Source organism: Nicotiana tabacum, chromosome 22 (genome assembly GCF_000715075.1).
Source record: "Nicotiana tabacum cultivar K326 chromosome 22, ASM71507v2, whole genome shotgun sequence".
Taxonomy (NCBI): Eukaryota; Viridiplantae; Streptophyta; class Magnoliopsida; order Solanales; family Solanaceae; genus Nicotiana; species Nicotiana tabacum.
In genome coordinates, this window is record NC_134101.1 from 9446386 (window position 1) to 9587938 (window position 141553).

General features: G+C 37.1%; 8 protein-coding genes across 25 annotated transcripts; 3 read left to right on the plus strand and 5 right to left on the minus strand.

Moving 5' to 3' along the window:
* The first annotated feature begins 22407 nt into the window (after positions 1–22407).
* On the plus strand, positions 22408–24600 carry LOC107771075 (large ribosomal subunit protein bL17c-like). The gene is made up of 2 exons (XM_016590399.2): positions 22408–22711; positions 24067–24600. The coding sequence occupies exons 1-2, from the start codon at positions 22504–22506 to the stop codon at positions 24474–24476; spliced, it is 618 nt and encodes a 205-aa protein (XP_016445885.1). The 5' UTR covers positions 22408–22503; the 3' UTR covers positions 24477–24600.
* Positions 24601–25006: 406 nt separating this feature from the next.
* Positions 25007–31472, minus strand: LOC107771076 (reticulon-like protein B5). 2 transcript variants are annotated; one of them, XM_016590401.2, is made up of 6 exons: positions 31126–31472; positions 30523–30681; positions 29734–29914; positions 28136–28277; positions 27968–28037; positions 25007–25536 (listed from the first exon to the last, which is right to left on the minus strand). In XM_016590401.2, exons 2-6 carry the CDS (start codon positions 30671–30673, stop codon positions 25367–25369), a joined length of 714 nt encoding a protein of 237 aa, XP_016445887.1. In that variant the 5' UTR covers positions 30674–30681; positions 31126–31472; the 3' UTR covers positions 25007–25366. The 2 variants fall into 2 exon arrangements, with proteins under 2 accessions (XP_016445887.1, XP_016445886.1); XM_016590400.2 differs by having other exon boundaries at positions 30523–30694; positions 31126–31471.
* Positions 31473–32329: 857 nt separating this feature from the next.
* On the minus strand, positions 32330–36995 carry LOC107771074 (cytochrome P450 714C2). Its single transcript, XM_016590398.2, has 5 exons — positions 36476–36995; positions 35557–35783; positions 34808–35055; positions 33607–33967; positions 32330–33011 (listed from the first exon to the last, which is right to left on the minus strand). The coding sequence occupies exons 1-5, from the start codon at positions 36738–36740 to the stop codon at positions 32586–32588; spliced, it is 1527 nt and encodes a 508-aa protein (XP_016445884.1). The 5' UTR covers positions 36741–36995; the 3' UTR covers positions 32330–32585.
* Positions 36996–51805: 14810 nt separating this feature from the next.
* LOC107771469 (replication protein A 70 kDa DNA-binding subunit D-like) lies at positions 51806–54966 on the minus strand. Of its 3 annotated transcripts, none has more exons than XM_016590874.2 (9): positions 54632–54966; positions 53461–53660; positions 53097–53373; positions 52889–52979; positions 52690–52817; positions 52535–52554; positions 52310–52439; positions 52014–52171; positions 51806–51903 (listed from the first exon to the last, which is right to left on the minus strand). In XM_016590874.2, exons 1-7 carry the CDS (start codon positions 54648–54650, stop codon positions 52410–52412), a joined length of 765 nt encoding a protein of 254 aa, XP_016446360.1. In that variant the 5' UTR covers positions 54651–54966; the 3' UTR covers positions 51806–51903; positions 52014–52171; positions 52310–52409. The 3 variants fall into 3 exon arrangements, with proteins under 3 accessions (XP_016446360.1, XP_016446333.2, XP_016446347.2); XM_016590847.2 differs by having other exon boundaries at positions 52535–52613; positions 54632–54965; XM_016590861.2 differs by having other exon boundaries at positions 51806–51929; positions 52535–52613; positions 54632–54962.
* Positions 54967–57354: 2388 nt separating this feature from the next.
* LOC142161767 (uncharacterized) lies at positions 57355–67866 on the minus strand. Of its 14 annotated transcripts, none has more exons than XR_012705621.1 (6): positions 67635–67866; positions 66835–67058; positions 66511–66597; positions 61864–66427; positions 61650–61756; positions 57355–57802 (listed from the first exon to the last, which is right to left on the minus strand). XR_012705621.1 is itself a non-coding variant. In XM_075245198.1 (6 exons), the coding sequence occupies exons 2-5, from the start codon at positions 67027–67029 to the stop codon at positions 61718–61720; spliced, it is 381 nt and encodes a 126-aa protein (XP_075101299.1). In that variant the 5' UTR covers positions 67030–67058; positions 67635–67841; the 3' UTR covers positions 57355–57799; positions 61650–61717. The 14 variants fall into 14 exon arrangements, 12 of the variants coding, with proteins under 12 accessions (XP_075101299.1, XP_075101300.1, XP_075101294.1 ...); XR_012705620.1 differs by having other exon boundaries at positions 57355–57799; positions 67635–67865; XM_075245198.1 differs by having other exon boundaries at positions 57355–57799; positions 66368–66427; positions 67635–67841.
* Positions 67867–71709: 3843 nt separating this feature from the next.
* LOC107766092 (KH domain-containing protein At3g08620) lies at positions 71710–76590 on the plus strand. 2 transcript variants are annotated; one of them, XM_016584817.2, is made up of 7 exons: positions 71710–71987; positions 72101–72189; positions 73216–73379; positions 74741–74860; positions 75210–75326; positions 75423–75566; positions 76083–76590. In XM_016584817.2, exons 1-7 carry the CDS (start codon positions 71902–71904, stop codon positions 76227–76229), a joined length of 867 nt encoding a protein of 288 aa, XP_016440303.1. In that variant the 5' UTR covers positions 71710–71901; the 3' UTR covers positions 76230–76590. The 2 variants fall into 2 exon arrangements, with proteins under 2 accessions (XP_016440303.1, XP_016440304.1); XM_016584818.2 differs by having other exon boundaries at positions 72115–72189.
* Positions 76591–81792: 5202 nt separating this feature from the next.
* Positions 81793–84304, minus strand: LOC107766087 (large ribosomal subunit protein uL16-like). The gene is made up of 4 exons (XM_016584797.2): positions 84180–84304; positions 82733–83234; positions 82171–82252; positions 81793–82046 (listed from the first exon to the last, which is right to left on the minus strand). The coding sequence occupies exons 1-4, from the start codon at positions 84187–84189 to the stop codon at positions 81981–81983; spliced, it is 660 nt and encodes a 219-aa protein (XP_016440283.1). The 5' UTR covers positions 84190–84304; the 3' UTR covers positions 81793–81980.
* A 50716-nt stretch (positions 84305–135020) lies between these two features.
* Positions 135021–139821, plus strand: LOC107791257 (26S proteasome regulatory subunit 6B homolog). The gene is made up of 6 exons (XM_016613283.2): positions 135021–135601; positions 137563–137793; positions 138719–138877; positions 138969–139121; positions 139322–139405; positions 139573–139821. The coding sequence occupies exons 1-6, from the start codon at positions 135122–135124 to the stop codon at positions 139705–139707; spliced, it is 1242 nt and encodes a 413-aa protein (XP_016468769.1). The 5' UTR covers positions 135021–135121; the 3' UTR covers positions 139708–139821.
* The last annotated feature ends 1732 nt before the right edge of the window (positions 139822–141553 follow it).

Genomic DNA, 141553 nt, shown 5'->3' on the forward strand with positions numbered 1-141553 from the left:
CACTTAAAATCGTGCTTAACAAGAAGTCCAGTAAAGACTAAATTCTTTCTCATTTCGGGAACATGAAGGACATTGTTCAAAGTCATGACCTTGCTAGAAGTCATTTTCAGAAATATCTTCCTATATCCTTCAACTTTTGCTGTTGAAGCATTTCTCATATAAACTCTCTCTCCGGGTCCAGCAGAAGCATAAGTAGCAAAAGCTTCTCTAACTGCACAAACATGGCGAGTGGCTCCTGAATCAAACCACCACAGTTTAGGATTCCCCACCAAGTTACATTCAGAAAGCATGACACACAAGTTATCAACATCATCATGCTTTACTACCATGTTTGCTTGACCCCTTTTCTTGTCTTTCTTCGGAGCACGACACTCCGTAGATTTGTGTCCGATTTTTCCACAGTTGTAGCAATTTTCACTGAACCGCTTCTTGCTTGGATTGTATTTCGGACCAGAAGCCTTCTTCCTCCTTTTGTTATCTTCAACAATATTTGCTCCCATTATTGTTGAATTTTCACGGCCTCTCCTTTCAGCAACTTTATTGTCCTCTTCAATTCTCAACCGAACAATGAGATCTTCAAGGGACATTTCCTTTCGTTTGTGTTTCAAATAATTTTTGAAGTCCTTCCACAACGGAGACAACTTCTCAATCATTGCTGCTACTTGGAATGCTTCATTGATGACAAGACCTTCAGCAAGTAGATCATGAATAATCACTTGCAATTCCTGAACTTGGGTAATAACAGACTTGCTATCTACCATTTTGTAGTCCAAAAATTTTGCGGCAACGGATTTCTTCATTCCGGCATCTTCAATTTTATATTTCTTTTCAATCGCATTCCACAATTCTTTTGACGTCTCCACGCTACTGTATACATTATACAGATTATCATTCAGTCTGCTAAGAATATAATTCTTGCATAAAAAATCAGAATGCTTCCACGCTTCAATCACGATAAAGCATTCATTCTCTGGAGTTTTATCTGGCAGATCAGGAACATCTTCCTTGATGAACTTCTGTAGACATAACGTAGTTAAGTAGAAGAACATCTTTTGTTGCCAGCGCTTGAAATCAATCCCGGAAACGTTTTTGGGTTTTTCTGCCGTTGTTCAGTTTGTCGATGCGTTGGCAGTCACCGTCGGAACAACTTGGTTTTTGCTTTTAGTCATCATTTTTTCTGTAAAAGAATGATACAAACAAACGTTTAATAAACGTTTTCCAACTGGAGTAAAAATCACGTAGATTTTAATCTCCAACAAAACGCCACGAAGGCTTTACTCTCCAAAACGGGAGTACACAAAACCGCTAAGGTTTTAGTTTGCAGAATAATAAGAATAACACAAATACAGAAATAAATGTTAAATTCCTTAAGATTGTTAGTCCCGCCAATATTTCTGTATTTATAAATAATAATTCTGTAAAATATAAGTTATCGTAATGAAACAGTAATTAATTCGAGCCCACTGAATTCACAGTGTTTCCTTAAGGAATTTAATCCCCTCCTAGTACCCAAGGTTATGGATTATTTCCTCCCAGGATAGAACGAATCACACACTGGTGTAGCAGTACTTCAAACCCCAGTGTTTCAGCGAACACAAAGTTCGGTAGCAAATCACACTTACAGTTGCTTTGTTTGAAGTTAAAACAATGCAGAACAAAGGAGTAGAAACTCAGAAAATCGTATGGAAATGCTGAGAGGAAGGAGTGCAATGTATAGCCAAAGTTGAGCGTTTTCGTTTTCAGTTTTTTTTGTGTTGTTTCTTTCTTCAACAGCTACTGCACATATTTATAGCAGTCAGCTTTGAAGATGAACGACCCTCCACCCTCCATTGTGGAGCATGCACTAGCTTGTTTGTGGAGCAAGCACTTGGCCATGGTGGGAAGAGCATTAGGCGGCTGCTATTGCAGGTGGTGGTCAATACACGGATTGAAACATATCCGTTATAAATACGGATAATCTTACGTTAATATTTACTATTAACAAATAAATTTGGTCCAAAAAAATAATCAATTAATCATTTGACCAAATTCGAAGCCGAAGCCGAAGCAGAGCGAGCGACGACGACGACGGCGCGAGGCTTGCTTTCTTCTTAACTCTTTAAGAGTTACAAGAAGAGCAATTATATATATACCCACCAAAACTCTTTTCCTCTTCCAATATGGGACAATGTCTCATTGTCAAGAGGGGAAAACTTAAAATTTTACTTAAAATTTTTATTTTCCCTCCATTTCCCATTCACCCTCATTTTAAGACTATTTCATCTTAAATAACAAAAACCTCAATAGTTTAAGCATTCAACATACTGCAACAATTTGAGTAAGTAAAATGTTAAAAACCCTAATAAATATGTCTTCTATTCAAATAATGAACAAAGTGATGTCTTGTTTTGTACAAGGAAGAGAATATAATATTCCTTCCTAGGTTTAAGTTAGGTCTCATGTTCCTCTTGATTTGCTATAATTTTTTTTTTTGTTATCATTTTTAAAATAAACTTGCGGACGGAAAGAGTACATAATTTTTTTTTTTTTTGTATGTATAATTGTACAAATAATTCAATAAACGGAATGGATTCAGTTAAACTCATAACACTCGCTATAAATTCCATTCGGAGAACAATCATCACTATTTGGACATAAAAACAGGTGCGGTCAAATTTGTCATCGATCGCCGCACGTTAGATGAAATACTAGTGTTCTTTATGATATTTCCTTTTTTTTTTTTTGTGGTAATTATGATATTTTCCTTGTTGATGGTTGCACGTAAATCTTTTCACTTACGGGCAGAGATATAAGAGTTTAGTTAGGGGTGACAAAATGGTTAAAAAAAATTAACTTGTTTTTTATCCGTATTAAATATGAGTCGGATTCGATAATTTATCCGTTTTTTTATTATCAATTTTCGATCCGAACCATATCCAACCTGTCCCGCCCGTTTGCCACTCCAACTTCCAAATAAATCAAAATAGTAGGTAATACAAAGAATTTTTAAACTCAAGAAGTGGTTATGTGAGTTTAGATGGAGAAATAGGAAAGTTTGGAGAAAATAGGGTAAAAATATTACTAGTAGAATGCTAAACTACAAGATTAACAATAAAATATTCAGTTTCACGTTTTGAAATATCTAGCTAACTTAAAATTTCAATAAACAACCTAGTGATTAGTAGTAGCCTATAATCTATAACTATATACTAGACAAGTTCAAATTTCAGTGGTGTGCAATTTCATGTTATTATTCTGTTGCTTACTTATGCAAAAAAATTGTAAATGCACATTGAAGAGAGTTTTGCCAGAGTGAAATATAGGGCCGTCAAAATGGGCTTAGCCCGTGAGGTCTGCCCAATCCAGCCCGCTACTGGGATAGGGTTGGTTGAGATTTTTTGAGCCCATTTAAACTGAGGCTTATAAGCGTTGTCCAAGTCAGCCTGCTGGCCCTTGAGCGTTGACCGAGGTTGGGCCTAAGCCGGCCCGTGGGTTAAAAATTAATTAAATTCAAATTTAAATATTTAATATTTAAAAAAGTAAAAACTAAAATAATTACTCTCTCCGTTTCAATTTATGTGAACCTACTTTATTTTTAGTGTGTGCCAAAAGGAATAACCTCTTTCCATATTTGAAAACTATTTACCTTTATGTAATGATTTATAGTCACACAAAATATATGTGCCTCATTTTACACCACAAGTTCAAAAGTATTCTTTATTTTTTTAAACTCCGTGCCCAGTCAAATGATTTCACATAAATTGAAACTGAGGGAGTATTAACTATAATCCTCACTCCCCAACCTTAGACTGCTAATTTACCCGGCTGCCTACATTTGGGCAATTAAGGACATGTATGATGGGGCTAAGACTCAGGTTAGGGCGGTAGGAGGCGACTTTGAGCAGTTTTCAGTTGTTATGGGATCACACCAAGGTTCTGCGCTCAACCCGTTCTTATTTGCCATGGTGATGGACGCGTTAACACACCATATTCAAGGGGAGGTGCCATGGTGTATGTTATTCGTTGATTACATAGTTTTGATTGATTAGTCGCGAACCAGTGTTAACGAGAGGTTAGAGGTCTGGAGACAGCCCCTTGAGTCTAGGGGTTTCAAGCTGAGCAGGACGAATACGGAATACCTGGAGTGTAAGTTCAACACTGAGCCGAGGGAAGTAGGCGTGGAAATGAGGCTAGAATCACAGATCATACCAAGTAGTGGAAATTTCAAGTAACTTGGGTCAGTTATCCAGAGGGGATGGGAGATTGACGAGGATGTCACACACCGTATTGGGGTGGAGTGGATGTAGTGGAGGTTAGCATCTGGAGTCTTGTGTGATAAGAGAGTGTCACTGATACTCAAAGGTAAGTTTTACAAAGCGGTGGTTAGACCGGCCATGATGTATGGGGTTGAGTGTTGGCCTGTTAAGAACTTACATATCCAGAAGATGAAAGTAGCAGAAATAAGGATGTTGAGGTGGATGTGCGGACTCACTAGGATGGATAAGATTAGGAATAAAGATATTCGTAAGAAGGTGGGCGTGGCTCCCATTGATGACAAGATGCGGGAAGCGAGACTCAGATGGTACGGACACGTACAAAGGAGAAGCCCAGATGCTCCGGTAAGGAGGTATAAGCGGCTGGTTTTGGAGGGAACGAGAAGAGGTAGAGGACAACCTAAGAAGTATTGGGGAGAGGTGATCGGGCAGGACATGGCAAGGCTTCAGATTTCCGAAGGCATGGCTCTTGATAGGAAGTTGTGGAGGTCGAGTATTAGGGTTGTAGGTTAGGAGGTAGTTGAGTCTCCCTTACTTCGTACCTTTGTGAGGCTAGTCTGGTAGGGTTTTTGTCAATTTTAGCTAGTATCAATGTTGTGTCTTACTACTCTTTTATTTGCCATAGTGCCGGGTCTATGTACTGTCTATCGCGTTTGCTTTGCATCTACTTTCTCTTTTCCATGATGTAATTTTTCCTATGATTTTTATTGGTAATACTAGTATTGTCTCTTTTCGTTTTCTTGAGCCGAGAGTCTTTCGGAAACAGCCTCTCTACTCCCTCGGGGTAGGGTAAGGTCCGCATACACACTACCCTCCCTAAATCCCATTAGTGGAATTTCACTGGGTCGCGTTATTGTTGTTGTTGTTATATCAACTAGAGTTTAGATTTTTGATATACATGTAGTATGAAAAGATTACTTTTTCTTTTGCTTAATTAACAACGAACTAGGAAAAGGTCAAGTTTTATTACCCAAAAAAATTGACAATACTAGCAAATTTCATGAATTTTAAAAACTTTATGAACTATAATGATAAATTCAACAAATGATGTTAAACCTAAATTAAAAAACCTCAACATATAAACTTATTGAAGCAATCCATCAACCCGAAAAAAGTGAAAGAAAAGTAATAAAAAATATTTATGTAACGTTAAAAAAGAAGAGCTAGAGATATAGAGAGTTTTCATTTCAATTACGACATTCCTTGTCAAATATCAAGATTTTTGTATGATCTAAACAAACAGAAGTCGTTCATATTGTTTAACCAAAAAATAGAATTTTCAGTCAAAGTCTATATTTAGAAAAAATCGGGTTACTGATAACCAAATGATACTTTACTTCCTCATCAATCCGTTTGAAAAGAGAGAAATAAAAATAACAATCTAAATTAGCAAAAAGAAATAAGGAATGAAAGTTGATCCCTCAAATTAAGTAGAAGGCTTTGGTAAAGCAAGAAATTATAAGTATATTTCAGTAATGCTTGGAACTTATTCTTACAAGCGAGATTCTCTATCCTTATATAGGAATGTCTAATCATAACATTTTTCTATATTTATGACGAATTCATTATGGGCATTAATGGTATTGATTGCTCGTTATTGTTGATAACCATAACTGGCGCATTCATAGTTATAAATGCCTTATAATAATTCTGATTCCCTTTCCTTATTTATTACTGGTTTATGAATCTTTCCTCCCTTTTGGCCTTGATTCATTCCGTTCACGCCTCTTCTTTGATAGTTGTTTAGGCTCGGTCATCTGTTCTTTACTATCTCGTGGGTGTTTGATCCACATCTTCCTTGTATTCTTAATTTCACTAATTGATTATGCCAGTCGTCACTTTACCATTGTTCCACGTATCATTCTTTGTCATCTCGGTAAGGTTTCACGTGTGATATCTTTTTTCACCAGTATAGATAGTCCCCCCACTTTTTGAATATTCTTCAATTGAATAGTCATGAAGTGGTAAGTATTTATGGCGATAATTCTTTGCTGCCGCTTTTCGAGTATCATTGTGTTTCGAGACGTATGTCACGTCTATTTAATGCATGTGCTACATGGCTTCTAACGATTAGTTCTGCAATTTTTTAGCACTTTTTAGGGTTTTACTGTGGCTGCGTCAGTCATGAAGTGACGATTTCATTATGACGCTTCATAATGACCTACCTTTAATGATGATCGTGTCTTCTCATAAATACTTCATTCTTCTTTGATTTCTTGAAATCTTTCTTCTATAGTATTCTCTATATTACTCTTTCTTCGTATTTTCGCATCCACTCTTTGTTAATTCTCCGTATAATCATGTCTTCTTCTGCATCAGACCCTCATAAGGTTGTGATTGTTGATGAACTCGCTCTTTATACTGACCCTACTAGAAGTAGGAGGGGTGGTAGACTTCGTAGTTTAGGCTTGTTGTCTAATCGCGGTTACTCTTTCCATGGCAATGTTGTTAAACCTTCCTCTTCTAAACCTAGGGCTCCTTTAACCTCTAGATCTTCTTATAAGAATAGAGACTTAAGTGAATCAGTGCGCAAACCAACAGTTGTATAGATTGTTCCTTAGGGATTTTCTTTTACAACTGATCGCGAATCCATGAGAAATCAAGTTTCGTGTATAGCCTCCCTTAATCATGCTGACCTTTATCCAACCTTAATTACTACTGGTCTTATTTCCCTGGTTCGAAGAGAATATAATTGGAAACCAGATTTCCCAGTCTTAGTTCCCGATTCCAATCAGAGAATTACTTCATACCAAGCTGGATATTCCTTTGTTTACACTTACCCCTTTACTTTAGGGTTCAAACCACCTATCGTCCCAGTAATTATTGAATTTTGCCGTTATTTCAACGTGTGCCTTGGAAAAATTGGCCCCATTGTTTGGAGGGTTGTTGCATGCCTTCGTTATTTATCAGATCTAGCTTTTATGCCTTTTACTTTCCGGCACTTGCTTCATCTTTACTCTCCTAAATTGTTTTGTGAAGGAGTTTTTTCTCTCGTGGCTAGAAGTAAGAGAGTACTGGTTAGCCCTGAGGATGACAGGGACCGTGGCCGGTATGCCCGTTTTGTTGTTGTTCCCACTAGTGCTCTAGTGGGTGAAAAAAAATATGCCTTTTCCAGAAAAAAGAATTTTGCACTTAAGTTTTCCATTTTTCTTTTTTTTTGCTCTCTATTTTTTTAAAAAGAAAAAAAAACTCATGTAATCACGTGTCTACTTTTTCAGCAACTATGAAAGTTTTTGAAGAGATTCCCAACTTCCGTGCTTGGGCAGATAAACTACTAACTGTTGCCTCTATGGAGAGAAGATCTTGGAAATACGTTTCACAAAGATTTGGCTGGAAAGTGAAGAGGCACGGTACTTCTTCTGCTTACTATCTTTCCTCTTCTCTTCCTTGTTGGTTCAAGAGTTTCTTATTTTGCCCTTTTTCTTTGTTAGGATTTTCTATTCGCAGCATTAGTCTTGCGTCTGTTCCATCCACAAGCCTTTCCGTGACTCTTGCTCAAGAAAGAATTTTGAGTTCTTCCTCTTCAAAAAGGAAGATCGATGGAGCTCGTGGCTCTGATAGTGAAGAAGACATTGAAGAGGGCTCTTTGGTGCGAAGGCCATGTGTCAGGAGACGCTTGGTTTCAAATGATGAAAATATTCCTTCTCACGACCCTTTACCAAGTTCAATTCCTTTCAGTATTAGGGATGAGCCAGTGAGCGCTCATTTAGTGATTTATGATGAAGAAGCTAATGATCCTCCCCAAGATTCTGTTGAAATATTGTTTGCTCGTGGCTTCGAAGGTGATGAAGCTTTTGGACCTATTTCTGAAGAATTTCCCCTTGCCTCCCTTCCAATCTCAGTCCCTGTTAATCCATGCGTGTCCTTACCTGATGCTACTTCTGATGCTACCATCGTAGCTGCTTCTACTTCATCTGCCATTCCCATGACCACTTCTCATGTAGAAGTTGAACCTTCTAGTAGTAAGAGGGAAATGAAGAGAGTTGTTGTTGAGGTTCCTGAAGGTGGGAACTTGTTGAGAAAATCTGATCAAGCCAGTGTGTGGTTGAAACCTCTGCTAGGTCCCGAGGAGAAGTCGAAGTTGGAAAGTCATAGCTCGCTGACCTTGATGAATGGCATTGTTCATTCTTCCTTGAAGGTACGAGTTTAATTATATTTCATTTCTCTTCTTTTGTTTACTCATAACTGGTACGGAGCTTATGAAAAGAGTTGTTCATGCGGACCAACAAATTATTGACTACCGCACCTAGGCTGATAATTGGAAAGTACAATTTGAAGGTCTTTAATCGGAAAAAGAAGTTTTAGCAGAGGAGAAGAATGATTTGGAACAACAAATGAGAATGATTGCCGCTGATTTAGCGATTGAAAAAGCTTCTTCTAGTCAAGTTGGTAAAGATAATGATATTCTTGAATCTTCCTTTGGTGAACAACTTTCTAAGGTAACTGAAGAAATAAAGAGTTTGAAGGAACTTCTTAATCAAAATGAGGTTTATTCCGGAGAGTTGGTTCAAACACTTACTCAAACTCAGGAAGATCTCCACGCCTCTACTGATAAGATTCAGTTCTTGGAAAGTTCATTTGCTCCTTTGAAGACAACTTATGATGCCTCTGAAGCAGAGAATGAAGAGCTGAGAGCCGAGATTGACCAGTGGGAGAAAGATTATGAGATTCTTGAGGATACGCTAACATTAGATGTGAGTTGGGCTTTCCTGAACACACGCCTCGAGACTCTAGTTGAGGTCAACCAGGAGGGTTTTGACCTTAATGCTGAAATCGCCAAGGCAAAAGAAGCAATTGAGGAAACTCAGCAACGTCAAAGCTTTTCCTCACGTGAAGTCGAAGACCTCGGAGGTGATGGAAATGGACTCGTTCCTGGTGGAGCTGATGTTCAAGCCTCCTTCTCTCAAATTAATCCCTCTTCTACCGTTGATGATGTTCCCCTGGATGATACCCCCATAGATGATGCTCCTTAGTTTTTCCTGCTTTTATTTTGTTGTTTTGTTCACAACGTTTTGGTAGAAAGTTTTTGGGAAGGTTGTTTTACCATTTTTTTGATCTTTGATATTTGAGACTTTTCTTTGCATTTAAAAATGCTTAAAAAGTTCGTGACTTTAATAAACACAATTTTTTATAAAAGATGGCCCTTTTATATTAACGACACTGATGAAGATGATGTCTCATCTTCATATTGGTGTAAATATATGAAAGACAAAGTAGACATGAAAAAGATATAATTTGAGGAAATTTTATTCTTTGAACTTTCAAATTTCATACATCATTTTCATTTATGCATATAACACTTGTACATCATTTATGCATACAACACTTTTATAACTGCTTTCTTTGTAACAAATTTTTGAAATACAAAATCGGGTCTATTATCCCGTGACTAATTTTTGGCCTTAATCTAAAACTCGTAACTCGTGTTCTTTTTGCAAGCTTATGCCTTTCCAAGTTTTCTTCAAGGTTTTTGATTCAGGCTTCTATATGCATAGTCCCCCCAGTGTTGGAGCTTTGATGTATAAAATCTTGAAAACTGAATTACTCCTTGCTTGTGGTCCATTTCCTGAAAAGGAAAATACAAATCCTACTCGGAGATATATATTTAGATGATGACTGCATAACCCCTTTTTCCATCAGAAAGGTTGTAACCTTGACCGAGAATTATTTAGTATTCCGCGTGTCTTTCGGGTCTAATATCATCATTTGGTACGGGCTAGATCTTTGCCTATCATCTAAAATTGTTAGTATAATTCAAAAGAACAAAATAAATTTGTAACTGAGTGATACCTGCCCATGGGTACTTTCTTCATCTAAAAGTAATACTTCTTCAGATGAACAACATTCTAATTTGATGGTAGTATCTTGTCATCCATGGTTTCCAACTCATATGCTCCTTTTCCAGCGATGCCTCGAACCCTATAGGGGCCTTCCCAATTTGGACTCAATTTTCCTATATTAGCCGATTTTGTTGATTGAAATACCTTTTTGAGGACGAAGTCCCCAATTTTGAAGTATCTCATATTAGCTTTCATGTTATAATATCGCTCGATCATTTATTTCTGAGCCGCCATCCTTATTAGCGTTGCTTCTCTCCTTTCCTCCAGTAAATACAAATCCATTCGCGTCTCTTCTTCATTTAACTCCTCAGTTGCATGTGTATACCTCGTACTTGGTTCACCTATCTCAACTGGGATTAAAGCTTCAGCTCCATAGACAAGTGAAAATGGAGTCTCTCATATACTTGTTTTTGTTGTCGTTTGATGATCCCATAAAACTCCTGGTAACACTTCGGGCCATTTGCCTTTTGACTCTTCTAATCTCTTCTTTAAGTTATTTATAATAACTTTGTTTGTTGACTCAGCATGCCCATTGGCTATAGGATGACAAGGTGCAGACATTATCCGTTAAAAAATTCTGTGATTTTCGTGCCTATGAACTGTGGGCCATTATCACACACGATTTCTTTTGGAACTCCGAACCGGCAGATAATGTTTTGCCAAATAAAGTCCGTGATTTCTTTTTCTCGTAACTATTTAAAAGCTCCTGCTTCTACCCATTTTGAAAAATAATATGTCAAAACTAATAGAAATCGTACCTTTTCTTTAGCTTGAGGTAAGGGACCCACAATATCCATGCCCCACTTCATAAAAGGCCATGAAAAAATAACTGAATGTAACATCTCCGTTGGGCGATGTATATTGTTGCTATATCATTGGCACTTATCACATTTGTCTACAAAACTTTCCGCATCTTCTTCCATTTTTGGCCAATAATATGCAACTCTAATTAGAGTTTTCACCAATGATCTTCCTCCAGCGTGATTACCACAATGCCCATCATGTACTTCTCTCATCACGTATTCCGTTTGCAAAGGTCCGAGACATCGTGCTAAAGGTCCTCCGAACATCTTTCGGTATATATTTCCACGACTCAAACAATACCGGGCAGCTTTTCGGTGAAGTAACTGATACTTTTTCTTGTCTTTAGGTAAAATTCCGTACTACAAAAAGTTAACAAATCCGTTTGTCCAATCCCAAGTCAAATTGTTAAAATTTACCTCATTTTTATCTTGGTCGAGAACCGAATGAAACAAATGTATTACTATAGCAGTTTCTGCATTTATTATTTTCGTGAGATTAGCTAACGCATCCATTTCTGCATTTTCCTCCATAGGTATTTGCACAACCTTTGATAACTAAAACTGTTTGATCAATTCCCGTGCCTTTTTCAAATATTGTTGCATTCGTGCCTTTCTTGCTATGTGTAACGACCCGGCCGGTCATTTTGAGAATTTAAGTCTCATTCGGCCGCATAAGGACCTGATCAACTTTGTATTATGTGGATTGACTGCGTGTGTGATTGAATTCAGTTACCGGATGATTCAGGGTGATTTGGGACACTTAATCCCTAAAATGAAAGCGTACGTCTTAGGATTTTGACCGTAGTCGGAACAATATGAAGTTGACTCAGGAATGGAGTTTTGTAGGTTCTGTTAGCTCCGTTGGGTGATTTTGGACTTAGGAGCGTGTCCGGACTCTGAATCCGAGGTCTGTAGATGATTTAGGTTTAGAATGTTATTTGGGACTTGCCTGCAAACTTTGACGTCAATCCGGGGTTGATTTGATAGGTTTCGGCACGGGTTTTAGAAGTTGGAAGGTTTGAAAATTTCTAAGTTTGATTCATGGTGCGATTCATAGTTTCAACGTTGTTTGATTTGATTTGAGACCTCGAGCGAGTCCGTATTAGGGTATGGAACTTGTTGGTATGCTTGGACGAGGTCCCGGAGTCCTCGGGTGTGTTTTGGATGCTTAACGGAATGAAATTAGACTTAGGAAAATCTGGTGCCTATGCTGGTTCTGGTGTTTAGCACCTACGGAAGGGAGGCCGCAGGTGCGGAGGGAGTGCACAGATGCGGAACTGGTGGGGCTGGTGATGGAGCGTAGGTGCGCAAGTTTAACCGCACCTGCGAGCCCGCAGGTGCGAAGCGTGGGTGCAAGTGCGAAGCCTGGATGCTTTAATGAAATGCGCAGATGCGCCGTTTGGACCGTAGGTGCGGTATCCGCAGGTGCGAGAAACGGCCGCAGGTGCGAGGATCGCTGGGCAAAAAAGGAGATTTCGAGGGTTTGAAATTTCATAACACAAAATTCGATTTAAAGCTCGGTGGGAGACAATTTCTCGAGGGGTTTTGAAGGAGAACTATTGGGTAACTAATTCTAACTCTATTTTGATCATAATACATTAATCTATAGTTGTTTTCTCCATTTAATTTCGGATTTTTGGGGTCGAAATTGGAAATAATTGGAAGAACTTCTTCAATAAAGATATCGAGTTTTGAAAGGGGATTTATGGTCGGATTTGAATAATTCTTATATGGTTGGACTCGTGAGTGAATGGGTGTTCGTATTTTATAATTTTTACCCGATTCCGAGATGTGGGCCCGGGTCAACTTTTTAGGATGGATTTCGGAATTTTTACTAAAATCTTGATTTCATTAATTTGATTAGCCTAATATAGTTGTATTTATGATATGTAATTGTTTTGGCTGGATTTGGGCAATTTAGAGTCGGATATTCATGGGAATGCGACCAAGCAAAACAATCTGTGTTAGCTTCTAAAAATTTAACTAATTTACCTCTCATTTCTAGGCTCAGTTTTCCTCCGATGTAAACTTTTCTATCTGACAGTGCTTGAATAGCATGATATCTTAGAGTTCTTTAGTTGTTGTTTTGATGTTTTCATTCTCTTTTGGCTCTTTAATAACATCGGGTCTTGAATCTACATTCGTCTGTCCTGAAATGCTTTCAGTTGAGGTTTGTATTATTATATCCTCAACTGAATTCTGTAGTTACTATTTCTCATCTGCCACATTATTCACTGCGCTTGAATCCGCCACTGGATTGATACTTTTAGAGGCCTGTTGATCTCCACGGATTTGTCGAATCCCACATTGTGAAGGAAATTTAATAACTTGATGCAATGTAGACCGTGCAAGGCCCATATCATGAATCCATGGCCTTCCAATAATCATATTATAGGCCATGTCAGCATTTATCACCTAGAATTTTGTATCCCCTATAACTCCCTCTGCAAATGTGGTAAGCATTATTTTCCCTTTTGTGATAATACTAGAATTATCAAATCCAGACAAAGATCGTGCCTTTGGTACCACCTTGTCGCTAGCTAGCATTTCATTCATCACCCTTAGCAGAATGATATTTATGGAGCTACCTGGATCAATTAAAATTTATTTTACGTTTGTATCGTGTACAAGTAAAGATATTACCAACGCAACGTTGTGAGGAATTAACAAGCCATCCGCATCTGCATCATCAAATTTTATATTGTCTTCATCCAAAATGTGGCGAACTCGCTTTCCATGAGTGACCGTGACTTTTGACGTCTTTTTTGCAGTTGTATATCTCACACAATTGACCTCACCTCCCCCACTTATCACATTGAGTGTTCTCTTTGGAGACGGAGGTTTCGGATGCTCTTTTCTATTCTTCATATATGATTGCCTACCTTTCTCACTGAACAAGTCAGTTAAATAACCCTGCTTCAACAAATGCTCAACTTCGCCTTGTAATAACCTGCAATCTGATGTTTTATGGCCATGATCGTTGTGAAATTTACACCAAAAATCTGGATTTCTTTTGCTCTGATTTGATCTCATTTCTTTAGGCCACCGCACCTTATCTCCCATACTTCTTAAAACAGCTACTAACTCGGAAGTACTAACATTAAAACTGTAATCTCCAATCCTCGCATCTATATTAGAATCAATGCCTCACGCATCCCGTCCTTTTCTGAACCTGGATGATGAACCCGCCTCTTTGTGCCTTGATCTGGAGTCAGATCGTATGTTTTCCTGTTTAGACCGTGAATCATGTCCTGCAGGTCCCATGTAAGGTTCATACCTATTTTTTCCGGATGTTTTTTCATATTTTGAACGTCTAGAACTTGATCTTTCATCAACCCTTGGTTGTGTAACCGTATCTTCTTCTATTAGCAGCTTAGTGTTGTACCTGTTGTACACATCATTCTATGTTGTAGCAGGAAACTCTCGCAAATGTTCCTTCAGTCTCCTCATAGCTTCTGAACTTTTCTCGTTTAAATTGCTCGCGAACGCCTTAGCTGCCCAATTATCAGGTACTCGTGGTAGCATCATCCTTTCTTATTGGAATCTATCCACAAATTCCCTCAGTAATTCTGTATCTCCTTATTTTACCTTATAGATGTCTTCCATCCTTTTTTCAACCTTCTGAGCTCCCGAATGTGCTTTTATGAAAGAATCTGCAAGCTCAACAAAAGAATCAATAGAGGTTTTAGGTAAAAGATAATACCATGATAATGCCCCTTTCATGAGCGTTTCTCCAAAAATTTAACCAAAACTGATTCGATTTCCTGCTTGGTTAAGTCATTGCCCTTCTCGTCAATGTAAGCGCAGTTACGTTATCTTGAGGGTCTTGTTTCTGCATCCAGAAAAGATTTGCTAACATAATAAATTGAAGATTGTTTACCTCTATCTTCTCGCACCAATACTGCGCTTACCGCCATTTCTGATAAGGCGAGATAAATGAGTAGCCTTTCTCCGTCTTTCGATTTGTCCAGTAAGGGCGGATTTGACAAATATGTTTTAGATCTTTGAGGGCTTGTTGGCATTCGTTAGCCCACTCAAATTGGTTTTGCTTTTTCAATACTGAAAAGAATTTAAAATATTTTTCTGAAGACTTTGAAATGAATCTTTCCGAGGCTGTTATCCTCCTTGTTAACCTCTGCACCTTTTTTTGTTTGTGAGTACATATGGTATCTCCTCAATGGCTTTGATCTGTCTATGATTCACTTCAATACCCCTGTTAGAAACAAGAAAACCTAAAAACTTACCTGAAGTCACGCCAAAAGTACACTTTTCTGGATTTAGCTTCATATTGTATTTGCGGAGAATTTCGAAAGTGCTTGATAGGTGTTGAAAATGATCCCCTTTCTTATGTTGACTTGGCTAACATATCGTCAATATAGACTTTCATAGTCTTTCCTAGGTGTTCTTGGAATATTTTAGTTACTAATCTTTGATACATGGCTCTAGCATTTTTTAGACCAAAGGGCATGACTTTGTAACAATAAGTCCCCATGTCTGTAATAAACAAAGTTTTTTCTTCATCTAGAGGATCCATCTTTATTTGATTATAACCTGAATATGCATCTAGAAAACTTAACAACTCATGACCTACGGTAGAATCAATCAATTGATCTATATAAGGTAAAGGAAACGAATATTTAGGGCAAGCTTTATTTAGATAAGTATAATTTACGCAAACCCGCCATTTTTCATTCTTTTTTGGAACTACCACAGTATTAGGTAACTAGTTTGGGTACTTTACCTCTCGTATAGATCCAATTTTTAAAAGCTTTTGTACCTCATCCTCAATCACTTGATTTTTGAAAGACCCTTGCTTTCTTTTCTTTTTCTTGATTGGTGGGTACAATGGATCCACATTCAATTTGTGGGTCATCACCTTTGGTGGTATACCTGTCATATCTGAATGTGACCAAGAAAAGCAATCTGTGTTAGATTCTAAAAATTTAACTAATTTACCTCTTATTTCTGGGCTCAGTTTTCCTCCGATGTAAACTTTTCTATCTAACAATGCTTGAATAGCATGATAGCTTCGAGTTCTTCAGTTGTTGTTTTGATGTTTTCATTCTCTTCTGGCTTTTGAATAACATCGAGTCTTGAATCTACATCCGCATGTCCTGAAATGCTTTCAGTTGAGGTTTGTATTATTATATCCTCAACTGAATTATGTAATTGCTATTTCGCATATGACACATTATTCGTTGTGCTTGAATCCATCACTGGATTGATACTTTTAGAGGCATGTTAATCTCCACGAATTTTTCGAATCAAACATTGTGAAGGAAATTTAATAACTTGATGCAATGTAGACCGTGCAAGGCCCATATCATGAATCCATGGCCTTCCAATAATCATATTATAGGCCATGTCAGCATTTATCACCTAAAATTTTGTATCCTCTATAACTCCCTCTGCAAATGTGGTAAGCATTATTTTCCCTTTTGTGATAACACTTAAATTATCAAATCCAGACAAAGATCGTGCCTTCGGTACCACCTTGTCGCTAGCTTGCATTTCATTCACCACCCTTAGCAGAATGATATTTACGGAACTACCTGGATCAATAAAATTTATTTTACGTTAGTCTCGTGTACAAGTAAAGATATTACCAGCACATTGTTCTGAGGAATTAACAAGCCATCCACATCTGCATCATCAAATGTTATACTGTCTTCATCCAAAATGTGGAGAACTCGCTTTCCATGAGTGACCGTGACTTTTGACGTCTTTTTTGCAGCTGTATATTCACACCATTGACCTCATCTCCCCCACTTATCACATTAATTGTTCTCTTTGGAGACAGAGGTTTCAGAGGCTCTTGTCTATTCTTCATATATGGTTGCCTACCTTTCTCACTGAACAAGTTAGTTAAATAACCATACTTCAACAAATGCTCAACTTTGCCTTGTAATAACCTACAATCTATTGTTTTATGGCTATGATCGTTGTAAAATTAACACCAGGAATCTGAATTTCTTTTGCTCGGGTTTGATCTCATTTCTGTAGGCCACTGCACCTTATCTCCCATACTTCTTAAAACAACTACCAACTCGGAAATACTAACATTAAAACTGTAATCTCCAATCCTCTCATTTGTAGTGGAATCAATGCCTCACGTATCACGTTCTTTTCTGAACCTGGATGATGAACCCGCCTCTTTGTGCCTTGATCTAGAGTCAGATCGTATGTTTTCCTGTTTAGACTATGAATCCCGTCCTACAGGTCCTATGTAAGGTTCATACATGTTTTTCCCAAACCTTTTTTCAGATTCTAAACGTCTCAAACTTGCTCTTTCATCAACCCTTGGCTGTGTAACCATATCTTCTTCTATCCATGGCTTAGTGTTGTACCTGTTGTACACATCATTCCATGTTGTAGCAGGAAACTCTCGCAAACTTTCCTTCAGTCTCTTCATAGATTCTGAACTTTTCTTGTTTAAATTGTTCGCGAATGCCTTAGCTGCCCAATTATCAGGTACTCATGGTAACATCATCCTTTCTCGTTGGAATCTATCCATAAATTCCCTGAGTAGTTCTATATCTCCTTATTTTACCTTAAAGATGTCTTCCATCCTTTTTTTCAACCTTCTGAGCTCCCGAATATGCTTTTATGAATGAATCTGCAAGCTCAACAAAAGAATCGATAGAGTTTTCAGGTAAAAGAGAATACCATATTAATGCCCATTTCGTGAGTGTTTCTCCAAATTTTTTAACAAAAACTGATTCGATTTCCTGGTTGGTTAAGTCATTTCCCTTTACGCCAATGTAAATGTAGTTACGTTATCTCGAGGGTCGTGTTTCAGCATCCAGCAAAGATTTGCTAACATAATAAATTGGAGATTATTTATATCTTCTCGCACTAATAATGCGCTTACCGCCATTTCTGATATGGCGAGATAAATGAGTAGCCTTTCTCCGTCATTCAGTTTGGCCAGTAAGGGCGGATTTGACAAATATGTTTTTAGATCTTTGAGGGCTTGTTGGCATTCATCAGCCCACTCAAATTGGTTTTGCTTTTTCAATACTGAAAAGAATTTAAAACTTTTTTCTGAAGACTTTGAAATAAATCTTTCCAAGGCTGTTATCCTCCCTGTTAACCTCTGCACGTTTTTTGCTTGTGAGTACATATGGTATCTCCTCAATGGCTTTGATCTGTGCAGGATTCACTTCAATACCCCTGTTAGAAATAAAAAAAACCTAAAAACTTACCTGAAGCCATGCCAAAAGCACACTTTTCTGGATTTAGCTTCATATTGTATTTGCGGATAATTTCGAAAGTGGTTGATAGGTGTTGAAAATGATCCCCTGCTTGTGTTGACTTGGCTAACTTATCGTCAATTTAGACTTACATAGTCTTTCCCAGGTGTTCTTGGAACATTTTAGCCACCAATCTTTGATAAATGGCTCTAACGTGTTTTAGACCAAAGGGCGTGACTTTGTAATAATAAGTCCCCTTGTCTGTAATAAATGAAGTTTTTTCTTCATCTAGAGGATCCATATTTATTTGATTATAACCTGAATATGCATCTAGAAAACTTAACAGCTTATGACCTGCGGTAGAATCAATCAATTGATCTATATGCGGTAAAGGAAACGAATCTTTAGGGAAAGCTTTATTTAGATCGGTATAATCTACGCAAACCCACCATTTCCATTTTTTTGGAACTACCACAGTATTAGCTAACTAGTTTGGGTACTTTACCTCTCGTAGAGATCCAATTTTTAAAAGCTTTTGTACTTCATCCTCAATCACTTGATTTTTGAAGGACCCTTGCTTCCTTTTCTTTTTCTTGATTTATGGGTATAATGGATCCTCATTCAGTTTGTGGGTCATCACTTCTGGTGGTATATATGTCATATCTGAATGCGACCAAGCAAAGCAATCTGTGTTAGCTTTTAAAAATTTAACTAATTTACCTCTCATTTTTGGGATCAGTTTTCCTCCGATGTAAACTTTTCTATCTGACAATGCTTGAATAGCACTATAGCTTCGAGTTCTTTAGTTGTTGTTTTGATGTTTTCATTCTCTTCTGGATCTTGAATAACATCGGGTCTTGAATCTACATCCGTCAGTCCTGAAATGCTTTCAATTGAGGTTTGTATTATTATATCCTCAACTGAATTCTGTAGTTACTATTTCTCATCTGCCACATTATTCGTTGCGCTTGAATCCGCCAATGGATTGATACTTTTAGAGGCCTGTTGATCTCCACAGATTTTTTGAATCAACTATTGTGAAGGAAATTTAATAACTTGATGCAATGTAGACCGTACAATGCCCATATCATGAATTCATGGCCTTCCAAGAATCATATTATAGGACATGTCAGCATTTATCACCTAGATTTTTGTATCCCCTATAACTCCCTCTGCAAATGTGGTAAGCACTATTTCCCATTTTGTGATAACATTTGAATTATCAAATCCAGACAAAGATCGTACCTTCGGAACCACCTTGTCTCTACCTTGCATTTCATTCACCACCCTTAGTAGAATGATATTTACGAAGCTACCTGGATCAATGAAAATTTGTTTTACGTTAGTATCATGTACAAGTAAAGATATTACCAGCGCACTTTGTGAGGAATTAACAAGCCATCCACATCTGCATCATCAAATGGTATACTGTCTTCATCCAAAATGTGGAGAACTCACTTTCTATGAGTGATCGTGACTTTTGACGTCTTTTTTGCAGCTGTATATGTCATATCATTGACCGCATCTCCCCCACTTATTACATTAACTGTTCTCTTTAGAGATGGAGGTTTAGGAGGCTCTTGTCTATTCTTCATATATGATCGCCTACCTTTCTCACTGAACAAGTCAGTTAAATAACCCTGCTTCAACAAATGCTCAACTTAGCCTTGTAATAACCTACATTCTGCTGTTTTATGGCCATGATCCTTGTGAAATTCACACCAGAAATGTGGATCTTTTGCTCGGGTTTGATCTCATTTCTTTAGGCCACTGCACCTTATCTCCCATACTTCTTAAAACAGCTACCAACTAGGAAGTACTAACATTAAAATTGTAATTTCCAATTTTCGCATCTGTATTGGAATCAATGCCTCACGCATCCCGTCCTTTTCTGAACCTGGATGATGAACCCGCCTCTTTGTGCCTTGATCTGGAGTCAGATCGTATGGTTTCTTATTTAGACCGTGAATCCCATCCTGCAGGTCCCATGTAAGATTCATACCTACTTTTCTCGGACATTTTTTAGATTCTAAACGTCTCGAACTTGCTCTTTCATCAACCCTTGGCTGTGTAACCGTCGTATCTTCTTCTATCCGCAACTTAGTGTTGTACCTGTTATACACATCATTCCATGTTGTAGCAGGAAACTCTCGCAAACTTTCCTTCAGTCTCTTCGTAGCTTCTGAATTTTTCTCGTTTAAATTGCTCGTGAACGCCTTAGCTGCCAAATTATTAGGTACTCGTGGTAGCATAATCCTTTCTCGTTGGAATCTATCCACAAATTCCCTGAGTAATTTTATGTCTCCTTGTTTTACCTTAAAGATGTCTTCCATCCTTTTTGCAACCTTCTGAGCTCCCGAATGTGCTTTTATGAATGAATTCGCAAGCTCAGCAAAAGAATCAATAGAGTTTTCAGGTAAAAGAGAATAGCATGTTAATGCCCCTTTTGTGAGTGTTTCTCCAAAATTTTAACAAAAACTGATTCGATTTCCTGCTTGGTTAAGTCATTGCCCTTCACGCCAATGTAAACGAAGTTTTGAACTTTTTAGGAATTGGCATAGAAGCCGCACTTGGCTTCCAAGGTTGCTGTGAATACTTATCAGCATCCACACCTTTTATTACGGGATGTACGCCAGGTATTTGCTCTATACGACTGTTCTGCTCTTTCAATTGTTTCTGCAAAGTTAGTACCAAACTTTGTAAATCTGAGTTATTAGGCGTACATGACCTTCCATCGCGAGATTCATTGGGAACTCCTCCACCACCATAGTTATCGAGCCCCGAGCGTGGATTTTCTAAAGTCGTCGTATTGGCTTGTGGAGGAGTTTGTGGCGCGTTCGGCAATGCCCTAACAAAGGCTTGAAGATCATTGCTCGTGTGCTCTGCAATAAATTGCTTTAAAACATCTTATTCTATGATTTGTTCATCCCTTTGTTGATCATTAGCGTGTGATGTGGATCTCTCAGGTGATCCTTTACGGGACTGTCGAGGGGATTCTGTTGGAGAGTGATGTGGTGATGTTCCCTCTTGTAGGTTAAGTTGGTTATTGTCTTTACTAGTTGACATAACTGGTTGTGAGAAAGAAGAATTTGGGAAGTAAAAATATTATCAGGTTCCCAGTAACGGAACCAATTTATTTAACCAAAAAATAGGATTTACAGTCAAAGCCTATATTTAGAAGAAATCAGGTTACTGATAACGAAATGATACTTTACTTCCCCATCAATCCGTTTGAAAAGAGAAATAAAAATAACAATATAAATTAGCAAAAAGAAATAAGGAATGACAGTTGATCCCTCAAATTAAGTAGAAGGCTTTGGTAAAATAAGAAATTGTAAGTATATTTTAGTAATGCTTGGAACTTGTCTTTACAAGCGAGATTCTCTATCATTATATAGGAATGTCTAATCATAACGTTTTTCCTATTTATAATAAATTCATTATGAGCATTAATGGTATTGATTGCTCGTTATTATTGATAACCATAACTGACGCGTTCGTAGCTATAAATGTCTTATAACGATTCTGATTCCCTTTCCTTATTTATTATTGGTTCATGAATCTTTTCTCCTTTTTGGCCTTGATTCATTCCGTCCGCGTCTCTTCTTTGATAGTTGTTTAGGCTCGGTAATCTGTTCTTTACTATCTCGTGGGTGTTTGATCCGTATCTTCCTTGCATTCTTAATTTCACTAATTGAGTATGCGAGTTGTCACTTCACCATTGTTCCACGTGTCATGCGCTCAGTAAGATTCCACGTGTGACATCGTTTTTCATCTGTACACATACGATTAGGACACTATGTCACAAAGAAATATTTAAATATTTGAAGAAATATTTTTTCTCAAAAAATTGAAGGGTCGGTCCGCCCTAGCTGCGACCCTCTTAGGGCTGGGTTGGGCTAGCCATTTAAGGCCCATTTAGATGGTGGGCCAACCCACCCTAGCTCACCAAATTTAAAATCCTACGAGGCTTGAATTGGGTCGGGCTAGGCTAGCCCGTTTTGACAGCTCCAGTGAAATAATAATAATCCAAGCAACCAAATCAGATTGCAACAATGGTGTGGAAAACCATCCATGTGACCTAATGATTTATAGCCTATTTGGCCAATCTTTTGAAAGGAAAAAATATATTTTTTCTCTCAAAAAGTATTTTTTTGAAAGCACTTTTGAGAAAAATATATTTTAAAATATTTTTTTACAGTAAAAAATAACAAATTGTCGGTGTAAATAACTTACATCCGCATCCGCATTCATTCAAAAAAAAGAAGAAAAAGAAAATTCAATCAAGTCAAAAATGAGAGAAGCAAAAGTTATAGGGGCAGAAGAAAAAATAGGCAGCAAAATTCACTTATCTATTCAGATAAACTCACCTCACAACTCACATAACCAGTTACCAAGAAAGCAAACCTCGGATATGGCTTCAGCTTCTACGACTTGGAGCATGTCTTGTCTGAAATCTTCACTCCCTTCAATTCAACCAATTTCGAACTCTTCACTTCGATTCTCTTGTGGGCCATCCCCTTCTCGTCTCAGGATTTGCAAGCCCAAGTCCAGTTCTAGACTTCTTCACTCCTTTGTTGGTCTTGCTCCCCTCCATCAACTCTTGTCCCTTTCTTCTCCAGGTGCGTTGTTTATCACAATTATTCAGATATATATCCAAGTTTTTAAGTCCCATTTTTACCCTTTACTATAATTTTTTTTGAGTTTTATTCTAGTGGCAATCAATAAATTGCGGCATTGTCTGTTTGTTTGCTCCCATGGCATGTGAATGCACAAAAGTTTGTATATTTTTCGTGTAAGAAACTCAATCTATCTTCTTTTATGGCATGTAAATGCCCAAAAGTTTGCATCTTTTCATTTTGTGTGGAGTTGGAAAGCACCCCCCTTTGTGCATTCGAGCTATGGAATGGTACTAATTTGCATAAAAGATGGTTTTAAATTTTAATTGTCATTTTGTTTTTCATAATAATTGCGTGATATTGATAAGAGAACTCCTGATTAGCCTCTTATCTTGTAGTTCAGCTGATAATGCATTTCTACTGCTCGAGTTCTTGTTCTTGCGAAATGTTAATCTAGATGATTCTGGGAAAGGGGGTGTTTAAGTATAAAACAATTCAAATGTGGAATTTATGTATAACATCTATGAACTAGGTAGTGTAACATTGGTAAAAATGTTTTATGGATTTTGAGTTAGGTAAGGATGATAAAACTATGAACCGGTCGGTACCTATGTTGGTGGGAGGTAGTAGGTATCGGTGGATTTGTTGAGATGTGTGCTAGCTGGCCACCATTGTTATAGAAATCTTGATGATAGAACATCGCTTAAGATGGAAGTGGACAAGACTACGGTTGTTTCCTTTTCAAAGTTCACACCTAGCTCTCTTATCTACTGCTATTACTATTTTCGTTTATCCACACTCCTTGTCTCCCAGTCAATTTTGACGTCTAGGTGCTTTTTAGTTGGTCTAGACCATGCCCAATTTTGTCAAGAAGTCTGTGAACACCTTTTCCCTGTGGAAATTGCAGCATGTTTGTGCCTTTCCTTGTAATGTTGATTTAATTAATTTTTTGTTTTAGGATCTTTGATCAAATTTGCATAGAGTGTGATGTATGTCTGTTGTATCAATTCCAATTGTGCTACTAATTGTCTGCAAATAGTGGATCTTGTGATAATTGGGAGTATTATAGAAGAGGGTGGTTTGAGCGAACTGATAACACAATATATTGAGACTAGGTGGACATCATGTTGAGATCCAGCAAAAGATGTCTGAGGTTAGAAAATGTCTCAGCACTCATTTGTAAAATTAAGATAATGTGAATGTATAGAGAAAATTCTGGTTACAGTTGAACTTGGAAAATTGCTTATTATGTTGATTCTGTTCTTACTTTAATAAAACAAAGTTGATTCTACTATTTCAATTCTTGGACTTAAAGTTGTATTGCTCAATCATTAGCAGACTTTAAATTTATATTGTAGATTCAACAAGTTTTGAGCATTCATTCACCGTGATTGATAATGGCGGCCGAGTTTTTGCCATGAGACACGGAAGGAAGGTACCCAAACTGAATAGACCTCCTGACCAGCGTCGGGCACTTTTGAGAGGTCTCACGACTCAACTCCTCAAGCACGGGCGTATAAAGACCACTAAAGCGAGGGCCAGGGCAGTTAGAAAATATGTTGACAAAATGATCACAATGGCAAAGGATGGCTCTCTTCATAAGAGAAGGCAAGCCCTTGGATTCATCTATGAGAAGCAGATAGTGCACGCGTTGTTTGCTGAAGTCCCAGAAAGATATGGGGAGAGGAACGGAGGATACACTAGGATAATAAGAACTCTACCAAGGCGAGGAGATAATGCACCAATGGCATACATCGAGCTTGTCTAGCAACCGAACATTCATTTTGAAGGTTCTTTCTTGTTTGTTCTGAATTTTTTTATGTGAATTAAGAGATTTTTGTTAGTTCCGCCAATTATTCAATCCCAATTTCCTGTATGCCATTCCATTTTAACTTGCAGTTCTACTCTGCTTATTTTGGTTGGTCACCTTTGATCTGTTTCATGCATTTAGTTGTTGACTACTGCATATTATATCAAATATTGTTGTTCTCATGGAAATTGCCAACAGTCGAATATGTTAGTGTAACAATTTTTTTACTCTATCAGTGTATAGAAGTGAAACTCAACCAACAAACGTGTAAAAGAAAGGAACAGAACGGGTGGATAAATTAGCCAATATTGCAAGATGAAACTCAGTGTTATAACATTTAGGACTGCTTACAACAACAACAACAACAACCCAGTAAAATCCCACAAGCGGTGTTTGGGGAGAGTATTGTGTACGCAAACCTTACCCCGGAGGAGTAGAGGGGTTGTTTCCGATAGACCATCGGCTCAAGAAGACGAAAGTAGATAATAGATCAGTAGTAACAACAACAGAGACCAGAAAGACAATACCAGCATCCTAAGAACCAGAAAATAGATGGAAAAAGCAATAACAATAACCAGTAACAATGGGGTACTATGAAAACGGAAAAATAGTATGAACACCACATGAACCACTAGCAGTCTAAGACAAAACACTATCGGACTCCCAATACGAAGTAGAGAAACGCTCAACTACCTCCTAAATTTAAACCCTAATGCTCGACCTCCACACCTTACTATCAAGAGCCATGTCCTCGGAAAGCTGAAGTCGCGCTATGTCTTGCCTCATCACCTCTCCCCAATACAAAAATAAGTTGAAGGCTGCAATATCTGCCTGAGAGAAGAGTTTCATCAGTCCTGTTTAATGTCTTTAAGGAAAGGAATTGGTAGTTTCTGAAGAACTTTCTCATCTAATTGACTGTATTGTCTTCTGAGCTCTTTTATTGCCATTTCTCCATAGGCATCTACTTGATCATCATACTTCTCATAGAAAAATGGTACAGTCAACAGCACGACAAATACTGTCCAAAAAATGAACAATTGGTTATCTTGGTAAATCACTATTGACAAATGATGTAAAAATTGCAGAGATGATTTCAACTGCCTAATGTGAGATGACAGTTGAATCTGTTATCTATCATTAGAAATACTAAAAATGCGAAAGATTACTGCTCTTCGAGAGGAACTTTTTAGGCTAATTATAGATTGGAACACAGAGGGATAAAAATGCTTTCAGCAACCGGATTTATAGCCTGTTTGGCCAAGCTTCTAAAATCAGCTTATTTTAAGAAGTGTTTTTTTTAAGGCCAAATATATAGACGGCCCCTTAAAGTTGGTTCCAAATTCTATGTTAACCCCTTAACTAAGTCTGTTTTCTATTAAACATTTAATCTTAACATAAACTGTGCCTATTAGACACAAATGCTGAGGTGGCAAAGTGAGTGTATCACACTTCTTTTTGAGAGCGTGGATACAAAATATTGAGTATCAATTGAAGATTAGGCTATAATTTTTCTTCCATCTCCTTTATCTGGCTTCTCTGGAGATATCACCCCACCACGCCACCTCCATAGCCACTGTCTTCATCACCACCTCATTCTCACCTCCACCGTTTTGGCCAATTCCTCCGCATATACTTTCACAGCATAAGCACTTCCATCTCCCACCGAACTATCACTGTGAAAATCACTTCGAACTCCACCACCTCTCCACCATTAGAAACAAAACTTCACATCATAATATCAAAACTCCACAGCTTCTTCAAACAATTCCAGACTAGATAAACCCAAATTCGCAATTTCAAGTTGGTTATTTATAAATTTCTCATTAAAGAAGAAATCAAAACACCAACATAATAATACCCCGATGAAATTGAAAAGGAAAAAATAAAAATAACAGAGGATAAAGAATTGAAATAGAGGATAAATTTCTTCAAGGGTTGGCGTCTTATTTTGGGACAAAAAAGGTTCTTGGGAAGTTCCACCGGAAAAGTAGTCAGTAAGACTCCATTAATGGAGTATGATCATGGCTTTAAAACAAATGACAGTGATGGGCTTTCGCCCGAGGAACCAGAGGGGTCAACGACACCGGTGTGGAACTTCACCTACTGTCGTTCTCTTAGACAAATAATAGAAAAAATGGTTAAAAGAGAGAGTTTACTGGTGAGAGAGAGTTGACAGAGAAAGGGGCAGAGTGATGATTGGGAGAGGTTCATTTATAGAAGAAGACGATGGGAGAGGCAAGGTGGAGAAGGAAAAAAGTTTTGGGGGTACATTGTTAATATATTATTTGGGTTAAATACAGAGGCGGATCCAGGATTTAATTCCTATGGGTTCAATTTTAAAATTTATAACATTGAACCCATTATATTTTTAAAGTTATGGGTTCAGATCTACTACTTTTGCAATTTTAATGAATTTTTACATACAATTTTTTACTCCGCGTCGAAAGTTATGGGTTCAGTTGAACCCGTACGTTATATACTACATCCGCCTCTGGTTAAATACATGTGTTGTTATTTGATTTGTTTTTTTGCCACGTCATCGCGTTTGATTTCACGCTGTTACTTTTGTCTACGAGTGGTTAGACGATGGCCTAATTGGCACAATTTATGTTGGGATTAAGTGTTTAATAGGAAACAATTTAAGTTGAGGTGTCAAAATAGAATTTGGAGCCAACTTTAAGGGGCTCTCTATGTATTTGGCCTTTTTTTAAAGTGCTTTTCTCAAAAATACTTTTAGTGAGAAGCAATTTGTGTTTAGCTAAATAATTTAAAAAGCACTTCTGAGCAGTAATTAGTGTTTGACCAAGTTTTTAAAAAGTGCTTCTAAGTGTATTTTTCTCAAAAGTGCATTTCAGAAAAAGTGTTATTGGGGAGAATTTATTTTTTTCTGCTTCTCCAAAACTGCTTCTGCTTCTACTCAAAATTACTTTTTTTTCTTCTAAAATCTTGGCCAAACACTTCAACTTTGAAAAAAATATTTTAAAAAACAATTATTTTCAGCATTCAAGAAGCTTGGCCAAATAGGCTATTAACCTATATACTTTTAACACTATATTTTAACATGTTATAGCAAGTTACATGCCTTATTTTCCAGTTTATTAATCTCACTTATTATAGGACGGCTACATGTACTTATTTTTTAGGTGACCTAATAGTTAGTGCAAGTAAAAACTCAACATGGAGATGCCCATATTGAAAGATAAGAAAAACAGGTAATACAATGACCAAACCACTGCATTTCCACCTATGTTGCACGGACTTTCCATAATGCTGCCGCATCAGTGTTGGATCCTCTAAAAATACACTATTTTTGGAGAATCCAATACGCACCCGGTGACATTTTTGGAGAGCCCGAGCAACATATATTTCCGCACACCAGAGAGGAAATTTCATAAGTTAGGCATCTGCAACCAACAAAAACATCAAATGAAAGTGTATAGAGAACTTACTGATGTATACAAGGGTCAGAAGATTGAACCACCTTCCAACAATGGAAATAATCCACAAGCCAAAAATTGCCTGCAGATGGACATATAATCATATGAACTTGTCACAATAGAATGAAACTTCAAGAGTAAGGTAAAATTAACAAAGCTCAGGGTGTGGGAAATTGGTACATAAAGAAACTTCTTCAAATCATTTCCAGATGCTACTTCCCGAAAAATACCAAATGCACAGGTAAATTGATCCCTCAGCAGGAGAGCCACTTGCGTCCACAGTTCCTCTGGCAATTCAATCTTTGGAAACTCTATTAAACTCCTGCCACGAAATTTAGTTTTGCTGTAATATTTAAGCATAAGACTCTTAAGTTATATACATCATCAATGTAAATAATTATATTTATACTATCAGGTCACTCAAAGAATATGTACAAGTAAACCTCATTAAAATGTAGGGCTTGACTAACGCTGCTCTAGCACAAGCGTGAGTAGCTCTAGGTGCCACTGCACGTGCTGTAGGTTGGGATCTAGCCTTGCCCCTGCCCCTACCCTTTGTAGCGGCTACATCCTAGGGCTCTGGCTCCGGATCCTGCTCAATTACGACTGAATATGGGGGCCGCAGGCCAACCAGCTTCGCTGGAGACAATGACGTCGGCGGCAGTTGTCACGAACCAAAATTTCACGTAGTCGTGATGGCTCATGCCATAGTGACCTGCCACGACCGACTTCGTGCCATTGACATAGGCATGCCACGGGAATTTTTAATCTTGAAAATAAGGCAGGTTATCTGCTACAACGGGGGTACTATCTCAGTCTAAGGCTTTGGGAGCCTGCATTTGTGGGAGCTGAGGCCACATTCACTACCATCGCAGTCTGGGTCCAACTAGGAGGTCTTCCCATTGAATTCTATTACATACATGACCACATTGATTAGGCTAGGAAAGGAAAGGAATGGAATCTTCGCGTGGACAAAGAGAGAGAAGAGAGGGCTAGGTCATGCTACTTTCAATCAATCAGAAAAGGAGGATTGAGCAGTGGCTTGGGAAATAAGACAACACTTGATGGGAATTGAGGAGTAGTAAGGAATGATAAAGAGTGAAATTCAGTCACCCTCTCCGCTTTCTTTTCTTGAGAAGAATGCTCTGGTCTGGCATAAATGCCACTAGGTCATCTATGATTTGCATCTGCAAGAATGAAGGACAGAAGATTGGAAAACTAAAAAGAAAGCCAGGGCGTCCGGTGGATGAAGTCTACCTTTGTAATGTCAGGCTGAAAAAGGGGGGATAGCACTAGAGAGTCGTTAACACCGGAACACCCGCCATGAAGGTCACTCAAAGTAACCTACTCGAGCTTCGCCCTTTGTATTGTACCGCCTGGAAAGAGGTTCGCTAGCCTTTTTCTTTCCCTGCACCTAAAAGTTGCCTTAGTTCCCTTTTTTAAAAAAAAAAGACCTAACGGTGACCTGATAGTGTAAAAAGTTCTTTCTTTGACGATGTATTTAACTTAAACTCGTTAATTGGGAGGCAATTGAAAAACTGAAAGTAGCAGCATAATATATACAAAGTGATACAGTCAAACCTCTCTATAACAACTTTGTTTGTTCTGAATATTTTTTATTGTTATAGCGAAGTGCTGTTATAGAGAATATATATTATAACATAACATGAAAATTGATTCCGAAAAAGCTTGGCTTTTATAGTGAAGTGTTGTTATATAGGGATGTTATAGAGAGATCTGACTGTAGTTGTAATTAGGCAAAAGGGAAGTGAACTAACTTGTTAACAAAGAGGGAGAGATTGGACCAAAAGAACAAGATGGCCAAGGAAACTATGAGAGAATGGCAAATAAAAGTGAGCAAATGATAACCAATCCACTCGAACAGAAACCATATGACAGTGGCACCAGCAAACAATCCTCCTGATATCTGCTTGTTCCTCCACAGTAAAACATCAGCCACTGACCCATTCAATTTCAGAAACAGTATTAGTTAGTCAGTTACCTATTAATGAAGAGTTTAAAGCCCGAATGGTCCCTTAAGTTTGGTGACATGTGTATTTTCGTCCTTATATTATAGTACTTGGAGCACATATGATCCTTTAAGTTTCCAAAAATTGAGCACTTTAAATCTCCTCTAGTTACGTGAAAGACACATTGTTTTTTCCATTATAAGTAGGGATCTTTACACAAATAGCTATATTCACCGTTTACTTTATTTAGCCATATAAACAGATTATACATTAATTATACACGATTATACACATATAATACATGAACTACGCATATATTATACATCCACCGGCTATTTTTAGTTTAAGCGGTTGGGTGGGGCGCTATTTGAGTTAATTCTTCTTATAAGTATAGTAGCCGAGGTGGTTATTATGTTCGTCAGTTTAGCAAAAAAAGCGTGTAAGTTGACAAATTAAACTTGAAGGATCATATCTGCTAGCTCAAGATAATATAAATAGGAGAAAAACAGACTGTACTCTCAAACTTTAAGGGGCCATTTAAATTAAACACTAAATAATGGACATGATCTAACAAGAATACAAGTTTCGGAAACGTACGTTTGCCACCACCTAGAGCAGCGTGAAGAGATTTATGACGGCCAAAGAGGTGAAACTTCTTGTGTACAGGGTGTCTAAAGTCATTTTCATCTGTTGAGGATGATGACGAAGAAGAATCATTGCGAGCAACGGCCTTTTGCTTATTCTCCATATAAGATTCTGAAACCATTTCCTCCGCGAAATAACGACAAGAAAAAAAAAAGTTCAATGGACATGCATGCAAATATGCATGCACGGTTATCCAAGTAAATCGAATCCAAAATTTAAAGTTGGTGAGTTTAAATGACTAATCATATGTACACTTTTTTTTTTTAACATATGACATATACGTTGAACTAATTAAAAACAATGATGTTTAGTTGAACCCACAAAAGCTGTTGTAGATTCAAAACTCCAAGCAAAGTACCCATAGAAAAAAAAGGTCAATGGACATGCATGTAAAGTATCCAAGTAAGGTGAATCAAGATTTAAAGTCAATGAGTCTAGAATAAGTGTGATCTAATTATATGTACATAAGCAATAGTATTCAGTTGAACCACCAAAAATTATCATAAATTCAAACTCCAAGTACCCATACAGAAAAGTAAAAACAATCATTCTTACTGTGTACGAAGTGACAACAATTGGGTCCGTGAATCTTGATTGATTTGCCCCTTTTTTGATATTATGTGTTTTTGTTCGTTCTACTTTACTATAACAGTTTTAGATCTGCCGATCGCTTTTGTTGCGATGAAAAGTACTGAAGATTTAATTCGGTTTTCTCCTTCGTTTGTTGTTCTTTCTCTATCTACCATACAACAGTGTAACAGGTTAGCTATTCAACTCTTGTTATTAGACTGTTGCTGAATCATTCAAAGAGCCTAACTAACTGAGAGCCACAGGGTGCTTCAAAATCGCACGATAACATACGTAATCCATCTTTTCCGCAAGACTCTGTGAACTCCCTCTTTCCTAGAATTGTAATACTTATTTGAAGGGAAAAATCGAAGATTACAATTTTGTTAGGTAAAAACTTATCCCATCACGCCCCTAGGGATGCGGCCCTTCCCTGGTCCTTGCAAGAATGCGGGATGCTTTGTACCAATGTTGAAGTCGAGAATTTTGCAAAGGGTGTTCAACGTTCAATATATATCTATTACAAATTAAAATAATCTTTAACTTACATTCATAATATAATTTTCTATATACTTAGTGTAATTTTCTGATGAAGGGTAGTATACCTTCATTCTATGTGGCTACGTCGCTGCTTTGTATACCGGGCTGCCTTGAAAAATTTACCCTATCCGGTGAACAATCTCTTATGTAAACTTATGTATTATAGCTTAAATGTCTAAATTGGTGATTGTAATTGATTATTTGATGATGCTTACAACAATCTCTACATGGCTGGATAATGCCGAAATATTGAGAAATTCATTGTTTATATATTTGGTAGCTAATCTAATAACAACGTATTAGGAAATATATAAATGTTTTACCAAATATGCTTTATTATACTAATTAAACTTAATTCCCGGCTAGGAATCAACTACCCGCTGGCATTTAAAACTGATCTTTTAACGTGATAAAATTGATTTGATCATATACCAAGAATATTGAGAGAGAAAACCTGTCTCTGACACCATCGCCATAAAAAAACATTAAAAGAGGAAAGCAAGTTATCCAGTTTTACATTTAACTCGATACATGTATTTACTAGCATTACGAAAGACTGCCATGATCGAGTTCTTTAGTATACTGTGATAAAATTGATGTGACTTGCATTTATTTATCGAAAAAATGTAAAAATATGTAGAATCACATAAGATTAAAACTCAATATTCTTTTTTTATTTTGCACCAAACTTATACCATAGCTACATTGTTACATAAATACACACAACAAAAAACTAATGAAAAATTAATATCCGAGGTCCCATTTTTTTAAATAAAAAAAATTATTACATCGGGAAGGTGAAGAGAATTTTAAGCTACTGATGAGGTTTTGAACCCTCCACCTCAACTGTAAAAGACAGAAAGCTCACCAAGTGAGCTAGCCCTCAATCCCATCCGAGCTCCATTTGATCACAACTTCCTCACTGATAGATACACACCATGTCCAGGCTCAATAACCAAATTCAGAGCCGGAGAGTGAATATACTTTGGGGAAAGAGAGAAAGAAAATTTGGTCAAAATTAATGAAATGAGTATTTTAAGTTCCATCATAGCCAAATTTTGTCCCAAACACACCCTTGGTCCAACACCAAAAGGCATATAAACATGTGGAAATTTACATGCACCTTTAATTCCATTTGCAAATCTTTCTGGATTAAATTTGTAAGAATCTGTTCCCCATATTTTTGGATCAGTGTGTAATTTTGTCACTATTGTCCAAAGATTGACCCCCTTAGGCACATTAATACCTCCAAATTTAATTTCCTTTAAGGCTTCCCTTGATACCACTGCTACTGGTGGATAAAGACGCAATGATTCGGTAATAGCCATTGTTAACTGCAAAATCAAGTTACATACTAACATGTGTTAATCAATAATAATGCGGCTTATTTAATTTCAACATTAATTAGAAGGATAAAAATAGGTTTTGGAGTAATTAAGACAGGTTAATTTTACGGGTACATAAATAGTCATGAACTGAAATTCTATTGCAGAAACGTCACAAAACCAAATATATTAACCACAAAAAAAACAACAATTGTTCCTATATTTTGCATAAAATGAAATCGCCAAAAATTCGTCAACCTGGAGCCGAAAATGCCATTTATAAGTTTTGTTACCGGATTGATAAATTTCTAAATATTTTATTTTATGCGTAATATAGTTACCATTGATGTATTTCTTTAATTACGAAATATAGTTTTGAATTTTTTTTGCAAAGAACTTTTAATTCAATGATCATTTATGAAACTAACTCTTATAAGTAGCTAGGGGCGGATTTTACCACGTAATTTATGGTTCACATGAATTCCCCCCACACCCCATATATTTATGAATTAAATATTTTATTATGAACTCAGATATTATTATATATTAATTTGAGATTAAGAAATTCATAAACTTCAAATCTTAAATCCGTCTACGTAAATACCTGTTTCATCTTTCGAATCATGTCAGCATCAGGAATTCGACCCTTACAAATTTGTAGGACCTCAGCACGAATACGTTGTTGCCAATTTGGATTTGCAGCTAAAAGCATGAGACACCATGTAGCTGCAACAGCAGTGGTCTCATAACCAGCCAAGTAAATGTTTTTGCAGTTATCAACTATGAAATGATCAATTAATGTATCATTGCTAATTAGTTTACTGTCTCTGGCTCCTTCAATAACCATTTGTAGTAAATCTTTTTCGGATCCAGCTTCCCTTCTTTCCTTCACTATTTTCAAGATTAATTCTTTGATTTCTTTCTCTAAGGCCCATGTCTTCCTGTTGTTCTTGGTAGGAAGATACCTGTTCCATCCAAGAAAGGAGCTTGAATTAAAATAAAAATAAAAAAAGGCAATAAGTCCCCGCTATGCGCTGGGTCCAGGGAAGGGCCGGATTACAAGAGTCTATTTTACACAGTCTTACCCTGTATTTCTGCAAGAGGTTGTTTCTACATCTCGAACCCGTGATCTCCTAGTCAATTTATATAGATGTGGCAAAATCAATTCATTTTTAATTACCCGCTGAATTCGTCCAAGTTTAAAATACATACTGGTTGTTAATTTCACCCAGGAGTTGATCAGAAATAACTAGTCAAACTATTGGGTCAAAACGGATTAGTTTAACCCCGGGGTCAAAACCTAACACATTTTTCTTCAAAAAGCAAATATAAAGAGAGCGGAGGTTGTTGGGCGGGTTGGGTTATGACTCATGTTTTATCCATCTTGATCTAAGAAAATATTGAATAGAGTGGATCATGACCAACTTATTAATTTGACATGTTTTGGCTTGCCCAAGTTTGACTTAACCCGTCCATTTGTGACCTCTAATGCTATAAAAATTGTTCATGCCTTAAATTTTCAATATCATCACTATACATATGAAAATTTGAATTGAAATAACTTAAATGGAGCGGCACTACCAATGAAGATTCGTATGACCTCAACTTGCTTTAACTTGAGGTGTAGTTGTATGTACGGTCAGTCTCTCTATAACAGTCTTATTTGTTTTGGATTTTTTTGGTTGTTATAGCGAAATGTTGTTATATAGAACATATATTATAACATATAGCATGAAAATTGCATAAAAAGTTTGGCTTTTATAGGAATGGATATTATATAGCGAAACTGTTATAGAGAAGTGAACCTTATGCCTGGAATTCCAATAGAGAGGACTCTTTTGGAAGCAGCTTCCTGGAGAGCTCTGAGCTTAAAAAAGATCTCTTCTCCTTTGGAAAAATTGCTTCCAAAACATGCTTTAGAAATTACATCTCCAGAAAAACTTCTCATGTCCGGATCAATTTTGATATCAGCATTCTCACCTTGAGCTTCTACTTGATTATTCCATGAACTCAACAATGTTAATGCAGAATCTTGTATTAAATTTATCATTCCCTGCACAACTCAAAATGGCATGAATATCAATAACTTCGTCGACAAATATAGAGTTGAATCGCCTGCTACAACGTGTTAAAATTGCCGTTACACTATGAATTATGGGTGACAAACGGGCGGGACGGGTCGATTATAGGCGGGTCAACACGGGTAATACAAAAACGGATAAATTATCTAACCCGATCCAAATTTAATACGGATAGAAAATGAGTTAACCGGCAAAATCATATTATCCATGGTCTTTTGAATATGATCAATTTTGGGAGAATTACTAGTATCTCAAACTTGAGGAACCCCTAATTTGAGTCTTTATAAATGTAAAAGTTAAATCCATTAGTTATCCATTTTCTAATTGGATAATACGGTTCTTATCTATATTTGACCTGTTTTAAAAAATTCATTATTCAACCCATTTTTAGTGGATAATATGGATAAATAACTATTTTTTGTATCCATTTTGCCACCACTACTATGTATCCACATAATTTAAATACTTTTTACCTTAACTTTTTCCAAATATAACTCAGGAGCAAGAATCTTTCTTTGATGTGCCCAAAAAGGTCCATTTGAAGTTACGATTCCATTGCCTAGCAAAGAACCCCTCTCTTTAGCTTGATAGGTTGGCTTACCCAAGTCAAGGGATGTGCAAGTAGTGATCTCTCTTACCATTTCTGGTTGTGTCACATGCATTATTAGTGTGTTGCCAAGAGAAAACATGAATACATCACCTGCTCAATGCTCAGCCATAAAAATTAAAATTAGAAAAAGAAAAAAAAAACAAGAGCAAAATCATGATTACAAAACAATAATTCCTGATATAGCAGAGAATCAAGAAAGTTGTGTTTTCAAGAACACCATATTGAAGACATGATTAAATAAATATAAGTGTGTTTTCTCTTACGATTTAAACTTCCACGTGAGACAAAGGCGAAGTCAGGAATTTCTCCGAGGGTATTTAAACTTGAAGGAAGTGAAAACATTTCCCCGACAAACTGTGTTCCATATAAATTACATACCTCTAAAACTTAATATTTTATCTATATACGCAGCGTAATATTTTGACGAAGGGTGGTTCGCCTCTTAAGTGAGATGGTCACATAATTCAGTATGACACATAGCAGACAGGGTCTTCATCCATTATCAAAAAGAAATTTTACTGTGTCATAGGCATGTCGAAGACACAATTAACTAAATAAAAGTGTTTTATGTCTAATAGTTTAAACTTTCATATGAAATCGCCGTAATTTTATATGGCGCTAGTGCTTACAAAGGTTTTAGTCACAAATCTCACCACCAAGTTATAAAAAAGAATCGGTTCTTATACGAGGAGCATGTTGAAGATATAATTAAGTAAACGAAAATCTCTCGTTTCCACCGGCTTAAAAATTTAGAGGAGGTGGGATTACATAATTTAACATACCGTATTGTTTCTGCCATTGATCAAAGAAGGGCAGAAGAGCTGCTCCACAGTTATGGGAGTCTAAATCTCCATTGAAGGCAGCTGTTGCAGCTGCCTTACGTGACTTTTTAATATCCAATATGTTTCCAAGAAGAAAAGTTGGCTGAGGTCCAAATATCCCCTGATTTCTGAGAGCTGGTCGGAGTTTGCTTGGCTTTGTTAAAAGGGAACTGTAAAAATGAAAAACCAACCCAAATAAACACACTAATGCAACTAATAACAACATTTTTGGATTTATATTGGCTCAATCAGTTCTCTTGTTTGTTTGGTTTTCGTGTTCTGTTTTAGTTGTGTTTTGGAGGAGTACTATGTGCTGGTTGTTTGCCTTATCTTTAGTTAGGAAGCTCTTTATATGGAAATAATATGGAAAAATATGCTAGAAGCCAAACCCCATAGACTAGGAAAAAATTAATTGGTTTGTGCTTCTACTACCATAGCTGAGTCAAAACAAAAAGAAAGAAAAAAAACATGGATAAGTGGTTGCTTAAGAATCAACCAATGAAAGAAACTCTCAATAGGGAACACTTTTTGAAACTCTTGGTAGAAAGTGATTTTTTTTTAATGGACACTCGAACGTGAATTCATTAGTCATCGAGTGTGATGGAATGGATGATGATTCTTTTACCCTTAATCAGAGATCTCGGTTTCGCGCATTTGGTAATGAAACAACCCTTAGTAGAGAGTGCTTCCTTTTAGTTGGTATATGAATTGGTCGGGCTAAAGGATACTAGTCTACCAGAAATCATATGGTTATTTTAATTATTTTTTTTTTTTTAAAGGGATCAATCGTGAGACACAATTCTATTTTCTTTTCCTTTTTTCTCTTGCTATTTTCAACTTAAAAATTAGAAAAACGTTTCGAAATGTGACAAAGAAAAGGGAAGAAACCACTTGGAGACATAGTGATATGTTACTATGTTAGTGTGTGCTTTGGAAAAGGAAAAAAAGGTTAGTGTGGCCAAATCTAAATCAAAATAAGATGGCCAAATCTTAATGGGAATCAATGGTATAATACCTGTCTAGACCTCATTGTCTTAAAAATTAATTGGTTTGTGGTGGTTGCTTAAGAATCAACCATGGGCCCTCCACCCTTAAAAAGTTACCGAGTTCGAATTATGACAATGAACGAAACTCTTTTAGTGCAGCGAGCACTTTTGGAAACTCTGGGTAGGAAATGATTCCGTTTTTAATGGGTTTTATATGACGCCAACGTGAATTCATTAGTTTAGTGTGATGGAATGGATGATGATTCCTCCGCCCTTAATAGGAAATCTCGATTTGATGCATTTGGTAACGTAGGAACCTTTAGTAGAGAGCGATTCCCTTTAGTTGGTATATGAATTGGTTAGGCTAAAGGGTATCAGTCTACCAGATACCATATGGTTATTTTGATTTTTTTTTTTTTTTAAAGGGATCAATCGTGAGACACAATTCTATTTTCTTTTCTTTTTTTTTCTCTTGCTATTTTCAACTTAAAAATTAGAAAAACGGTTCGAAATGTGACAAAGAAAAGGGAAGAAACCACTTGGAGACAGTGTGATATGTTAGTGTGTGCTTTGGAAAAGAAAAAAAGGTTAGTGCGGCCAAATCTAAATCAAAATAAGATGGCCAAATCGTAATGGGAATCAATGGTATAATACCTGTCTAGACCTCATTGTCTTAAAAATCCGGCATAGTCATTACTCATTACATAAAATGACTTTGTCTTAAATATTTAGGTGAATTAATAGAAAGAAAAAAATTGGACAAACCCCACTTAGCCTGTGTTTTGAATCAAGTTTAGTTTCCACTTAACTTACACTCCTAAGAGGTGCTATTAAGCTTAACCAATATTATTGTGCACTTGAATAATTAGGACCTTTCAGTTAATTACAAGACCATCAAGTAGGCACTTAACACTAGCACGGGTTGGGTTTGGATCTAACGATTTTGAACATTTAACTAATTAGGTGGGGCTTTTCCTTTATAGGTGAAATTTGCGCCGTGATTAAGGTGTCTTTGATATGACAGAAGTCATTTTTCAGAAAAATATTTCGCATAGACGAAGTCATTTTTTAGTGTTTAGTTGACAGAAATTATTTTCGAAAAATAAAAAATTTCACTCATAGACCAAACACCCAAAAAAATATTTTGAGAAAAATATTATTTACAAAAAGAGTAAATAATATTTTAGCATTTCTTGACTTGTTGCAACTTCGAAGTATAGAGAGTCTACCAAATCATTGCCATCCTCCTCCATCAAAGGAACAGAATGTGCGTTACAGCGTTAAAACACAATTATCCAATTAAGGCTGCACAATTGGCAGATTGCGCCAGTAATTAGTCACTAAGCTGAAATAATTAATGACCTTTTCTTTTTGGTAAAGAAGAAAATGGTTCTATGGGAAGTGGAGAAGATAAAAGAAGTCTTTAAATATTAGTCCACATATTTCGTATGAAAATGTCCATCCTTGGATATGATAATTATATTGGATTTACACTTCTATATTTTTATGTATTTATCATTAATAGACTTGTGCCTTGTTTATAAAATCGAATTATTCCTTAAATTGGATTTTTTTGCCAATTTTATTTTAAACTTTTTTTAGAAGTAGTAGTTAAAAATATGTTTATTATATCTTATAAAACTATATAGTGTATATTACCGTTTTAGGGTTAAGGTAAATGCTTACTTGGGATTTCCGGTAAATTTTGATGAGGTTGGCAACCACATAGTTCAGTAATTTTAAAATGTAAAAGATTAATTTTTAGTAAATTTTATTAAAAAGATCTGCAAGTTAGATGATTACTTGAAAAAATATGTCACCTTTGCCTTTTGAATTGGAACAAACAATTCTAGTAAAATAGCACGGGCTAGCCAGTTTTCGGATTGGTAATTGAAAAATAGCCAGTATTTGCAAAGTCGTTGAAAAATAGACGACGTTTGCAAAGTCATTAAAAAATAGTCACTATTTTGCTGCAACATGGTCAGGTCCAGCATAATATACTGGAGATTGATGCACCTGTGTATGAATTTCCAGCATATTATGCTGGAACTCCAACACGCGGAAAGTTCTAGCATAATGTACTGGATATTGGAGCACCTGTATATGAACTTCCAGCATATTATGCTGGATCGGTATATTATACTGAAACTCCAGTATATTATGCTGGAGTTCTAGTATAATATACTGAACTCCAGTATATTATGCTGGAATATTTTTCGGATTTTGAGTAGTGTTTTCGTTCAGATTTATCTTTACATGAAAAGTGGCTAAATTTCGATTACTTTTGAAACTGTGGCTATTTTTCAATTACCACTTGTAAATCTGGCTATTTTTGAATTTCTCCCACAATTTTAATGATCTAATCAGAATCAGCAAAGGCTTTACTCTGAAAGCCCAAGTCAGAAACAATGCCAGCAACTCTATAAATAGAGTTTGAATCCCAGAATCTTTCCTTACGAAATTTTCTGAGCTTCTTCTTCTTCTTCTTCTTCTGCACAAAAATTCCAGTGTGTTTTACAGCCTTCGAGTGGCTCGCTATTCACCGGCATTTTGGTACCAACACTCTGGTGAGTTAAATCGTTCTATCCTGGGAGGATATATTCCAGCACCTCGGGTACTTGAGGGGAATAATTTTCTTAAAGACACACTGTGTATTCAGTGGGCTCGATTTATTTCTATACTGTTTTTTCCAGAATTTATTTCGTTAAACAAGTATTACTAACTTTCTGTTTTGTTTATATATTTCAGAAAGTTTAATTGTTTATTACAGCAATACAGACTATAACATTCTTAAGGAAATTATTTTATTCTGTATTTTTTTTGTGGAGATTAAAACCTGTGTGATTTTCTACTCCTTCTGAATTTTACTGTTCTGATTTGAAGATATAAAAACTTCATCAGAGTATTGAAATTCAGAAAACGATTTGAAGAACATAAAAACTTCATCGTTTTCTGTGAAACAGTATATAAAAAACTTCGGTTTTATTTCTTATAAATACTGTTTTTTTGGTTAATAACACTATTGTTTACTGTTTTGGTTTTGCCATTAATTGAATTCTTCTATTGTTTACAGTGAGAAATGGTAATTGATAACGAAAATTCTTCTGCGACTGTTGCGGCAACGACGATAGCCTCGTCAAGCCGGACTGCTGTTCCACCGGCAGAGAAAACGGAAAAATTTTCCGAAGCCAACTTCAAAGGATGGTAGCAAAGGGTGTTCTTCTGGCTTGCCACACTTGGTATGCAGAAATTCACTAGTGAAGAACCTCCAGTGCCTGCTGCGGACATGCCGGACAACGAGAAATTCATGATTGTTGAGGCGTGGAAGCAGGCAGATTTTCTTTACAAAGGCTATATCTTAAGCGCTTTAGAGACTTGTACAATATATACAGTGCGATGAATACTTCGAAAGAATTATGGGACGTACTTGAGAAGAAGTACAAAACTGAAGATGCATGCTTGAATAAGTTCGTGGTTGCCAAGTTTCTAGACTATAAAATGATAGACAGCAAAACTGTTGGAACCCAAGTTCAGGAGCTTCAACTTATTTTTCATGACCTTATTGCTGAAGGTATGGTCGTGAATGAAGCATTTCAAGTGGCTGCAATGATTGAAAAATTGCCTCCTTCGTGAAGAGATTTCAAGAACTATCTTAAGCGCAAGCGCAAAAAAATAAAGTTGGAAAATCTTGTGATTCGTCTCAAGATTGAGGAAGACAACAAAACAGTCGAGAAGAAGTCTCGTGGAAATTCAACGATCATGGGAGCTAATATCATTGAGGAGACTGCTCCAAAAAGTAAGAAGAGAAAGAGGTCTTCTGGACAGACTAAGGAGCAGAACAAAAATAAATTCAAGGGCAGCTGCTACAATTGTGAAAAAACCGGTCACAAAGCCCTTGATTGTCGTCTCCCAAAAAAGTATAAGAAGAAGGGACAGGCCAACATAGTGGAGAAGAATGATGACATTGATGATCTGTGTGCAATGCTTTCGGAATGCAACTTAGTTGGAAATCCGAAGGAATGGTGGATTGACTCTGGAGCCACTCGATATGTTTGTGCTGTCAAGGAAGCATTTGCGACTTACTCTACTGCTAGTCCCGAAAAAGAGCTTTCCATGGGAAATACTGCAACAGCCAAGATTGAAGGTTATGGGAAGATATTCCTGAAGATGACTTCCGGCAAGGTGTTAACGCTCAACAACGTTCTTCATGTTCCTACTATTAGGAAGAATTTAGTTTCTACTTCTTTGCTTGTTAAGAATGGATTCAAATGTGTATTTGTTTCTGATAAAGTTGTTGTAAGCAAGAATGAAATGTATGTTAGAAAGGGCTACCTCACAGAGGGCCTCTTCAAACTAAATGTAATGGTTGTTGACAGTATAAATAAAATTTCAGCTTCTTCTTATTTATTGGAGTCAAATGATTTATGGCATATTCGTTTAGGACATGTCAATTACAAAACCTTGTGGAAGTTAATTAATTTAGAAGTATTGCCTAAATTCGAGTGGAATAAATCAAAATGTCAAATATGTGTTGAGTCTAAGTTTGTAAAACATCCTTATAAGTCTATTGAAAGGAATTCAAATCCTTTAGACTTAATTCATACTGATATTTGTGATATGAAGTCGACACCATCACGAGGTGGGAAAAAGTATTTTATTACTTTTATTGACGATTGCACTCGATATTGTTATGTTTATTTGCTTAATAGTAAGGATGAAGCAATTGAAGCATTGAAGCATTTAAGCAATACAAGAATGAAGTGGAGAATCAATTGAATAAAAAGATCAAAATGATTAGAAGTGATAGGGGTGGAGAATATGAATTTTCATTTGCAGAAATATGTTTGGAATATGGAATTATCCATCGGACTACTGCACCTTACAACCTCAATCCAATGGAATTGCGAAAAGGAAAAATCGGACATTAAAGGAAATGATGAATTCTTTATTAATAATTTCCGGATTACCGCAGAGTTTGTGGGGCAAAGCTATCCTTACAGCTAACCGAATACTTAACAGAGTACCCCACAACAAAATGCAATCTATTCCATATGAAAAATGGAAAAGAAGAAAATCCAACTTGAAATATTTTAAAGTGTGGGGGTGTCTAGCAAAGGTACAAGTTCCTTTACCTAAAAAAGTTAAAATCGGACCAAAAACTGTTGATTGCGTTTTCATTGGATGTGCTACAAACAGTAAAGCATGTCGGTTTTTGGTTCATAAATCCGATAATCCCGAAATTCATGTTAATATGGTAATGGAATCAGATAATGTTGAATTCTTTGAAAGCATCTATCCGTATAAAAGTGAATGTGAGTCGTTAAGTGAAAGACCTAAACGACCTCGGGAAGAACCAAAAGAAAATACTCCAAGTATAGAAGATCCAAGGTGTAGCAAACGTCAAAGAACATCTACTTCCTTTGGACCAGATTTTGTGACATTCTTGCTGGAAAATGAGCCTCAAACTTTTAAAGCAGCTATGTCATCTTCTGATTCAGCATTTTGGAAAGAGGTAGTCAATAGTGAGATTCAATAAATTTTGGATAACCATACATGGGAATTGGTAGATCTTCCTCAGGGAAATAAGCCTTTAGGTTCGAAATGGATCTTTAAACGGAAAGTGAAAGCTGATGGCACTATTGATAAATATAAGGCAAGACTTGTTGTCAAAGGTTATAGACAAAAGGAAGGCCTTGATTACTTTGACACTTACTCGCCAGTAACGAGAATAACATCTATTAGGGTGTTAATGGCAGTGGCGGCCGTGTATGGTCTTGAAATCCATCAAATGGATGTTAAAACAGCTTTCTTAAATGGAGAATTAGAGGAAGAGATTTACATAGAACAACCTGAGGGTTTTGTGGTTCCTAGTAAAGAAAAGAAAGTGTGAAAACTTGTTAAGTCGCTTTATGGACTTAAACAAGCACCCAAACAATGGCATGCCAAATTTGACCAAACAATGTTGGCAAGTGGGTTTAAAATCAACGAGTGCGACAAATGTATTTATATTAAAAATACTCCAGGTCATGAAGTCATTGTTTGTTTATATATTGATGAAACATTGCAGATATAAATGCTACTAAGCGCATGTTGGCTAGCAAATTCGATATGAAAGACTTAGGAGTTGCTGATGTGATCTTAGGAATCAGAATTCACAAGATTCCACAAGGTCTAGTATTATCACAGTCTCACTACATTGAAAAGGTACTTGACAAGTTCAAGTATTTGGATTTCAAAATTGCCAAGACTCCAATTGACGTGAGTTATGCACTTCAAAAGAATGAAGGTGAAAGTGACTCACAACTAGACTATGCAAGAGTATTGGGAAGTTTGATGTATATCATGAATTGTATGCGACCAGATATAGCATGTTCTGTTAGCAAACTGAGTCGGTTTACAAGTAATCCCAATCACATATATTGGATGGCAATGAAACGAGTATTGGGGTATCTCAAACATACCCAAAATTACGCTTTGCATTATAACAAATATCCTCCGTGATCGAGGGATATAGTGATGCAAATTGGATCACTAGATCATCTAAAGTTAAATCCACAAGTGGATATATTTTCACAATTGGGGGTGGAGCAGTGTCTTGGAAATCATCCAAACAAACATGCATCGCCCATTCTACAATGGAATCTGAATTCATAGCTTTAGATAAGGCCGGTGAAGAAGCTAAATGGCTCTGAAATTTCTTGGAAGATATTCCATTTTGGCCCAAACCTTTGGCACCTATTTGTATACATTGTGATAGTCAAGCGGCAATTGGCAGGGAGCATTATGTATAATGAAAAATCTCGTCATATACGACGGAGACACAATACCGTTAGACACCTACTCTCTAGTGATGTTATCACAATTGACTACGTAAAGTCAAGAGATAACGTGTCGGATCCACTTACAAAAGGCCTATCTAGAGAGGCAATTGAAAAATCATCAAAGGGAATGGGGTTAAGGTCTAGGACAAGTCATCATGGCGGTAACTCTACCTAGCAGACTGGAGATCCCACGAGCTAGGTTCAAAGAGATCAAACAAAGTTATGAATGACGGTATAACATTGTCAAATAACTCAACCCATTCTCGTGATGAAGACAATGTTCAGAAATCGAGGTAAAGCATTAAGGCTTTTTGATGAGTCAACAAAGCTTAAAGGTTTTTTAATGATTTGCTAAGTCTGGCAGGATATGACCAGATAGTGTGTCTATAGGATTACACGTTTAGAAATCACCTATGTGAGTGTGAAGTGTAAGCTGCTTCAAGGGGAATAAAAGTAAAGGCCCATTCTCTAAGCACTCATGAAACCAGGCGGTGTTCATGGCTGAAACGAACACAACCGTGAGAACCATAAATGGTTAAGGATTGATTGTGTGACTTATGTTGTCTAGGTATACAACAAAGCTCGACGGTTCAAAGATATCAAATCTACTGATTGATCGAGTATATCCGAAATAAGTTCACTACGGAAAGTTCAAAGGGAAACCTACTTATCCAGATACAATTAATTCTTGCATGTAAAATACACACGCGTCCGTGCATTCCTTTATTTTATAGCCATTCCCCATTCATGTTGGGGATTGTTGGGATTTTAAGCTTGTGTAGCTTAAAGAGGGTGAATGAGAAATGGAGGAAAAATGAAATATTTGAGTTTCCCTTCTTGACAAAGGGACATTGTCTCATATTGGAGGAAAAAAAGACTTTTGATGGGTATATATATAATTGCTCTTCTTCTAGCTCTTAAAAAGTTAAGAAGAAGGCAAGCCTCGCGTCGTCATCGTCGCTTGCTCGGCTTCGGCTTCGGCTTCGGATTCGGATTCGATCAACGATTGATTGATTAATCTTTTTGGACAAAATTCCTTTCAATGCCAGCAACTCTATAAATAGAGTTTGAATCCCAGAACCTTTCCTTACGAAATTTTCTGAGCTTCTTCTTCTTCTTCTTCTTCTTCTACACAAAAATTCCAGTGTGTTTTACAGCTTTCGAGTAGCTCGCTGTTCATCGGCGTTTTGGTACCAATACTCCAGTGAGTTAAATCGTTCTATCCTGAGAGGATATATTCCAGAATTTATTTCGTTAAACAAGTATTACTAACTTTCTGTTTTGTTTATATATTTCAGAAAGTTTAATTATTTATTAAAGCAATACAGACTATAACACTATGTGCTGGTTGTTTGCCTTATCTTTAGTTAGGAAGCTCTTTATATGGAAATAATTGGAATGGAAAAATATGCTAGAAGCCAAACCCCATAGACTAGGAAAAAATTAATTGGTTTGTGCTTCTACTACCGTCAAAAAAAAAAAAAAAAAATGGATAAGTGGTTGCTTAAGAATCAACCATGGGCCCTCTACACTTAAAAAAGATATTTGAGAATGAAAGAAACTCTCAATAGAGAATACTTTTTCAAACTCTTGGCAGGAAGTGATTTCCTTTTTAATGGGCTTTATATGACGCGAATGTAAATTTATTAGTCGAGTGTGATGGAATGGATGATGATTCTTTTACTCTTAATCAGAGATCTCAGTTTCGCGCATTTGATAATGGAGGAACCCTTAGTAGAGAGTGCTTCCCTTTAGTTGATATATGAATTGGTCGGGCTAAAGGGTACCAGTCTACCAGATACCATATGGTTATTTTAATTTTTTAATTTTTTTTTAAGGGATCAATCGTGAGACACAATTCTATTTTCTTTTTTTTTTTCTCTTGCTATTTTCAACTTAAAAATTAGAAAAACGTTTCGAAATGTGACAACGAAAAGGGAAGAAACCACTTGGAGACATAGTGATATGTTACTATGTTAGTGTGTGCTTTGGAAAAGAAAAAAAAGGTTAGTGTGGCCAAATCTAAATCAAAATAAGATGGCCAAATCTTAATGGGAATCAATGGTATAATACCTGTCTAGACCTCATTGTCTTAAAAATCCGGCATAGTCATTACTTATTACATAAAATGACTTTGTCTTAAATACTTAGGTGAATTAATAGAAAGAAAAAAATTGGACAAACCCCACTTAGCCTGTGTTTTGAATCAAGTTAGTTTCCACTTAACTTACACTCCTAAGAGGTGCTATTAAGCTTAACCAATATTATTGTGCACTTGAATAATTAGGACCTTTCAGTTAATTACAAGACCATCAAGTAGGCACTTAACACTAGCACGGGTTGGGTTTGGATCTAACGATTTTGAACATTTAACTAATTAGGTGGAGCTTATCCTTTAATGGTGAGATTTGTGACGTGATTGGGTGATTGGGTGTGTTTGATATGACAGAAATCATTTTTCAGAAAAATATTTCACATGAGAAAGTCATTTTTTAATATTTAGTTGACAGAAATTATTTTCCAAAAACAAAAAATTTCACTCATAGACCAAGCACCCAAAAATTATTTTTGAGAAAAATATTATTTACAAAGAGAGTAAATAATATTTTAGCATTTCTTGACTTATTGCAACTTCGAAGTATAGAGAGTCTACCAAATTATTGCCATCCTCCTCCATCAAAGGAACAGAATGTGCGTTACAGCGTTAAAACACAATTAACCAATTAAGACTGCACAATTGGCAGATTGCGCTAGTAATTAGTCACTAAGCTGAAATAATTATTGACCTTTTCTTTTTGGTAAAGAAGAAAATGGTTCTATGGGAAGGGGAGAAGAAAAAGGAAGTCTTTAAATATTAGTCCACATATTTCTTATGAAAATGTCCATCCTTGGATATGATAATTATATTGGATTTACACTTCTATATTTTTATGTATTTATCATTAATAGACTTGTGCCTTGTTTATAAAATCGAATTATTCCTTAAATTGGATTTTTTTGCCAATTTTATTTTAAACTTTTTTAAAAAGTAGTAGTTAAAAATATGTTCATTATATCTTATAAAACTATATAGTGTATATTACCGTTTTAGGGTTAAGGTAAATGCTTACTTGGGATTTCCGGTAAATTTTGATGAGGTTGGCAACCACATAGTTCAGTAATTTTAAAATGTAAAAGATTAATTTTTAGTAAATTTTATTAAAAAGATCTGCAAGTTAGATGATTATTTGAAAAAAATATGTCACCTTTGCCTTTTGAATTGGAACAAACAATTCTAGTAAAAATAGCACGGGCTAGTCAGTTTTCGGATTGGTAATTGAAAAATAGACAACGTTTGCAAAGTCATTAAAAAATAGCCACTATTTTGCTGTAAAACGGACAGGTCCAGCATAATATACTGGAGATTGGTGTACCTGTGTATGAATTTCTAGCATATTATGCTGGAACTCCAACACGCGGAAAGTTCTAGCATAATATACTGGATATTGGAGCACATGTGTATGAACTTCCAGCATATTATGCTGGATCGGTATATTATACTGGAACTCCAGTATATTATGCTGGAGTTCTAGTATAATATACTGAAACTTCAGTATATATTATACTGGAGTTCCAGTATATTATGCTGGAACTCCAGTATATTATGCTGGAATATTTTTCTGATTTTGAATAGTGTTTTCGTTCAAATTTATCTTTACATGAAAAGTGGCTAAATTTCGATTACTTTTAAAATTGTGACTATTTTTTAATTACCACTTATAAATCTTGTTATTTTTGAATTTCGCCCACAATTCTAATGATCTAATCAGAGTCAGCAAAGGCTTTACTCTGAAAGCCCAAGTCATACAAATCCATTGATGAAGCCCGCGATAAATATGGTCTATTTATGCAAAAAGAAATTGCAAAAATATGAAACTTTTTGGAAGATCTTTAACTTTTGAACCAGACATAACTTAAAGGTCAAAAGATAAAAGTATTGCTCATAAAGCAAACAAAGGGGAATACTTGTTAAATTTAAAATTCTGCATATGAGACAAGCGAGGACAAAATTATAAGATCATCCACTTTGAGGGTTATTTGTGTACTTCACCCAATTTATGGCTTGTAGCTCGTAAACAAGTTCTATCCCTTCTTTTTTGCTTTTCTTTTTTATATTTGAAATAGTAAAAGAAAAAAATAAGAGAAAACAAGATTATTGCTCTTTACTTCAAGAGGTTAACTCAAACATTTCTTTTTCTCCTTACCAGTCAAAATTGGGCATTGGGGGTGTAAAAAGCATTTTCTTTTGCATTTTGTTTTAATTGTGAAATTTTCCTAAACTCAAATCTCAAACAAATGCACCGAATGAATATCGTCGTTGAGGAAGTTGGCAGTCCGGAATGTCCTCTTTTCCTTTAGAATCAGTGTAGTTCATCCTAAACTTAATTGAGAAATATATATTTTTAATCGCTACTAAAAATAATAATCGATAAAATATATATTTTTTGTATATCTATGTGTTACATAGATATAATATATGTAATATATATATATATATATTGGCTAGCAAATGCAATTAGTTTCGATCGACCGGCAAATTTGTATTGTGCCAATTCCCGAGTTTAATCAGTGTGATAACATGAAAAATAAAGGAGGAATTTACATAGAATACAACCTTCTTAAAATTAATTTAAAAGAATTACAACTGCTTTCAGAAAATTACATAAGATACAATTTATTACAACTTTTTAACTTTTTAATTAAATCATATACAACTTTTCATATCCCTTAAATATCTCCATTAAAGCCATTTAAATAGGAAACTCAAATCATTTTGAGTATTCAACCTATTTCAAACTTATCAATACTCTCTCTCTCCGATATACGTTATTTTTCCATACTTACGTGGAGAAATCATTTTTATCATTATCTTCCACAAGATCATAGGCATAGCATTATTTTCTGTTTCCACTAATAGCCTGTTTGGCCAAACTTCTAAAATCAGCTTATTTTGAGAAGTGTTTTTCTAAAAAGTACTTTTTAAAAAAATATTTTTGGTGAGAAGCAGTTTGTGTTTGGCTAATTAATTTAAAAGGCACTTTTGAGCAGTAATTAGTGTTTGGCCAAGCTTTTGAAAACTGCTTCTAAGTGTATTTTTCTCAAAAGTGCTTCTCAGAAAAGTGCTTTTCGAGAGAAGCTATTTTTTTCTGCTTCTCAAAATCTGCTTCTGTTTCTCCCTAAAAGCATTTATTTTCTTCCAAAAGCTTGGCAGAACACCTCAATTTTTGGCCAAAAATATTTTTGGCCAAAAAAAGCACGTTTGGCCCAAAAATAAGCTTTGTCAAAGAGGCTATAAACTTTTTTCTTTGCCAAAATTGCCTAATCACGAGCTTATTTTTCAGTCTCCACTAATCTATTCTTTCTAATCTCCCTTTATCATCCCAATACTTCTCCATACTCTGATTCCAATAAATTTTAGGTTTTTTTTATTTGGGTTGATAACTCCATCTGATACAAAAATGGATAGAAAATCCATTCTTATTGCTGCGAGAAAACCCAAAGGGCAAAATAGTGGAATATACAATATATTTTTTGTTTGTTTGTTGTAACTGACACAAAATATATATATTATTTTGTATATATTATACTGTGTATAATATATTCAATAATGTTTTTCTTTCTTTCTAGTTTTATGCATTGTGTCTTATATGCGTACTAGTAGGGTTAGCCCGGGCTTTGCCCGGGCCCAACATGAATAACGTTATGCTTTTTGTTATATATTATGCTACTTTATCAACGTAAGGGAATACGGGTAACATTGAGCGGATGGGTTTTCGTTTTAGGTGTTGGTAGTAAATTTTTCTTTTTCAAAGTAAATTTGTTAGTACTAAGCTAAGGTTGCATATTATTTTGTATAGGTATGCGGCTATGGTTTCACTGTTGGATTAGAGTTACGATGAAACACTTTAAAGTTTTGGAGGTATGACTGAAAACATAAATGTATATATAATGGGAGCTGCCTGGATTTACCAGATAATTCAAAGAGTTAGTTTGCGTAGCTAACAGTAAACTGTTGAAAACATAAATTCATATATAATGGGACCTGCCTGGATTTACCAGATAATTCAAACACAAAATGTGGAACATTGAACTGCAGTAAACAACACCAGCAAAATTTGTGTTGGTAAGAGTTAGTTTGCATAGCTATTTATAGAAAATGTGAAATATTGTACTGCAGTAGACAACACAACGAAAATCTTCCTTGAATGCAAGTATTACAACTGCTATAGCCTATCAAATAACATTGAGGCGACCTTTGTTGCACTTCAAATGTGATGAGGCACATGTACGAAAAATAAATTGGGAGTTAAGTGCAAAAGAGTAGTTGAGAATATGTAATTTGGACAAAGAGCTGTGAAGACATTGGACACAGATTTTGTTTTGCATAGCAACATAGGCTTTACCGTATGAGCAAAATCCATAAGTCTATTTTGACAAAAAATAAGTTTTTTAATGGACAGAAATTGAGAGCAATAAATGTAATTGTTCATTAAGTAGGCTAAAGCAGACAACAAAAAAACTTTTGAGATTTGCCTTTTTCACTTTTGGATTAGAGTTCTGATGAAACGCTTTGAAGTTTTGGAGGTACGACGAAAACATAAATGTGTATATAGTGGGAGCTACTCGGGTTTACAAGATTATTCAAAAAGTTAGTTTGCGTAGATAACAATAAACAGTTCATGGAAATCTGCGTAGTTATTCACACAAAATGGGGATAAAATAAGCAGTTTAACGGACGAAAATTGGGAGCAGTAAATGTAATTATTTATTAAGTAGCGTACAAATAGAAAACAGAAATTCTTTTGGGATTTGGAAATGTCATCTTGCTAAATCATTTAATAAAGAGTTAGAATACATGCTTGGATGGACAAACAATTTTGTTCACTTTCTACCTGACAACTTTTATTATATATGAACTTATTGTTTGTATTTGCTGTTGTTTGTTAGCTGTATTTTCTTTGATTTTGTTCTTACATACAAAGTAGCTTAGTTAAAAGCTCTTAAAAAAAGTATAGTCTATCAAGTATTAATTTCTAACCTTGAGTATTTTTGTAGAGGACTTGGTCATTGTACTTTTGGTTTCTTTCTTGGGGTTCCATCTTCTGTCGATGGACTGCGATCTGCTTCTTCAGAAGTGATGGATTGTACCTTCCTTTTAGTTCCCTCGCCAATAGTAGCTGATGTTGAAGATTGTACCAAGTCGAAGACAGTCTGTTTCTGGGTGTAAGATAAAATGACAAAGGTACCAGGTGGCCTATCTGGTGTTCTGAGTAGTGATTTTTGTAAATGAATTTTGAACAGCTTGTCTAGCAGGCTCTCTCTGATATGCTCAATGGGTAACAATTGTTTCTTTGGGAAAAAGTTTACCACAAAATGAGTAAAGTGAAGACTTTAAATTAATTTGAAGTGATGCAAAATAAATCTAGAGTTGTCAGTATATGCACCTGGACAATGGTAGTTTCATATATTTGGTCTGCTGTCAGTGAAAGCATTGTTTCAGCTAGTTTGTCCGACACTACTACTGTTATTGTTCTGCTCCCGTCTGTGACATCAACTTCAAATTCACATCTACATTGTTGTGTTTGTAATCATAAAGTTTTAGCCGTTAGATGTCGTTTGTCATAGTATGTCAATAGTAAGAGCTGCTATTACCTTGGAATCAACATTCTCTCTAGCTTGCAGTTGATACAGAGAACTTTCTTTTTGCGTTTGATTCATATTAGATGTTGGCATTCAGAGCATAGAAGTACGAAGAAAAACTGGAATTCACTTGGTAATGATATTTCTCCTTTAACATAAAAACTTTGCGCCTGTTTAGAAAATAATAAAAAGATACTACTTAGTAATTACAACGTAGAATAACTCGCTATAGGGTATTTTTAATACGATATAAAAGAAGAAAAAAACAATCAATGCCAAGTCCGACTGATATGTTTTAATATACTCACGATAGACTGTGAAGGAATGCTTGAAATAGAAAGTATTTGATCTTCAAAAGGTGCAACATTTAGTGTCGAAGGCGATGCTGATGTACTTTTGAGAGTGTATTCAATTAGCATCTGATTGTTGTCCTTTACCCTGCGATGTAATAGTAGATATTGTAATTTTGTTTTGGTGTAATATGGTATGATACAATGGAACGTATTCGTGTGCAAATAAAACCTGTTTCATACCAATTCATTAACTTTGCTGCCTGCGGGTACAAAGGATCGATTAAGATTAAGGAGTTGAACCTTGTTGTTAGTCGGACGTCTACATGTCATATGCTTGTTAATGAATAAAGGTAAAGATTAATGTACATGTGTGATGTAAAGTAAGTTGTGAATACCTTGTTTAAAGTTAGAAATAGCTATTCGTTTTGCAACAATGACAGGGTATCTATGTAACTGCTGCAGTAGTTCAGTTCCATCTTTGTCAGCCAATTCTCCCCATATAGTAAACAGAAAAGGCTTTTTCCTATGAAATTAAGGATGCAGTTTTAAATACATATTTTGTTGTTAGAGGTAGTTAAAGTGTGTATTACTTACTTGTCGTCTATAAGAATAGCTTCTTGAAATCTTCTGTTTTCGCTGCCTTGATATTTCATGGTACCGCAATTTGCCACAACTGCCACTAGGTCTGCTTTAGAAAAGCATGCGTGTATAAAAGTAGGATGCAATTAATTAAATTTGATAATGAAGAAGCACAAATATTTTTACAGCGGAAAATAAAATAGTATAAAGTCTTGTTTTTTACCGAATTCATCTCCTGGAATCTGTTTCTCGATATCGGCAAAGGACACCATGTTTAATCTTGAAGGCAACGGTAACATTGATTCTTCTTCATTGTTCTCTATAACTTCTTCGACGATACTGAAGGTATCGAGGACCCATTCGAAGTTGTGCATGGGTATTGCAAAACGTGACGGTTCCCTAACTTTAGCTGCCGAGATGAGGTATGTGTGAAAATGTTTGAAAAGGTTGTCATAATGTGCGACTTCAGGACCATATGTTATGATGCAGATTTGGTCTTCCTGCAATTTGTTAACATCTAAGATGGAGAAAGTGTTTACAGATATGGTAGCAGCTTTACTATGTACTTGAGATGTTTGTGAACTTACGTTTTCGTCCTGGACGATGGTTGTTTGAAAGTTCACCCGGTGATCTCTGCTAATTTTTGGGCGAATTTTGTCAACAACTTGTATTTTACAACTCCAATCTCTAGTAAATGGCGTGATTTCATGGATGGTATATCGATGCTCCATCTTTTGAGTATCTTGTAACTTGTGAAGAATGAAAATGTAGGACAAAGTAATTGACCCTGAGGAATTATATGAAGAAAACAATTGAAACAACTCAATGTTACACATGACGGTAAGAGTAATTATGTGCTCCGTTGAGCTCATAGCTTGTCGATTTAGTTTGGATGATTTATTCTGTTGGAAAGTTATATTGGGTAATCTCATGTTTGAACATAAATGTAAAAAGTAGGGTGCTTTGGTGTAAAAAAATTCATATAGGTGATATTGTTTAGTCGAGAATAAATTTTAGTCAATTATGATATTTCCCACGAGTCTTCTCAATAAAAATAATTTTGGTCATACCAAATACACCTAATTAAGTATAAATATCAAAATATTATCAGATAATAGTTGAGTTAATTTGATTGGACATGTAGTCACTAAACCCGCTATATGTCCCGTGATATTCTTGTCCTAATGATAATTATTAGGTATAATTATTTTGGATACATCTATATTTTGAAAGGTTTTACAAAATTACTTTGTCGAATAGAGTGAAGCTCCTTTCTAATTTGAATTGTTTACACATTTTTATTTTGGAAAAAACTCAGAAGACACGAAAAAACTTAAACCACTCCAGATTCTTCCTGGGCTTAAGAGTTCAAGAAGAACCATGAAAATGAATTATTAATAGCAAAAATCCAACACGTATGAAAATCAATTGGCGAAATATCGAATCGTCACCAGCTATGATGTACCTAGACTCAAATTACCATCCCCTCCTTCCTATGGGAAGTAACAAATTAACCAAAATATAATAATGAAAGTCTAATCAAAGGGCTTATTCGCTGAAGAATTTTCTCAAACACTTACAGAGCCAAATGAAACAGAAAAACACAGGATGAGAACAAGGAAACCCATCAGAAAATAGTAGATAAATAAAATAGAAAAATACAAGATGAAAACAAGGAAACCCGGCAGAAAACGGTGATTAAAATGAAAAATCCAAACGAATTATAGAAAATTGCAAGATAATTATGAAATACAATACCTGAAAACAGTAGTATCATAACCTTCTGGCAACCTGAAAAGGAGTTAGTTCCTCCTTTTCTATGTTATTGCATGCATATACCCTGATGGTAATCGTGATTCCCGCTTGTTCTTGGTTTTGTCCTCTAATTCCAAGTGGTACAATGGAGCGATGAAATAAAGTTCAATCTTGTAGAAGAAAAACACATGAATAATTACAGTGTAGATGAAAATTGAAATACAGTGAAGGAAGAAGGGAAGCAGAAGATTATTTAGAGAGACCAACTATGTGTTGTCACTGTTAAACAAAATAATGACACGCCGTGCATAAGTGTCAACAAAATTTACAGGTGTTGGTCTTGATTTGTAGGTGTAAGCTAAAATTTAGCTTCAAATGAGTGAGGTGTCACCGTAGTTAGTGCATTAAGAAACCATAGTGAACAATTAGATCATCTGATGGTGGCATTACATCATATTATATATATATATATATATATATATATATATATATATATATATATATATATATATATATATATATATATATATACTATTGATGCAAATCAAAAGCTGGTTACATAACGCAGTGAAAACCGAACGGTATAGTGAAGGCGGTAAAATATTTATGAAGGAACTACCGAATTTTTTTTTTTTGGCTAGTCAAATTGTTTCCTTTTATTGCGCATGGGTCCAAGCATTGAGTTGCATATTATTTTTCAAGTTAGTGATTTGGGTTATTTGAATTATGTAGAAACAACTCAAAAATATATATTTTTCAAATAAAATTATATATCAGTAGATATTAATTAATAAGCACGACATGAAATAATTTTTCATATCTCGAGGTAGATAATATGTTTTCTTTTTTAATATTTATATCAATTCAACCCCTTGATTTTACTACTTGCATTTTATTTTGCAGTCAATGTAAAAATAGTTATTTTTTTCAATATCACAACAAAAATAAATATGAGCAGTAAATATGATAGTTTGAACATGTAAACCAAATATATTTATTGATATTTTATAAATGGATATGTAAACGAACTAACAGAGAGCGCGTAATGATAATTAATTTTTTTTGCTATTTGAATTACATGTTTTCAACTACAATTCAATTAAATCAACTACAATAATTGGTACTTGATTTTATTTATTCTTCACCCCCAATTGTATTTTTATTCCTGCATCATGATACTGAAAAGTGGTCACGCGACTATAAAAAATCCACGTCAAACAAAGGGTAAAGCAACAGTAAAAAAAAGAGCAAAACAAAGATAATTTTTTTTCTAGGTAGCTTAGTTGATAAATTTCTCCATCAAGTAACCCAGAAAGAAGCCTGGCTAGACGAAATATTGAAAAGCAACTTTGTACCTAGAGGAGAAGAAATATAGGAGAATGACAACAAGTTTATAGAGAAAAGCATACAGTAGCTATCAAATAATGTCGCATAATGGAAGCATGTTTTGAGAGAAAAAGAGACAGTAACTATCTAATAATGCCCCATTCTCATTTTAATCTGGTTTAATAATCATGTGCTTGCTTCAATATTAAAGATTAACATTTATATAATATATATTCTTAGACAAGAAGCTAAATATCAGCAATGCATACGAAGTCATGTCAATCATGATGCTTCATAGAGATTTCAAGCGATGGACATGAAGGTTTGGTGCTACCGGTTAGTTGGTTATGATAAAACCAAAAAGAAGTAATATAAAAACTGTATGATCTATGCAGCATCCTAACTTTGGAGTTCTGTAGACACAAATTTTAGCATATATTATCCTATTGTAGTTTTTCAAATGTTAATTTATGTGGTGGACGCACATTTTGAGGCCCACGGAGAAGCAGCTCAAATATATAGAAATTTCTGCATAATCATATATGCATATCAGGGTTTTTGAGCAATATTTTTATAATGCACAGTCCTTAGTCATGTTCAACAGTTGAAGGATTCTCATTAGAAGGTCATGCAAGCTGGACAATATTTTTAATCAAAATTAAATCGCTCAACTCTGTTGTACGAAGAACTAAAAATAAAAATATTCATCTTACAGAAGTGAAGGCTACCAAGGAAAACCTAAGGCTCAAAAATAAAACACATTATCCTTTTAGAACAGCAGAAACAGAGCTAGACAACTTGTATGGTACATGAAGGTCCCAAATATTGTATAAGATCTATATATGTACCTCCATGAATAGGCTGAAGGGTTGTCACATTTGTACTACATAAATGGTTAGTCATTCATTTATGTATATAATATAAATAAACTTAAGATCCGGAGTACCTTACAATGAAACATCTTCAAATGCCAAATGGCAAGCAAAGTCACTGTAGATTGAGGGCTGAGAATTTTTAACACATTAATCTTTTCAAAAGCAGAATTCGAATTATGGCCTGAGAATTTAAACTGTAGAATTTCATTACTATATCTATCTTTTAAGTATCTATGAACTTCGTTCTATTTTCATCTGTGTGATGATATATAACCTCTAGTAAAGTTCGAAACATTAAGATTATGAGAGAAAAATCTATTAACTACTGCAGCTTTTTCCAGGAACAAACAGTTAATGACCGAAATTGTAAAAGTCAATTCGTAATAACAAAAATGAAACACATTAGAAAACCAAAAGGGCAAATATGAAATCGATATAGTATGAATCAAAAGGCAGTCCAAAAGTTATTAAAGCAAATCATGGCAGCAAGAAAGTCGAAGAAGTAGAGCAAATCAAAGAAAGATATAGAAGAGAAAGCGAGCTGAATTGAATACCATGGGAAAGAACTTTAAAATATGTCATAGCTCACTGTTTACCCAGAAGCAGAATTATCATCATGTGCTTCTCCAAAACCACCTATAATAACTATATTTACATGATGAGAAGTTTAAAAAACAGAAGGCACATCGAAAATAACTCCAGATTTTACTGTTTTTTTGTCTCTACTCAAAAGTAAAAAATACCATCTTACATAAACACAATTTATACCAAGGAATATGAATTGCATATCAAGTGAAATTGCTCGCATATAATTTTCTGGTAATACCATCGGGCAAAACTGGAAAAAGGTAGATAGAGATATCTCCTTGTGAAAAGGACTGAACTATTATTTGTTCTTTTATGTTAGCATGAAGATCCGAATGGTTTGTTGATCTTCCTGGGCTTTGCTGACATTAGGCAGTCCAGCTGTCTACTGTGCGTAAATGAACCCAACAGTTATTACCAGATTTTAGGAAAACAAGGATTAGTCAAGTAACTTGTATTGTTCCAACTATAGAATGATAAGAACAGAAGAAAATATGGCTATCTGATGTAACAATCAGAGACAATTATTTTGCAGTGTAGAACACATTCACTTACCATTAAGTGAAAGTGAATCCAACACATAGGAAAGGTTGTTAATGATCAAGATGTCATAATATGCAGAAACCATATAACAAGAAGAATATAGTAAGCAATAAAAGAAACTATAATAACAGTGAAATAAATTAGCCATTGACATAACTTTAGGAATCGATTTGTGATGAAAACACCTGTATATCATGAAGCACACTAGCTGCAAGTGTCACAATTAGCTCAACAGTATTTTGTATTATAGACGTAGCTGAACACTAAAATAATCATATTGACAAAAGGTTATATAAAAGAGTTCTGCAGGGCTACTATAATACTTCCAAATACTTTTAGCAAAATAACATGTCCAGCAGATGTCATTCACAGTCAGTAGCATATGTACAGTAGCAGACACATCTTGATACCAGCTGGTGTGTAAAATTAAAAACTCTATGGTTAGTAGGACGATTGATTGTTTCTTAAAGTTCTTCATATATAGTCTTTATCAAAAAAAATGTTTTTCATATTTAGTAAGAAACAATGTTTAAAAGAAATAATATTTGTGCCAAATTTTTTTGTTAATGAAAAATGCAGTTTTCCTTGGTCATTATCTCCTAGGTAGAAGCTTACCTGAACTTGCCAGGATAATCCACCTAAGTGTAAAGTGCAAAGTGGAAAGAAGAAGAAGAAGAAGAAGAAGAAGAAGAAGAAGAAGAAGAAGAAGAAGAAGGAGAAAAACCTTAAGGATGATACAACTTTACAAAGTGTAGATTAACAGGAAGATTTTCCAGTTGTCAAAAGAATTACATGTGTTAAGTTAGAAAACAGGGGAATTATTTCGCAGAAAGTAATCTCCACATGAGATGGAGTAATAATTTTCGTCATATCTATTTGAAAAGTGATGAAGAAGGTGTAAAATCAAGTATGTACAAATAATCAATAACAATGAAAGGACTGTGGAACAACAACAAAAAAAAAAAAAAAGAAATTGAATCTAAAGGGGAAGATAAAACTCAATGAGTGCAAACTAAATCAGAAAAGAAAGTGAACAAATTAATGATAGCACACTGAACTATCCACATATACACTTAAACAAACACATATAACCAGTGATAAAATTTCAGCATGCAAAATTGTATTTCAATGTGCCACTGGAATGTATACTCCAAATGAGTAAGGGAAGAAGCTCCCAATCATCAACGGTCTGCCAAAACATGAAGGAATGAAGCTCCTAACACCAATTGAATAGGAGGAATACATCAATGGCATGAATGTTCCTAGAAAAATCATCAACGTGCATGATCTATGCAATCGTGAGTGTGCGTCCATATTTTAACATTTATAGATCCATTTTGAATTACATCGTGAGTGCAATGTAACGGGAATGTTCTTCTCATCACGTGGATAGGTTATTGAGTATCCATTTAGAAGATTAAGTTGTATCAATTTTTAAGTCTCAATGGTTTGTTGAAGATGCTATTCGTATTCCTGTATAAATCACATTATCAAAAGTAACAAACTTTTGCAGAAGACACTACTAAATTCTACCATGCTTATACACCAAACAGAGTAGCATCAGTTAAATGTGAATGAAGGTATTGACGCAGTCACACAACCAATAATCTAAAAAAATTATTTGGGTTAATATACATATACACCCTATAATCCAAAGAATTACATAAATGACCGGCCAACAATATGTGATATTTCGCAAGTTCGCCCATATATTTTTTCATACATATATATGTAAAGATTATATAGATAGAAGTATTAGTCCATATTGTTTCCTAGATATTCTTATGTTGAAATCTGAGTAAAACTTCCACATTTCATGGTTTCTAGTTGTTCCTTCATTTATTTTGTATGTTTGTCATCTTTGCAGCATGTTGTCGATGCATTTGATTCAAGGTTATTTGTAGTTATCTCATCCAATAAACTTCAGTTCAATAAAGGTATTCTTTCGTGCAACATTTCATGATAGAACCATGTGCCTAAGAGGACGAGGACTTTAATAGCCATAATTCTTCCCCCAGTTCTACCTCTACCTTTGGTCCAAATATTTGTTATTGTGGGCAGTATAGTTGTAGTCTTCTCCTAAAGTTACTAAATTGCTCGACGCAAATAACTATAGTACTATACCTATTGTAGAAAACTTCACATTTCAAAGCACCTAATCCATTTATCGTAAACAATATTCCACCATTTAAGATTGAGAAATAAACTACTCAAAGAAAAATCAACATCTTGCTAACATGGCTACTACACTACTCTAAAGAACACCGAATAACTAAAGAGAAACCACATAATGGAAGCCTCCTGTTATTCTGTAGGATGAGAACAAGTGCCCCAACATTTGTGACTGAGATATAAACTCAGACCGGGCTCCAAAAAAAGAGTAAGACACAAGATATTGAAGTTATAATATAACTATTTTTCTTCCGTTTGAACTTTTCTTTTGTATTCAAACAAACACACACAAGGAAATCGTTATTTTTCTTGTGTTTCTTTTATTTTATCTTTTCTAAAACTCAACTGCTCATTGCTCTTTTGGTGTGCAAAAGGATACATAAGAAGATATAGCAGTAAAGGGCGAGCGAGTCACTAAGCAATTGCTTGTGTGACAGGAATTAAAAAGGAACACACACTGATTCGATTACATTTTCTCCCTCTTTTTTGTCTGGCAAAGTTTATTTTTGCTTTCTTGTATACTAATCAAGCAATCAACTACTCAATTTCGAACTGATTGGATTAGTAATTATTTCATTCTAATAGTGAATTCATATAAGCAGCTATTTGAATCTAAGTATCGCAAGCACAAAGAAAATGCAATTTTTTAACATGCTTCTTGGTTAACATCCTACCGATTATACTGCAGACAATTCCCAGCACAGTGCATCACTAACGTCTTCTTAAGTTGAATTTTTAGTGTCAATAAATTGGAAATCTGATTTTACTTAACCACCAAGTTGATAATTTGTACATGCAAAATTTACTTATAAAATGTATGCAAAAACAATCTATGCATTATGGAAATAGCAAAAGAATCCATCTCAAATACACACAGGCCATCAGCCTTTGAGAAATATGTTAAAGCCCCAAATACCCTAATTATCTCCAAATAAACTGACAGAAAATAATTGTAACAACGTCAACGCACAAGTGAGAAAACGAGAAGCACATAAGCTAATAATTGAAAATTTAATTGACAGAGAACAAAAATAACAAATTCAACATTCACCTAAGATGAAGAGGTCAGAGATCGAATAAAGAAACAGAGGTATTTGATGATATATACGATCAACAAAAAATATAGTATAACTGAGAAGAAAAATATAGCAAACAGTTAGTAATTCAAGTGAAGTGGTCTCCTCGTCCTTGCTAAGTCAACTGATAAGTTTGGTCGTTCAAGTATTTTTTCAAAATAATAGAGAAGATAGAAATATGCATAAGAAATTTAACAAATATGGTAATTCATTGAAGAATTTTCTTAAACACCTAGAGAACTTTAATATAAATGGTATTTGTTCAAGAATTGTCTCAAATATTCCTCAAGACAAATATAGATAAAGATGAATCAAGAGATAGTAGAAGGGATACCCAGCAGAAAATACGATTGACGGAATAAAACATATTGCAGTACAAACTTGAGAGTCCTCAAGACAAATACAGATAAAGATAAAACAAGAAATGGTAGAAGGGATACTCACCATAAAATATGATTGATTGACGGAAGAAAACACATTGCAGTACAAACTTTTGCTACTGAGGCAATGCCTCACGCGCACACTATATTGTCCACCTCAACATTTTTGTTCTGTAAATAAAGAATCGTAAAAAGAAATAAGTTCGAGTAAAGGCGCATGCAATGGAAAATGTTTTTTTGTAATAAAGTAACTCAGAAGAACCATAAAATAGATATACCTTAATGATTTTGGAAGATCCAATATATGCTAGTTTACTAATCATCCTGCATTCTAGAATTGTAAATCATAGATAGACAGTAAACCCTTCTCCTTTTTTCGGGCTTGGGACCGGCTGTGGTGCAGTAGTGTAACCGAAACACAAGCGGAGTTAAAAACTTGGTTTTTTCATTGTTGAACTAAAGATCATTAGGTCTCCTACGAGAAAGCTTTCTGAATAATTTCATCATAAACCACATTATATGTTGAATGATCATCAGTACTGTCCGCTGTAGATGGTCGAATCAGTATTTTAACACAGTTTGAACTTTTCGCTCTTGATAAAGCAACATAAAGCTGACCATGAGAAAAAACAGGTTCACGTAAGTAAATTCCAATAAAATCTAATGTTTGACCTTGAGCTTTGTTTATGGTATAGCAAAGCACAATCTTAGCGGAAATTGTGTTCTCTTAAATTGAACCGGTATTTTTTCATCTTGTGTTGTTAACAATGGTATTCTCGGAATAAATACATGTGTATTTTTGAAATCACCACTTTCAATTTTAGCACTTATGACATGTGTTCTAAAGTCACAGCATGTTAACCGTGTACCGTTGCATAAACCTTCGCAAGGATTTAGATTTCGTAATAATATAACAGGACAATTTTCCTTTAAAGTTAACTTATAAGGCGGTAAACCAGGAGGATCTAAACTATGTAGAAAATCTTCAAACTGGCTTTGATTGTTCGGGTCAATAGTTTCATCTACTGCAACAAATGTTTTAGACCTTTGTGGAAATTTAGTGATCAACATATTATTTATTTCATTTACAAAGTCATTCTTCGTTGTTAAAATAACACGAGAGGTTATCATAGATGAATCATGAGAAAATGCGTGCAAATCAGGATAAGTTACACTAAACAATGCATCTAAGCATTCTTCTTCAGTCGTAAAAGGAATAACAAAAGAATCAGGAATCTCTAATTTGTCTTCACAGTTAGTTCTTTCTGTTCCATTTCCAATTCGGAGTAAATATTCACAAAAAGAAGGATCTGTTCTTGCGCGCATATTTTCAGATAGGCATAATTTCTCAAACTTATTCCAAATTTCAGAATACAATAAGCTTTCATAAATAAAATCTTCTTTTTTTCCATTTCGAACAACTGGTAGAGTTTGTCTAAAGTCATCTCCAAATACGACAACTTTACCACCAAACATTGTATCGACGTCCATAATATCTCTTAGAAGCGCATCAAGAGCTTCAATCATATTCTTTTTTGCCATTGATACCTCATCCCATACAATTAATTCCGCATCTCTAATTAGACATGCCAGCGAACTCTGTTTACTAATGTTGCAACGAAAATTATCATCTATATCAATAGACATTTTGAACCGTGAGTGAGCAGTCCGTCCTCCTGGAAGGATAGAAGCTGCCACACCAGAAGTTGCAGTTGCTAAAGCTATAAATCCTTGAGACCGGATTGTTGCTAATAATGCACAGTATAAAAAAGTTTTACCTGTTCCTCCAGGACCATCGACGAAGAATGTTCCTTGTTTTTCAGAAAATACTCTATCAATTATTGTATTATATGAGCGTAATTATTGAACATTCAATCTCTTCGGTAAAAGTAAGTCTTGTTCACTAACAATTATATTTCTTTCAAAATGAATATCCTTTGCATCCTTTGCAGTTTCGGAAGCTCTAATATTCTTTGGAATAAGCTTATACTCATTTATGTCGTGTCCCATAGAGTGCAAGATATCATTGATATGGCTTAAAACCTTATGCCGAACACCTTTTTCTTCAAAATCAGAGAAATGTTTAAAGTCTTCGGACATTGAATCTTCAAACATTTCCCATAATTTTTTTGGATCAGCAGGATTGCAATATACTAACAGTGTGGAAAATAAGCGTCTCAAGCTATATGGCATTTGATAGCTAACAACCTCTAACATACATTCAATTAGACTATTGCTACAGTATAATAATCCTCTTTTTTCTGCTGATTCTCTAAATGTACTACAGGGTACCTCGCTAACAGTGCGAAGACCTTCATATGATTCAGGCCCTCTCACGTTCATCAATAATAACCTGAGATAATACCTCTCTCCTTCTGTTGGATGACATGTTACAACACGTCTAATTACGTTACGTTTTTACCGACGTGTCCACGTTCTATATCCTGGAGACCATACAAAATGTTCTGGAAATTCCTTATACAATAATTGCATAGCTATAGCATGTTCATTAGTTCTATTCATAGCAAAAAATTCAGTCAACATTGTTTTTCTAATCATCGGATTATTTAAAATTCTATTCACAGTTTCACTACTTTTAAAAGAAACAAATTGCTGCCCTTCTAAATGTAATTGAAGATGATAAACAGTCGGAGTCATTTCACTAATAGCAAAACCAAATAAACGCCATGCCGCTTCTGGGGGTGTTACCCATCTAGCAGATCGATATTCTTTTATTTCATCTATTTCTTCATTGTTATGTATACAGAAAGCAATTTTATCATGTCCCTTGCAAATGTATTTGTAAATATATTTTACAAATTTAATATCAGAACAAACTTCAATATTCATATGACAATCAAACTTACAAAGTAAGTAAGGATTGTACGGGACAACCCAAGAATTGTCCAAATATTGTTCCCTTATATGTACAAGTTTACATGTGCTTCGTCTTCTATAAATTGGATACGAATTCTTTCCTTTTGATGTTTGCTCAGCAAAATCTTTTGGATAATTAAATTTACAAAGCCCTCTTTTTCCCATACATGAATTTGTAGGATTTAAATCACCACACGGTCCGTGCATCATATGTTGAAGCACACGTGAATAAAGGTGCTCTTCATTATTACAATCAGGCAACTCCGCACAAACAAACTTATCATAAGATTCAGGTGCTAACAATTTGTACTCACCAGTAAGTATGATAAGAAAATGAGTATGTGGAAGACCACGTTTTTGAAATTCTATAGTATACATAAAAGCGGCAACTTTTCCAAAGATTTTTTTTTTTCAAGATATCTGCTTTTAATTCTTCTACTTTTCCTCTGAATACTCGTGATACTAAATCAGGTCTATTTTGAGTTTCATCTGTTGATAACAAGTGTTGTTTTATTTCTGGCCAAGATGGATTACATGTCATAGTTAAAAAAATATCAGGTTTTCCAAATCGTTGCACTAATGCAATAGCATCCATATACCGTCGACGCATATCCCTTGGCCCTCCTATGAAAGTAACAGGGAGGAATGTTTTCTTGCCAATCTTGGAAGCTTCTGTTTCACCAAGTTTTAAAAAATTAATAAGTCCTTGTAGCACATCCATTCGAAACAAATCTTGATTAAAAAAATAAAAATCTAATCTTTGTGTTTCTAGCTTTATGAACACATCTACTATGAATTGTTGAAATAATCTTCCACAATGTAGGACCTCATTTTTTTCATCCTCTCTTATCTGAAATTTGTAACAATAATACTCACGACAAGAAACTGTCTCTCTTTTTCGTTTTCCTTTTTCCATAGTTTGAGCTTCCATATCAAGAAATCCATCAATGGAACACATATTCTTTACACTCGGTAATTTTTCATTTTTACAATAACGTTGATCTGTTCGTATAATTTTTTTAATACCACAATGCCACCCGTTTTGACCGTATGGAAATAATAATGGATATTGTAATGCATCATAATATCCATAATAATAGTTTACTGATTGAGTCTTGTCACTATGTGTGTAAATACGAATATGAGGCGTAGAAACAATATCGACAACATTATCATGTACCCATATTCCAGCTACCTCTGTTGTAGTTGGTAGATTATATACACGTTGATCTGACTTTGGTTCATATTTAAGCGCGATATAGCAATCAGATAGTTTCGGAACGTTTGTCAAGGATTTTAAGAAAATGGAATATGGATTAATTAAGAGCACATTCATAAGCCTTTTTACAATTGATTCGTTAATATTTCTTGAACAAGCCATTCTGTTAGCAAGTTCATTTTCGTTATCATAAAAGTATAATTGCATATTCTTTCCTTTTTTATCAAAAGGAAGTAAATCAGGTATAAAATGGTACATTTGTCCCTGAACTCGAAACGTATATATACCATGATATCTCCTCGCTAAATCTTTATCATTGGTTACACCAAGTGACGTAAAGGCAAGCATATTGTTGTATGTTCTAATGTAGGTTCGAAAGTGCTTAGCTTCTTCAGTGTTACCTGTGTACAAGTCTGATAATTCATTAGGCAGGTCATATGAAACTAACTTAACTGACCCGCTGCCACAGCAAAATCCAGGGGGTTCATATTAAAACCTTTTTGCATTGCAAAATTTACAGTTTGGAACATCTTTTAATCATGCATAATCCATATGTTTGTCATTATTTTTCTTACGAATTAATTTGGTGAAGGTATCACTTGTATGTTGTAAGTATTGTTAAAAATAAAGACATGAAAAATATTCTACTAATGAAAGTGTTACTCTAGCGTGAAAGAAATACTAACCTTTGCCTGTGGCATCGGAGAACAAATTTTGTTGTCCCTTAGATGCACGCGATGTTGATCCTGGGGCACAACTTCTCACAATTTAGATGTACACCTAAGCCGTGATGTGCTAAGAAACATGTTCATAGACGTTCTAGGTTTACCTCTTTCAAATACAAAAAACGGATGAGCGGCATTTTTTCCCTTATTAAAAGAACTTGAGAAAGTATTAACATCATGGTTGCTGCCAACTGCAACAAATATGAAACACATTTTACATTTAATATATTTAAGCAAACACGTCATAGCCTGCTCTGCTTATAAAATAATTACTTAGTAAAATATGAATATTTATCTGTCTGCTGCTACACTAACATAACATAAACAAAAAGCAATAATTCAGTCTAATCTTGGACGTCGGCAGAAGAAGGCTCTCTTATGATAAGAGCAGTATGTTTTCGAATCATAGAGTAACATTGATACATTACTTTTTCATCTGGATCAATTGCCGATTTTATCGAACTATTCCATTTTTGCCGTTCAAGTTCTTTGGTGAGGCGTTGTAGTAACATTGCCTCTTTTTTATCAGGCAATATTTGTCCATAAATATCACGTCTTCTTACATTCTTGTCAGAGTTTGTATGTTCTGCATATGGCCGTTTGTTTCTTTGGCCGGAATACATTGTTTCACAAGCTTATTAACGCAAGATAACTGCATTTATAACAATCAAACCAAAAAAAGCGTCAGTAGACCCTAAGTGACACATTTTATTGTTCATTCTACTGCTAAATAATAGAAATATAATAACCCATTGGGGTTCAGCCTTTTAAAGAGAAATCTTTTAAAGAAAGTTGAATAACAGTGGAAAAATGAAGAGGACTTAGAATTCACAGAAGAAATGCAAAATAAATAAATTAATAAAAACAGACAACAAATCAGAAACCAATCTCACTTTGTTTTCACTTTTCTTAAACGAATCTTAAGAGTAAAATGAAGAAAATATTGCTAATCAAGCCAAAACCCCAAAGATCTGATATTTTTGCAGAAGAAGAAAAAGTAGAACAGAAAGCATAAATAAAATGAAATACCGGACTAAAAAACAGACAACAAATCAGAAACCAATCTCACTTTGTTTTCACTTTTTTGAAACGAATCTTAAGAGTATAATGAAGAAAATATTGCTAATCAAGCCAAAACCCCAAAGATCTGATATTTTTGCGGAAGAAGAAAAAGTAGAATAGAAAGCATAAATAAAATGAAATACTGGACTAATTGGAATAAACCTACTCTTTGTGGTAGATGAGAATCGGAAAAGGCTAAGTGTTGTAATTTCGTTGAATTATTAGGTGAAGTCTGCTAAATTTTGGGGCAATTGATGATGTCCTCTTTGCTTCCTTCGGTAATTTTTGGTTATTGCAAACAGATGTGTAGTAAGTTGTGTTGAATGGAGGTTTTAGGTTTGAAGAATTGGGAGGCCACGCGTTGGCTAATGGCAGAAAGAGTCAGCTCTTGAGCTGTAAATTAATGAAATTACAAACATACCCCAGACAAAGTTAAATATTCAAGGGAACACACACGTTGACGGAGAGGTGCCTGTGTTTCCTCTTCTCTTATGAGCGTATACAGTATATTATAAAGGTAGATTATAGTAAAAGTGTTCTATGCTGGATTTTTGTAAAGTGTTAATCAATGTCTTTATATTGTACAATTATATATATATATATATATATATATATATATATATATATATATATATATATATTACATATTCTTATATTATATTATATATTATTGTATATTTATATAATTATATAATATATAGTTCATATAGGTAAATTGTACAAGTACGAATGTGCATTCTGACTATATGATAACTAATGTATACAGTAGCAGTATACAATATATTACACATATTTAAAGTTTACTTTTTCATAATAAATATAGTGTTATGAAGTATATAAGATATGAAATGCATTGCATAAAAAGGTTTGATGCCAATCTAGGTTTAGAAGATGCGTATGTTTTTTGTGTAAAATAATATAATTACTCGATGAAGACCTATTGGAATGGGAAGATCTCGAATTAGCTAAAACGATAATTAATTATATATAAAGTATACTATATCAAACATATACCATTAACATACCATTATTAAAAAGGCTATATAACAAATAAAAAAATTAGATAATGTTTTTCAAAGGATTGTTATTGGTCGTCATTATAATATCTACTTTAATTTCACCTTAAAAGGTAGAATGAAGATGATATTTCTTAATGAAATAAAAACTTTTTTTATTTTTTGAATAAAAAATTCTTCATATTATTGAAACAAATGCCTATGCTTTTTAGATCCGATGGTGAGATATTTTCTTAGCTTCATTTCTGTTTTGTAAGGAAGTTATTATTGTATCTAAGAAAGATGTAATTAATTGGTAAGCTTAAATTTAAAGATTCTATTTTTATGTCAACTCCTTGATTTTCGCATGGAGAGAGGAGTAAGTTCCGTTTTCGTATTTGTTGTACTAAAAATAATAATAAAATTGGTTGTAGTTAATGTTAATTGATCTCTTAAGATTTGCAGTTATGAAAATTCTCCCAAATAAAGCAAGTAGCATATTAGAGGGGCAAGTGCATAGATAGCTATTCTCGGGGATGCTATTTAGAGATTAGCCAATATTTATTTTGTAATAAAATTTTAAACTAAAAATCTTAACTTCAGGATAATTTATGACATTTTTGTCATGAAAATTTGAAGCGAAAAATTGAAATTCAAGACGCGATGGCTAATTCCTAAATGACTGTACTTTAAAGTGGCTACCTGGTGTCATTTCCACCGTATTAGAGCAGGTTATTATACTACTTCACTGTATATAATTTAAATCCGTTCCAAATATAATCCCTCAGTCTTACAATTGCATCCATGAATGGGAAGGAGAGAAAAAGGATCAATAATTAATGTAAGATTTGATTGATCTCATTCGTTTGTCAATCTCTCATGAAGTCTGAACAATAAAGTTCATATAATGTAATTACATTTAAAAATATAAATCCATATTGCCATAACTCTATGACATCCTTTCCTTTTTCTCCCTTTTAGGCAAATAAAATTAAGAATTTAATACTAAAAACAGACATATTTGAAAATGACGATATAAATAGTACTTAAATGTATATTAATACAAACAGAATATGGGGGACTTATAGGAACTAGGAAGTAACGATGGTAGGTAAACTGAGAATATTATAACATAAGACGAAATCATGTGAGATATAAGCTCCAAATGCAATCAAGAGAAAATACGTAAGATGATTTCTGGACCTATATCTAAATTTTGGTGAACCGAGTTATTTGATAACTTTGCTAACGAGAGGTATTAAGTATTCATTAAATAGGCTATCCGTACAAACTAACTCGAATACTATGTATCATTAAAATTAAGAACATATATTATATATATAGGTGAAGTTAGGTTCACACAAGAGGGCAGCCCGGTGCACAAAATATTTTGCGTCCATGCAGGGTTCGGGGAAGGACCGCACTCCAAGGAGATGTGATATAGGTAGTCTACCCTAATGCAAGTATCAATGGCTTATTCCACTGCTCGAACCAAGAAATACATGAAATCAATAATTTAATTAAGAAGGTGGGAGGCTATGAATGAAGTAGCTTTATTGCGATCCACACATTTTTGTCTCTGTACAACGTGAATGGTCATATAATTTTCAAGTACACTGCTCTCTCCTTCTTTGGAATCCTATGCTAGTATTACAATATTCCATCTTTCCCCCACTCTATGCTTGTTGTTCGATATCATTGTTTTTACCTTTATTTACCATAATATTATTGTAATGTAAGTGATTGTTGGGGAAAAAACTTACTCACACACGTTAATTATTTATAATAAACTCAAACGTTTAATGTAAATAGTTATGCAATAATGTAAAAATAAATAACCCTTAACCAATATTAAGTTATAAAACTTTATATACAAGACGCATGTGTTACATTCATGGATTAAGTTCCTTTTTCTGTAATGTCAATATTTATTGATTTAATACGTACGAACATCGAATCCGACAAATGCTAGTTGTCTTTTCATATAATTATACTAGTATCTAAGTTTCTAGTAGAAGAATTTTTTTAATAAGGTTTTCGAAAAAGCAAAGCTAGTAATGGTCATTATAGAAGGGGAGTCTTGGCGTAACTGGTAAAGTTATTGCCATGTGATCAGGAGGTCGCGGGTTCGAACCGTGAAAACAGTATCTTGCAGAAATGCAGGGTAAGGTTGCGTACAATAGAACTTTGTGATTCGACTCTTCCCCGAACCCCGTGCATAACAGGAACTTAGTGCATCGGACTGCCCTTAGTAAGATCATTATAAATAATGCATTAGTAGCATTCACAATAATGGAAAATTCATTGGCTATGTGTATTTACAAGAAAAAGACACTGGCGCACATTAAGAGAAGCCATGAGACTCAAGAATTATGTCAGTAATTAAATTTATTGTAAAAGACAATTGGTTGGTAAGTATTTCTCACTTTATTAGCTATGCATTTGTAATGGAACTGCTAAAAAAATTGGCAGATGCTTTCTGCTAGGCTCTGGCCTCTGGTACTTGTGCTTATAGTAATTTACTAACATTGCATTCCTAGATGTGCTGTTTCAGTTTATCTAATGGTAATTCATTAAACAAAGAGTTTAAGATATTAATTTAATTAAACATTTATAATGTGCAATAATTAAAATAAATACGACATTAACTAATATATATGTAAAGTTAATTTAATAGGAACAACATCATTATTGAAATTGAAGAATAAATCCCTTTAAATTAAACAAAATAACTAAGCTAGTCACCTCATCTCTCCTTCTCATTTTATATATTTTAAAAAAAGAACTTATGGTAAGTTAAACCTTTTTTGTTATATAATTTAACTTATATACAATGTAAAATATTCTTATATTATTAGTATAATTTAATAATCTACAGATTATTGTACTTATTATGGTTTAGCTATTAGAAGGGAGTCTCGGCGTAACTGGTAAAGTTGATGTTATGTGACCAAGAGGTCACGGGTTCGAACCGTAAAAATAACTTATTGCAGAAAATAATCTCTTGCAGAAATATAAAATAAGTCTATATTACAATAAACTCTTGTAATACGATCCTTTTCCGGACCGGTGCCTAGCAATTGCTTAATTTACCGGACCTATCGTTTAGTTACTACTTGTAGTTTAGAGAGCCTATGTATTCTTTTCACTACGTAGTGAAAACAAGAACAAAAAGAACTGCTAGCTGCTAACGTGGGGCAAGTACATGACCCACACCTATATTTAAGCCTCCAACTCCAACACAGAAAAAAACAGTTCACTATTTATTTCTTCCCTGTTTTCCAGGGTTTCACTGATTCAAAGCTTCTTCTTTTGTGTCTTTTTATTAACCAAAAAAACATTTTTCTTTGTTGGCTGTTTCTTGACCCCTTGTTATTCTTCCCCTTTTCTTTAACTGTTCAAAGTTTAATTAGAGACCCTTTTCTTTAATTGAAGTTCATGTCTAATTTGTATAATCATAACTTGAATTTCTCACCTGCTAGAGCTGTTTCTCCTCATATTAGAACCAACCACGATGTTGATAGGTAAAGGACAAATCTTTGTTTTTTCTTTTTTGAAACTTAAAGTTGAAAACTTTATGCAAGATTGATTCTTTAGCAAATTATATTGTTTTTTGGGTGTTTTTAATTTCTTGTAGTCAGTACTTGACAGAGCTGTTAGCAGAAAGGCAGAAGCTTGGACCCTTTACTCAAGTTCTTCCAATATGTAGCCGACTCTTGAATCAAGGTTGGTTTATATCTTGAGTTTGTATTTACTGCTGTTAATATATTTTTTTAACAACTGTGGTGTCTGGGCGCGCACCTCGACTAATTCCACCAGTACTTGCTACATACTGCTATTAATATGTACTTGTTGCTTGTGCTGTTGTGCATTTCTTTGTAAGCTGAATACTAATATTCTCTGTTTGTTAAACTGTCAATGCTCTTAATCATGGGTTGAAGTCAATCTATACACTAATCTGTTAAAGAAGTTTTCTGCTGTTGTTTCAACACATGATTATGACTGGACAACATCAATAACAAAGTTGTAGACTTTAGGCCAAATTGATCAAATCTACTAGGTTGCAGTATGCTTTTAGCTCAAAGAGTAAGCAAAAGATGCAATTTGTAGTATGTGAACAGAAAAAAGAGATAAATGAGATGTGATTTTAGTAAGTTTTAGATGTAATGTGCATGGTTTGTTACAGAGAGACGAGTAGTTAGAATATTTAGACTTGCTACTGCTTCAAAATGAAATTAGTTTAGTTAAACAGTATCGTCACATGAGCAGCTCATTGGTATAACCGGTAAACTTGCTGCCATATGACCAGGAGATCACGGGTTCGAGCTGTGGAAACAGCCTCTTGCAGAAATGCAGGGTAAGGCTGCGTACAATAGACCCTTGTGGTCTGGCCCTTCCCCGGATTTCGCGCATAGCGGGAGTTTAGTGCACCGGGCTGCCCTTTTGTTTTTTCAAAAAAACAGTATCATCACAGGAATAAATTAAGAAGGATCAAGTTTTGGTATTATGTAATGATAAACTTATTATGTCAACTGACCAATGCGTATTCCACATAAACTTTAGTCCAACGGCGTTTTGAAAGAGGTGGATGATAGGTTAGGATGTAAAATAGTTTTTCTTCAAAGAAATGTTTGTAGCAGATAATATGTATGAGGTTAGTCTCCTTGGTAAGTTGATGTATATTCTTCTTAATAGCTTTAGTGAATCTCAAAATGGACAGTTCTTGAATTTTAGTTTCAATATCTTTGACAGAAATACTAAGACTTTCTGGAATGATTCCCAATCAAGTACTCAGTGACTATGATAGACTACAACGTGGAAGCCCTAGTCCTGTATCTTCATTCGACATGATGCAACATGTCGGAGGAAAAGGTTTAGGTGGATGGAATGGGAATGGATGGAATTCCTTTCAAGAGGTCAGCTTATACTTATTTCCTCTTTAGGCACAAATTTCAAATTTTCTTTTCATTAATTTTGTAATGCTGCCTATTAGGTGTCTTCTGTGTACTGTGAGTAGGGGCTAGCTCATGGTTTCTATGCTAATTGAAACACTAACATGGTCTAACTGGAATCGTAGTAAGTTGAAATGTATGGCGTCCTCTTGTTATGACAATAACTTGTTTCATCGAGATTAGGTTGACTTTATCTTTTCCTTTTTGAAGATGACACTGGACAGACTAATTGCGATAATTCTTGTTTAGAGAACCTGTATTTTAGCGTAGTCCAATAATTTTCTGGTTGCAAAACCATGCTCCTTGATCCAATAATAGATCTGATGCCTTTTAGAATCAGTTTTACCAAATATTGAAATGAGAAATTGATTATAGTCCTTAGCGTGATTATAGTCTTGAAAGTACCTCCAAATGAAGAAGTAGGATTTCACTTCAGCTTACAATATGTTGTGAGCTTAGATCTTGTAATATGACAATTAGTATTAAGAGCTTTTGAAAATTACTAACTCACTGGAAGAATTCGTATAAAGTGTGGGATGCAACCACAGATCACAGACTGCTGTCCGGTCTTTGGATGCTGCTTCATAATATATCATTTAAAGAAACTTCATTTTACGAGTTTGTATACTATCAATGTGGAAGCTATACAGCTAACTGAAATGCATTTCTGGAGAAACTGACATTTGAAATGTCCTCTTTCTAAGTTGAACTAAAACAATCACTTTAACTTTTAATCTTATTCTTCGCTGAAGCTGAGGGCTAGATAAGTTCTTTTGTTTGTTTGAGAAGCTTGAGTCAATTTTCACCCTAAAACAATTGCTTTAACTTTTCATCGAAATATGTTGTTATTTGTCAGTTTTCATTTTTGACAGCTTTATTTGACAGTAGAAAAAGCAACTCGCACCTTAGGTTCGGTAATTATACTACCATGGCATCATTTGGTATAACTCTGTCCTCCGACCCCGTTACATTTCCATTTCTCTTTACTGGATAACGCTTAGTTATGTCCATTTCCTGTTCTCAAAACATGCAAGGGACTTTTGAAAGGGCTTGGTCAGCCTTTTCTTTACGTCGCTATTTTTTTGGATCATGAAGTTTGAATGTCATAGAAAATTTTGTGGGTGGAGTTAATAATTTACATACTCTTTCAGTAGTAAAAGCTCTGCACTTCCAAGCCTTTCCACTTCAGTTACATGCTCCAGGAAGACATGGGAGCTCCCCCTCCCCCCCACCCCCCCCAACCCACCCATCTCTTATGTTGCATTGCTGCTTGTACTCCTAATGCTTTGATGATTGTATTGATATCCCTGAAATTCGTTTTGCAGCAAAGATTAGGTGTACCACAGGGAAGGCCCATCGACTGGCAAGCTTCACCAGGAAGTCCAAGTTCATTTGTTGTGAAGCGGGTATTGCGTTTGGATATACCAGTCGACAGATATCCAAATGTAAGCTGACTTTATGGACTGTTGATATTGTTTATTGTTTCCATCTATTTCTTCATGGATCTAGTTTGGATTTACCTTGGAAATGATAGGTTGCATTATCTGTTGTAACATATAATGATGCAGTACGCGTCACATTAAACTCCACGTAATAATATTGGAAATGTCAATTTCAACTCTCGGAGATGGTAGTTATACCAATAATTATGTGATAACTCGACATAATTAAGTAGTTCACTTAAGATGGAGGAAGGGAGTAAAGGGGATGTGTTTGAAGAGATTTTAATTTTTTGTCAAATTAATTGAGCAGTAGAAATTAGTTGCACTAAATCATATATTTCTCATGGCACAGTTCAACTTTGTTGGACGGCTTTTAGGACCTCGAGGCAATTCTCTGAAGCGGGTGGAAGCGTCTACTGGATGTCGCGTATTTATAAGAGGACAGGGTTCAATAAAAGACCCTGAAAAGGTAAGGCCCTTTGGCTTTTTCTGCACACTGTCCTGCTTTTCGTCCAATTATTTTCTTATATTGCTTATTCTTCATGTTCGTCTTATATTATTGAAGGAGGAGAGTTTGAGAGGACTTCCAGGTTATGAGCACCTCAATGAGCCACTGCATGTTCTACTTGAGGCAGAATTACCCATCAATATAGTTGACGCACGGTTGAAACAAGCTAGCCAAATTATTGAAGAGTTGCTCAGACCTGTGGTAAGCACCTTCTCACTCCGACATATACACCTATAAGCAATTGCAGACAAAACAGTCGTTGTACAGATTACTTAACTGTACAATGAAAGAGTCGACATATGAATATTCAAATGGACAGATTGAAAGAGTTGACAGATGTGTGATATATTTTGCTCTTCGCGAAATAATGTGAGATGATTACTTAACTGTTCAACTATCAGGAGTTACTTTACAAAAAAAAAAAAAAAGAAGGGGGCGGGACATGCTTTATGAAACAAAAGATATCTCTTATGATCTGCTTTAGTTTCATACTTAAGATGGTGCCTACTGTCTACTTACTATTAGAACTAAAACCCACATAGGAGAAAGATTTAATGTAACTACTCCCTCTACGCCATCTTAGTTCGAGTTAACATGGTGATTTACTAGGAGAGTTGAAAATATACAGTAGTAGTTTAAAAAGGTAGGTCAGAAAATTAGTGTTAGAATTTCAAGGAATATATTGCTAATTTCATGTTCATTGGCCTGGAATTGCAGGACGAGTCGCAGGACTTGTATAAAAGGCAACAGCTTAGAGAACTTGCTGTGCTGAATAACAATTTTAGAGAAGAGAGCCCCCAACCAAGGGGTAGTGTATCTCCTTTTAATTCAAGCGGGATGAAACGAGCCAAAACTGGTTGGTGATGGATGCTAAGTTTTTTCCTATTCGTGATGCATTTGTACGCTTGGGATTAAGGCGTAGCTGTTTGTGATGGTGCATTTGCATAGCGGCTTGGCTACTTCAGACCTAAATGCAGCTAAGTTATGTGCCTTTAACGTGACGAAAATAGTATGTGACAGAGAAATGCAGCAGACTGAAGACAACATCAAACTGATTTCTTGACTGTAGTTGTTTGTGTTAAAGTAGAATGATTATTTGATTTGTTTGTTATTGACAAAGCTAGTTGACAAGGGTGGTTTCTTTTCTTTTCTTCCTTTCCTTTTTGGGATTTGTAATTTATGACTTATTACATCCTCTGTTAAAATATAGATTGTTATTGTAATTTCCTATTCTCTAGTAAAACATTAAGTTGATAACCTTGCAGGCAACAACGTTATGACCAGTAGTGGTGAATATTTATTCAAGCTCAAGTAACTATTCCCGTCATAAAGTTGTCTTCCTATGATCAATAGGTTACGGGTTCGAGCCGTGGAATCAGTCACTGATTTTTACATTAAGATAGGTTGACTACATCACACCTCTTCGGGTGCGGTCCTTCCCAGAACCCTGTGTAAACGCGGAATATTTCGTGTATCGGGCTGCCCCTTTTTTAGAAAAGAAACTATTCCCATCTCTACTAAAATTCTTTTTAAAGTATTAAAACACTTAAATTTTTTGAAAAAGTTGAAAATTATTTCTAAATAAATCTCCTTATTCGAACATTAGGAAAGAAGCTTATCACTTTCTGGAGGACAAACTAAGACCTGTTGGCGATCCACGTCATGCCTTTCAACGCAATATTCTTGACGGGAGTCTAAATTTTTTTTATTTCAGATTTAAATTTGAGAGGTAGACGTTCAAGCCTTTATCACGATTTTCTAAGCTATTTCGTTGACAACTGATGAAATTCGTATCCTGCTCTTCTATAATTTTTGGCCCCATATTCTGGGTGTGCCATGGGGGAATATTTCCGCGATAATGGAATGCACGCATTATTAATCTATGATGATCTTAGTAAACATGCGGTAGCATATCGACAAATGTCATTATTCTTACGCCGACCACCAGTGCATTGGATTCCTGGGCAACTGCATCTAGTAGAGTTGACTTAACACCAAGCAAATCTCCCTGCAAAGAGCTGGAACCAACCAAGACTGAAAACTAGCCCTATTTTTTAGACGGGTTGGGACCGGCCTTCTATCCCGGTGAACAATGTTCCACTGATTAGGCGGGGACAAGATTCGAACCTGCAATCTTTAGGTCATGAGCCTGATGAGTTGACCAATTCCTCTATCCCGCATTCTCTTTCTTTGCTGTGAGGTGGATATGGATTCAACCCACACAAGGATTTTCAGTCCAGCTGAGTTACCTGAACCACTTTGAAATAAGTCTCCTTTCTTTATGTAATTTGGCCCGCCCTGGGATTCTAACGATGACTGAAGCCTCTATCTTGAGGGGTTGTTCTATTGGAAGAGAGATGAGATTCCTTCGGGACAGACTCCATTCCGAATGCCAATAAGACCACTTCCTCAATCCTAAGCATCATTTAACTCAAGAGCCTTGCGGCACTCCCACTTCTACTGGATCTCAATCTATACACTTAATGGAGCGCAAGCTTTATAACTATTTTATGTGAGATGGGTGCCTTCACCTCTGTAAGAACCTTTATCTCGAAAGAGATTAAGTAAGGCAAGTTTCTGACCATTAATTCTGTAACAAAGGAGCGTAGTGACAGGCTCGCAGTGAAAGTAATAGCTTTATGTTATGGCCGTCCCCCTCTCCCCTCCCCGCCACTTACGGCCTTTACACTACTACTATTGTGATGTGAGCGGTTCATATTGGTTAAATCTTTCTTAATCATCCTGGCCAGAACTTTGTATGTAGCACTTGTACGGAGGTGCATGCATAAAGGTTTGGAACTCTTTTCTTATCTGTATCTTAAGGACAGGACCCTACCCTATTCTCGAACCCTCTGCCGAGATGTTCATGGATAGACAGACATTCCATTGATTCTTTATTTTTGGGCTGAAAAAGCTCGTCGACCCAAATGAATTCCGTGTACCTGAAAGCACTTTTGTTTTCAACCGCCAGATGGTAAAGGAAGGCACCATCCCTCTTTTCTCTCGCAATCACAATAGCTACGGCATGAAATGTATATTTTAAGAGTTTAACTTTTGTGTATTAAAAGAGTTTACTATTTTCATCAGAAGGACAGTGTTTACCATTTTAACATATTAAATCAGGTTAACTTGATTTTTACTAACAAGTAATTTCTTTTAGCAAATCTAATATGATATTCTGAAAATTGAGTGAATAATAGAGTAATAAATTGTTATAATTGGATAGTATATGTATTGATTTCGTAAAATTATTCACTGTGAATATACTCTCATTATTTTCTTTCGACAAAAAAAATAGTAGAAATTACACAATGTAGCCACTCTAAAAGGATTTTATTTAGGAATTAGCCAGGCATCCTGAATTTTAGTTTTGCAATTAAATTTTTCAGTACAAAAATATCCTGAATTGTCCTGAAGTTAAGATTTTTAGTTTAAAATTTCAGAACAAAATAAATACTGGTTAATCTCTAAATAGCATCCTTGAGAATGACAATATGTGCACTTGGCCCAGAAAATTAAGTGATTCAAGATGGGCTGGGCTACACTTGTTGAGCCCAAAGGAAAGCCCAAACGAATTTTCTGGAAGAAGAAATTTCCTCATCCATCTACCAAATGCCAATATCATTCTTCCTCAATCTCAAGCCCTAGCTTTTTAATCGAATCAATCGATCGGGGAAATCACCATTAAAATTCAGCTAAGCTAAGATGGGGAAACAACCAGTTAAACTGAAAGCAGTGGTTTACGCTTTATCTCCATTTCAACAAAAGGTAATGCCAGGTCTATGGAAGGACCTTCCAGGTAAAATCCATCACAAAGTGTCTGAGAATTGGATCAGCGCTACTCTCTTGCTCGCTCCTCTCGTCGGCACTTACTCGTAAGTATTCCGATAAATTAAAAAAATCAATTAATTTTGCCTGAATACTAAATTTATCGGCTATATGAATCATTTATATCCTCAGATCTATTTCAATTTCGATATGCAATAATAAGCCATTGAACATTTAACTTGAATTTAATTATTTTACCGGCTTAATATATGTTTTCGGATATGCTGCAAGGATAAAACGACTGAAATGTATAGCAAGTCCAACCGAAGACTGTAGCTTAGAATAGGAGCTTAGTTTTTTGTTTAATGACGGTGGTGTCCATGCCTTTGATTGCGCGTACCTCGACAATTCCTCCGGGTACCTGTTGCCTAGCTTAGGTAGATGGGAAGAAGTCAACTAGAATGAGAACTCAGTTGCTATTCCACCGGATACCTGCTACCCGGCTTAGGCAGATGGGAAGAAATCATCTGGGAACTTAGTTTCTATTCCACAGGATACCTTGAATCCGACTTAGCCAGATGGAAGAAATCACTTAAAATGGGAACTTAGTTGCTCAGGCTTTGGTTGAAATATAACATATGACCAGTAGAGAGCCGTTAAAAAAAAAAGGGAAGCTCGGTGCACTAAGCTCCCGCTATGCGTGGGGTCCGGGAAGGGCCGGACCACAAGGGTATATTGTACGCAGCTTTACCCTGCATTTCTGCAAGAGGCTGTTTCCACGGCTTGAACCCGTGACCTCCCGCTTACATGGCAGCAACTTTACCAGTTACGCCAAGACTCCCCTTCAGTAGAGAGCCGTTAGAATAGCCATAAGACCATGATTGCCAAACACTCCTGTCGGTTTATCAGAGTGTCTGGAGGCAGCTGTGTAGACGACCAATGAGATATGTGTAGCCTTTGCAGATTGTGAATCTTCCGTTGATTTATTTAGATGAAAGACAACTGCACAATGGCAAGTATATGATTAATCTCAGTCTTTTTGCTTTATTCCAAGACTCCCCTCCTTTGTTTGCTTTATTCTGTTCGACGCTGTTGTCTTCAAGCAAGTGAAAGTGACTGCTGCGAAAATCTTAGTCTTTTTAAGCTTTAATTAATCGGAAGAATAGGATTTTAATCTGGATTAGTATTTGAGCTGCATTCAGCAGTAGAGTAAATTGACTTAGGTACACTAGACAGTTGAAGGTTATTAGGAGATTCTGGTCATTGTTTTTATCTTCTCTTGGCTTGAGCTTTTTGAGTCAGATCCCCTCCCCCCTTTCCCATTTTTCCTAAACTTCGTCAAGCCTATCCGCTCATTTGTTCCGAACCAGAGTTTCTAGTTTCTAGTTTCAAGTTGCCACTTCTATTCTCCGCACCTTAAATATGTGTGTCTCTGTGTGTGTGTGTGGTTGCTTAGTTAATAGCCATGGTGTTTCTTTATGCATGCAGGTACGTGCAGCACTTCAAGGAGAAGGAGAAGTTAGAACACAGATACTAAAGTTCTGTTCGTCATTTGTATGGGGAGGACTCTTTTCTATTACTGTTTTTAACAGGAAATAAGTCATGTTTTGGAACTTCTACCATCATTTTGAGGATATTTACTTTTATGGCCCCTATTAAATGCATCTAGTTGCTGTATGGTCTTTTTGAAACGTTTGGGCATTCTGAATCTTGTACTGAGTTTTGAGTTTGAAATGAGTTCATAAACACTCTCATATGTTTGCTATTACATCCCATGAAAGAAATGTTTCATTCAGTTGTGCTGTGTTGCCCTTTCATTTTAGCATTAATGGGTTAAGTATGAGAAGTGATGATCATAAGCTATAGCTTTTCTCGGCATGCTTTTTCTTTTAATGGAATGAAATGACTAGGCCAATGCGTGCTCTGTTGTGTGGCGTGTACCAGAAAATAAGAAATCGACTATGAAAGATGAATATGAACAGCGGTAAGAACCCTAATAACATCTGGAAGCACGTAACTTCTCTTCAAACTATAGTTCATTAAATCAAGTCGGGATGAAGTTTGTTCTTTGTCGTTTTTTGTGGCGCTACAGCTCTGTACGTGTTTGCTGTTTGACCGTTCTGGATAGCATTTTGGAAGGTGGGGATGGCATAAAATTTGACTTCATTCACTGTTTGTTGCACCCTAGCACTGAAATTTGCAATGGATAAAATACACTAGCTATAGCATAACTAACTATTTTCTCAAGAACAGAACTTCGAAATGTGTAACTTCTGATACACAAGCTTTTGAGTTTTCTAGCTAGTCGTTTGCCATTTCTTCATGTGTTCATTCATTTTTAAGCATATTAATCTACTGTGCTACAACTTCACCGAGACTTCCATAAAAAAAAACAAAAGGTGTTATGGCAAGTAGTTAGCATAAATCTCGTCAGTAATTTTACTCTTTTTGGCTTACTGCATTTTTCTTAGCAACTGTAAAAAGCACAATACGTATTGATTGAACGAAACCAATTCCTTGAAAACAAACGTAAACAAGCCTTCTTTTTTCAATTTTCATGGGCAAATATTGAAATCATTAGAATTAATTAGTTGAAGGGGCGGATGAGAATGTGTTCTTACGCAGTCTGCATTGAGAGGTATCAGTTCGACAAAGATACTTGTAAAAGACAGTTCAAATATAATTGAAAAATGTTCAATTGGATACTGATAAGGTTCATGCATAGACAGAAGTTCAAGTCACAAATTTTCAATCAACAGAAGTAGAAAACTAGATGTGCTATTTGTAGGATTATGCCACTTCAATTTGCTAAACAGCTTCTCTGTAGGATTATGCCACTTCAATTTGCTAAACAGCTTCTAGAAAGGCCCTTCCAGGTTGACGTGCAGCAAGTCTACCATGGCAGCCAAGAAGCTGCAAAAAAACAAAAGAAAAGGAATAAGTTCTAACAAGCAAATTACCGCTGGTAAAAGGATCTATAGATGAACAATACAAAAATAATTCTTTCTTCAGATAAAAGGTTAAGAAGACAACAAACCTTTGCATTGACACCATCTGGAACAATACGGTTCTCTGACTTGTATTTCAGATAATCAGTACGGCTAAACTTGGTAAAACCCCTGAATCAGAGATAACACAGGTGAGGTTCAAGCACAAATTTTCCAACTGAGCATCTAATTTCAACAGGAAGGTAAAATAGATTGCTTAACACTCGACTAGTACAAAGTTTTGGACTAAGAAATAGAGGGCTAAGCTCAGAACTATAATGAGACAACAAAAAACCAAGATATCGTGAAACTTTACAAGTCTCAAGGTGAAAAACAGGGCCACATAGCTCATCCCCAGAGGAGAAAAAAGGGGCAAAACTTCCAATTTCAAGACAAACTTGGCATTGAAAGACATAAAATTGTGTAATTTATTGCAGGATATCTACTTAGAATGAATCTCCCTAAACTGAATAACTAAGCAAGTGAAATATAGTACGATCTTACATACCAATAGTAAATAACAGAATAATGCTTAGTCTCAAACATATTGCAGACACATAAAAAATAAAAAATAAAAAAATAAAAAAGTGAACCTTCAGATAAAATACATACCACTTTCTGCTGACAATGATCTTTTGTCGGCCAGGAAACTTAAACTTTGCACGACGTAGAGCCTCTTGTGCATGGCTACTGTTTCCATCTTTGCAACGAACAGATAAAAGAACCTGACCAATTGCAACACGAGCACAAACACCCTGTGGCTTACCAAAAGCTCCCCTCATGCCAGTTTGGAGCCTATCCGCTCCAGCACATGACAACATCTTATTAATACGCAAAACATGGAAAGGATGGACCCTGACCCTAAGGTGAAAGGCATCCTTCCCAGCAGACTTGGTCATGTACTTGTTGCAAGCAATACGGGCAGCTTCAAGTGCCTCACTTGAGACATTCTCCTTCTCCCAACTGACCAAGTGTACACAGAAAGGAAACTCATCAACTCCCTTTTTCTTCATGCCAACATCATAGATCCTGATCTTTGGATCAGGGACACCACGGCAAAACCGTGATTTTGGGTAAGGCTTGTTCTTAATCTGGCGGTAACACCTTGCAGGTCCTGCACAAAAGAATCCAAACCATTAGACAGCACCCTCAAATAAATGAGTTTTGAAACGACAAGCATCAGGGCGCATAGTAGCACTATAAAAAACTACCTTACGATATATTATATGCTGAAACTAGCTACGCCAAGACTCATGGAGCTCTGAATAAGTTTTTTCATACATGTATTCGCAATCAATAATTAAATAATGATCAAGGCTAGTCAAATATAAAGATCCTATTCTTGGATAAAAATAAATTCAACTTACACGGTCACATTTCATCACCTATTTCACTATGTAATCGTGCAAAAAATAAAAATCAATTCACATATATCAAGGCTAGTCAAATATAAAGATCCTATTCTTGGATAAAAATAAATTCAACTTACACGGTCACATTTCATCACCTATTTCACTATGTAATCGTGCAAAAAATAAAAATCAATTCACATCCAGTAAGAAACGATATTTATTTGACACAAAAGAAAATGAGAAACTGCTCCTTTTCATTTCACAAGCATACAATTCTCCTACAAACACAAAAATTCATCCTCTACAATTTCTCAAATTCTCGCAACTCAGTCTTTATTGGATTGGAAAAAAGAGCTTGCTTTGAAAATAAACGTGCAAAAATAGATATTGGAAAAAAAGGATAAATAAATTTTGCCATATAATTCCATTTTCAAGCTACCATTTTATCATAGCTATATCTGGTTATTAAACGATTGACCTAAAAGCCACTAATTTTGTCGAAAACATGATACGACCTACCCATTTATCTAGCATTGTTTCAGAAATGATCTAAATACTAAACATGGTACAAAAATCAATCTCAATTCAGAAATAGAGATTTGTGTAAGGGCCCAATTTTTCAGATCTTCAAAGTAATTATTGTAATGTAAATGAAGATAGAAATTGGCGTTAGAATGTGAAACAGGGATTAGGGCAAAGTTACTTACTTCTCCCCATGGCTAGCTTCCAGCAATTGAACTGCGGCTTGTAAAGACAGAAGTGAGAGAAATCCCTATATATATAGTTGTGTAATTAGGCTTAGGAATTGTTTGGGCTTACGTCTAGGCATGCGTCACAAATGAGCTGGGCCTGGGCCGACATAGTTGGAAGACTAATTTCAAACAAACCAAGCCCGTTGTGGCCTAAGTTAGTCGACCGTCCTTGTGCTCTCAAGCCTTGATTTTCAAGTTAGCGCGCCACGTGTAGCGTTCAGGGTGTCGAGCTAGCACAACTTTGGTCCAAAACCTATATTTATCTTAAAAAATTTATTAAATATATATAAATTATTAATTCAGAACTCATTAATATAAACGATCTAGAATCCCGAACCCACAAATTTCAAATCATGGCTCTACCTCTCATTGCATTTACTTGTAGTAGGCGTTTGGACATAAATCCAAGAATTTTTTTTCAAAATTGAAATTTCACTAAAATTTGATTTGAAGAAATTCCAAGATTTTTTTTCAAATTTGGAATTTCACTAAAATTTGATTTGAAAAAGAAGTTGTATTTGGTTATAATTTTTGTAACATATTTGGATGTACTTTTTTCAAAACCATAAAATATGATTTATACCCCATAATTTATAAAAAAATATCAAAATTATCCCAACTTGATTATCCTACTTGAAACAAACAATCAAACATGCAGATTGTTTAATGTACGAACAATCTATAATAGAAGTTGTAGTGGCTCCTTATGGTAAAGGTATAAATTGTAGATCTCAACAGTGGATATCAAAATATAGTCCAAGGCCACTCAATCAAATGGTGGATAGTTGTAGGTGTTATCTAGATTTAATAACTGATTGGGGTTCTTTTATAAATTTTAAAAATATAGGATAAATTTGTAAAACTTAAAAATACCAACTTTTCAATTGAAAAATTGGTTCTCAGCCGTTTTTCAATTTTGAAAACACATTTTCAAGTTGGATTTGAAAAAATATAAAATTTTCATAACCAAATATTGTTTTGATTTATTTATTTATTGAACAAAAAAAGGAAAATTTTCTTATATCCTCGTAGTTTGCTGTTAAAAAATACAAACTGTTTACCTTAGAATCCTAATACATAAACACCTACCCCATTCTTTATTTTTTGACACACTGTCAAAACTATGCTACAATATTGATCATGTGTAAGTTAGAAAGACATTCAATCAAGATATTATTTTAATACATTATACATATATGTAGTTATAAGCTACTAAAATTAGTGTTTACTAGTATAGTTTTTTTTTCCTCAAATTATTATATTCACTTTTATAAGAGTAATAAAAAGCTCAATCAATTTTTCTTGATTTAAAATTATTGCGGTTGCTCATTTGCACGACAATGGTCAATTGGCACCCGCTTCTTTTCAAAATAGACTCCTCTTGGAGTTCAGTGCATGGCATTGATTAGCTAGCTTGCACATGGTACACCAGTTAGGAGAAATGTGTTTTATAGGTTTTGATATAGTTATAAACTTTTAGTATTTTGCGGAATTTTTCTGGATTTTCTATTTGACACTCATTGCTATATGGTAATTCATATTCTTTGATACATAAAATATGAAAGGATTACTCTCCGAGAATAGAGGACATGAGTATATTACAAGTTGGATAGCTCCAAACACAAAGCGAAACGAGACAAAAGCGAATTGTTTTCATAATAGAAAGCCTTATTCTTAGTAAAAATTAGGACTTTGAGATCCTTTGTACATGGCTTTCAAAAAAAAAAAGCAAAGCTTCTTTAGTGTCATCCACATCAACAAAAAACCCAGCTCCAAACGAATTTCACGGTCCACGCAAAAATTTGTGAAATAAATACGAGATAATATTGTTGAGAGTAATAAGAATTAAAGAAGAAACAGAATTTTGTATTATTAATGAGTTAGTTAGTTCGTTAAGTGAGTAGTTAGTGGAGTAGTTGATTAGTTATTGATAGCTAAGCATAGACAGTGTATATATTAGTTACATATACTTCATTTCTCTTTTGAGCTTCAATGGAATAGTTCCAGAGCTAAGTCTCCACCTTCTCTTCTCTCTCTCTAATTGTCATTTTCTTCATCTCTCTCATAATTCTTCATGGTATCATAGCAAGAGCTATGGATTGTAGCTCATAATCGATTCAATCCAACGTCTACTCTGCATTATCTGAATCTTTTTCTCAAAGTATTTTTTTATTCAATTTCTTCATCGAAGCCCTAATTTGATCAACAATGGCGATAGATGATTTGGACACAACAACTACAACTGATAATTCTCAATTCTCATCTGATGATGAATTTGAAGAAGGTGTTACAGTCGCTGCTACTCATCATTTCTATCTCGCCCATGTAGATACCAGTGGGATTTCACTCATCTCCTTTCAGCTCACCGGCACTGATAATTTCTCGCTGTGATATCGATCTATGAGAATTGCTTTGCTCGGTCGCAACAAGCTCGAAATTGTGGTTGCAGATGGGAAAAAAGAACTATTTTGTGAAAAATATGGGTACCAATGGGAAAAGGGCAATGCAATTGTGCTATCATGGCTAATGAATGCAGTTGCTCCAAACCTAATTAGTGGAATTGCTTATACTACCAATGCACATGCAATATGGATGGATTTAGAAGAGTGATTTGATAAGGTAAATGACATTCGATGCTACAATTTACACAAAGAAATTGCTACCCTCATTCAATGTACCTCATCTGTATATGTTTACTATTCCAAGCTTAAAGATCTTTGGGGTGAAGTTGAGGCATTGGTGCCTAGTCATGGTTGTGATTATGTTAGGTCTAGGAATTTCATTGTGCATTTATGCAAACGAAAACTGTACCAACTTCTTATGGGCTTGAATGATTCCTATTTAAAGCTCGCAGCCAAATACTTATAATGAAGCTAGTGCCCTTTGTAAATCAATCTTATGCTATGCTAGTTAGTGATGAAAGCCAAAGAGGTTTAGCATCCACCACTAGTATTCTAGGACCTCTACCTAATGTACATGTCAATCACTATGAATCCACAACATTGTACAGATCTAAACCAACTGGAGGTCAAAAATTCAGAAAGAATTATAACATACAGTATGAGTTTTGCAAACTTAGGGACATAGCAAAAAGAACTGCTATAAGATTGTTGGCTATCCATCTGACTATATATACAAGAAGAAAGGAGGAGCACTTACTACTACCAGTAATGCTTACAATGTGTTCTCTAAGACTAACAATGTTGTATGAAATTCCACACCTCAAATGTGTGTGACTACATGATGTATTACAGGAGCATCTCACATGCATACTACATAGGGTAATACTACAGGTAACACTGCAACTTCATCTGCACCAGTGGATCAGGAACTTCCTCAGGCACCATTGACTCTTACAAGGGATTAGTATGATCAAATACTCTAGTTCATCAGCAAGACATCACGCTCTTCATATGTTGTCAATGCTACAGGTTTAAGTACTGCATTTTTAGCTACTGATAATATACAAGAGTGAATTATTGACACAAGTGCTATTGATCACATGGTCTCATATCTAAGCATGTTAACCTCCTTTAATACAATTGATCCTCCTTACTCTATGGATGTATTCTCACTTAATAGTAATGTTTCATATGTTAAGCATGTTGGTACTAGTATTATTTAAGACAAGAGTACTATCAAGAATGTGCTTCATATATCATAGTTCAAGTTTAACTTGATGTCTGTATCAAAGGTAACCAAAGAGCCGCGGTGTTTGGTTGCCTTTTACCCTAATTTTTGCATATTTCAGGATCTATTTAATGGGCGGGTGAAAACGATTGGTAGAGAAGATAAAGGTATATACATATTACCCTCTTGGAGCTTATTAGCTGTCAATAAGCATATTGCAGAAGCATCACTAGAAGCCACGATGTTCACTAAGAAAACACCTACAAATGTGGATCTCAAGCTATTATACAAAACACTTGGTCTTGTGTCTTTCTCAGTTCTTGTCACGACCCGAAATTCCCACCTTCGCACCGTGATGACGCCTAACATTTCACTTGCTAGGCAAGACAGTGTTAGAATAATATTAACTAATTTGTAAACAATCTTAAAATTATTAATAATCAAAGAAACAAATGTGAAAGCAAAGTTTGAAATATAGTGAAATAACCCATAAAAATAACAGTGTCTAAATACCATCCCAGAATTGGTGTCACAAGTGCATGAGCTTCTAGAATAAATACAATTAAAGGTCTGAATAAAATAAAGCTGTCTGAAAATAAACACACAGCTAAAGAAAAATAGACGGGGACTTCAGAACTGCGGACGCCATGCAGTTATACCTCAAGTCTCCTCTGAATAGCTGAAATCTGAGCAAGTCTATGGCACGCCGCTGGGACCAACTTCGAAATCTGCACAAGAAGTTCAGAGTATAGTATCAGTACAACCGACCCCATGTACTGGTAATTGCTGAGCCTAACCTCGACGAAGTAGTGACGAGGCTAAGGCGGTTCACTTACATTAATATGTACACAATATTAATAACAACAACAAATAATAGAAATAAATCAGGTAACTCATTTATAATAATTAAAGTCAACTCAGCAGTCATAATCCATTATTATTTCAATCAATTCTATTGCAGCGTGCAACCCGATCTCACAATATATTCACATTCAATTCTGTTGCAGCGTGCAACCCGCTCTCCCAATATATTCCTTTTAATCAAGTCTGTCATATATTTATTTCAATCAAGTATATATATAGACTTTTAAATAAGTCTGTTGCGGCGTGCAATCCGATCCCCCAATATTGACTTTTAAATAAGTCTATTGCGGCGTGCAATCCGATCCCCCAATATAGATATATTTACTTTCATTTCCGTTGCGGCGTGCAACCCGTTTCCCCAATATATATAACTTTAAACAACTCATAATGTAAATAAAAATTACTCCAATAAATACCACGTCCAATGAGAAACTATTAAGCATCAAGGCACACAATAATTATAATTTATTTATGAACAAACAATGGCAATAACAATTTATTTTAGAAATAAATGATGAATATAGACATGGATTTGTGAGATATAATCACTTTTGGTTAAAGAACACTTACCCAATTCAAAGTCGTGAAAATTCTCCTTGAAATCGTCCAAATCCGAGACTTGAAACTCAAAATGAGTAAAAATGGTGACTTCCGAATTTATGGGCTCTGCCCAGTCATTTTTGCATATGCAGATAAAATTTCTGTATTTGCGGACTCGCATTTGCGAGACAAAGCTCGCATTTGCGATGCCAGGCTGTCAGGTGAAGTTCCGCATGTGCGGACACTCCTGTCGCACCTGCGACATCCGCTTCTGCGCAAAATGGCCGCACCTGCGAAGACCCTAGGCCATCCCAGACCCGCATCTACATGATTTGGTACGCATCTGCGGACACGCTTCTGCGAGAAGTTGTCCGCTTCTGCGATCGAAGCCTTGACACGCCTGGGCGCATCTGTGATGGAAGGCTCGCATCTGCGAGCTCGCACCTGTAATCAATAACCCAACAAGTCCAATAATATAATACGGACTTACTCGGGGTCTCGTATCACGTCAAACAACGCTGAAATTACAATTCACACGCCGATTCAAACTTTAAGTTTTACACTTTTTAATTTGCAAACCTCATGCCAAAACATATTAAATGAATCCGGAATGACTTCAAATTTGGCACACAAGTCATAAATGACATAATAGAGCTGTTTAAATTTCCAGAATCGGATTCCGACTCCGATATCAAAAAGTCAACCACGTGGTCAAACTTGAAATCTTTAGCTTTTAAATTGCTAGTTCCGTTAAATAGTCATAACTTGAGCTAGGGATCTCCAAATTAAATTTCGGGCATACGCCCAAGTCCCAAATCATGATATAGAGCTATCAGAACTATCAAAACACTGATTTAGGTCTATTTGCTAAAAATATTGACCAAAGTCAATTCAGTTGAGTTTTAAAGCTCTATTTCACATTTTAATCCATTTTTCACATAAAAATTTTCAGAAAATTTTTACGGATCGCGCACGCAAGTCGAGGAATGATAAATGGTATTTTTTGAGATCTTAGAACACAAAATTACTTATTAAATTTAAAGATGACATTTTGGGTCATCACATTCTCCACCTCTAAAACAAACGTTCGTCCTCGAACGAAGTTAGAAAAAAATAATACTTGAGCTAGTGAATAAGTGTGGATATTTACTCTGCATGTCCGACTCGGACTCCCAGGTAGATGCCTCTACCGGCTGACCTCTCCATTGCACCCGAACTGAAGGATAACTCTTAGACCTCAACTGTCGGACCTACAGGGCTAGAATAGCCATCGGCTCCTCCTCGTAAGTCAAATCTTGGTCCAATTGGACTGAGCTGAAATATAACACATGGGACGGATCACCACGATATTTCCTGAGCATAGACACATGGAACACCGGATGAACCGCTAATAAACTAGGTGGTAATGCAAGCCTGTAGGCCACTTCACCCACTCTTTCAAGAATTTCAAAGGGTCCGATATACCTAGGTCTCAACTTGCCCTTCTTTCTGAACCTCATTACACCTTTCATAGGTGAAACCCGGAGCAATATTCTTTCTCCAACCATGAATGCAATATCACAAACTTTTCGGTCGGCATAACTCTTTTGCCTAGACTGAGCTGTGCGAAGTCGATCCTGAATAATCTTGGCCTTATCCAAGGCATCCTGTACCAAATCGGTACCCAACAACCGAGCCTCTCCCGGTTCAAACCAACCAACTGGCGATCGGCATCGCCTTCCGTATAATGCCTCATATGGAGCCATCTGAATGCTCGACTGGTAGCTATTATTATAAGAAAACTCCGCAAGTGGCAAGAAATGATCCCAAGAACCTCCAAAGCCTATAACACAAGCGCGAAGCATATCTTCCAATATCTGAATAGTGCGCTCTGACTGCCCGTCTGTCTGTGGATGAAATGTTGTACTCAACTCCACCCGTGTGCCTAACTCACGATGTACAGCCCTCCAAAAATTTGAGGTAAACTGCGTACCTCGATCTGAAATAATAGATACGGGCACACCGTGAAGCCGGACAATCTCACGGAAGTAAATTTCAGCTAACCTCTCTGAAGAATAGGTAACTGCCACTGGAATGAAATGTGCTAACTTGGTCAACCTGTCCACAATGACCCAAACTGTGTCAAATTTTCTTTGAGTCCGTGGGAGCCCAACAACAAAATCCATAGTGATACGCTCCCACTTCCACTCAGGAATTTCTAACTTCTGAAACAAACCACCAAGTCTCTGATGCTCGTACTTAACTTGCTAACAATTCAGACACCGAGCTACATATGCAACTATATCCTTTTTCATTCTCCTCCACCAATAACGTTGCCGCAAATCTTGATACATTTTGGCGGTACCTAAATGAATAGAATACCTGGAACTGTGTGCTTCTTCAAGAATTAATTCACGTAGCCCATCCACATTAGGCACACAAATACGACCCTACATTCGCAGAACCCCATCTTCCCCCACAACAACCTGTTTGGCATCACCGTGCCGCACCGTGTCCTTAAGGACAAGTAAATGAGGATCATCATACTACCTCTCTCTGATGCGCTCATATAAAGAAGACCGAGCGATTATGCAAGCTAGAACCCGATTGGGTTCTGAAACATCTAACCTCACGAATTGATTAGACAAAGTATGAACATCTACAACTAATGGTCTCTCACCAACCGGAATGTACGCAAGACTGCCCATACTCACAACCTTTCTACTCAAAGTATCGGCCACCACATTGGCCTTTTCGGGGTGATACAAAATGGTGATATCATAGTCTTTCAACAACTCCAACCATCTTCTCTGCCTCAAATTAAGATCCTTTTGTTTGAACATATACTGAAGGCTATGATGATCAGTAAATACCTCACACGAGACACCGTGGAGGTAATGCCTCCAAATCTTCAGCGCATGAACAATGGCTGCCAATTCTAAATCATAACCAGGATAATTCTTCTCGTGAACTTTCAACTGCCGCGACGCATATGCAATTACCTTGCCATCTTGCATTAATACTGCACCGAACCCAATGTGAGATGCGTCACAATATACCGTATACGATCCTGAACTTGTGGGTAATACCAACATTGGCGCCGTAGTCAAAGCGGTCTTGAGCTTCTGGAAGCTCAACTCATACTCGTCTGACCATCTGAATGGGACACCTTTCTGGGTCAACCTGGTCAATGGGCTTGCTATAGATGAAAACCCTTCCACGAACCGACGATAATAACCTGCTAAACCCAGGAAACTCCGGATCTCTGTAACTGAAGTAGGTCTAGGCTAATTCTGAACAGCCTCAATCTTCTTAGGATCCATCTTTATGCCTTCTGCCGACATAACATGCCCCAAAAAGGCAACTGAGTCTAACCAAAACTCACATTTTTAAAAACTTGGCATATAACTGATTATTCTTCAAGGTATGAAGCATACTTCGAAGATGCTGCTCATGTTCCCCTCGACTCCTGGAGTAAATTAAGATATCATCAATGAATACAACCACAAAAGAATCCAGATAAGGCTTGAACACCCGATTCATCAAATCCATAAATGTTGCTTGGGCATTTGTCAACCCAAATGACATCACTAGGAATTTATAATGCCCATACCGAGTTCGAAAAGCTGTTTTAGGGACATCAAATGCCCTAATCTTCAACTAATGGTAACCAGACCTCAAATCGATCTTCGAAAATACCTTGGCACCCTGAAGCTGATCAAATAAGTCATCAATTCTTGGCAGCGTATATTTGTTTTTGATAGTGGCCTTGTTCAACTGCCGATAATCTATACACATCCGCATAGAGCCATCTTTCTTCTTTACAAATAATACTGGTGCACCCCGGGGTGAGACACTAGGTCTAATGAGTCCCTGATCAAGCAAGTCTTGTAACTGCTCTTTCAATTCTTTCAACTCTGGTAGGGCCATACGGTATGGTGGAATAGAAATGGGATGAGTGCCCGGAGCCAAATCAATACAGAAGTCAATATCTCTATCGGGTGGCATCCCCGGCAAATTCGCAGGAAATACTTCTAGAAATTCACGAACAACTGGTACTGAGTCCATAGAAGAGACATCCGCACTGGGATCACGAATATAAGCCAAATAGGCTAGACACCCTTTCTCTACCATACGCCGAGCTTTCATATAAGAAATAAACCTGCTGGCAGAATGACCAGGAGTTTCTTTCCACTCTAACCGAGGTAACCCCGGCATAGCTAGAGTCACTGTCTTGGCATGACCATCCAATATAGCATGATAAGGGGACAACCAATCCATACCCAAGATGACATCAAAATCTACCATATCAAGAAGTAAAAGATCCACACTAGTCTCAAGATTACCAATAGTAACCACACATGAACGATAGACATGATATACTACAACACAGTCTCCCACCGGTGTAGATACACACACAGAAGCACTCAGAGAATCACAAGGCACAACCAAATATGAAGCAAAATAGGAGGACACATATGAATAAGTAGATCCTGGATCAAATAGAACGGAAGCATCTCTATGGAAAACTAGAATAATACTTGTGATCACAGCATCAGATGACTCGGCCTCAAGCCTAGCTGGAAAAGCATAAAATCGGGGCAGGGCCCCACCACTCTGAACTGCGTCCCTGGGATGACCTCTAACTGACTGGCCTCCACCTCTAATGGTCTGACCTCTACCTCTAATGGCCTGACCTCCACCTCTAATGGCCTGACCTCCACCTCTAGCTGTCTGACCCCTACCTCTACCTGGTTGAGCAGGCGATAAAGCAACCGCTGCCGGTATGATGGCACGCGAATCCTACAGAGATCTGTTACTCGCCAATCTAGGGCAATACCTCCTGATATTACCAATGTTTCCATACTCATAACACCCATCCTAGTGTCGTGGTTGCTGAAGCTGTAGCTGACCCAAATGGGTCGGATAACTACTGTAGTAACTTTGGAGTGGTGATACACTGATAGGAGATAAATGTGCACTGAATACTGGCTGCCCAGAGTAAGGCATAATAGGACTGTGACTCCCTGAAGCACCGGGAGATACATGAAGTGTTGAATGAAACGGTCTGGGAGGATAACCCCTACCAAAATTACCCCTGCCTCCAGACGAGGCACCACTGAAACCATCGAACTGATGAGGCCTCGTATCAGACCTCTGCCCTCTCTTTTGTGCAAGAACCATCTCGATCCTCCTCTCGACATTAGCAGCCGCCTGAAAAGAAATTTCACTTTCGGTCTCTTTGGCCATCTGAAGTCTGATAGGGTGATTGAGTCCCTCAATAAACCTCCTCACTCTATCTCCCTCCGTAGGTAGTAAAAGGAGAGCATGACGGGCCAAATCCACAAAACGGGACTCATACTGAGTAACAGTCATACTGCCCAGCTGTAGACGCTTAAATTGCTTGCGGAATTCCTCTCTCAGTGTTGATAGGGAGGAATTTTTCCAGAAATAGCTGAGAGAACTGCTCCCATGTAAGTGGTGGCGATCCGACTGGTCGGGTCAATGTATAATCTCTCCACCACCTCTTGGCGGAACCCGTCATCTGAAATACAGCAAAATTGACCCCATTGGTCTCAACTATACCCATGTTTCGCAGCACCTCATGGCAGCGTTCAAGATAATCCTGTGGGTCCTCAGAAGGTGTACCACTGAAATGAACTGGAAAAATCTTAGTAAACTTATAGAGTCTCAATAAGGCCTCAAAAGACATGGCGGGCCTATCACCGGTCTGTGCCGCAACAACTGGCTGAACTACCCCAATTGGCGGGGCTGCTGGAGCCTGATTCTGGGGAGCCATCTGCTCCAGAGCAGGAATAGTGGGAGTTTGTGCTCCTCCCCCAGCCTATGAAACGGCTGGTGCCATTGGAAATATACCATTCTGGGCCACGCCCTCCATAAGACTCACCAAACGGACTAGAGCATCCTAAAGCACTAGAGTAGCTATGAATCCTTCCGGGACTTGAACTGGTCCAATTGGTACATTCTGAACTGGAACCTCCTCCTGAAGGTCCATCTGAGGTTCTATAACAGGTGCAGCTGCTCGAGCTCTGGACTGAGCTCTACCTCGGCCTCTAGCACGACCTCAGCCTCGACTTCTACCCCTGGCCATAGTTGCCACCGGGGCGTTCTGGTCCCTGTCCATCGGTAGAGGTATTACGTGTTCTCACCATCTGCGAGAGAGTAAGAGTAGAATGATTCAATCATCGATGATAGAATAAAATCGTACGACAAAATAAGAACAACGTGATATTGTTCCTAAACTTCATAGCCTCTGAGAGATAAGTAAAGACGTCTCCGTACCGATCTTTCAGACTCTACTAAGCTTGCTCGTGACTCGTGAGACCTATGTAACCTAGTGCTATGATACCAACTGTCACGACCTGAAATTCCCACCTTCGGACCGTGATGGGGCCTAATATTTCACTTGCTAGGCAAGCCAATGTTAGAATAATATTAACCAATTTTTAAACAATCTTTAAATTATTAATAATCAAAGAAGCAAATGCGGAAGCAAAGTTTGAAATATAGTGAAATAACCCATAAAAATAACTGTGTCTAAATACCATCCCAGAATTGGTATCACAAGTGCACGAGCTTCTAGATTAAATACAATTAAAGGTTTGAATAAAATAAAGTTGTCTGAAAATAAACACACAGCTAAAGAAAAATAGACGGGGACTTCAGAACTGTGGATGCCATGCAATTATACCTCAAGTCTCCTCCGAGTAGCTGAAATTCGAGCAAGTCTATGGCACGCCGCTGGGACCAACTCTGAAATCTGCACAAGAAGTACAGAGTGTAGTATCAGTACAACCGACCCCATGTACTGGTAAGTGCTGAGCCTAACCTCAGCGAAGTAGTGACGAGGCTAAGGCGGTTCACTTACATTAACTTGTACGCAATATTAATAACAACAACAAATAATAGAAATAAATCAGGTAACTCATTTATAATAATTGAAGCAAACTCAGTAGTCATAATCCATTATTATTTCAACCAATTCTGTTGTAGCGTGCAACCCGCTCTCACAATATATTCACATTCAATTCTGTTGCAGCGTGCAACCCGCTCTCCCAATATATTCCTTTTAATCAAGTCTATCATATATTTATTTCAATCAAGTATCTATATAGACTTTAAATTAAGTTTGTTGTGGCGTGCAATCCGATCCCCCAATATTGACTTTTTAATAAGTCTATTGCGGCGTGCAATCCGATCCCCCAATATTGACTTTTAAATAAGTCTATTGCGGCGTGGAATCCGATCTCCCAATATAGATATATTTACTTTCATTTCCGTTGCGGCGTGCAACCCGTTCCCCCAATATATATAACTTTAAACAGCTCATAATGTAAATAAAAATTACTCCAATAAATACCACGTCCAATGAGAAACTATTAAGCATCAAGGCACACAATAATTATAATTTATTTATGAACAAACAATGGCAATAACAAATTATTTTGGAAATCAGGGAGAAAATAGAAAGTTTAATATTTAATATACTAAATGTCAAGTAGCAATTAGTGCACATAATTCAAATAAGCATGTAGTAATTATTACATGAATTTAAGAATTAATATTTGACAAAGAATAGGAGAGAAATAATTATTATAATAATTAATTCATGATTTAAAACAGTTTATGATTTTTTCAAGTAAGCAGGCAAACAATTAATTTGACGATGTATAGACACTCGTCACCTCGCCTATAGGTCGTTCACATGCAATTCACATAACAAATAATTTAAGGATTCTATTCCCTCAAGTCAAGGTTAACCACGACACTTACCTCGCTTTGCAAATTCCAATCAATTACTTGACCACAACTTTTCCTTTTAAATTTGTCTCTGAAAGCTTCAAATCTATTCACAAACAATTCGATATATTCAATACTAATCATAGGAATTAATTCCATATGAATTTACTAATTTTTCGGATAAAAATTCGAAATTCATTTAAATATTTGATAGTGGGACCCACGTATCAAATCCCGGAAAAACTCGCGAAATCCTAACACTCGTTCCGATACGAGTTCAACCATACAAAATTGTCCAATTCCGATATCAAATGGACATTCAAATCTTAACTTTTTGTTTTTGAAAGATTTTATAAAAATCTGATTTCTTCCATCTAAATCCGAAATAAATGATGAATATAGACATGGATTTGTGAAATATAATCACTTTTGGTTAAAGAACACTTACCCAATTCAAAGTAGTGAAAATCCCCCTTGAAATCGCCCAAATCCGAGACTTGAAACTCAAAAATGAGTAAAAATGACGACTTTCGAATTTATGGGCTCTGCCCAGTCATTTTCGCATCTGCGGATAAAAGTTCCATATTTGCGGATTCGTATTTTTGAGAAAAGCTCGCATTTGCGATGCCAGTCTTCCAGGTGAAGTTCCGCATCTGCCGACACTCCTGTCGCACCTGCGACATCCGCTTCTGCGCAAAATGGCTGCACCTGCAAAGACCCCAGGCCAGCCCAGACCCGCATCTGCGTGATTTGGCGTGCATCTGCGGACACGCTTCTGCGAGAAGTTGTACACTTCTGCGATCGAAGTCTTAACACGCCTAGGTGCATCAGCGATGGAAGGCTCGCACCTGCGAGCTCGCACCTGCGGCCAAAAATCCGCAGGTGCGATTATAATAGAAGGGAAAAAATTCAGATTTTGCTTAAGTCCAATTCTTGATCCGATTTCAATCCGTATCACTCTCGGGGTACTCGAGACCCCGTACGAATATACAATAACATAATACAAACTTACTCGGGGTCTCGTATCACGTCAAACAATGCTGAAATTACAATTCACACCCCGATTCAAACTTTGAGTTTAAAACTTTTCAATTTGCAAACCTCGTGCCAAAACATATTAAATGAATTTGGAATGACTTCAAATTCGGCACACAAGTCATAAATGACATAACGAAGCTGTTCAAATTTCCAGAATCGGATTCCGGCTCCGATATCAAAAAGTCAACCCCGTGGTCAAACTTGGAATCTTTAGCCCCTAAATTGCTAGTTCCGTTAAATGGTCATAATTTGAGTTAGGGACCTTCAAATTAAATTTCGGGCATACGCCCAAGTCCCAAATCACGATATGGAGCTACCAAAACTGTCAAAATACTAATCTGGGTCCGTTTGCTAAAAATATTGACCAAAGTCAATTCAGTTGAGTTTTAAAGCTCAATTTCACATTTTAATCCATTTTTCACATGAAAACTTTCCAGAAAATTTTACGGACCGTGCATGCAAGTCGAGAAATGATAAATGGTGCTTTTTGAGGTCTTAAAATACAGAATTACTTATTGAATTTAAAGATGACATTTTGGGTCATCACAGTTCTAAACAAATTATTTTCAGTAAAGCATGAGAGTTGTATTTCTATTGTAAAGGACTATTCTATCTGTCCATATGCTAGACTGACTAGACTACCTTTTCTCAGTAGTACAAATAAAAGTGCGACTTCTTTTGTCTTGTCACACTTGGATGCATGGGGACCCTATAACACTACAACCATTGATGGTAATAGTTACTTCTTAACTATAGTGAATGTTTACTCTAGAATGACTTGGATCTTTCTTTTAAAATTCAAGTCAGATGTGTGTGTTGTATTACATGATTTCTTGATGTATGTGAAAACTCAGTTTGACAAACAAGTTAAGTGTGTTAGGTATGATAGTGGAGCTGAATTTGTTAATTCTGTCTGTAATGCTTTGTTAAAAAACCTTGGCATTATCCATCAGAGAACATGTGTTTACACTCCCCAGCAAATGGGGTTGCTGAGAGAAAACATATGCATATTCTAGAGGTGTGCAGAGCTCTAAGGTTTCAAGCTTACATTCCTTTAAATTTTGGGGGGCACTGTGTGTTGGCAGTTGTTTATCTTATCAATAGGATGCCCTCATAACAGCTAGGTCACAAGTCTCCCTATGAGTTATTATACAAGAAGAGGCCTTTGCTTGGGAATCTAAGGGTCCTAGGCTGTCTATGCTATGCCAAGACTGTCAATGAGATTGACAAACTCCAATCAAAAGTTATCATTGTTGTACATATGGGCTACTCTTATTCTCAGAAGGGATACATTCTTCTTAACCTGTCAACTAACTTCTTTTGTTAACAGAGATGTAACATTTAAGGAGGATGTTTTTCCATTTCACTAGTCCTACTCTCAAAAACAATATGTGTTCCTTGATACATCTTCTTCTGCCTTACCACATACTACTGAGCAATGGTATGCTCATGATGCTTCAACAGGATCTAACCAATAATCTATTGAACATGACTTTTTTTGTCTTATCACATGCATCCTCCTCTTCTACTAGCAGCACTGACTCAAATATAAGTGCATTACCAGCTGCTGAATCACCAGGTGTTGAGGTTTCTCAAGTTGGTTCTCCTGCCCTTAAGAGATCATCCAGGTACAGTCACCCACCATTGTGGATGAAGGATTTTCTTTCTCTTTATACTCATCAACACACTCCTTATGGCATGACAACCTATCTGTCCTATGATCAACTGTCTCCTCACTAGTAGGCTTTCATTGCCTCTTCATCTTCTGAGGTTGAGCATGTATCTTATGCTGAAGCAGTCAAGGATCCCAGATGGGTGGCTGCTATGCAATTTGAAATTGTTGCTCTAGATGATAATCATACCTAGGATGTTATAGCCTTACCTGTTAGCAATAAACCCATTGGATGCAAATGGGTGTATAGAATCAAGTACATAAGCGAAATTGACAGGTTCAAAGCCAGGCCAGTTGCCAAAGGCTATAGCCAGAGAGAAGGCATTGATTATCAGGAGGCTTTCTCTCCTGTTGTCAAGATGGCTACAATTAGAATAATTCTTTCAGTTCCTGATGTGCAATACTGACACATTTATCAAATGGATGTGTCAAATATTTTTCTCCAGGGTGATCTTTATGATGATATCTACATGGACCTATGAATTATCGCGCAACGCACACCTCAAAACAAGGTATGACACGGTCGATTGCAATTATAGTAACCCAACGAAGAGTCGGGATCGAATCCACAGGGAGCTAGATGGGAGTTATGAGTATATATTCTAATGCATGAATTTGAACTATCTTAATTTGCACTTCCACAAATTGGTGTTGTTTTTATTTCTATTTTAAATCTAAGGATTGCAAAGTAAAGAATTAAGACTAGGATAATTGCTTTTGATGTTTTTCTAGTTTGTAAAACGCCTAGGGCCATGACCACCGCCTAGGTGTTCGCCTAATGGGATATAAACCTTACTGCTTGTTTTGTTGATGGGGTGTATTATAGCTATCAACTCTCAACTGCCCACTCAATACCTCTCGGTCAAGGAGTGGTTTGCCCAATTTGGCTTTCTCAAGTCCAAATGGGTATCACACAATAAGGTTGATAAAAGCTCAAGTTGGGTTATTATTATCTCTAGGTTGAACCCTTTAATTGGGTTAATCAATCTCTCGATTGACCCAATTTCTTGTTAGCCAAGTTTTCCTAGACTCAGCCTCTCTCTTTCTCAGTTAGAGACTATGTCAATTAGGCATGAACTAATATTTGCAACCATTAATTCTATAAATTAAAGCATGAACAATGCTAAATAATAAACACTCAATCATAAACGAGCACTAAATTAGATATCCATAAGGTTTACACACTATGGTTGGATCACACCCCTAGTAAAAATCTAGCTACTTATGCATGGAATTAAAAAAAATAGAAGAAGAAATACTAATTAAACTCATATTGTAAAGTTAAAATGATAAAATCTATAGTAAAATACTCCAAAATATAGAAAAGTTCTAAAAGAGGCAAAGAAAAACGGCTACATGACTTGCTGATGTCAAAAGTTAACCTAATTTTGTGAAACTTGTCTATTTATACAAGGCTGGAAATTTCTGACAAAAATGCCCTACGGGAGGTTCTGCGGCCGCACGATTCCATGTGTGGCCCACAAAATTCTTCATCTTGCAGGAATTGGGATTATGCGGCCGCACAATTCTTAATTGTGGCCGTAAGGCAATATTTCTGCAGTCTGCAGTTTTATCACTACATCTTTACTTTTGCGGCCACAAGGCACTTCTTCTGCGACCGTAGAAGTCTTGTGCGGTCAGCAATTTTTAGGGACTTGGACTTTGGAAATTTCCACACCCTCTGAAGTTATCTCCAGCTTATCATTTGCGGCCGCACAACTCCTGTGCGGTCCGCAGTTTGCTAGAGAGCCTGCTGGGATTTTCTTAATTATTTGCGGCCGCAGATGGAATTCTGCGGTCCGCACTTTGTGATGTTTTGTGCCTTTTATTGCCTTGTGTTTAGATTACTCCTTTTTGAGTAGAATTTCATCTCGGGAGTCCAACTTCCAACATTCTTATAATTTTACACATTTTACCAGTTTTGGGAACACCATACAACGCTTTTAGACTAAAACAAAAGCTAAAAGATGCTAATAAGTAGTCAAAATCCCCACTTATCAACTAACCCAAACTTAAGTTTTTGCTTGTCCTAAAGCAAACAAAATAGTTCCCACCTCCACAAGTTAAGGGTCATTTCAGCCAATTAAAGGTGAGTCATTCACACATCAGCTGGGACCAACAATTACCCACACTACTTATGTATTATCAACAAGGCGACAAGTTAAAATTTTATGCACATATAGTTCTAATGTGACACTTGAGCATCAAGAGTTGACTTTATTCATCAAGGAAGCTCCCTCTCTCATGTGGGTCATTATGGATCCCAAACTCCTCCTCCTCTACTCTCCGTTTTCCTAGCTCACTTAAGAATTTTAGCACTCAATCCAAAGATTTGTGAAAGGTTCACTCATCTCTCTCAAGAGAATGTCGCAAGTATGACTTCAAGTACTATAGGCTTTCCCCTTATGTAGATCGCCACTAATGTAAGCTCACTCGGCTTGAAATCACGTAGGGATTTTTCGGGATGTAATGAAGGCTTTGGGGCTAAGGTTGGATACACTATGGTTGAGTGGGTTCACCTTTCCTTAAGAACTCCATTTTTTAATTCTCGACTCAAGCTTTGCTAATACATTGAGGCACTTTCTTTTCCTTGGGGAACTAGAGAGACTTAACATCACTCTTTCTTGATCATGACATTCATTTTCCCCCTCTTTGATTTCTCCGTGCTTTGTATCATTACTTTTCTTTGAATCCCTTCAACTCCTCCGCTTATTCACTTTCTTTTGCATTTTTCTTTTTGTTCTTTCCTTTTCTTTCTATTCCTTCTCATCATTTCTTTTCTCTTTTTGTGCCTTGATACCTCTTTCAAGTTCCTCGTCTCTCCCTCAAACTTATGTTTTTAGCCAATTGTCTCACAAGAGTGTTAAGGTAAGTTCGGGTGCCAAGAGAGGGTCACGACAAATCGGGTAAAGGCTTGTAACATGGTTATCAAGTGAGAAAGGCTCGAGGCTCAAATGGGTTGACTAGGGATAAGAATATTGGTAAGTAATGGAAAATTCAAGCGGGTCAAGGAAAGCCTACAATCACTTCTCAAGCCAAGCAAAACTTAATATTTCGCCTTGAAATACATTCGGGGTAAGTTCTAGACCGTTCGCACGGGTACTTGGACTTGAGTTAAAAATGGTGTTAGCTATATATTTGAGTGTGTTATTGGAATATCTTATTTTCCTTCCGTGTTACTAACGTGTTGGTGCAACCATGGCAAATAATGAGCTCGAAAACATTGCTTTGGGGATGTGGACATTGAGGATGATCAAATGGATGAGGTTCCTCTTGAACCTCAAGCCAATAGACGAGGCCGAGTGCCTCATGACAATGTGCCCGCTCCACCCCCACCTCTACCATGAGCGGCTTCACACCAGGTTTTGCCGAATGAAGGATATGTAAGTGCAATAGTCCTTCCCCATATTAGGGCAGGCAACTTTCAAATAACCAACGTGATACTCACCTTGCTTGAGCAACGAGGGTTCTTCACAGGTGCTCGAGGTCAAAATGCATACAAACATTCGAAGGGGTTCGTGGATACGTGTTGGGGGAGTAAACAAACAAATGTCTCCGAGGATACTTTGAGGCTAAGGCTTTTTCCTTTCTATCTACGGGGGAAAGATTTAGATTGGTTGGAACGTTTGCCAAACCATTCCATCCATACTTGGGATGAATTGGAGAATAAATTTATTTCTAAGTACTTCTCTCCCGGGAATATGGCTATACTTAGCATTCAAGCAAGATCCCAATGAACCACTACACGAGATCTAGGAATGATATAGAACAATGGTTAAAGAGTGTCCCAACAACGATATGACGGAGAACATGATTCAACAAACTTTCTATCGGGGGATCAACACAACCAACCAATGTGTAATGAATCAACTTGCCGGTGGGAACTTCATGACTATGCCTTATGTGGTGGCGTGTGATATTTTGGATAAAATGGCACACACTTCTTCGGCGTGGCAATCCAGGGCTAATGTTCCACAAGGCGATCCCAATGTAATTCACCTTCACAAAGAGTTGCATGACCATAGGCAAGTCATAGCCGAATTTACCACCACCATGAACCAATTGGAAAAGGCTCAACTTCAACAAGTGCAAAACCCGAGGCAAGTCAATGCAATAGAGGGAGTAAGCATGATGGTGAACAAACGGAGAACAAAGGGTCCGCAAGTGCAACAAAGAGTGAACAATTTTGTGCAAGAAGATAGTGGGTTTGAACAATATGACTCTTACAATGACCAAGAAGAAGAGGTCCAGCATGTGAACAACTTTCAAGGGCAAAGAAACAACTTTCAAGGCCCAAGCCAACAACAATGGAGACCTCAAAATAATCAAAAAAATTAGAATTCTCACACAAGGTAATTTGAGTGGTGGAAACAATCAAAGCAATTGGAATAACAATAACAATAAAAGAAATTGGAGTGGTGGCAATAATAAAGGGAATTGGCATGACAACAATAACCAAGGCAATTGGGGAGGTAACAATCAAGGCAATCGGGGATCGGATTTTCAAAGGCCCCCGATGTATCAACAACCGAGCAACCCGCCTCCTTATCCTTCACATGGTCCTAGCTCTTCCAACAATGAAATGGGACTTATTGAGAACATGTTCATGCAAAATGATGGAGAAGAATGCCGATTTCGATGCCCAACTTGCCTCACACAACACGTCGATTTGCAACTTAGAAGTGCAAATGGGGCAAATCTCTCAAGCTCTAAATTCTCATCCTAAGGAGGCACTACCAAGTGACACGGTGGTGAACCCAAAGGGTGGGAACAATACGGGGTATGCCAGGGACGTTACTACAAAAAGTAAAAAAGGTGGGAATGCACCCACCTCAATTCAAAGGCAACTTGTGGATGATGAGCAAGTGGTACAAGAATAAGAAATCCTAAACAATGTAGTACAAGCAAATGATGAAGTGTGGATTGATATTGATGACAATGTGGAAGAGACTCAAGAAGAAGTGAACCCATCTAGGGACCATGTTATTAACATACCGGAACCGGTAGTGCAAAAGGCTAAGGCACCATTGCCTAAGCCTCTTCCTCCATATCCTCAACGGCTTGCCAAGAAAAATGGCGAGCATCAATTCAAAAAGTTCATTGACATGATGAAGATTCTCTCAATCAATGTGCCATTAGTTTGAACAAATGCCTGGTTATGCAAAGTTTATGAAATATTTGGTGACAGAAGCAATCGATGAATTTTGAAACTATCAAAGTCACTCATCAAGTGAGTGCAATTATGCTCAATGGTTCCTAAATTGGAAGATCCCGGTGCTTTCACAATCCCTTGTTTTGCTAAAGCTCTTTGAGATCTTAGGGCAAGTATCAATTTGATGCCCTATTCGGTTTTCAAGACTTTGGGAATTGGGCAACCAAGACCCACATCTATGAGATTACAAATGGCGGATCATACTATGAAGAGACCGTTGGGAGTGATTGAAGATGTATTGGTTCGTGTTGATAAATTCATTCTTTCAGTGGATTTAGTCATTCTTGATTATGAAGCGGACTATAAGGTGCCGATTATTCTTAGAAGACCTTTCCTTGCTATGGGGAAGGCTCTTGTTGATGTGGAAGTCGGAGAACTCACTTTCTGGATAGATGAAAATGTGGTATTCCACGTGTGCAAATCTATGAGGCAACCAAATAGCAATAAAGTGTGTTCTTTCGTGGACTTGGTGACCGATCTGATCGTTGATGACACAAGTGTCATGATTAATGTGGGTGATGTGTTGGAGGCCGTCTTGCTCAACTTTAATGATGACGAGATGGATGGCTTCATGGAATGTGTGAACTCTTTGCAAGGGATGAGGTTGTACAATTATGCACCCCAAAAACTTTTCTTGGATCTTGAAAATAGGAAAACTCCTCCTACAAAGCCTTCAATTGAAGAGACCCCTACCTTGGAGTTGAAGCCATTGCCTCCACATCTTCGGTATGAATTTCTTGGCCCTTTTTCTACTTTACCGGTTATTCTTTCCTCTTGTTTTACTAACATGGAGGTTGACTCTATATTGGCGGTGCTCCACAAGAGGAAGAAGGCTATTGGGTGGACTTTGGCGGATATTCGGGGAATAAGCCCCGCATTTTGCATGCACAAGATTAACTTGTAGGAAGATGCTAACCCATCTATTAAACATCAAAGAAGACTCAATGAGACTATGCAAGAAGTGGTCAAAAAGGAGATTATCAAGTGGTTGGATGCCGGGGTTGTCTACCCCATTTCCGATAGTCCGTGGAATTCTCCGGTGCAATGTGTCCCAAAGAAGGGGGGCATGACGGTGGTCACCAATGAAGAGAATGAGTTTATTCCCACAAGAGCGGTGACCGGGTGGAGAGTGTGTATGGACTATCGTAAGCTAAACAAAGTCACAAAGAAGGATCATTTTCCATTTCCCTTCCTTGACCAAATACTTGATAGGTTGGACGGTCGTGCTTTCTATTGCTTTCTAGATGGATATTCGGGCTACAACCAAATCCTTATTGCTCAGGAGGATTAAGAGAAAATAACTTTTATATGTCCCTATTGTACTTCCACCTTCAAGCGAATGCCATTTGGTCTATGTAATGCATCCGCGACTTTTCAAAGGTGTATGATGGCGATCTTCACAGACATGGTAGAGGACTACCTTGAAGTTATCATGGATGACTTCTCGCTAGTCCGGAATTCCTTTGATGATTGCTTGGCAAATTTGGATAAAGTATTAACAAGATGTGAAGAAATGAACTTGGTGCTAAATTGGGAGAAATGTCATTTCATGGTCGAGGAAGGAATTGTCCTTGGCCACAATATCTCAAATAATGGCATAGAAGTCGACAAGGCAACGATTGAGGTGATTTCTAAACTTCCACCTCCGACTTCGGTGAAAGGCGTGCAGAGTTTCTTAGGTCATGCGGGGTTTTACCGGCCCTTCATAAAGGATTTATCTAAAGTGGTGAACCCATTATGCAAGCTCTTAGTGAAAGATGCGAAGTTTCACTTCAATGATGATTGCATGAGAGCATTTGAATTGCTAAAGTTCAAGTTGACAACCACTCATATTATCACCGCTCCTAATTGGAGTATCCCTTTTGAGCTCATGTGTGATTCTAGCGATGTAGAGGTTGGGACTATTTAGGGGCAACACATCAACAAGATTTTTTATCTGGTCTACTATTCTAGTAAGACCATGAATGGTGCCCAAGTCAACTACACCGTTACGGAGAAAGAGCTCTTTGCCATTGTGTTTGCAATTGAGAAATTCCGCCTGTACTTGATGGGTGCAAAGGTTATTGTTCATACGGACCACGCGAAATTTCACTATCTTATGAGCAAGAAAGATTCAAAAACTTGGTTGATGCGATGGGTGCTATTGTTGCAAGAGTTTTATATTGACATACAAGATCGAAAAGGGAGTGAAAATCAAGTGGCCGACCACCTATCTCTTTTGGAGGAGGAGGGGAGGCCGCATAATGGCCTTGGGATCAATGACTCCTTCCCCGATGAGCAACTCTTGGCTATTTCAATGAAGGAAGTACCATGGTTCGCGGATCTAACAAATTTCCTTGTGTGTGGAATCATCCCAGATGAGTTCTCTTCATATCAAAGGAAGAAGCTCAAACGGGATTATTAAGATTATTATTGGGATGAGCCATACCTTTTCCGTATCTGCACGAATGGGGTAATTAGAAGAGGTATATCGGAAGAAGAGCAAAGTAAAATTCTTGGGGCTTGCCATTCTTTGCCTTATGGTGGTCAACATGGCGGAGCAAGAACAATGGCCAAAGTGCTAAGTTGCGGTTTCTATTGGCCCACTCTTTACAAAGATGCAAGTGATGTGGTGAAAAGATGTGATAAATGTCAATGGGTCGGTGGAATCTCGAAGAAGAATGAAATGTCTCTCAATACCATTTTGGAGATTGATATCTTTGATGTGTGGGGTATTGACTTCATGGGTCCTTTGTGAGTTCTTGCGGAAACACCTACATCTTGGTCGTGGTTGATTATATGTCTAAATGGGTTGAGGCCATTATTTTACCCAACAATTAAGCGAGAAGTGTGGTGGCGTTCTTGAAGAAGAATATTTTCACAAGGTTTGGTACTCCGCAGGCTATCATAAGCTATGTGGGGTCACATTTTTGCAACAAAGCTTTTGACACTTTGCTCAGCAAGTATGGTGTCACTCATAAAGTTACGACTCCCTATCATCCACAAGCTAGCGGTCAAGTGGAAGTCTCCAACCGGGAGATAAAGAGTATCTTGTCCAAAACAGTGAATGCTAACTGGACGGATTGATCAAAGAAGCTTGATGATGCATTATAAGCTTATTGGACTACTTTCAAAACTCCTACCGGAATGTCTCCATATCGGTTGGTGTTCGGCAAAGCTTGTCATCTTCCGGTGGAACTTGAGCACAAAGTCATATGGGCTCTAAAGAAGTTGAATCTTGATTGGGATGCAGCTGCTAACTTGAGAGTTGCATATTTGAATGGATTGGATGAGTTCTGGTACCATGCCTATGCAAGTTCGTCCTTGTATAAAGAGAAGATGAAGTACCTTCATGACAAATACATTTGGAACAAAAAGTTCAAGGTGGACGATCTTGTTTTGTTGTTCAACTCACAGTTGAGGATGTTTCCCGGAAAGCTAAAATCTAAATAGAGTGGTCCCTTTAAAATTGTGGGTGTGACACATTTTGGTGCATTGGACCTGAAGAACAAAAAATAATGAGGTATTCCGAGTCTATTGTCACCGAGTGAAGCACTATTTGGGAAAAATTGGTGATGGTCACGTTGTGGCAGTGATTCTGTGATGATCCAAAATGTCATCTTTAAATTTAATAAGTAATTATGTATTCTAAGACCTCAAAAAGCACCATTTATCATTCCTCGACTTACGTGCGCAGCCCGTACAATTTTCCGAAAAGTTTTTATATGAAAAATTGATTAAATATGAAATAGAGCTTTAAAACTCAACTAAGTTGACTTTAGTCAACATTTTGAGCAAACGGACCCGGATAAGTGTTTTGACAATTTTTTTAGGTCTGTATCGTGATTTGGGACTTGGGCGTATGCCCGGAATCGAATTCCGAGGTCCCTAACTCGAGATATGGAATTTTGATGAAAAATTAAAAGCTTGAAAGCTTAATGATTTCTAAGATATTACTGATATTGAATTTATTGACCTCGGTCCGTATTTTGGTTTCAGAGCCCGATATAGGTGCACTATAATATTTATGACTTTTTTGCCAAATTTGGTGAGAATCGAAGTTGATTTGGCATGATTCGGACGCCCGGTTGTAAAAATATAAGTTGTAAAGTTTTCTTGAAAGTTTCCTTTGATTTGGCGTCCGATTCGTAGTTCTAGGTGTTATTTTGGCGATTTGATTGCGCGAGCAAGTTCGTATGATGTTTTATAACTTGTGTGCATGTTTCGTTTGGAGCCCCGAGGGCTCGCGTGAGTTTCGGATAGGCTACGGGATGATTTCGGACTTAGGAAATCTGGTTTTATGCAGACTTCAGGCTTCTGGGTGTTCTTCTTCGCGTTCGCGAAGGTACTCTCGCGAACACGAAGAGCAAATTGGGTCTGACACGTTTTGTGCTTTGCGTTCGCAACATAGCGACCGCGTTCGCGAAGGCTTGAGGTTCAAAGCTTCGCCTTTGCAATAGAAGCCTCGCGTTCGCGAAGGGAAAGAGACTGGCCAGGAAAAAATAGCCTTCGCGTTCGCGAGGTAGCCCTAGCATTCACGAAGAGTAAAAATAAGACAGCAAAAATTTGTGCTTCGCGAGAGTACCTTCGCGAACGCGAAGGGTAAAAATCCCACAAACGGAACTTAAGTTCTGGAAATGGGGTTACGACCCATTTTCATTTCTTTCCCATTTTTGAGCTCGGGTAAGGCGAATTTTGGGCGATTTTCACGGGAAAATATTGGGGTAAGTGTTCCTTATCCTATATTGATTATATTTCACGATTTCATACTCATTTATATCATGAATTCGGGTTTTTGTGGAAGAAAAATCAGATTATTATAAAATCTTCCAAAAACGAAAATTTAAGATTTGAAGGTCCATTTGACATCGAAATTGGATAATTTTTGTATGTTTGGACTCGTCTCGGAATGGGTGTTCGGATTTCGTAATTTTTTCGAGATTTGAGACGTGGGTCCCACTGCCAAATATTTTAATGAATTTTGGATTTTTATCCGAAAAATTAGTAAATTCATATGGAATTAATTCCTATTATTCGTATTGAATATATCGAATTGTTTGTGAATAGATTTGAATCTTTTAGAGTCAAATTTAAAAGGAAAAGTTGTGGTTGAATAATTGATTAGAATTTGCAAAGCGAGGTAAGTGTCGTGGTTAACCTTGACTTGAGGGAATAGAATCCTTAATTTAATTGTTATGTGAATTGCATGTGAACGACGTATAGGCGAGGTGACGAGTGTCTATACGTCGTCAAATTAATTGTTTGCCTGCTTACTTGAAAAATTATAAATTATTTTAAATCATGAATTAATTATTATAATAATTGTTTCTTTCCTATTCTTTGCCAAATATTAATTCTTGAATTCCTGCATTAATTGTTACATGCTACTTGAATTATGTGTCTTAATTGTTATTTGACATTTAGCATATTAAATATTAAACTGCCTATTTTCTCCCTGATTTCTATAATAATTTGCTATTTGATCTTGTTTGTTTCATGATTAAATCTTAATTATTGTATGCTTGTGTCTTATAATTTTATATTAATTGTTGCATCTATTGGGGAAATTTCTTCTATAAGAATTGGTAAATGAATATACTGGAGGAGCGGGTTACACGCCACAACAGAATTAATTATAATGAATATATTGGAGGATCGGGTTGCACGCCGCAACAGACTTATGAAAAGTCCATATTGGAGGATCGGGTTGCACGCCGCAACAGACTTATGAAAAGTCCATATTGGAGGATCGGGTTGCACGGCGCAACATACTTATTAAAAAGTCGATATTGGAGGAGTGGGTTGCACACCGTAACAGAACTGAATGTGAATATATTGTAAGAGCGGGTTGCACGCTGCAACAGAATTAATGGAAATGATAATTGGTTATGACTGATGAGTTGCCTTCAATTATTATAAATGAATTACCTGATTTATTTCTATTATTGTTGTTGTTACTAATATTGTGTACAGGTTAATGTAAGTGAACCGCCTTAGCCTCGTCACTACTTCGTCGAGGTTAGGCTCAACACTTACCAATACATGGGGTCGGTTGTACTGATACTACACTTTGCACTTCTTATGCAGATTTTGTAGTTGGTCCCAGTGGCGTACCATAGACTTGCTCGGATTTCAGCTACCAGAGGAGACTTGAGGTATAACTGCATGGCGTCTGCAGTTCTGAAGTCCCCGTCTATTTTACTTTAGTTGTGTGTTTATTCCCAAACAACTTTATTTTATTCAGACCTTATTTGTATTTATTCTAGAAGCCCGTGCACTTGTGACACCAATTCTAGGATGGCATTTAGACACCGTTGTTTTTATGAATTATTCACTATATTTCAAACTTTGCTTCCGCTTTTGTTTCCTTGATTATTAATAATTTAAAAATTTGCTAATATTATTCTAACATTAACTTGCCTAGCAAGTGAAATGTTAGGCGCCATCACGGTCCGAAGGAGGGAATTTCGGGTCGTGACAATTAGTATTAGAGCACTAGGTTACATAGGTCTCACGAGTCACGAGCAAGCTTAATAGAGTCTGAAGGATCGGTACGGAGACGTCTGTACTTATCTCTCAGAGGCTATGAAGTTTTAGGAACAATATCACTTCTTTATTATTCTGTCGTGCGATTTTATTCTATCATCGATGATTGAATCATTCTACTCTTATTCTCTCGCAGATGGTGAGAACACGTAACACCTCTACCGATGGACAGGGACCAGAACCCCCGGTGGCAACTATGGCCAGGGGTAGAGGTCGAGGCCGAGGTCGTTCCAGAGGCCGAGGTAGAGCTCAGTCCAGAGCTCGAGCAGCTGCACCCATTGTAGAACCTCAGGAAGACCTTCAAGAGGAAGTCCTAGTTCAGAATGTACCAGTTGAACTAGTTCAGGTCCCGGAAGGATTCATAGCCACTCCAGTGCTTCAGGACGCTCTAGTCTGATTGGTAAGTCTTATGGAGGGCGTGGCCCAGAATAGTACATTTCCAGTGGCACCAGCCGTTTCACATGCTGGGGGAGGAGCACAAACTCCCGCTCCGGAGCAGATGGCTCCCCAGAATTAGGCTCCAGCAGTCCCGCCAGTTGGGATAGTTCAGCCACTTGTTGCGGCACGGATCGGTGATAGGCCCGCCATGTCATTTGAGGCCTTATTAAAATTGGATAAGTTTAATAAGCTCTTTCTAGTTCACTTCAGTGGTACATCTTATGAGGACCCACAAGATTATCTTGAACGCTGCCATGAGGTGTTGCGGAACATGGGTATAGTTGAGACCAATGGGGTTGATTTTGCTGTATTTCAAAAGAGGTGGTGGGGAGATTATACATTGACCCGACCAGTCGGATCGCCTACACTTACCTGGGAGCAGTTCTCTCAGCTATTTCTGGAGAAGTTCCTTCCTATCACACTGGAGGAGGAATTCCACAAGCAATTTGAGCGTCAACAGCAAGTCAGTATGACTGTTACTTAGTATGAGTCCCGTTTTGTGGATTTGGCCCGTCATCTTTCCTTTTACTACCTACGGAGGGAGAGAGAGTGAGGAGGTTTATTGAGGGACACACTCACCCTATCAGACTTCAGATGGCCAAGGAGACCGGAAGTGAGATTTCTTTTCAGGCGGCTGCTAATGTCGTAAGGAGGATCGAGATAGTTCTTGCACAGGAAAGAGGGCAGAGGTCCGATAAGAGGCCTCGTCAGTTCGGTGGTTTTAGTGGTGCCTCGTTTGGAGACATGGGTAATTTTGGTAGGGCTCATCCTCCCAGACCATTTTATTCAGCACTTCATGTATCTCCCGGTGCTCCGGGGAGTCACGGTCCTATTATGCCTTACTCTAGGCAGCCAGTATTCAGTGCACATTCAGCTCCTATCAATGCACCACCACTCCAGAGTTACTACAGTGGTTATCCGGCCCATCTGGATCAGCTTCAGCTTCAGCAGCCACGACATCAGGATGGGTGTTATGAGTGTGGGAACATTGGTCACATCAGGAGGTATTGCCCTAGATTGGCGAGTAATAGATCTCGGCAAGATTCTCGTGCCATCATACCGACACCGGTTGCTTCACCGCCTGCTCAGCTAGCTAGAGGTAGGGGTCAGGCAGCTAGAGGTGGAGGTCAGGCTAATAGAGGTGGAGGTCTGGCCATTAGAGGTGGAGGTCAGACCGTTAGAGGTGGAGGCTAGCCAGTCAGAGGCCGTCCTAGGGACGCAGTTCAGAATGGTGGGGCCCAACCCCGATTTTATGCTTTTGCATCTAGGCCTGAGGCCGAGTCATCTGATGTTGTGATCACAGGTATTATTCCAGTTTTCCATAGAGATGCTTCAGTTCTATTTGATCCAGGATCTACTTATTCCTATGTGTCCTCCTATTTTGCTTCATATTTGGTTGTGCCTTGTGATTCTCTGAGTGCTTCTGTGTGTGTATCTACACCGGTGGGAGACTCTATTATAGTATATCATGTCTATCGTTTGTGTGTGGTTACTATTGATAATCTTGAGACTAGTGTGGATCTTCTACTTCTTGATATGGTAGATTTTGATGTCATCTTGGGTATGGATTGGTTGTCCCCTTATCATGCTATATTGGATTGTCATGCCAAGACAGTGACCCTAACTATTCCGGGGTTACCTCGGTTAGAGTGAAAAGGAACTCCTGGTCATTCTGCCAGCAGGGTTATTTCTTATATGAAAGTTCGGCATATGGTAGAGAAAGGGTGTCTAGCCTATTTGGCTTATATTCGCGATCCCAGTGCGGATGTTCCTTCTATGGACTTAGTACCAGTTGTTCATGAATTTCCAGAAGTATTTCCTGCAGATCTGTCGGGGATGCCACCCGACAGAGATATTGACTTATGTATTGATTTGGCTCCGGGCACTCAGCCCATTTCTATTCCACCATACCGTATGGCCCCGCCAGAGTTGAAAGAATTGAAAGAGCATTTACAAGACTTGCTTGATCAAGGATTCATTAGACCTAGTGTCTCACCCTGGGGTGCACTAGTATTATTTGTGAAGAATAAAGATGGCTCTATGCGGATGTGTATAGATTATCGGCAGTTGAACAAGGCCACTATCAAAAACAAATATCCGCTGCCAAGAATTGATGACTTATTTGATCAGCTTCAGGGTGCCAAAGTATTTTCGAAGATCGATTTAAGGTCTGGCTACCATCAGTTGAAGATTAGGGCATCTGATGTCCCTAAAACAGCTTTTCAAACTCGGTATAGGCATTACGAATTCCTAGTGATGTCATTTGGGTTGACAAATGCCCCAGTAGCATTTATAGATTTGATGAATCGAGTGTTCAAGCCTTATTTGGATTCTTTTGTGGTTGTATTCATTGATGATATCTTGATTTATTCCAGCACTCGAGAGGACCATGAGCAGCATCTTCGAAGTGTACTTCACACCTTGAAGAATAATCAGTTATATGCCAAGTTTTCAAAAAGTGAGTTTTGGTTAGACTCAGTTGCCTTTTTGGGGCATGTTGTATCGGCAGAAGGTATAAAGGTGGATCCTAAGAAGATTGAGGTTGTTCAGAATTAGCCTAGACCTACTTCAGTTACAGAGATCCGGAGTTTCCTGGGTTTAGCAGGTTATTATCGGTGGTTCGTGGAAGGATTTTTATCTATAGCAAGCCCATTGACCAGATTGATCCAGAAAGGTGTCCCATTCAGATGGTCAGACGAGTGTGAGTTGAGCTTTCAGAAGCTCAAGACCTCTTTGACTACGGTGCCAGTATGGGTATTACCCACAGGTTCAGGATCGTATACGGTATATTGTGATGCATTTCACATTGAGCTTGGTATAGTATTAATGCAATATGGCAAGGTAATTGCATATGCGTCGCGGCAGTTGGAAGTTCACGAGAAGAATTATACTGTTCATGACTTAGAATTGGCAGCCATTGTTCATGCGCTGAAGATTTAGAGGCATTACCTCTACGGTGTCTCGTGTAAGGCATTTACTGATCATTGTAGCCTTCTGTATATGTTCAAACAAAAAGATCTTAATTTGAGGCAGAGAAGATGGTTGGAGTTGTTGAAAGACTATGATATCACCATTTTGTATCACCCCGGAAAGGCCAATGTGGTGGCCGATGCTTTGAGTAGAAAGGTTGTGAGTATGGACAGTCTTGCATATATTCCGGTTGGTGAGAGGCCATTAGCTGCAGATGTTCAAACTTTGGCTAATCAGTTCGTGAGGTTAGATGTTTTAGAACCTAGTCGGGTTCTAGCTTGCACAGCTGCTCGGTCTTCTTTATATGAGCGCATCAGAGAGAGGTAGTATGATGATCATCATTTACTTGTCCTTAAGAACACGGTGCGACACGGTGATGCCAAATAGGTTACTGCATGGGAGGATGGTGTTCTGCAAATGCAGGGTCGTATTTGTGTGCCTAATGTGGATGGGCTTCGTGAATTAATTCTTGAAGAGGCACACAGTTCCGGGTATTCTATTCATCCAGGTACCGCTAAAATGTATCAATATTTGCGGCAACATTATTGGTGGAGGAGAATGAAAAAGGATATAGTTGCATATGTAGCTCGGTGTCTGAATTGTCAGCAAGTTAAGTATGAGCATCAGAGACCTGGTGGTTTGCTTCAGAAGTTAGAAATTCCTATGTGGAAGTGGGAGTGTATCACTATCGATTTTGTTGTTGGGCTCCCACGGACTCAGAGAAAATTTGACGCAGTTTGGGTCATTGTGGACATGTTGACCAAGTCAGCACATTTCATTCCAGTGGCAGTTACCTATTCTTTAGAGAGGTTAGCTGAAATTTACATTCGTGAGATTGTCCGCCTTCACGGTGTGACCGTGTCTATTATTTCAGATCGAGATACGCAGTTTACCTCACATTTCTGGAGGGTTGTACAACGTGAGTTAGGCACGCGGGTGGAGTTGAGTACAACATTTCATCCACAGGCAGACGGATAGTCAGAGCGCACTATTCAGATATTGGAAGATATGCTCCGCAGTTGTGTTATAGACTTTGGAGGTTCTTGGGATCATTTCTTGCCACTTGCGGAGTTTGCTTATAATAATAGCTACCAGTCGAGCATTCAGATGGCTCCATATGAGGAATTGTATGGAAGGCGATATCGATCGCCAATTGGTTGGTTTGAACCGGGAGAGGCTCGGTTGTTGGGTACCGATTTGATACATGATGCCTTGGATAAGGTCAAGATTATTCAGGATCGACTTCGCACAGCTCAGTCTAGGCAAAAGAGTTATGCCGACCGTAAAGTTCGTGATATTGCATTCATGGTTGGAGAAAGAATATTGCTCCGGGTTTCACCTATGAAAGGTGTAATGAGGTTCGGAAAGAAGGGCAAGTTGAGCCCTAGGTATATCAGACCCTTTGAAATTCTTGAAAGGGTGGGTGGAGTAGCCTACAAGCTTGTATTACCACCTAATTTATCAGCGGTTCATCTGGTGTTCCATGTGTCTATGCTCCGGAAATATCATGGTGATCCGTCCCATGTGTTAAGATTTCAGCTCAGTCAAATTGGACAAAGATTTGACTTACAAGGAAGAGCTGATGGCTATTCTAGCCCGGCAGGTACGACGGTTGAGGTCTAAGAGTTATCCTTCAGTTCGAGTGCTATGGAGAGGTCGGCCGGTAGATGCATCTACCTGGGAGTCCGAGTCAGACATGCAGAGTAAATATCCGCACTTATTCACCAGCTTAGGTACTTTTTTCCAACTCCATTCGAGGATGAACGTTTGTTTTAGAGGTGGAGAATGTGATGACCCAAAAAGTCATCTTTAAATTTAATAAGTAATTATGTATTCTAAGACCTCGAAAAGTACCATTTATCATTCCTCGACTTACGTGTGCAGCCTGTATAATTTTTCGAAAAGTTTTTATGTGAAAAATGGATTAAAATGTGAAATAGAGCTTTAAAACTCAACTAAGTTGACTTTAGTCAACATTTTGAGAAAACGGACCCGGATAAGTGTTTTGATAATTCTAGTAGGTCCGTATCGTGATTTGGGACTTGGGCGTATACCCGAAATCGAATTCTGAGGTCCCTAGCCCGAGATATGGAATTTTGATGAAAAATTAAAAGCTTGAAAGCTTAATGATTTCTAAGATATTACTGATGTTGGATTTATTGACCTCGGTCTGTATTTTGATTTCGGATCCCGGTATAGGTCCACTATAATATTTATGGCTTGTCTGCCAAATTTGGTGAGAATTGGAGTTGATTTGACGTGATTCGGACGCCCGGTTGTAAAAATATAAGTTTTAAAGTTTTCTTGAAAGTTTCCTTTGATTTGGCATCTGATTCGTAGTTCTAGGTGTTATTTTGGCGATTTGATCGCGCGAGCAAGTTCGTATGATGTATTAGAACTTGTGTGTATGTTTGGTTTGGAGCCCTGAGGGCTCGGGTGAGTTTCAGATAGGCTACGGGATGATTTCGGACTTAGGAAATCTGGTTTTCTGCAGACTTCAGGCTTCTGGTGTGTTCTTCTTCGCGTTCTAGAAATGGAGTTTCGACCCATTTTCAATTCTTTCCCATTTTTGAGTTCGGGTAAGGCGACTTTTGGGCGATTTTTACGGAAAAACATTGGGGTAAGTGTTCCTTATCCTATATTGATTATATTTCACGATTTCATACTCATTTATATCATGAATTCGGGTTTTTGTGGAAGAAAAATCAGATTTTTATAAAATCTTCCAAAAACAAAAATTTAAGATTTGAAGGTCCATTTGACATCGAAATTGGATAATTCTTGTATGGTTGGACTCGTCTCGGAATGGGTGTTGGGATTTCGTGATTTTTTTCGAGATTTGAGAAGTGGGTCCCACTGTCGAATATTTTAATAAATTTTAGATTTTTATCCGAAAAATTAGTAAATTCATATGGAATTAATTCCTATTATTCGTATTGAATATATCGAATTGTTTGTGAATAGATTTGAATCTTTTAGAGTCAAATTTAAAAGGAAAAGTTGTGGTTGAATAATTGATTAGAATTTGCAAAGCGAGGTAAGTGTCGTGGTTAACCTTGACTTGAGGGAATAGAACCTTTAATTTAATTGTTATGTGAATTGCATGTGAATGACGTATAGGCGAGGTGACGAGTGTCTATATGTCGTCAAATTAATTGTTTGCCTGCTTACTTGAAAAATTATAAATTATTTTAAATCATGAATTAATTATTATAATAATTATTTCTTTCCTATTCTTTGCCAAATATTAATTCTTGAATTCTTACATTAATTTTTACATGCTACTTGAATTATGTGTCTTAATTGTTATTTGACATTTAGCATATTAAATATTAAACTGCCTATTTTCTCCCTGATATCTATAATAATTTGCTATTTGATCTTGTATGTTTCATGATTAAATCATAATTATTGTATGCTTGTTGTCTTATAACTTTATATTAATTGTTGCATTTATTGGGGAAATTCCTTCTATAAGAATTGGTAAATGAATATACTGGAGGAGCGGGTTGCACGCCGCAACAAAATTAATTATAATAAATATATTGGAGGATCGGGTTGCACGCCGCAACAGACTTATGAAAAGTCCATATTGGAGGATCAGGTTGCATGCCGCAACAGACTTATGAAAAGTCCATATTGGAGAATCGGGTTGCGAAAAGTCCATATTGGAGGATCGGGTTACACGGCGCAACAGATTTGATTAAAATGAATATATTAGAGGAGCGGGTTGCACGCCGCAACAGAACTGAATGTGAATATATTGTGAGAGCGGGTTGCACGCTGCAACAGAATTAATGGAAATGATAATTGTTTATGTATGCTGAGTTGCCTTCAATTATTATAAATGAATTACCTGATTTATTTCTATTATTATTGTTGTTACTAATATTGCGTACAAGTTAATGTAAGTGAATCGTCTTAGCCTCGTCACTACTTCGTCGAGGTTAGGCTCAGCACTTACCAGTACATGGGGTCGGTTGTACTGATACTACACTCTGCACTTCTTGTGCAGATTTTGGAGTTGGTCCCAGAGGCGTACCATAGACTTGCTCGGATTTCAGCTACCAGAAGAGACTTGAGGTATAACTGCATGGCGTCTGCAGTTCTGAAGTCCCCGTCTATTTTACTTTAGCTGTGTGTTTATTCCCAGACATCTTTATTTTATTCACACCTTATTTATATTTATTCTAGAAGCCCGTGCACTTGTGACACCAATTCTGGGATGATATTTAGACACCGTTATTTTTATGGATTATTCACTATATTTCAAACTTTGCTTTCGCTTTTATTTCCTTGATTATTAATAATTTAAAAATTATTTTAAAAATGGCTAATATTATTCTAACGTTGGCTTGCCTAGCAAGTGAAATGTTCGGCGCCATCACGATCCGAAGGAGGGAATTTCGGGTCGTGACAGATTCATTTCAAATGATGGTAACCTACGTCGTGTCGCGATGTTAAATCAGGCACTTCTTGAGAGGCAACCCATATTTCTTTTTCTTTTCTTTTCTTCTTTTGTAGATAAGTGTTATTTTTATGCTAACTGGATTTGAAATGTGTTGCAGGAATGAGTGTGTTTTACAGGAAGCGTGCCAAGAAATATGTTAAGTGTGGAACGAATTGCGGACCGCACAAGTTGAACGTGGAAAATATCAACTCTCTAAAGTTGGTCCGTCAGAGAAATGGCCAATATGCGGCCGCAACCCAAATTCTGTGGTCCGCAACAAACCTTGCGGCTGCACACGTAATTTTGTAGACCGCAAAATACAAGGGCAACTGGGCCCTCGGGTAATAGAGTGCAGACCGCAATTGGAGTTTGGTGGCCGCACTCAAGTCCCCTTCACTTTCCAAAACTCGTTCACTATAAATAGAAGAGGCTAGGGTACTATTCCCTTTTTCCCTCTCTAAGCTCACAAATTGCACTAAATTGAAATTTCTAGTTAAATTATCTGCTCACAAGCCTAACAACAGTTGATCACTCATCACTTGCACTCATTCATATCTGGTATGCATCATCATCTTGATTAATTTCTTTTAATTTTTAGATTTTTAGTGAAATTTTGGACCATTTGTCTGATTGAATATATTTGAACAACCATGTGGGGTAAATATGTAGTAGGTAGACTCGTAAATGCTCTAAGGGGAATGACTAAATTGATTTTCATGCTTAGATGTTATTTCCATGTCAAAATTGTGCAAGCATTTCACGCCCTAGGTGAAAAACGACGGTCTGATCGTAATTGTTGGAATCTGCGACCGCACAAGAAATTGTGTGGTTCGCAGAAGTTAAAGTCTAGGGCATTCTAGTAAGGCATGGTTCTGCGGCTGCAATGAAAAATGTGCGAACCTCAGAAATCCCATTGCGGCCATAGAACAACCTAATCTCTGTGATCATAGAGTTGCCATTTTGGTGACTCTCAAGCGTGTCTGCAAGACTATTTATGCGGACCGCAGAATAGCCAACTCTCTATCATCAGAGAGTTGGCATATTGGTGATTTCTGAATTGCGGTCGCAATGAGAAATATGCGGACCGCAATCTATTTCTGCGTCCGAAAAGGAAAATTGTGCGGTCTGCAATGCCCATTCTGCGGTCGCAACGACAATTATGCGGTCCGCATTTCCCCACCCTGCAAGCATGTCTCTATTGTGTTTTTAACTGTAATCTCTAGTGTGTCCTTGCATTCATTCTGTGTCTGAACTTGAATTGCAACTAACAATCGCCTTTGCTTGGTACACAACATGGTTCGATCTAGAAGAAGAGGAGACACTTCAAAAGGAAGGGGTGACCCTTCTCGGGGACGAGATAAGAGACCCTTACCTAGTGCCCAACAACTTGAAATCAGAAAGAAGACATCAATTGGCAGATGGAGAGGTGCAGACCTATCGGAGACCAGTTCTTATGTCCCGTCTAGGGACGTCTCAGAGGGCAACTCAGCCTCGGTACATGAGCAGTCGGTCGTCCAATCAAGGCCGCCAGGGAGATATCAGCTCAGGGATGAGTCATCATCATCACAGAGCACCTCCGAGGGTTCGGAGAGTGCCAGCCAAGCTTCTGAGACTTCCACTACACATGTTCCCCAAGCACCAGAGACATCAATTCAAGACATCCCCGATGATGTAAGAAGGGGATATGCTACTATTACCAGCCTCGAGAGGTCGCAAAAGAAAGAAGTGTGGGAGGACAGGTTTGTCAGTTTGGCTGCCTTCACCAATTTCTATCAATGGTGTCCAGTGAGGTCGCTCACTCTTGAGCGTCAATTCCAGTTGAGAGATCTAGAAAAGTATAACCCTGCAGTTTTGAGGCAGTTTTGAGAGTGCAAGGGGTGGATGCGGTTCACCTAGAGCGTGGTGGATGCAAAAGAATACCTTGTCCGGAGTTCTACGCCAATGTGGCGCATATCAAGAAAGGGACAAAGGTAACTAAAGTGAGGAACCTCAAGGTGCGTTTTGATCAGCACACATTGAACACTTACCTGAGGTTTGATGATGTCGAACCCACAGAGTACCTTGAGAAATGTACACTTGGGGATGCAGCTCGTACTTGGCTAGCTGAGAGTTTAGCAGCTCTTGGGCCACCACCACCATAGATCACATCATGGGTTTCTATTCATCGGAGTACACTAAGCTTTGAGGCAAAGGGGTGGCAAACCTTTGTATGCATCTGACTAGAGTCGAGCCAGAATGAGACATATCTCTCTATCCCGCGGGCAGTTCTAGTAGATTCCATCATGGTCGGGTATCTGATCAATGTAGGTGCCGTGATGTCGGCCAACATCTCTGTGGTCACCAAGTAAGCTGACACATCCTACCCGTATCCCAACACCATTACATAGTATCTTACGGATGCGAGGGTAGAGCCGAGAGATTTTGATACGAAGGTGCGGGCGAAGAAGCCTTTCTCTTGGTACTCGTTGATGGATGCACATAACCCTAAGAGAAAGGGTCAGCCGTCTACCACCACAAGCTAGTATGATGAGCCATCGATAGTAGTTGCAGAGGCAATTGACATTCCATCCACTTCAGTCGAGCCTTCAGCTAGTGCAGCAGCTAAGACCTCCAGCCTTAGTGCCTTTAGCATCCCCTATTACAGGTTCCACCTTGGCTTTGAAGCCGGTGCCGATGCCTATTGCTCCACTCTCTGTGCTGCGAGTCTCCCAGACATTGGCGAGCCTTAACAACTAGATGCAAATAGCTACTGCAAAGCTGTCTGATATATCCAGTACTGTTGCATCACAATCCTCCATTCCGGTACCTCAGATGCCCCCAACAGTGGAAGAAACATTGAAGAAGCTCGTGGAGAACCAGAACACGATTATGGCCAGTAATTGTGTGCAACATGGTGCAACATGGCTACATTGGTGCAACATGGGCCAGTAATAGAAGATCTGGTCAAGGAAGTGAAAAAGATGAGAAAGTCCCAGGCCTCCAAAAAGTCAGTGGACAAGCTCCGGAGACAGGTTATCAAGCTTGCAACAGTCGGAGACATTCTTTTTGACATGCTGATTAACCCGCACCATCCAGGACCAGATCCTGCAGCACCCTAAGGAGCCAGAACTTGTTGCTGACACCACCCAGGTAGTGCGTCAGATGTTCACCAACCCAGTCACTCCCAGAGTTGAGGATGATGAGATCCAGTTGGATGAGACTGAGGTCAGTGACGCTGTTGTGGACACAGAGATGGCCAATGAGCCATAGGGAGTTTTCTTCACTCTTACCCTTACTTCACTCTTATTTTGTTAAGAATTGGGGATGATGCTGATTTTTATTCGGGGGGGGGGGTGGAGTCTATTTGATTTAATTTGAGGATTTTGAGATAATTGGTTTGTAATAATTGACAGTATTTTCTTCTCTTCCCTTATTCTGTATATATATTCTTTCTTTTCTTCTCTCATTATGTATATATCTTCTCTCACTACGTATGTTCGTTATGCTTTCAATAGTCTTTGCTTGTAGCTTCTTTACATTTATTTTTCTTATGAGTTAGTGTTTAAATTAGTAGCTTCTTTTTTATTTAGTAGCTTCTTCTTATGTTTTCGTAGATAATAAGCCTTTGGTTTTGTTAATGCCACGATTCTTTCCAAAGGTAGTTTTTGTGTGAACCGAGTGACTCTTCCCAACGATGGATGGCGTGACAACCTTTTTAAGGGACTGAGTCCGTTTTTTTATGTTTAGGTAATAATAGTAGTAGTAATGAATAAAAAGACCTAATTAAGTCATGCTCGAAGAGTCAAACATATTTCACTTGGTACCAACACACTTAACTACGTGCTTATGGTTAGAAATAATTTTTTTGGAAAGAAATAGCTCTAGTTAGTGACTTTGTAACTCTTGTGTTGACTTAGGCAATAATCGAGTAGTTTAATCGAACTATAGTGATTTTTAATCTTGAATGTGGTCATTGTGGGCCCTCAACTCTATCCTCTTTAACAATCCAGTTGCGTGAGGGGCGAGATGTTTTGTTGCAAGCCCAAGTACCCGTGCGAATGTTCTAGAAGTAGCCCCGAATATGTTTCAAGGCGAAATCTTAAGTTTTTCTTGGCTTGAGAAGTGATTGTAGGCTTTCCTTGACCCCCTTGAATTTTTCATTGCTTACTAATGTTCTTATACCTAGTCAACCCATTTGAGCCTCGATCTTTTCTCATTTGATAACCATGTTACAAGCCTTTACCCATTTTGTCGTGACCCTCTCTTGGCACTAGAGCTTTACTTAACACTATTGTGAGACATTTGGCTAAAAATGTAAGTTTGGGGGAGAGAAGAGGAACTTGAAAGAGGTATCAAGGCACAAAAATATAAAAGAAATGATGAGAAGGAAAGGAAAGAAAAGGAAATAACAAAAAGAAAAATGCAAAAGAAAGTGAATAAGTTGAGGAGTTGAAGGGATTCAAAGAAAAGTAATGATACAAAGCATGGAGAAATCAAAGAGGGAGAAAATGAATGTCATGATCAAGAAAGAGTAATGTTAAATCTCTCTAGTTTCCCAAGGAAAAGAAAGTGCCTCAAAGAATTGGCAAAGCATGAGCCGAGAATAAAAAAATGGAGTCCTTAAGGAAAGGTGAACCCACTCAACCATAGTGTATCCAACCTTAGCCCAAAAGCCTTCATTACATCCCGAAAAAGCCCTACGTGATTTCAAGTCGAGTGAGTTTACATTAGTGGCGATCTACATGAGGGGCAAGCCTATGGTACTTGAAGCCGTACTTGCGACATTCTCTTGAGAGAGATGAGTGAACCTTTTGCAAATCTTTGGATTGAGTGCTAAAATTCTTAAGTGAGCTAGGCAAACAGAGAGTAGAGGAGGAGGAGTTTGGGATCCACAATGACCTACATGAGAGAGCGAGATTCCTTGATGAATAAAGTCAACTCTTGATGCTCAAGTGTCACATTAGAACTATATGTGCATAAAAGTTTAACTTGTCGCCTTGTTGATAATACATAAGTTGTGCTGGTAATTGTTGGTCCCAACTTATGTGTGAATGGCTCACCTTTGACTGGCTGAAATGACCCTTAACTTGTGGAGGTGAGAACTATTTTGTTTGCTTGAGGACAAGAAAAAACTTAAGTTTGGGGGAGTTGATAAGTGGGATTTTGAGTACTTATTAGCACCTTTTAGCTCTTGTTTTAGTCTAAAACCGTTGAATGTTGTTTCCGAAAATGATGAAATATGTAAAATTGTAAGAATGTTGAAAGTTGGACTCCCAAAATGAAATCTGACTCAAAAAGGAGCAATCTAAATACAAGGCAATAAAAGGTACAGAAGCTCACAAAGTGCGGACCGCAGAATTCCATCTGCGACCGCAAACAATGAAGAAAATCCCAGCAGGCTCTCTAGCAAATTGCGGACCGCACAGGAATTGTGCGGCCGCAAATAATGAGCTGGAGATAACTTCAGAGAGTGTGCAAATTTCCAAAGTCCAAGTCCCTAAAAATTGCAGATCGCACAAGACTTCTACGGTCACAAAGGTAAAGATGCAGTGATAAATCTGCAGACCGCAGAAACATTACCTCGCGGCCGCAGTTGAGAATTGTGCGGCCACAGAATCCCAGTTCCTACAAGATGAAAAATTATGCGGATCGCACATGGAATTGTGCGGCCGCAGAACCTCCTGAAGGGAATTTTTGTCAGAAATTTCCAGCCTTGTATAAATAGACGAGTTTCACAAAATTAGGTTAACTTTTGACATCAGCAAGTCCTGTAGCCATTTTTCTTTGCATCTTTAGGAAGTTTTCTATATTTTGGAGTATTTTACTATATATTTTATCATTTTAACTTTACAATATGAGTTTACTTAGTATTTCTTCAATTTCAAGCATGAGTAGCTAAATTATTACTAGGGGTGTGACCCAACCCTAGTGTATAAATCTTATGGGTATCTAATTTAGTGTTTGTTTATGATTGAGAGTTTATTATTTAGCCTTGTTCATGCGTTAATTTGTAGAATTGATAGTTGCAAACATTAGTTCATGCCTAATTGATCTAATCTCTACTTGTGAAAGGGAGATTGAGTCTAGGAAAACTTGGCTAACAAGAAATTGGGTCAACCTAAAGATAGTAATAACCCGACTTGAGCTTTTATCAACCTTTTTGTGTGATACCCATTTGGACTTGAGAAAGTCAAATTGGGCAAAATCACTCCTTGACCGAGAGGTATTGAGTGGGCAGTTGAGAGTTGATAGCTATAATACACCCCAATAAAAAAAAGGCATTAAGGTTTATATCCCATTAGGCGAATACCTAGGCGATTGCCATAGCCCTAGGCTTTTTACAAACTAGAAAAATATCAAAAAAAAATTATCTTAGTCTTAGAAAAATACTTTGCAATCCTTAACTTTAAAATAGAAATAGAAACAATACCAATTTGTGGAAGTGCAGATTAAGATATTTTAAATTCACGCAGTAGAATATATACTCCTAACTCCCATCTAGCTCCCTATGGATTCGATCCCGACTCTTCATTGGGTTACTATAATTGCAATCAACCGTGTCATACCTTGTTTTAAGGTGTGCATTGCGTGATAGGTCAATTTTTGGCGTCGTTGCCGGGTCTTTGTGAGTCATGGAGAGCAGCAAGTATGCAGACTCATCAAATCCCTATATGGCCTCAAGCATGCTCCTAGACAATGGAATGCAAAGCTCTCAGAGGCTGTGTTATAGTTTGGCTTCACATAGAGTCAACATGATCATTCTCAGTTCATAAAGAGATCAGGAGGTGACCTAGTACTCATTCTAGTCTATGTTGATGATATGTTAATTACTGACAACAATATAACATTGATTAGAGAGGCAAAATCTGCTTTGCAGCAGGCCTTCAAAATGAAGGACCTAGGAAAGTTAAGGTACTTCTTAGGGATTGAATTTTCTAGGTCCAAGTTCAAGCAGGGGATCTTAATGCACCAGAGAAAATACACTCTAGAACTTATCTTTGAGCTATGACTGGGAGCAGCAAAGCCAGCAACTACACCACTTGAAACCAATGCAAGACTCACTACAAAAGAGCTTGATGATCACCTGGCTAGTCCAAGCTAGGGGAGGATAAGTTACTGTTTGATGCAAGCTCTTATTAGAGGCTTATAGGCAAGATACTTTACTTAACCATAACAAGACCAGACATTGCATTCAGTATGCAAACTTTAAGTCAGTTCCTGCATCAACCAAAGAAATCACACCTTGAAGTTGTCCTAAGAGTGGTCAAGTCTGTGAAAAATCAGCCTGGGCAAGGAGTACTTCTGTCAAGTAAAGCTGATAAGAGGATCATAGCCTACTGTGATGTTGACTGGGCATCTTGTCCACATTCTCGAAAATCTGTAACAAGTTTCCTTGTCAAGTTTGGTGACTCACTAATATCTTGAAAGTCCAAGAAACAAAGCACCATATCTAAAAGCTCAGCTAAGTCCGAATATAAGAGCCTAGCCTCTACAACTGTAGAGTTAACATATATTTTGGGGTTATTCAAAGAAGTTGGAATAGAGGTGCAACTCCCAATTGAGGTTCACATTGACAACGAAGCAGCAATGCAAATAATAGTCGATTCAGTATTTTATGAGAGAACCAAACATATAGAGATTGACTGCTACTTTGTAAGAAAAAAATACAAAAGGGGCTGATAAGAATTGAGTACACTCCCACCAAAGAGCAACCAGCAGATTTGCTAACCAAAGGGCTCAACATAGTTTAGCACGAATATCTTTATTCCAAGATGGGGATGCTTAATGTGTTTGCACCACCTAACTTGAGGGGGAGTGCTGTGAGTAATAGGAATTAAAGAAGAAACTGAATTTTGTATTATTTATGAGTTAGTTTGTTTGTTAAGTGAGTAGTTAGTGGAGTAGTTGATTAGTTGTTGACAGTAAGAAGTGTATATATTAGTCACACTACTTCATTTCTCTTTTGAGCTTGAATGTGTTACATATCAATTGTATAGTAAGGGCATTATAGTCTTTAGCAATTGTATAGTGAGGGTATTATAGTCTTTTACTTGGAGGTTATTAGTCGGTTAGGAGGTCCATCGAAGTTAGTTAGATAACCAGTATAAGTATCTGTTAGCTAGGTAGTTTGGGGCATTCTAATTCATTGTGTAAGATTACAATCAATAATATCAATTCCAACTCTTCTACTCTCTAGCTTAATCAATTCACGCAACTCTGTTCAGGAATTGTTCCCCATCCCAATTCCTTAGGACTGCGTACTTGAGTTCTTCAGTGAGCTCGTTTTATTGGTATCAGAGCGGCGATCTTGGGCAGAACAATGCCGGAATCAACAGCGACGAACACCAGAAATGGTGAATTGAGACGGGAAATGGATTAATTGAGAGAACAAGTTCGGATGCAGGGCAATCGACATGAAGATTCCTTGAGTGAGATTTGACAAATGCTAACAACTATGGCTGCTGGTAACGGAGCTTCAGTGACGGCAGAAAATGAGGGGTTTCACGCTCCAGGTAACAATCTTCCCCCTAATGGGCGTTACCAGAATTCGATTTCCCTAGGTTCAATGGGGAAGACATTAATGTGTGGTTATACAAAGCGGAGCAATTCTTTGATTACGAGAATATTTTTGAGGATAATAAGGTTCAAACAGCGTGTATTAACATGGAAGGGAAAGCCTTACAATGGCATAAAATGTATATGAAAGCTAGAATGGGAAGATTTCCAAATTGGGATGATTATGTAAGAGCTATTCATCTTAGATTTGGAGATGTGGAACATGCAGATCCCATGGCAGAACTAGTTGCCTTTAAACAGACGAGAAGTATTCAAGAATACCTCGATAAGTTTGATGAGCTATTGAATTAGGTGGAATTGACATAAGAACATTCCATTAGCATTTTCTTGGCCAATTTGAAGCATGAGGTAGAGGTGCAAGTGCGTATGCTGAGTCCAAGAACACTTATGAAAGCTTATAATCAAGCTAGACTAGTGAGCAATCTCTGAAACTACAGCAAGGACAAACTCAAGCCTTAGTGAGGAGTTCAAGATTTTTACTCCCAAATCCTAGTAATTCTTGGGGTACCTTCTCTAAAGGTTCAAGTATGGGACAAAATGGTGGAAGCAGCAGGATGATTGGGCATAATGGTCCTAACAAAGCAGTCAACAAACCTACAGTTCAAGGATTTAGGAGGTTGTCAGCAGCAAAGATGGATGCGAAAAAGGGCTCAGGTTATTTGCTATAGGTGTGATGAAAAATACACTCCTAATCATGTATGCAGTCGAAGGAAACAATTGTTTATCTTGGAGATGGATGAAGATGTAGAAGAAGGCATATGGGAAGAAGAGATAGGTGAACAGAAGAACTCTGAGGAATTAAATCCTCAAGTATTTGTTCATGCAATGAATGGTACAAGTGATTATACAATAATGAGAGTAAAATGGGCTATCAAGTGCAAAATGGTACACGTCTTAATTAATTTAGGAGCGACCCACAATTTCATGGATTTAATAGTAGCCAAGAGGTTAGGGTGTAAATTGATGAACATTCCCTCATTTGTTGTATCTGTAGCTGATGGTAATAAGGTTCATAGTTCAATGATGACCCAAGGAGTAACTTGGAAAATGCAGGGGATAGATTTTTGTAACACCCCAAAAAATTTTGAAGTACTTAAGTGTAAAGCCTGATAAAGTTTGCAAAGAAAATAATATTTCATGGTGTCGGACTAGGCTTACGGTTTTGAACAATGCACAGGAAAGTAAAGGAAATTTTTTGCCGAAAAAGTGCGTTTATGCGGTCCATTATGCGACTGCATAATTACTCTGCGGGCCGCATAATGGCTGTAGAAGTGAGCAGGAGAGGGCTATTCTGGAAGCAGCTATGCGGTCCACTATGCGACCGCATAATGACCGCATACACATGCAGTTCTTTTGGCTATTTTGTAACCAATTATGCGATCGATATGCGGTCCGCATAACCATTATGCGGTCGCATATGCGACCGCAGAACCTGTTCCGGAGTTCTATTTTTGGATTTTTAAAATCCGACCCTATTTCGTTAAATACACTCTTTGGGTCATTTTTGAGCTATTATCTGACATTTTAGAGTGAGAGAGGGTACCCTAGAGTGAGAAGGTGTTCTCTAATAATTATTTTTCAATTCTTGCCTAAGTTTTGGAAGATTGAGAAGGGAAGCTTACTAGGTCTTTATCCTAGAGATTGAAGTTGCTAGGAATTCCGGAATATTTAGAGTGTAAGGAAGCTCAAGTGAGATATGTTGGCTAAACTCTTCTCTGAGAATTGAATCCCACGATATTCATGTAAATTATGTAAGTCCCGAGTGATTCATTATGAGACTGGCCATTCCGAGTAAGATTGGGTTGAAAGATATATATTCAACAAGCATTCTAAATGCTTTATTCATGTTATGTTACCAATTGAGGATGTGTTAAAATATGGGTTGTGCATTAATAATGTTTTGACTTTAAGTCAAGTTCAAATGAAGGCTATTATGCCAAATTTTGTGAAATATCTCTATGTGCCTTAGATTCTAAATTGCTTACATGTGTACTACACACCTTGATTTGAGTTGTATTTGTTGTTGATGATGATAATGATATTTGAAATTGATAAGGTGAGCATGAAATACTGAATATGGCCAACGTGCCAAGAATGACCTTATAATTATGGCCATTAGTGCCAATAAAATGAAAAGATATGAAAGTATTATGAAATGCGAAGATTGATATAAAAAGGTTGATATCTCAAATAAGACGGCCTAGCCGGTCGGGCCGTGATCGGACACCATGCCGCACACATGGTGGCGATTATGCTGGAAATTGTAATTGAAATGGTAATTGTGGTTGATGTCCCTAATGGATAGCCTAGACGATCGGGTCGTGATCGGACTCCGTGTTAAAGACGGTGGTATTGATATTGAGAGAAATTATGGTTGATGTCTCTAATGAGATGGCCTAGCCGATTGGGTCGTGATCGGACTCCGTGCTAGGAGTACGGTGGTACCGGTATTGTGAATAATGGTATTGTGGACAATGGTATATCGATACTAAAAATATCCCAATGTGAGATATGAAAATTAATTTGAACACTGTCTTGATCCTAAATTGAGGTTTGATGTTGATTAAGGCTTTCATTGATATTATGATAATCTTATTTGTATTATTTGTCATTCTATTGAGAGGGTGTTTAGTTATACATACTAGTGCTATTCGACAGTACTAATGTCCCTTTTGCCGGGGGCGCTGCATCTTTCAATGGATACAGGTGGTTCCACAACAGGAGATATTGGTCAGTGATAGCAGTGCACCTTCTTCCCAGCTGACTTGGTGAGCCCCACTTTATTCCGGGGTCATGAATCTTTTATACTTTGTGTATTCTGTTTGAAGTATAACCGGGGCCTTGTTGCCGGCATTATCATTGTACTCTTCTTTATCTATAGAGACTCCGTAGACATAATGTGGGTTGTGTATTGGTGCTAGGAAAAGAAAAATTATGTTATGTTGTGGACGTATTACTTGTCCATTTGAGACTTTAAAAATGATGAAACTATTAGAAATGAATAGGTATTGTAGACATGAACACATTTTCGTCTAATTAATGATAATATGTATTATCTCTATTCATGGATGAGTTTGGATAGAATGAAATCTAATAGGCTTGCTCGGTCGGGTTCACTCGGTTGAGCGCCGGTCGCGCTCCTCGGTTTTGGGGCGTGACAATTTCAAGTCTGACATATTGGTTATTCCATTAGGAGGGGTTGATGTGGTGTTGGGGGATACAATGGATTATTACTCTAGAACTTCAAACTACTAAAATGAAGTTCCAAATGAGTGGAAAAAAGGTTTCTCTAAGGGGCAGTCAACCAGAAACCTTTAAAGTCATAACAAATGTGAAGATGTAGAAAGTACTCAGCAAACCCAGTCAAATTAATATGGTGTCAATGGCTTTTATTCAACCAATGGAGAATTCCAATATAGCACTGAATTCTCAGGAGTTAGAAACTCCAGAAGGCTTGCTGATGATTTTGAAACAATATGCCCCCCCCCCCCATTTGAAGTGCCCAGTACATTGCCACCCCACAAAGATCACGACCATAAGATTTTTCTAAAGGAGGGGACCTCACCCATCAATGCGAGGCCTTATAGGTACCCTGCGATTCAAAAATATGAGATCGAAAAAATGATTAAGGAGATGCTGGAGTCTGGAGTTATCAGACCAAGTGTAAGTCCTTTCTCTTCTCCTATTGTTGGTTAAGAAAAAAAATGGTACTTGGAGGCTTTGTATCGATTATAGGAAGTTAAATGACTGTACAGTGAAAGATAAATTTCCTATTCTAGTTATTGAAGAACTGTTGGATGAACTAGGAGGGTCTAAGTATTTCTCAAAGTTAGACCTGAGGTCGGGATATCACCAAATTAGGATGGCTGAAAATGACATCGAAAAGACTGCATTTAGGTCTTATCATGGTCATTATGAATTTGTTGTTATGTCATTTGGCTTAACAAATGCCCCCTCAACATTTCAGAGCTTGATGAATAAGATCCTTCAATCATACCTACAGAAGTTCATTTTAGTCTATTTTGACGACATTCTCATTTACAGTCCCTCTTGGTCTGAGCATCTGGCACACTTGCAGCCGACTTTTGATGTATTACAGCAGCACAACTTGTTTATTAAACTCAGCAAATGTTCCTTTGGGAAAACTGAGGTCGACTACTTAGGGCATATCATCAGTCAATTAGGAGTTACGATAGATCCTAACAAGGTGAAGGCAATGTTAGACTGGCCTGTTCCCAAGACTCTTAAAGAACTCAGAGGATTCTTGGGATTAACAAGATATTACAGGAGGTTTGTTAGGGGCTATGAGATCATTGCAAGACCCTTGACAGAGCTATTAAAGAAGGATAAATTTGGGTGGTCTGAAGAGGCAGCAAAGGCATTCAAACAACTGAAACATGCTATGAGTACAACACCAGTGTTAGCTTTACCAAACTTCTCCTTGGAGTTTATTATTGAGACAAATGCGTGTGGAGTGGGGATTGGTGCTGTATTGACACAAGCTGAGCATCCTATAGCACACATGAGCAAGGCTCTAAGTTTGAAACACCAACAACTTTCTGTCTACGAAAAGGAGATGATGGCTATTGTGGCTGCCATTGATAAATGGAGACCTTATTTGATTGGCAGACATTTTGTGATTAAGACAGACCATCAAAGTCTTAAATACTTATTAGAGCAGGATCTCAACTCCTAGTCAACAAAAATGGTTGGCTAAATTGATGGGCTATGATTATTCCATTATGTACAAAAAACGAAATGAGAATATTATGGCCGATACATTGTCGAGATGTCTTGTACCAGAATCTGAAATCCAACTGCAGACCCTCACTATAATCACTTCAGACTTTCTTCAAAAGGTTCAACATTCATATACAGAAGACTCACACTTGCAGAAATTAGTAGATCAACTGCAAACATATCCTTTTTCCAATCCACTCTACATGTTACATGCTGGTATCCTTTACAAAAGAGGGAAGATAATGGTTGGCCATGATTCAAATCTTAGGAAGGAGATTCTACATATGTTTCATGATTCAGCTGTGGGTGGACATTCTGGGATGGCTGCTACCCTTTTTAGAGTCAGTCAGGTGTATTATTGGACCAAGCTAAAACAAGATGTATATAACTATATTAGGAATTGTGAAGTCTGTCAAAAATATAAGGGAAAGAATGTCAGCTACCCTGGGCTTCTACAACCTCTCCCCATTCCTGAAAAAGTGTGCCAAGATATTAGCTTAGACTTCATTGTAGGACTACCCAAGTATCATAACAAGAGTGTTATATTGGTGGTTGTGGATCGATTGAGCAAATATGCTCACTTCATTGGGATGACACACTCATACACTGCATTCACAGTTGCTCAAGCATTCTTGGACAATGTTTATAACTTCATGGATTACCTCTACTGCTTATCACCCTCAGTCCGATGGACAAATAAAGATTGTGAATAAATGTTTGGAAGGCTATCTAAGGTACATGTGCAATGATAGACCTAAATAATGGGCATACTGGCTACCTCTCGCGGAATGGTGGTACAACACAAACTACTACACTGCCATTAAAATGACCCCTTATGAAGTGTTGTATGGTCAAACTCCACCAACTCACCTTCCTTATGTAGCTCACAGTTCAATGGTGGATCAGGTGGATAGGAGTTTGCAAGCTAGAGAGGCTACTGTACGACTGTTAAAACATCATCTACACCTGGCTCAATGTCGAATGAAGGCACAGGCAGATAAGAAACAAACTCCCAGAAGCTTTGATGTTGGTGAATGGGTTTTTGTAAAGCTCCAGCCCTACATGCAGATCTCTTTAAAGGGACACTCTTACCATAAACTCTGCCCCAAGTATATTGGCCCTTTCAAATTTTGAAGAAAGTAGGAACAATTGCTTACCAGTTGGATCTTCCCCCTCAAGCTAAAATTCATCACACTTTCCATGTGTCACAGCTGAAGAAACATGTCGGCATTGCCGTTGTTGTCCCAGACCTACCTGTTTCCTTTTCCCCTCACGGTCATATTGTTCTGGAGCCTGAAGCTATGTTAGAAGACAAGGTAGTCACGAAGCAAGGCAATTCAGTCGCTCAAGTCTTGGTAAAATGGTTTAACTGTCCTGTAGAAGACATCACATGGATGGACACTCATTCCTTGCACGCGCAATTTCCCTCCTTCTGTCCTTGAGGACAAGGACATTCTCTAAGAGAAGAAACTTGTAACATATCAATTGTATAGTAAAGGCATTATAGTCTTTAGCAATTGTATAGTGAGGGCATTATAGTCTTTTATTTGGAGGTTGTTAGTCGGTTAGGAGGGCCAGCGGAGTTAGTTATAGAACCAGTACAAGTATTTGTTAGCTGGGTAGTTTTGGGCATTCTAATTCATTGTGTAAGATTACAGTCAATAATATCAATTCCAACTCTTCTACTCTCTAGCTTAATCAATTCACGCAACTATGTTCAGGAATTGTTCCCCACCCCAATTCCTTAGGACTGCATACTTGAGTTCTTCAGTGAGCTCGCTTGAGAATGGAACAGTTCTAGAGCTAAGTCTCCATCTTCTCTTCTCTCTCATCTTTTCATCTCTCTCTTAATTCTTCAAATATGTTAATAACAATAAAATATTAGTGACCGAAAAGTATAATAGGATAATTTGAGAATATAGCCAAAAGCTTCGAGGCGAATTTGATATTTTTCTTTCGGTTTAAGCGATAAGAGCTTGTTTTGCCAAGTCTTTTAGTCATATAACGTGCTCCCTCCGTTCACTTTTACTTGGCACGTTTTGATTTTTTACGCCCCTTAAGAAATAATAAATGAAGTACATAATTTATCATGATACCCATATTAATTGATGCATATTTTATTAGATTTGAGAAAATGATTTAAAATGAGTAATAAATATTGTGGGTATAACAAAAAAAAATTTTTTGTCTTCTCTTGATGCGTAAAGTGGCAAATAAAAATAAAAATTTATTTTTAGTATATATGCCAAGTAAAAGTGAACGGATGATTTATTTAATTTTGAACGACTTCTTTCAAATTGAGTTTCAAAATACCTTTGTTTTGGATAAGTGAAAGTTTCTATTTGGTAAATATAATCCGTCTTAAAAAGGATTTTAAGTCAATACACTAAACGAGACATATAAAACATTTGATCAGACAGTTATAAAAGGAAGTCGGTTATATCATATTTCTTGTTTCGTACTCCATTCTTTCTCTCCTCTCTACTGTATCAACTTCCATAGCTTTTTCTCCACTTCCAACAATGGCAACACCAATGGTTCTCGATCCAAAACCCTTACCGGAGGCACCATCGACCCGACCCGACCCATATATACAGGACGTTCTTTCCGACGGCGAAGATGACCTCTACGCCCGCCTAAAATCTCTTCAACGGCAGCTGGAATTCATCGAGATCCAAGAGGAATATGTGAAGGACGAGCTGAAAAATCTCCGGCGAGAACACTTACGGGCACAGGAAGAAGTCAAACGGATTCAATCGGTGCCGTTAGTAATCGGTCAGTTCATGGAGATGATTGATACGAATAACGCTATTGTGGGCTCCACTACGGGATCTAATTACTACGTTAGAATACTCAGCACTATTAATCGGGAGCTACTTAAACCCTCGGCTTCTGTGGCCTTGCATCGTCACTCGAATGCGCTTGTTGATGTTTTACCTCCTGAGGCTGATTCGAGTATTTCTCTGCTTAGCCAATCGGAGAAACCTGATGTTACCTATAGTGTAAGTGTGTATTATGCTTAATTTAACTGATTAGGGTTTATATGTAATTCTGCTTATTAGGACTATAATAATTGCTGTTCGTTATATTTTTTTCTTATGTGCTAGGGTTTTTATTAGTGATTTTTAGGAATGCTGTTCTTAATTGGTAGACTAAGAGTTTATAGGGGTTTATTGTGAAGACTTAATTTCTGGAACAATTACATTAGGTTTACTTCATTAATAAATTCTGGATTCAAATTGACTTGTAGCTAACTATAAAGTATAAACTTTGCTAGATGCATTGTTTCCAATATTTAGACCTAAATATTAAATATGAGTCACATTAGCATGGTGAAGGTGTAAAGAGAATCCCAACTTTAATTTTCAAGAAAAAAAGCTATCTTTTTTTTTTTTTTTTTTAATTGTTGAAAAAGAGTTGGCTTTTTTCTACTTATAAAAGGAAAAGTTAGTTTTTTTTCTCTGAAGGTGTCACAACCTTGAACTTCTAACCTAAAATAGGTTAGGAATCAATTTTTTTTTATAGTTCTAACAGTGTCGCAAATTAAATAATAAGGAGATAGTGGCCTAGCAGTCAATGAAGCTAGAATGAACCATGGGAGACGAAAGGTCAAATCTCGGTAGAGGCAAAAAATGATAAATGATCTCTTTCCATTTGTCTATGCTACACAAAGTGATTTCTTTCCATTTGTCTAAGCTTTGGTAGATAGAGTTACCCTCCTACCCAATACTAGTGATAAAAGTATGACCAGAAAGACGATGTTTTCCATAAGAATTTCAAAAACCAAGTAAAGAAGCTTTTTTTAATAGCTTATGAACTCATTGAGAATCTTCTTTCTCTTTTTTATCATATTCTTCCATTTTCTGATCTTGTTCAATCATGTCCAAAATGATTTCTCAGTTTAACTTTAGTTCCAAGCAGCCTCTCATTGAAAATAAATACACGTGCAGCACTTGAGTGTGTAGTACTGTGGCTTCTCCTTGAACTTATCCAAAATCCTATCATTCCCCTTCTCGAAAAGGCAGTTAAGTGGATTCATCATGTGTACTTCAATCAACCACTTGGTTCTGTTCCTCAAAAGCAAAAAGGAAAGCCGAAACCTTGTTTACGGGTTTCAGAAGGAAGTATCATTTTTCATTCAAGACTGTGGCGTGAAAGACAAGTGAAACAGGAAGCAGGACACACCTTTGAAAAGAAACAACATAACAAAGAGTAGTTAGTAGGCTGGTGTCTTTGAACATCTAGTGCATCATAAATGTATTGGGTTAATATTGATATAGTGTGTTCTGGGGCAGAGCTATGTAGAGTCAAGGAGATTCAAATTGAATATCCTTCGTGGCAAAATTATACTGTGCAAATAGGGTAAAAATGAACATTTTTTTACTATATAAACTGTAGAATCCCCTTAACAGAAGGGAATATTCTAGTGAAGTGACGCAGGGGGTTCAAAATTTGCTTTACATTATTTGCTCAAATCTCAAGTGTAACATTCTAGTATTTCTGTTGAATCCCCTTGCATAACTTCTACCTCCGCCACTGAGTGCGTTATTGGTTTTCTTTAACCCATATTAATATTGTATCGGAAAGAAAGGAAAAGGGTCGTAAGTAATTGGATTGAACTTTGTAATTAACTGATCAAATGTGCAATATAGTGGTCTGGATTCACTTTACAATTGACGCTAGGGAACGTGAGCATGGACTCTGCAACTCGTGGTCTTTTCTCCAGTTTTGTTCTTCAAAATCATTAAATGCTAGTGTCGTCTAAGGTAAAGCGTGCTTTTAGTTCAGAGCACTAAGAGGGAAAACATTATGTACTAATTGTAATAAAAGCTCCCTAAATATGTGTGTGCACATGCACATGTCACTTACTACTACATACAAACAAATGTCTAATGTAATGTTGTACCCTGTTAATAGGTGTCTATTTCTTTGCTTTTATGAACTTATGTTTTCCTCAAACCAGGATATTGGAGGATGTGACATACAAAAGCAGGAAATCCGTGAGGCTGTTGAGTTACCTCTGACTCATCACGAGTTGTACAAGCAGATTGGTATAGATCCTCCCCGTGGTGTCTTGCTTTATGGTCCACCAGGTACCGGGAAAACTATGCTTGCAAAGGCTGTCGCTCATCACACTACTGCTGCCTTCATAAGGGTTGTTGGCTCAGAATTTGTTCAGAAGTACTTGGGTGAGGTATGTATTGAAGTAATGGGATAGTCTGAGCAGTTATTTTTGTGCATCAATGAATCGTTACCCATTTGTTCTTTCTTCAAACTTTCTTGACTGTGTCATTTCAGATAAAAAATGGATTTTAAAGTATTTGTTTCCATCTTGGAAGAATCTTGGAGAAAGAAAGCATTTGCTTCTTGTCCAAGACTTTTTTGCCCTTTTAAGTTTCATGATTCGTGCCTTTTTTGTGGTGTGAGAATAAGGCAGTTAATTATTGTTACCTTTGTCCCAAATTGTATATATTGTTCTATTTGCAATAGTTAACTTGGTTAATTTTTTTAATCTAAGATCAAAGATTAGTTCATTAATTATTAAAATGACAATTATCCCCAGGCATCTTACAGACCTTGTGAAAAGAAGGCAACACTAATATAATTCACTAAAAGATAGGGGGCATGGAATTCTGCTGCCCCAATCAGGCTGAGTAGCAAAACATGATATGCAAGAAAATATTTCGTGAAACTAAGAACATCCTATGCAAGAACCATTTGTTGATATTTGGAAGTGGCCGTAGAGACAAGCCATTTTTTTTGGGGGTGGGGTCCTCTTTTGTTTTTCCTTTATTTTTTTCGGGATAAATTAGAGACGGACCAGCTTTCTGCACCCAATCAAGTAGAACAGTTCCATTATGTCAATATGCAGCTTGGAGTGCAATATTGTACATTTTGTCGCGTGCATCATGTTGAACAGAACTGTATTATTGGGGATGCTACTTCGGATCAATTTATAATTTCTTTTACACAAATATGTTTTTCTTTAGATTTCCTTTTTACTCCTGAGTTAAGAGTGACAAAACTCGGTCAATTTTACAGTCCATGAACGGTGACGAGACTCCATTTTTTTCTATTACTCAAGCTTTAATTTTCTCCTTTACTCTCCGACTGTGCAGGGTCCTCGAATGGTTCGTGATGTCTTTCGCCTTGCCAAAGAAAATGCTCCTGCAATTATATTTATTGATGAGGTAGATGCAATTGCAACTGCCAGGTTTGATGCTCAGACTGGAGCTGATAGGGAGGTCCAGCGTATCCTCATGGAGTTGCTGAATCAGGTAGGCTTCTGTGTATTCTTCTAAAGTAATCTGTCAGAATGCATGCCCTTTGAATTGTTTATGAAGTTTCTCTTTGGTGTTTCTCCTACAGATGGATGGATTTGACCAGACCGTGAATGTGAAAGTTATTATGGCAACTAATAGAGCTGATACTTTGGATCCTGCACTTTTGCGTCCTGGAAGGCTTGATCGGAAGATTGAATTTCCTTTGCCTGATAGGCGTCAAAAGAGGCTTGTTTTTCAGGTAGAATTTTGGATGACTTTGTATAAGGATTTCTTCTTTAACCCTATTCCCCAGCACCAAGGAAAATAATTTAAGAGTGAAAATTGTGGTAGGAAGTTTTGAGAGATTGGTTTGTGGATTGTGTATCTCATTCATTATCCTAGATTTTTCTGTGTTACCATTACAGTCCAAGAATCTAAAGCTGGATGATTTTTGTCCAGGTCTGCACTGCTAAGATGAACTTAGGTGATGAGGTCGACTTGGAAGATTATGTTTCTCGCCCTGATAAAATTAGTGCTGCTGAGGTTTGTCTCTTACTCTTCATCTATTTTTTGAGGGAGAAATAGGATGCTCCACTACTGTTTTAAATTTAGAAGTCAGGCTAAATAGTTGTTTTATATCGTGCTGTGTCTGGTTTTGTCCTTCAATTTTCCGTACAACATGATTGTGATTCATGTTGCAACGTCTGCAGATTTCAGCTATTTGTCAGGAAGCAGGTATGCATGCAGTGCGAAAGAATCGATATGTCATACTCCCCAAGGACTTTGAAAAGGGCTACAGGACCAATGTGAAGAAGCCTGACACTGACTTTGAATTCTACAAGTGATTTGTAAAATTAGTTTAAGAGATCGACTTTGTACGCTCCTGTGAAGATCTTCTAACTGAAGTTATAATTGTACTGCTAACTTTTCAAACATCTAATGGCTTGTACCTTCTTCGTTCAGTCATTTGTTCGTTCATGAAGTGTTAACAAGCCGTCTGGATCGATTTGACATGCTGAACTCTCATTTGTTTTGCATATTATCTCAAGCCGCATAAATCATTCTCATGGTGGCAGAGCATCAGATCTTTTCGGGTCGTTCCTTTGCTGCATTTTGTGGGATGGCCTATGCCTCGCTTTTGTTACTTAATGTTTCATTGCCCCTTGAATCTTTTGTTGGCGTTTCCAACCTCAAGTTACTGAGCCCGAAAATCTCAGAACTAATGATAATGTCAAGTACTATGTTCGTAGTACGTACTAGCTGAAAGGTAGTACATTAAGGACACACTATCTACCTCCATTTATACTTAAGTCTAGTTCCTTGAATATATTGGTGCTGTTTCGACAATGTGGGACAGAAACATAGCAGGAAACATGCTATGCTGGGAATAGGGATATGATGTTATTGTTAGTGCAAATTATACAGCAAGCGCCTAAAACGATTAAATCCCGTGGAAACTAGGCAAGGAAAAAAATATTAAGTGTAATAGATAAAATATGAAGAAATAGTTGGAAGTGGGGGAATAGATGCCATCAAATTCGAGGGGTCTGAAAGATTCTGAGCACCCAAGGTCAAGCGCATCCCTTCGTCACATATTCGTTTTAGGGATCCCAAAAATCTTCTCAGCATCATTCCTTGTCCCTTTTTTCCCACATTCGAGATTTGGTATTCACAATGAATCTCGATTATACGAGAGATAGCATGCTTACTACTATAATTTTTCTATTCTTTGGACTTGAACTCGAGACTTTTGATTAAGAATGAAGAAATCTTTTTCATCTCATCGCAACCTTTGATGGCCATCTGCTTTCCCTTCAACCTGAGCTCTACTCCTCTCCGCGTCAAAGAAGAAAAAACATTGCTGCATGGTCTTTCTGATGGTGTCAATTCATACATGCATTACTACTGATTCCTATTTGAGTATTTGGTGTCGATTTTGACTGATAAAGATGTGATAATCTTAATTATTCTACCTAATACTATCTCGTTTTCTTCACGTTCACCTAACGCTCATGTTATAATGTTGGCTTAGATCTTAGAAGCTTTTGCTAAAATAATCTTGGACAGTGTCATTTTCTTCTACTGCACGTTGTCACGAATGTCTTCTATTCTTTGTATAATAATAATAATTCAAGCGCAAAAGATAAAACTCGTCTCATCATCATTTATGTTTAAAGCTGTTTCAGCACATGCTTTCTATTGCGCCTTGATTATCAAAAGCTGAATCGTGAAACACCATATTCTTTACCATTTCAATATTATGACAGTGTAAAAAATATTTATACGATTAGATCATTTATAAGTTTCTATGATAAAATCAATTAATAATCTTATAAAATTGGTAACAAACACGTTATAGTAATTGGTTAAATTAATACCCCGAGTCAATGTATATAACTGTTTTAACATCTAAGTTCATCATTTTTACTTCCTTAGCAAAAGATTAACTTCTATATCAAACAACATATGACTAGAATATCCTAAATTTTTACAGTATCTTTCAAGCAATTCAACAATTTGACAGTCGCCTTTTGTACACTTTGATGAATGACGCTACGAATTTAACCTCCTCCTCCCTCAGCTTCTCTCACGGTCTCACCACAGCCATGTGAATATAATTAACATACCATGTCAATTCTATGTGCTTTATTGGGGACCATGTTTCTTTCCTTCTGCTTTTTGGTTTTTATT

Coding starts and splice junctions, on each gene's coding strand:
- LOC107771469 (XM_016590847.2), bottom strand. Junction 52,614..52,689: donor TATTTCTAACTTTAAACAAG/GTATTCACAACT, acceptor TATGACATGTAG/ACGTCCGACTAACAACAAGG. Junction 52,440..52,534: donor GCAGCAAAGTTAATGAATTG/GTATGAAACAGG, acceptor ATTACATCGCAG/GGTAAAGGACAACAATCAGA.
- LOC107766092 (XM_016584817.2), top strand. CDS start 71,902: ATGTCTAATTTGTATAATCATAACTTGAATTTCTCACCTGCTAGAGCT. Junction 72,190..73,215: donor TAGCCGACTCTTGAATCAAG/GTTGGTTTATAT, acceptor TATCTTTGACAG/AAATACTAAGACTTTCTGGA. Junction 73,380..74,740: donor GATGGAATTCCTTTCAAGAG/GTCAGCTTATAC, acceptor TTCGTTTTGCAG/CAAAGATTAGGTGTACCACA.
- LOC107771074 (XM_016590398.2), bottom strand. CDS start 36,740: ATGTTGTTATTAGTTGCATTAGTGTGTTTATTTGGGTTGGTTTTTCAT. Junction 35,056..35,556: donor TATATTTGGAAAAAGTTAAG/GTAAAAAGTATT, acceptor TGAGTTGTGCAG/GGAATGATAAATTTAATACA. Junction 33,012..33,606: donor TGATTCGAAAGATGAAACAG/GTATTTACGTAG, acceptor TTGATTTTGCAG/TTAACAATGGCTATTACCGA.
- LOC107771075 (XM_016590399.2), top strand. CDS start 22,504: ATGGCTTCAGCTTCTACGACTTGGAGCATGTCTTGTCTGAAATCTTCA. Junction 22,712..24,066: donor CTTGTCCCTTTCTTCTCCAG/GTGCGTTGTTTA, acceptor TTTATATTGTAG/ATTCAACAAGTTTTGAGCAT.
- LOC107791257 (XM_016613283.2), top strand. CDS start 135,122: ATGGCAACACCAATGGTTCTCGATCCAAAACCCTTACCGGAGGCACCA. Junction 137,794..138,718: donor TTCAGAAGTACTTGGGTGAG/GTATGTATTGAA, acceptor CCGACTGTGCAG/GGTCCTCGAATGGTTCGTGA. Junction 139,406..139,572: donor ATAAAATTAGTGCTGCTGAG/GTTTGTCTCTTA, acceptor CAACGTCTGCAG/ATTTCAGCTATTTGTCAGGA.
- LOC142161767 (XM_075245191.1), bottom strand. CDS start 63,232: ATGTCTATTGATATAGATGATAATTTTCGTTGCAACATTAGTAAACAG.
- LOC107771076 (XM_016590400.2), bottom strand. CDS start 30,691: ATGGTTTCAGAATCTTATATGGAGAATAAGCAAAAGGCCGTTGCTCGC. Junction 28,278..29,733: donor CTCTCCCTCTTTGTTAACAA/GTTAGTTCACTT, acceptor ATTTCGTGGCAG/GAGTTTAATAGAGTTTCCAA. Junction 25,537..27,967: donor TCTGACCCTTGTATACATCA/GTAAGTTCTCTA, acceptor TTTTTTGGACAG/TATTTGTCGTGCTGTTGACT.
- LOC107766087 (XM_016584797.2), bottom strand. Junction 82,253..82,732: donor ATCATTGTCAGCAGAAAGTG/GTATGTATTTTA, acceptor TCTCTGATTCAG/GGGTTTTACCAAGTTTAGCC. Junction 82,047..82,170: donor CAGATGGTGTCAATGCAAAG/GTTTGTTGTCTT, acceptor GTTTTTTTGCAG/CTTCTTGGCTGCCATGGTAG.